The 144,179-nt window shown below is 39.2% G+C and overlaps 2 protein-coding genes and 2 long non-coding RNA genes across 7 annotated transcripts; 2 read left to right on the forward strand and 2 right to left on the reverse strand.

The window, feature by feature from the left end:
- The first annotated feature begins 2,536 nt into the window (after nucleotides 1-2,536).
- Nucleotides 2,537-37,602, forward strand: LOC128086516 (uncharacterized). 4 transcript variants are annotated; one of them, XR_008209393.1, is made up of 8 exons: nucleotides 2,537-3,483; nucleotides 7,741-11,283; nucleotides 18,377-18,457; nucleotides 20,807-20,897; nucleotides 22,691-22,773; nucleotides 22,858-23,387; nucleotides 23,504-23,559; nucleotides 37,584-37,602. It is a non-coding gene; the product is annotated as an uncharacterized LOC128086516 (long non-coding RNA). The 4 variants fall into 4 exon arrangements; XR_008209391.1 differs by lacking the exon at nucleotides 37,584-37,602 and having other exon boundaries at nucleotides 22,858-24,746; XR_008209390.1 differs by lacking the exons at nucleotides 18,377-18,457; nucleotides 20,807-20,897; nucleotides 22,691-22,773; ... (1 more) ...; nucleotides 23,504-23,559; nucleotides 37,584-37,602 and adding an exon at nucleotides 11,500-12,493.
- On the reverse strand, nucleotides 9,671-12,713 carry FGF4 (fibroblast growth factor 4). Its single transcript, XM_052695231.1, has 3 exons — nucleotides 12,322-12,713; nucleotides 11,414-11,517; nucleotides 9,671-9,847 (listed from the first exon to the last, which is right to left on the reverse strand). Exons 1-3 carry the CDS (start codon nucleotides 12,623-12,625, stop codon nucleotides 9,671-9,673), a joined length of 585 nt encoding a protein of 194 aa, XP_052551191.1. The 5' UTR covers nucleotides 12,626-12,713.
- Nucleotides 37,603-37,617: 15 nt separating the features above from the next.
- LOC128086515 (uncharacterized) lies at nucleotides 37,618-102,947 on the forward strand. Its single transcript, XR_008209389.1, has 17 exons — nucleotides 37,618-37,827; nucleotides 52,021-52,086; nucleotides 72,243-72,413; nucleotides 73,605-73,711; nucleotides 74,440-74,639; nucleotides 74,778-75,003; nucleotides 75,113-75,272; nucleotides 76,808-76,900; nucleotides 78,265-78,436; nucleotides 80,099-80,220; nucleotides 89,321-89,397; nucleotides 90,618-90,702; nucleotides 91,888-91,967; nucleotides 95,098-96,034; nucleotides 97,090-97,214; nucleotides 97,589-97,663; nucleotides 98,306-102,947. It is a non-coding gene; the product is annotated as an uncharacterized LOC128086515 (long non-coding RNA).
- Nucleotides 39,607-44,736, reverse strand: FGF3 (fibroblast growth factor 3). The gene is made up of 3 exons (XM_052695227.1): nucleotides 44,511-44,736; nucleotides 42,890-42,993; nucleotides 39,607-39,939 (listed from the first exon to the last, which is right to left on the reverse strand). The coding sequence occupies exons 1-3, from the start codon at nucleotides 44,734-44,736 to the stop codon at nucleotides 39,607-39,609; spliced, it is 663 nt and encodes a 220-aa protein (XP_052551187.1).
- Nucleotides 102,948-144,179: the final 41,232 nt, after the last annotated feature.

Genomic DNA, 144,179 nt, shown 5'->3' on the forward strand with positions numbered 1-144,179 from the left:
CAGGAATATGCTTATTTTACAAATTATAACCTTGTAATCTCCTTAGCAGTGAAAAAAGGAAAACTTGTACCACAAGCTATTCTTTGTTGCACATCACTTTACTGCCGAAACTGTTGTGGACTTCTACTTATTAAAAAAGATTGGAAAGGCTGCTAAGATCATCCAGTCTGACTGCTAGCCCATGCCTTCAACCTCTCTGTGCCATGTCAGTCTGTTTAATAGCTACCCTCTTCTTGAATCTCCTAGCCAGTAACTCCACCATCCCCATGGGCAGCCCGTTCCAGTGCGTCACCACTTTTTCTGAGAGGAAATTCTTCCTCATAACCAGCCTGAACCAACTTGAGGCCATTTCCTTTCATCCTATCACAATTACCTGGAAAAAGAGGCTGATCCCCACTTTGCTAGAACCTCCTTTCAGAACAGTGTAGATAGTTATAAGGACTCCCCTGAGTCTCATTTTTTTTTCTCCTGTTCAATCCCAGGTACCTCAGCTGCTCCCCATCAGACTTGTGCTCCAGAACCTTTGCATCTTCATTGCCCTTCTCTGGACATGCCATGGGGCCTTGATGTCCTTCTGGTGTTGAGGGACCCAAAACAGAACACAGCACTCAAGGTCTGGATGTGTATTTATGATTGTCAGTTCATGCCATTTTCCTTTAATCAGGAATCTATCCTTTATCACTCTGCCAACATCAAGGCATGTTTTTGTGCATGGTCACATGCAAAGACAGTCCTGTTAGTACAGCAGCTTGTATGATCATTGCCTGGCCATGTCCCTGGGAGTTCAGTAGACATTTGTAGAGCTGGTGAGGCTTTCAGCAGAACCAAAGGACTGTGTGTTTGATAATCGTATGCATAGAACCAGAATAAATTGTCAAGCAGATGTGTATTTGCTCCTGTTTTTTTTTCTTAGTTAATTTTGGAGAGTGTAAAATACGAACAAATGCATATTTATACATTTATATATAAACACACATTTATAATATGTCTTCTTCCAAAACTCCAGGAAAGGAACCTGAGGTTTATGTTGCCGTAAGGAGGGAAAACGAACACTTCTGACCTGATGCTATGGGACTCTGGAGGTGGATGGCTAGGGCAACCCACACAAACATTTTTCTCGTTAAATGCACGTGTGTTCCTTGCTTGTGCTTTAGTTGCTTTTCTGTAAGAGTCACAGGGTGATTACAGCAGAGTATTTTTGTGAGTATTCATCTAAAATTTAGTGTGGTTCATTCAGTGACTGCATAGATAGCCTTATTTCTTTTCTGTGGTCGTTCTGCAGAGAAGAACAAGAGCAGTTGTTTAAGTAATGAGCTTTAAACTAATAGCGTAGCTTACCCGTTCTGCAAGGACGCTCGTTCATACTCACCTGACTTGAAAGCAGAAAGAACCAGGAGAGCCTGGTCAAGATCCACAGAGCCTTTTGTTGATTTTTCAGCCTTTATTCACAAAATAATTCAACAGATTTTTTTTTTTTTTTTTTTTGTCTCAGTTTTGCTGACTGCATGTGACTGAGTAGGTTGAGGCTTACAGGGTCATGAGAAGTCATAATGATAATTTACTAAGCATATATAAGTATGCTTAGAAGGACAGTGTTTACAAGCATGATACTTACAGTCAGATTTCCAGTGTGAACATAGCCATAGTGATTTTTATTTGGTTGTATAAATTGAAAAAGCCCTAGACAGAAATTGAATACCTTCATTTTTAACCTCTGAAGGTATTCTGAATGATTTTCAACACGTGAAGTGTTATGTCTGCGTTTACTCTTTTTGTCCACATTTTGGACTAGGATGTATTCCAAAATCACAAAATTTACTGAAGAAGCTTTAGCTTGGTGTGACCTAAGGGGCAATCTTACAAAATGCATGACTCCATGAATTCACATTCTTTGTTACTTATATCCCCTCCAGGAGCTATCTGATGAACTGTGGAATAAAACGGTATTACATGGCTATACCTGTTCTATAACTGAAATTTTAATGTATATTTTAAAATGAAAAGAATAAACAAGAATTAAAGTAAGCACCTATCTCTTATGTGACTAATATTTTTAGAATAGACATTTGAAGAAATGCAAATCTCCTGATCTTTGAGATCAAAGATTTTGAATTTCTTTCTGTGTAATTTCTTATGTTTCAGACTACAAATCTGGCTTCAACAGTATTTCTGTATTCAAGCTCTTTAAAATAAAACTGCTGTTGAACACAAGAAGTGGAGATGAACATCTATGTAGATATTTTTCTTTCTAGAAGATACTTTGATTATTCTCTAGAAGCATAGCTTCTTTGCGTGGCGTGAGATTGTCATAGCTGTAACTTAGATGGTCCCATAAATTCATAAGTGTTCTTCCTTGATCATCCCAAGCTTGTTAAAAAACTCTGTGCTGAACTGCCCATGCTGTGATTGCCAAAACAGATATGACCCGGTGAATCACATCTGATAACGTATCAGCAAGCACAAAGGACCTGTTTTTTTATACTTCTGGGTGATAAACAAACCCTTGATGGCCCAATTCTGCTCTCATTACAGACTGCGGCGGGAACACCATGCTCTTCAGAGGAAAGTGTGTGCTGAACTTTTCACCTCTGTGGCTGTGGAAGCTGGTTCAGCTCCCTCTGACACACTGGGGCATTCAGAAAGAAGGTGGTCAGGAGTGAGGGAGGTGAGATGGACAGGAAGAAATAAAGTGTGGGTGAGTAAGAAAGTCTGTGATCACCTAGAAAGGGACTTGGACTTCATGCAGAAGATGAAAACCATAGGCAGGTAGCGGTTGGGGCAGTAAGAAAATACACGTGCCCTGGCTGGGACATATCAGCTAGTCCATGCACATTGGCATTAATGTAACAAAAAATTCAGCAAAGACAAAAAGCAGAGAAGATGACAGAGAACTGGAGGACAACCAGAGGTAATGCAACAAAGAAATCAATGGGGAGCAGAAAATTAAGCAAGAGTATGAGGTGAAATGGCAAAACCAGAGGGAAAGGTGTCAGAGCCCTTTGCAGGATGGGAGGAGGATGTTGGGCACAGACAGTGTCACTGGGGACAGGCAGTGACAGTCACCTGCCCTGCTACAGGAATGCCGGAAATAAGGAAAAGAGCAACGTAAGTCATTTTCCTCGGGGCTGTGGCAAAGCTGCAATGAACTGCAGTTGATGTTATGGCTGTGCTTCCTTGAGACTTGATGTGGGCCGCACCTGCGTACCCGCACGGGCAGTGCCATTCCTGGAGCTAACTCTGTGGGCAGCCCCAGGTCATCGCCCTGGTGTAACAGTATGCAGCACTCTGGCATCAGAGCCATTATCTGAAAGAAGTGCCAGCCAGGAGACAGAGCGCAGGCAAGATGCCAAACCCAAGTTGCATCAGTTAATGTGTAACTCATCATGCGCCAGCTCCTGCCTGCAGCAGCACCGGGCGCTCGGTGGCAGGAATTGGAGCAGGATCTGGCATGGGAGGAGAGTGATGGAGCGCTGCACCCCACAGGTAATGTAAAGGCATGGAGAGGGAGGGAAGAGTAGGTGTGCAAGCCAAAGTGTGGCCATCACACTGGAGGGTGCCCAGCTGGAGAGACCTGATTGGTCTTACCAGGCTGGGAGATGGACAGCAGATGCAGTGGGGCTGGGAATCAGCATGGATGTGGGCATGGGCAATGTGGCCAGCAGGGGCAGGCTCCTGTGGAGGCCGCTTGCCCTGCTGTACTGCTGGGGTGTGAGGTGGTGACTACTCTGGGAAAGGGCTCTGGGCATGTGGATCATATTCTAGAAGAGGTTTGTCTGACAAAAGGTCCAAGACTTAACGCATGTCTGAGTATCCAAGCTTGCAGAGTTGCTTTAATGAGGTTCCCAGGAGGTTGGGGTGGCTGGTGCCTAAGGGGTGCTGGTCCCACAGGTGTTACTCCCTTCCCACAAGCACCCTAATTCCCAGTGACATTAAACAGCTGTACTGGCCCCAGCTAACATTACAAACACTTCTTGAAGGCACTGGAGGCAAACAGATGTAGCTGTGGAGATAATGAGAAAGGATGTAAATAGAAACCTCACCAGAAACCATGGAGTTTTACCAAGTGGCTTTGACACTTACCAAATACCTTTAAGCTGATAAAGATCTGATTTGTACTTCAGAGGTAACCTGATTAGCAACCATTTTGAATCTGGAATATGTAAATTGGTACAAACATCACTAAATCACTTTCTTTAATTTATATGAAGTAGTGTGAATGAAGGACAGCAAAGGTCAACACATCCTGGGGAGTCAGAAAGAGTGAGTGTTCCTCTATATACCCACAGTAAAATTGTATGATTAGCAATAACATGTAATTGTATATGCACACATGCAATGACACTAGGAGGTTCCCAAGTCAAACCAGCACTCAGTTTAAGAAAAACTGAAAAAAACTTGTACATTCAACTGAAATGTGGTTGTGCAGCATGCTTTTAGCTAGGAGACCTGCCCAGCACAAACCAGTTGCTGATCAAGTGCCCATTTCTAGTTTTATTTTCTTCAACTAGAAGGTGAATGGCTTACTGATTACATGCCCTTGAGGAAATACCTGCTTGTTTTCTCGCAAGCTTTCCATAACTGTCACAAGTTCAGTACTTTTGTTTTTCACGAGTATCAATTATTTTCTGACAATACTAAGAGATATATTTTGAACATCATTTAATGGTATCTTGGGGACTGGGAGTAGAAGCATTAGTATTGGTGTCAAAAAGGTGCAGTAATATGAGCTGCCTGGATTGAAACATTCATAGCAAGGTGTTTGCTAGTGCTAGACATTTCCCAGGGCACCACACAGATGCAGCTGGATTCAGTTCTGGGTGCTTACCATTCTTGAACTGCTTTGTGGTGTCCTGTTGGGCATCGCAGAAGGAAGGCCCAGACCATTTCTTGCTCTTCATTGCTGGCATTGCAGGTAAGCTGGTGGCAGAGGTGACACTAACATCTTCAGTGTGACACTAAAATGTTCTTTTCTTAAAAACATTAAAAGGGAAAAAAATCAATCTGCTCGATAGACATTGCAAACAATCATTTTAACATACAGTGCGATTTATGATATTAGAAGTTGTCATTGTTTTACATCAAGTGATTATTGAGCCTTAAGTCACTTTCTGTAGTTGCTTCTTGGCATGATATTTATCTGCTGGTTTTTTTTTGTTTTGTTTTGTTTTTAAGCAAACAAATTTAATAACAGGGGAGGGTACTATTTCTTGCTTGGGGTCTGTAAATTGTGGCTGGTGTGCAGGAAACTGGAATTGTGCTGTGCTTCCCTTTTATATGCAGTGAGGTATTGCAGTCCCTCATAACCCCATCCCTATTTAGATCACTTGGTAGAAAACAACAATAATTTGTCATACAAAGGGAGCTGCAGTGCTTCAGGGAATGCCTTTTAACTCCCTTGCTGAAGTGCTCACTAGTTTTTATTAAAAGCCTCTTCAGACCTTAACAGATTCTCTTTAATTGGTCACTTGCATGGCCAGTTAATACACCGCAGTGGAAACCAAGTGCTTAAGTGTGAACAACCGAAACTGGAACCATGAACTTGGTGACTGCTCTGAATGTTGTGGCTATTTATACACAAGGCAGTGTTTTGTCATGCTGATTTTTATTAGCACAGATTAGATACAGGCAGCTCAGAAGATGCCACAGAGGAGTCAGGGCCATGTGGAAGGTGCCAGCCCATAAACAAGTGACAGGGCAGGGAGCCTGCTGCAGCCTTTCTGCAAGCACGCAGGGCACTGCACTGCCCTGGGACTGCTGCCAGGGGCCAGGCTGGCACAACTCCTCTTTGCCTGACAGGACAGGCAGGGCCATCACAGACAGGGCTAATCCTGCATCGGGGAAGATTTTCAGTTGTTCTGTGCGGGAAAATGTTTGTTGGAGGATGCCAGAGGCACCAGGAGTGCCTGGAGCACTGCAGAGCTCTCAGGGATTTCAGAAATGTTGCAACACGTGATGTATCAGGGCCCTTTTTGAGGCATTGAAGCTGATTACCAGCTTTGGTGCATTACTTTTATTACCTGCAAAGGTAGTGGGAGGAAAGCTGGCTTAGCACAAGTGAATGCTAGAGGAGAGAGAACATTTCTCCAGCTCTCTCCATAACATCTTTTGCGGTAGGACTATACACGAGGTGCTGGTACTCCAGCAAAGCCATACTCTGAAATTTCACCTTTCTGGCAGCTAAGCCTTAGGATTTCTCTCTAAAACAATTTTGAATTCATAATTGGATGTCTCTCCAACGCTGAAACAATGTTACATCCAAAAGTGTAACTTTTGGTTAAAATTTGGGAAGACCAGTGGCAGTGATAAACTTGCATCTGTTTACAAAAAGAAAAAAAAAACAAAAACAAAAAACCAAACAGTTAATAGTGGAAAAAAATGATCTCCTTACCTATTTATTCTGCTTCTACTTATAGGAGCAGCTATACTTGTCTGGTTTTAAAAAAGCCACCTGTGCTACATTCATGAAGCCTGTATGACTTTAGAAAGAAATTGCTCTTGCTCAAAGTAGGGCCAGAAAATGAAGTGAAAAAATCTGTATCTTGGGGTCATGTAGCCCTTAGCAGAATGAAAACTCCCTTTGCCACCAAGGAGTGTGAGTTCAGACGTGATTATTGCCATTGCCATAACATATGCTTCCTTAGTCCCACAAAACAGAAGGCCTTGAGTCAAACCACAGGATTTGGCTGTGTGCTTGTGGATGTACAGGTCCATATGCATGAGTGTGTATAAATAAAAGTTGAGAAATCTTGCCATAAGGCATACTACAAAGCACTCTGTACTTCTATACACCGGTGTGCTTATAATTGGTAACAGTAGAAGGGGCTATCTTAAATCAAACAGGTAATCAATCCTAGAACTTCTTGCATCAGTGTGCAATCTTTCTTTGCAGCAAGAGAGACAGCAGCACTCTCTAAAACCAAGGAAAAGGCAATCTGGTTTCGTGCGCAAGGCTAACATCCAGCAACATAAACTCCAAAACTGGTTTGTGCCTCTGATCGCTAATATGAGACGCTGCATGAAAAGCTGTTGTCATTAATACAAGTGTGAATACTAATCTGTGGCAGATGCCAGCATGTGTATCTATTACAGAGCTTACCAAGCTGGGCTTTCCTGGACAATTTCCAACCTCTCCAGGGTGAACTTTAGCTGAGTAAGAAATCCAGATTGTCATTCGTGAAGTATCTGGCAGAGGTGCAAATGCTTCCTCGTCTAAATTTTTCTCTGCAGGACGCATTCCTTTCTAAAGAGTTAAAATCAATTCCAGGGTGCCATACACTGTAAACATTTATCATTTATTGTGCATTTAAATGTGCACAGCACATACACCACAGTCTTGAACAGCACCTGTATAAAACTACAGACAGATTCTGGTAAACGGTGAAAACTCATACCATGTAACATTGTCATCTAGGTTTTAGCACAATATTTCAAAGTTACAACAACTACCTCTGAACATATCTTATGTGAGGCTCTCAGTTGTGGATTTTGATGGTGTGAAAAGTGACAAAGAACCATTCCCAGGGAAACTCTTTGCGATTTTGCTGTCTGAATCCTAGAACAAAACCATCCATTAGCAGAGGTAGCAGTGGTAATTACACAATGATTGTTCACATACAGAACGCATAGAAAGTAGAGAAATCCCCCAAATTACAGAAAAAAAAAAAAAAATCCTTAGGCGTGACGTTTCCAAATCTCCCTGATTTGGCTTCCTGTTTTTAAACTGTATTTTTGCTTTGGCAGCAGCTGGCTTAAGGTGTGGTCCTGGTCTGCTCTGGTCTCACTGAACTTTGGTGAGTAGATTTTGTCTTCAAGGTCATGTGTAAGCAGAGAATAGAGGTAAGTCTATATGATTCCAATAGAACAAATACTTTCTTGTAGGAATGTAAAAGGAAAAAATTAGCTGAACTCAAATTACCCACGGCCTTGAGACTTGCACGTAGTCAGAAATGGCTAGTTTAGGTTGGAAGATGATCTGTAAACATCCTCTAATTCATTAAACATTGTGGTTAGTCCTGGTTACAACAATGTATCGATGCCGTGAAGATGGCATATTGCTTAAAGAGGAGAAAGAAATAACAAAGGAAAAATGGATCCTTGTAATGATTCCACCATAATCATACCTGATTCTTCCTTCATCGCATTAGGGACATGAGTTACTCTTGCAAAATGTATAAAGAAAAATATAGAGTTACTTGATGACGATATGGTACTGCAGCCTGACAGCTGTCTGCAAATATTTTCACCATGATTATCCTTACTAAAAGTAAATCACTGGGTAAAGATAGCTCAAACGTGACAAGGCTCAAATAGGATGCAACTGACTCTATCTTGAATACTTTTGGCTACATATGGAAAAAAATAGAGATTTGGGATGACAGCAATTGTTCCCCGAAGCCCTCCTCCAACATTGTAAGACGAAGCAGAAAAGCGTGTACCTTCCATGCAGATTTTGTTAGGAGGTTGGCTTTGAGAGTTAGTGAGGTAGAAATTAATCAACTTTTGTAGGGAATGAGACAGGAAAAAAAAGCAGCATACTTCTCCTCCCAAATACTGCACCAAAAATAATAAATAGTACAAAACAACCTCGGTTACTTGTAATCAATCTAAACTCTCTCTATGGAGCTTGCGTTTCAGTGAACCAGCAAATGACTTTGCCTTTTTATAGCGTATGAGTATTACAATGTTTGGCTTGTTGGTTTTCTTTTTTTTCTTTTTTTTTCTTTTTCCACAAATTTTGACAAATGTGTGTAGTCTCCAAATATGAGAGGGAAGTTGATTTGAATGAAGTATAACCTGTTCATCACGGTAGGTGCCCCAGTGGGCTCACTGGGGGAGGAGCAGATAATTTGTTCGCCTAATATGAAGTGGTCGTATCAAATGCAGTGTCCATTAAGGGCCGCAAAAATATGATGCTCCTGTTTATCTAAATAGAAAAGAAAATAAAAAGCCCACTGAGTTTATATAGGTGCTTAAACCTCTTCGCTGCTTGGCAGCTCTAAGACTGACTGCAGGAAAGTTCAAAGTTCAGCGCTGGCAGATCTAAAAACAGATTTGTGGGGCAGCTCTTCAGCACCGCACTTTCTGCACCGAAGTAAACCGATACCATTCCAATTAAATAGCAACGCTGCACAAAGGAGGTCAGGCATTGTGTGTGGCTCCGCGCCGGCATCCCACCCAGGCACCTCTGTGCTGCTCCTTCTCAAAGGCCAAGAGCTTCTCTGGGACTCATAGGGGTTTTAAAAACACAGAGGGGAACAAAGCCAACCTAGCAAACAAATACATGTACAACAATAGACGCTATACAACACACCAACAGTGCAAAATGTTGTAATGTAGTAGGAATTGAGTGTCACCGGTTATAGAACACATAGTAGCAGCACACCTGTGATAACTTAGGAAACGAATTAAATAAACCACAAAGCAGAAGTCTCCTACTGTTGCACCATGAAATGAAATACCTAGGCTTGGAGGTTTGTTTTGTTCTCAGGAAAAAAAAAAATCAGAACTATAAATAAACTTACTGGCAATATATACAGATTTAAATAATTAATTTAAATATCTTACACCTACTCTTGCATAAAACTCTCCAGTAAAAGTGCACCACGTTTCTTTTTTCCCAAACGTGTTCTGAGTCTTTCCCTGTGCTGAGGTAGGTCGGAAGGGAGATGTCTCAGATTCTAGGAAGAAAATGTGTCACCGTCATTGTGGGAGATACTTTATTGCCTTTCTTTGTTCTTCCATTTTTGCTCAGGGCTATGTACATCCCGGGATAAATCCTGGATTCGTAAGCATTGTAGTTGTTTGGCAGGAGGATCTCTTTGAATTTGCACTCATCATTGAAATGGGTCTGAAATGAAAAGGAAGGAATGAGAGGGAAGGAATTTTAAACATCAGGTGCAGAAATATTCTTGCTACCAGGTGTAGTAGGTGTGCTGCAGGAAAAGGTGCAGCTGACATCCCCCCCGTAAGTAATCTTTTGAAGTGGTTGTCCAAAGGAAGCTTCAAATGACACTCGGACAATTATTAAGGGTGCTGCTTCCTAGCCAGGCACAGACGCGTGGAGCACGGAAGGATATCCTGTAGTTCTGTCTGTGCTTCTGAGAGAAAGAGGCCCATTTTAACAGAGGGCACTGCCATCAGGAGTGACCCAGATGCAGTTCTGCTGCCCGGCTCATCATCTAGCTCGGCTGATGAGCTTTTACCTCTTTTCTTTAAAAAAAGAAGGGGAAAAGAAACTGTCAGACACTAGGGCAATGAGAGTTATGAGTTGCAACCAGTGCTCATGTCCCCATGTCAGAGTGCAAGGGCTCACTGATATTTCTGAGTTACATATTGGTAAGTTTACTTAGTTCCCAACGCAGTGGTTGTTCCTACCAGTAGTGAATTCTCTGGGAAGCTTCAGAAAAAAATCTGAATGTTAGCACTTTCTCATGTTGTTTGAAGGGAAAGAGGTATTTTAAAAATGCTCAGAGTGGACAGTATTTTCTGCATCTTGAGTTTTAAAATTGAAGGGTTTAGATTTACCTGTGTTAATGGATTAGGAAGACAGGGCTGACAGAAAGCATGCTTCTTGTAAAGGGGTTTCACATGCAAGTACAAAGAGGGACAGGTGTTGCAGGTGTGTCATATGGAGAGTAACAAATGAGGTCATCTCTTGTTAGTGGGCAAATCTGATGGTTTTGTAAGATAGGTCTCAGCTTGCCAGGATGAACACTGCATTGATAATTGTATCCAGGACACCAAAGCAGCATATTGTTTCATTTAGGCTTGGCACAAAGGGAGCTTTTGCACTTTGATGACTAGTCATTCCTGGCTTTCATGTAGTCAAAATCCTCTGTGACAGGATTGATGCCACAGAAAATAGCTCTGGATAATTCAAGTTTTCGTGCATGTGAAAATGCCCTAGTCAACTTTGACATAATTTGGCCCTTTCTCAGCCCATGTTTCTTCAAAACATCCCTGAGGGACATGAAATACAAAGGCCAGGGGTAGGGAAGGAAATCCAAGAACATGGGGTTGAAATGATGCTAATCACTGTAACTTATACACAGTTGAATTCTAAAGTAGAAGGACAGCTCAACGTGGATTAAGACATGCACTGTTACTGTCCACACAGTGTGCTTTAAAACATGCCAGTATTTTTTCCATGGACTAGATGTAATAGAAGATTTGCATTGTATCTTAACTGATCTGCCTTTTTATAATTATGAGCCTGGACCCTAAAGGTGCTGAACTCTCATGGGAGCTCTCCAATCAAGAGTATTAACAAGGAGCAATCGACAGGTATGTGACAGGCACTGATTAATCACACCATAAAGGATCATCTGTGGGGCCCTGGCTTCCAGCACCATATACACCTCTCATTCCAGGCCACCATGGTCCCTCCCCAAGCACGCAACTAGTGCCTACTTACAGATCCATAGAGTTTGCCTTTGCTATTCATGGCCACGAAGAGTCCGCTTCTAACACCAAATATGCTCACCACTCCTCTTTCCACAGGGGAGATTTCCAGCAGACCTACAGAAGAGACACAGGAATCAGGGGTACAAAGGATTGTGGCCTGAGGAAGTGTGTGATGTGAGTTCTGCACTCATACAGAGGTTCTTATCCCCAGTGTAGCATGGATCCTTATGCCCCAGTGCTGCTGGGTGGCCACAGAACCCCAGCCTCGTGCCTCACGTGCTGCTCCATGCACCATGCTGGGACCACTCTTCTTTTAGCTAAGTATCTATTTTTACATTGCCCCCAGGCATCCTCCTTTGTAGCCAAGGTTAAAATAAGCCAGATTGTGTTTGGGGCGTATGAAACATTTGTCATCATGCAGCTTATATCCCCCCCTTGGATCTTATTGTTTCAGTTGGATATCAGAGTCACGGGGCCATGGGGTTAAGTCTCTAGCAGATGCTTTTCAAGTCTGAGGGAGAGCTGGGCCCTGGTTGAGTTCTTCCCAGCCCCTACTCAAGGTGGGCGGCCCAGGGCCTGAGGACCCTTTAGATGTTGAGGTAGCCCCTACACCTGATGCCTGCTGGTTGCGAGGGGACAGCGCGGCGCCGGGCAGCGCGACCCGCGGGGCGGCCGCATGGAGCGCTCTCTGAGCTCTGCCGCCGTCCCGTTCCCCCGGGCGCATGACGCCCTCGGGGCAGCCGGCGCGAGCGGACTTTTCTAGGCGGCGAGAGGTCTGCCCTAAACCCACCCTCCTTTTAACTCACACCGCTCTCCGGGTGAGGCGAGCCGCTCCGCGTCCGCAGAACCGTCAGAGAAGCGGTTCCGCGGGTGCGGAGCGGCTCACCTGTCCGGCTGCGGGAGTCGGCGCCGGCTTACTGTATCGGTTCTCGCTGTGGATCCCGTCGATGCGGCCGTCGGGCAGGACCTGGATGTGGAAGCCGATGCCCACGTTGCAGTAGAGACGCCGCAGCCGCTTGATGCCTAGGAGGTAGTCGCCGTCGCGGGCGGCGTCGCGGCGCTCGGCCGGGAGACGCGCTACGGAACGGGCGAAGAGAGCCGCGTCCCACCGCCGCTGGCGGGGCCCGGCGGGGAGGCGGCCCGGGGGCGGCCGGCCGCGCACCGCCCCCGGCCACAGCAGCCCCAGGAGCAGCGCCGGCAGCAGCGCCGCGGGGAGAGTCATCCCGGCTAGCGGCGCGCAGCCACGGGCCGGCGGCCGGTCGCTCCGAAAAGGCGCTTGGCCCCCAGCTCCCGCTTTATAGTGAGGTCAAAGCGGAGGGGAGAAAAAATCAAAACAAAACTCACACACGGAAAAAAAAAAAAAAAAAAAAAAAAAAAAAAAAAAAAAAAGAAAGAAAAGAAAAGAAAAAGAAAGGAAGAAAAAAGAGAAAGAGAAAGGAAAAAATAAAAAGAAAAAAAGAAAAAGCGAGGCTGGAAGGAGAGCCCCGCGTTCAGTCCTCTGAGGATCTGCAGTTTCCCTGGGCAGGCTGCATGAAGAGGAAATCCCGGGAGCAAGAGCTTCTGAACTTGATCTCAACTCCAGGAGTCTTGTCTGAAGTGCTGATCTTCTATAGCTGCTCAGCCATAGCGCTTTAGCCCTAGCCACGATATTTATATATCCATGTGCGTTGGTACCTATTACATCACCACCTACTGCTGCAGCCCTCGGGTTTAGCTGTAAGTCAAATTAGCACCCTAGATGCGTAACATCTCAAGCGTCTTCAGGGGAAAGGGTGAGCAGCACTGGCACTAAACAAGAGGGACAGCACAAACTTTTTAAAAGAAAAGGTCATATACTGCATTAATCACACAAGTGTCTTTTCCTTTCCTTTTCCTTTTCCTTTCCTTTTCCTTTCCTTTTCCTTTCCTTTTCCTTTCCTTTTCCTTTCCTTTTCCTTTCCTTTTCCTTTCCTTTTCCTTTCCTTTTCCTTTTTCTTTCCTTTCTTCTGCTTTGCTATTTTTATCTCCTCTCCTCTTCTCTCCTCTCCTTTTTTCCCTTTCTCTTCTCTTCTCTTCTCTTCTCTTCTCTTCTCTTCTCTTCTCTTCTCTTCTCTTCTCTTCTCTTCTCTTCTCTTCTCTTCTCTTCTCTTCTCTTCTCTTCTCTTCTCTTCCTCTTTCCTTCCTCTTTCCTTCCTCTTTTTTTTTTTTTTCTCTCTCTCTTTTATACGTGTTTACAAATGCTAACACGGCACACAAAAGTCAGAGAATGCCCAGCACACTTTCCCTCCCAACACAATATATGACATTGTGGAAATCTGTGGAATTTCAGCTTTTGCTGTAACCAAGCGACATGGTTTACTGTTTGCTGGATGCAGAAAAATTCCCTTCATTAACAGCCAAAATAGTTGTTGCATGGGAGGTTTACAAAATGAAAAATGAAAGAGAATGCAGCAACAGCAACAACAAAAAAAAAAAGAAAAGAAAAAAGAAGAAAGAAAAGAAAATAATGAAAGGGCTAAGGCAGAAAACAGTTAATGAAGCAGTAGAGGCTTGAAAGCAGTAATAATATTTTTGGTTCTAAATATGTGTTTAGGAAGCCAGAAAGCACAGCACTGCTCTGGAGTGGAGGACATGTGGGGCTCATTCTTGGTCAGTATGCTGATAGGGACAGTAATGACAGTAGGTAGTTCATTTCTGGCCTATAGAGGCTGCCCATGCACATCAATGTTGCTGCATTTTTTAATGGTATGACTGTTTTGCAATCTTTGTTGAGCATGCACTTAGATCTTGCTGCTTTGCCTTAATGATGCAGTTGTTCTTAGATAATTACTTCATTAAGTTTAAATTCATGGAATTGAAACCCTGTTTTTAAAAGTAGGAGTACAGATTCCAGCAGACCTGAGCTGCTTTGATTTGAGTAAATCCCATCTGTTTATCACATCTCTGAGCCTAAGCCTCGGCCCTCAACAGGTTTTCAGAACCCACAGGTGAGGGCACATTAGAACAGTCTTGGCAGGCTCTGAATTAATAAGAAAGTGGGGGAAGCAGTTTGTGACTCAAGCCCTTTATAGCCTGAGGACAGTTTAGTCTTTCACACCAGTAAAGCACTCCTGCTGTTCCAGCAAAGGATGCGAGAGAAAAGAGAATTGCCCCGAGCCAGATGACAGCTCACCTAAGTGCGAAAATCTCTGACCTTCGCTAAACCTGAGCAAACTCAGATGATGTGCTTTTATTTGAGGTGTATGAAGTCTGTGTGTGTGTTTGTACCTTTTCTCCAGAGCTTTTCAGGATGGAAAAACTGCACCTTTCAGGATGGAAAAGACACGGCTGTTGCCATGCTACTGATTGAGGCTTAGGAGCCTCCTAGCTGTAACTTTGTCCTAGTGTGTCCAACAAGTCTGTTTAAGCATGTGTTTTAAAGAGAGCAGAATGTGAAGGTTTCTCTGTCGAGGTTTACTGGCTGGGAAATCTGCTGAGGTTAAACACACACACTTACTGTGTCTCCATTTGCACCTGAGCAGCACAGGGTTCCATTCCAGATGACAGTGCTGTGCATCAGGCAGGGCCCTGGTCATAGAATCATAGAATCATGGAATCCTTAAGGTTGGAGAAGACCACTTAAGATCACTAAGTCCAACCAGCAGCGTATCACCACCACACCCACTGACCATGTCCCTCAGTGCCACATCCACACCTTGGACACCTCCAGGAATGTGAAACCACCAGCTCTATCAATAATCTGTTCTAAGGTCTCTCCACTCTTTCTAGAGAAGACATTCTCTTAATATCCAACACTCTAGGACATACAAGAATGAATCCTGAAGTGTCCATTACCTTCTGAGTCCATACCTTTATAAGATCAGGTCCCAGTTAGTTCACAAAGTATCCAGAACATCACATAATAGCAACAATACCACTGGCCCATAAGGGACACTTCTACAAGTTCATTCTTCAACTTTTGACAGAATGAAATGGTACTCTTTCCATAAAAGCTTGAAAAGAATCTTTCTGAAAGAAAAAGCAAGAAGTTTCCAGGCAAGAACAGAGGAATGCAGTTTGGTTTTGCCTTGAATTACCAATATTCTTGTGTGTTAGAGTGTGTACTGTTGGAGTTGATATCTGAACTGCCCAGAGGTCTGAATATGAACTCTTGGTACCTTTACAATATAGGCAGTTCATTAAACTCTGTGCAGATACTGTTCTACAACACACCAAAGCAAAGCTCCTACTACCTGCAGAGCACTATTTCTGATGCTTCAAAGCACACCGGTCGCTGAGCTGTGTGTACCTGTGGAAAATACATGGAGATGAAAGCAAAGTAAGGCTGCAGCAGTTTAAATTTGCAACAGGTGTAAATGACAAGTGGAAGCTGCTGACATTCAGGGCCTTTGTGCTTCAGCAAAAATATTTCCAATTGGAAATTACTATTACAGGAAAAAATCCAAATAGCGTATTCCCTATAGAAGTCATTGAGGCTGTATTTTCTCTTTTTATTTTTCTTTTTTTTCCATGACTATAATGTTTCCAGATCCATGGAGTTTCTATAGCTCTGTTTGTGTAATACTGAAACAGCTCCTGAATGTTACTTTATCTTTACCCTTTGTGAGGCAGAAACATAGAATTATCCCAGGCTATAGATGGACACGAAGAGATGCAATGATTTGCCCACGGTTGGCCAGGCTCTTGGGATAGAGCATCCAACACCCATTCAGCTTTCATGCAGTGGAGAGTAACTGGCTGTCTCTGGATCATCCCATAGTTTATTCTTATGACTCTTCCGTATCATGCCGTTCTGCATCGTTGTATACCCCTACACCTTGTGTCACACGCTCTTTCACAGTAATAATTTGAATATTAAAACGGGTAAAATGTCTTCATGATATGTTGGCTCTGTTTCCTTAGAAGGATGTGAATATCACAGTTCAGACAGCTCTGCTTTCCAAATTCCTCTAGGCTTAAAGTATAAGCAAGAAGAAAGGATTCATAGAATTCAGGTCCACACCCAGATTCAAATCTGTACCATGTATTCTGAAAGAAAAAGGGAAGTAGGAATCTGTCTTTTCTCTTCAACCTTTATGGAAATTAGTTTGCACTGGCACAGAAGCCACCTGAACTTGGCTGTGTGTCTGTATCTCCAAACGGATGTATGTCCATTGGAAAATCAACTTATTAACCCCACTAAGTGGATGTAAATGGCCCTGAAAAATATTACTCATGGGTTTTGATCTGAAGGGATAAAGAGTGGAGTGGAAGGGGCACAGAGAAGTATGTTGTCAAGAAAAAAGCATTTTCACCATGTTTGCATGCTACCAAGACATGGTAAAAAAAAATAATAAATAATAATAATAAAATGCAAGCCCGTATCCCAGCTCCCTTTTTGCACATACCCCTTTTAATTCTGATGATTTTGGGAGACAACTCCCCAGCAACCTGCAGAAGGGAATCGCCTGAGAGAGCTTTCTCACATTCACGTCTGGCTGCCCCTCTGTGCAAGCAGGGCAGCAGGCCGGGAGAGGCTGGAATGCGGCGCAGTGCTGGGGCATGAGCCCAAAGGGCCGGGGTCGCTGGGAGACCTTCGCATCCCGGCCTCTGCTGCCCGCATAGCATGCATACCCACACACGCCAGCGAGTCATATGCACTCCTTTTATTTTTTTTTCTGTTTGCAGCTGGTCTATTTGATCTCTGTGTGCCTGGACTGTTTGCTGTTGTGAGCGTCTTGCTGTGATCAAAACCTTATTATCTTGGGTGATGTTGTAGCGTTATGTATTGGAAAAGGGCAGTGGAGTATAACAGCAAGCAGCTGCGATGCTGGGCAGATAACAAAGGCACTAATAACCTCTCTCCTGTGTACTTGCACTGCTTCAGCTGATGACTGGGTGTCACTTTGCTTGTAATGCGAATGGACTTTTTCCACAGCTACTCCCTCTGCTGCTACTGAACTTGAGCAGTAGTATTCCTGTATAAAGTGGAGATCAGAGAGGACTGCATCCATCTGTGTGGCTCCTGTATGCCTTCAGTGGCTCAGATGCTACAGTTCATGTTTCCAGCTTGTGACTGTGCTGCTCACATGCACACACTGCTGTGGGTTTGGGCACCAAAGAGAGAATCAAGTCACAAACATTTGACTTGCTATGAATTATATTCAATGTCTTAGAAGTTTTTATTTTTCTTCAGCTTTCATGCTTGATTCATTTGCTTTATTAATTTTGGGAAGTAAGATTACTGTTTCTGCATTGCCGTTTCTGAGGTGTGGGGTGACAATGTGGTGACAGCAACCACATGGGAGACCCAGCTCTGTTTTTAGCCGACTGATCTGCTATGGTCACCGCAGGCCAATTCTTTGTCCAGCTGGTCTCTGCCACTGACTGACACAGTAATAGATCTCAGGTGAAGAAACATCTGAGCAATCCATGATACCCTCTGCTTCTCACCGTGTTTCTGCAGGCTGCAGTTTTGCCCCATGACTTTCTTTAACCATGCATTCCTCAAAGCCCAAACTCCCAATCTTACTATCACTATCATGCCGTCTTTCCAGCAGTTGTTTTTTTTTTTCTCTCTCTCTTAGCTTTTATACTGATAGCAGCTCTTTTTGCCACACTGCCACACACACAGTTCTTGTTGTTCCTTATTCTCTCCCTTGTTTCTCTTTCTCTGTTCTACTCCCTTCTCCATCCTCAGGACCAGCTGATACGATTACATAAATAAATGTCTTTTGTGGAAGTAGCATTCATGATAAAAGATAACTAAATAACACACAAACTTTTACCACAGGGCTGAAGATTGTCTCTTACCTGGTTGATTTTCTCTGCAATTGCCTTTATAATGCCACTGCTTACTTGAATGAGTCAAATATAAATGGTGTGAAAACGAGCTTTGCGGTGTGATAGCATGAGAGCTAGTTAAGGGAGGAATTTGTAACAGCCTAAGTAGGATTTCTCTCTGATGTTGTGATTAGTGTCAGCTCTTGAAACTGGAGGTGCTGCTTTTCTGTAGGGCAGTAGGATGAATGGAGAACATGGAAGACCTGAAGACTCTTCAGAGATACCATCTTTCTCAGATCAAGAATATCAAAGGGTGAGTTCAATGTTTCATTAATAGAGAGGGAGTATACGACTGGAGTTTTTATTCTTGAGGAGCAGGACTCAGTGGGATGGGACAATAGAAATGTCCTAGAAAGCTATCAGCCAAACACATCTTTCTTGGGGGCAGTAATGTCCTGGGGTCTTGCAATAGACTCACAGCCCACTGATTCTAGCTTCTTGAAATTCGAGCCTAAGTTTAGCGGGGAAATCCAAGAACCAAGGTGAAGAAATATGTTCAGAGGGCTCTTGCTACCAGTGTATGTCTTTTGTTGATAACTTAGTTCTCAGCCAGGATCATTCTCATTCTAAAACTCCTAGGCTTATATTGACTGCTGACATTTCTGCATGTGCTATTTTATCCTTCCTTGTCCTGTATCCTTTCTACCTATTGAAACTATAAACATTTTCAAACTAAAAATATACATTTTTTTCCTTCTGTCAGATTATGGCACACGTACTCTTGCTGATCCATTACATGGTATTCTGCCAAACAAAACTGGTAAAAGGAAACATAACAGAAAATGAGTTTTGAGAAGCAGGGTAAATGTTTGTTAAGCTTATTTTTATTGTTATTATTGTGGGAAATAGTAGCTTAAGTTAACTTTTTGTGTGAGAATGTTTTAGCTGACTTTGAGTGTAGCATAACTGGCTTACACAAATCTGTTCAACATGTGGCCTCTTTTGTATGAATCATTTTCTACCGGTGGCTGATGTGAAGAAAACTGGCTGTTGTAAGCAAATGACGTGTATTGCTGAATTTTAAAACTTCCCAGCAAAGCAACACTTAAAATCTGTCAGAACATATATGGACATAGCTGTACAATCCATAACCTCTCTGAGCATGTAGGAGAGTAACTTTTCCAGTTGACCTTTAGCATCACAACCATGAAACAAATGGATGTCTCTTTTCCTTATTTATTCCTGGATTTTTCACGGTGTTCATCACTGCAAGATCTGAGTTCTCTCTAAGGTGGGTGGCCATACCCTCAAAATACCTCTGTGAGCTTAGTTTTACCGCCCTCCTTTCCATCCCATTGCTCTCTGTTGCACCAGATCAGATGCCTTCACCTACATCTGGGGTGGCAGAGGGGAAATAGATCACAGAGGTTGTGTAAGATCTGTGTGGTCTGTCTGGGCTGTTGAACTGCTGTGGTAGAGGTTCTGAAAGGCTGGTCTAAGCAAGTGGCTTTCCTGACATGGCACACTGTAAAGAACCCATGACATTAACTTGGCACTTGAGGACAGTACAGCTTGCAGCTGGGCTCCTTTGGTTTGATTGAGCTCCAGACTGTGCTCCCTTAAGGGCTGTGGGGGGGCAGGGCTGAAACACAGATGTTCTGAAACTCCCGTAAATACTCCTCCTTCCTAATGACCAACACTGGTCATGACTAAAATTTTGCTTTGCACACTGACAGGCAGAAGACTCTGAGAACAGTCAAGAGAAAGTAGTTTAACAGCTTACTGAAATTATCCAGTTAAGCACTACCTAACTCCCTGAAAACGCAGGCTGGAGGCACAGGACAAATAAAAACAACAGTTTTATTTACTGGGTAAGAGTTTGAAAGGGAAACGTCAATATAAAATACACAGATAACGGCCCTACAATATGAAGACCAACCAGCCTTGAGGTTACCCACCAAATTCTGTGTTGCATGAAGACAGTGGCAGCAATTATAATAATGTAATATGTAACTTCTTTCTCCTCAAGGCATTTGGAAAGAAAGTTGGCTAAGAAGACAGATATACAGCTAAAAAGCATGAAACTTGTAGAATAGGTTACCTGTCAACAGATGTGTCAGTCATAGTGATACACTCTCTTTACGCTGCTTAATAGCAGTCCTTATAAATCACAATGGGAGCCAGTTCTCACTCTCAGTTTGGATCATACAAGACGTTGGTGCACATACTAAGTGTTGGTGCACAATCCTTGCCCAGAAAGATCCATTTGACATCAAGAAACCTGCAGAGATGACATAGTACATTGGATGAATTTTGACTTAATCGTTTAATTCCTGTTTGTCCTTCAAGGCTGAGAGCAACTTCATACTAGTGGATCATTTTAATTTTACCTCTGTCTCCTGTCTGTCTTCTCACTTCATTTCATCTTTCTCACAAGAGCTACAGTAACATCAGCATTACAGAAACTAACAGATACTCATTTTAAAAAACAAAAACAACAAACAAGCAAAAAAAAACCCCACCAACCAACAAAGCAACCAAAATAAAAAACTCCACAAGCAAATGAAAGAGAGTGACTACTTACCTTCTTTCGAATGGTTCCTAGTGGGATAGGGCTGCTCTAAGAGCATGTGTCTCACAGAGTCAACTTTTGTTCCTGTAGGTGAAGGAAGGAACAGAACTGGACTCAAAGTCAAGTTTGGTGAAGCTGCACCATCTCCTTAGCCCTCAGCAATGAATTTATGATTATTATGGTATGAGTTTATGAAGTTTTATGATATGAGCTTACAATTTTTCTTCTATTTTAAAATATACTTATGTTTGGAAAAAGAGAATGTAAGCTTCTTATGCACTTAGTGGGGAACAGATCTCCAAGCAATTAGCTTAGAAACTTGCCCTATTTAGTATGTTGTACTTTTTTATTTTAAAGTGTAGAATGAGTTACACGCAGACTTTGATATTGATCATTTCACAGCAGTAACCTTTGATTGAGACACTGAACAGGTTGCCCAGAGGGGCTGTGGATGCCTCCACCCTGAAAGCATTCAAGGCCTGGCTGGATGGGGCTGTGAACAATCTGGTCTAGACCGAGATATCCCTGCCTATAGCAGGGGGGTGGGCTAGATGATCTTAGAAGTCCCTTCCAACCCAAACCATTCTATGATTCTATGATTCCCTTCATGGAAGGATTGGAAGAAGCTTAGAGCCAAGTCAAGTCTCCTTCCCAAATACATATATCCTGCAAACACTGAGTGTAATACTGTGGTCATCTAAAAACTGCTAGCTGTCACATGCAAGCAAAACAAGTCCCACAGTTATCTCATTTTGACTTTATTGTGATCCAGTTGCAATACTGGGTGAGCTAATGCATGAAAAACACCGACTGAAATTTAGTCTCAGTCATTTCCATGTAATTGCCTGAGATGTTGGGAAAAAAATAAAAGAAAAGGAGCCTACGGACAGTCTGGTCCCTACTAGAGATACTGAGATTATGTTCAGTGCACGCCCATTCAGAATGATTATGTTGATTTAAATTTCTGTGTATGTTACTATTGGACTTAACGGGAATGAAGGATGTGCATGTGAGTTGTTGGAATCAGAACAGAAGGATGAGAATGATACATTATGAAAACTCCCTGCCCAGGGAATTCAGACAGTGCCGTGCAGTCACTGCTATGCTATTTGCCACATGCTATATACAGTCACAAAATATTCCACTCAGTTAGAGACATGTCCAGAAAAAGCCCTGCGAACCCCAAAGTCTTACAGTCTTATAATAACCACTGAAGCACACCCTCCACCACAAAAGGAACGCAGCAGAGCTCCAGTTGACCCACACGGGACAGGCTGCACACAATTTACTTAGTATGTAAAGAACCAGGAAAATCAAAAGCCCCATTTCGGGCTTTTGGTGTACATCCACAAAATTCAGCCTTTCTGTGGAACTGTGAAACACTGGAAAGCAGGAATAACATATGTTTCTGGCTATATTAATGACATTTCCTAGTTCTCAAATGACATACAGAATGATCTAGAGTTTTCACAATATTCATTTGCTTTCATAGGATAAAAACCAAATTTGTGTAAAAGTATTTGATGAAAAACAATTCTGTCATTTAAAACAGGCCTTTCAAAGTCAATCTGGGATTTTCTCCCCTCTTCTTTCACTTTTTAACTAGCAAATCTATGTTTCACTCCATCGTCGGGCCAGCATACAGGGAAGCTACTCATCACTTGAAGTTCAAATGCAGAAACTCAGAAAAATAAAAAGCACTGGAGCCCATGTGACCGTTTATTGCATTGGAAAACAAAGGAACTTAATGAAGATGAAATACTCTTTACTGCAAAATGTAATTCCTATTGCCTACAACACTGTGTCCAGTGCACACCCATTCAGAATGATTATGTTGATTTAACTCTCCATGTACATTATTATTGGCCTTAATGAGAATGAAGGGTGTGCACGTGAGTTGTTAGACAAAGTACAACAACTACAATGTATAACAACAATACTTATCATCACTAAAATTATTATTTTTTCTGACAGAAATTTGTTGAGGACTTCAATTACAATCAAACCACAAGGAGGACAAACAGCAAACACAATAAGCTGCTGGCTGACTTGCTCGGGTAGCTGCTAGTGATCGATAGCTTTTGAAGCTGTAATTTCAAATTACTGCAATCAGGTCTTTTTCCTTTTGTCTTTTTGGCCAGTGCTGGCAAAGCAGCAGCCTGGGTGAATGATATCTGTTTATATGGTGGTTTTGAGAAGAGAAGAGGAAATGCTATGTTGTCTTCAATCAAAGAAGTGTGGCCACGGAAAGAGGAGAGCTGAAACTGGTCAAGATGCTACAAGATGGCATATAGGGACTGGAGCAGCATGTCACAGAAGAGCCACTCTTGGAAGGATGAGATACGTGAGATAAATCATGTGGCTTTTATTCATGAGGAGAGTCCAGAAAAGACAGAAGTTTTTGGTACTGACTATCCTATGTAAAGTAGGTAGATCAAACCACTCTCAGAAACCTTTTTTAGGGTGTGCCAATCTGTGACCCTATGCAAAATCACGTAATCTAAAGACAAAGGTATCAGAAGGAGTAAGAGCCAAGGAGACCTCAGAGCTACCCTGTTTGTATGACTGGAAATCCTTTATCTCCCCCACCCTCACTGGCCCACAACCAAAATGGTTTAATGAGAACGTTATTTGGTGATACTGGCAGGTCTTGCTATCACTCATTGAAGAGGTAAGCAGTATCACCTGTAGTGAATGTGTTGCAATTAGCAGATATATTACACCTGCAGTCAGATTTCCTCTTGTCATCTAAAATTTTTCATCTCTTCCTTGTGTTGGCTGAGGAAGGGATTTATCTGGGGCCACTGCAAAGGCAAGGGGATGTAGTGAGAAGAATCAAGCTGGTAAGTGTTCTTCTGTGTTAAGCTTTTACATGGTTCAAGCTGTTTCTTGTTTTCTCCCTTTTGTGAAGGAAATTTGCTTACTCTGCAACAGGAAAATTATGGAAAAAGCAAAGGAAGCTACTCCTAGGCTTCCTTCTTTAGCAGTTTTGATGCAAATGCATAACTCATCAACAAATATTGTATGATGTTATACTTTACTAGTTAACAGTAGCAAGTTGCTGTTATTTTTTTTTACCAAGCCTGAAGGATGGCCTGCAAGCAATTCTCATGCGTTGTAGAGCCTTCATGTCAGTGTGAACACAGGCTGCAGAGTGAGCCCCCAAATTTGTAGGAACAAGATTTGATGATGATGACAACGTGTTTTAGAGAATTTTTCCCTTCTGGCGCTGCAGTAGTTTGTGCATAGTGCCTTGCCATAGTACTGTTCCTTTAGAGGGCACTTTACCTCTTTTGTCACAGTGGGAATTGGGATAGGGCAATGAGAAGTTCCCACAAAAGAGAAAAACTTCTCAAAGTTTTTGTGGTTCATAGAATGGTCTGAAAGCACAACAGGAAAGAGGAGCCAATCCAGGATAAAGTGGCTAAATAGGAGGTGCATGGAGGCTTGGGAAAGGAATTGCCTGAAATTGACAAATTTTGCTTCATGTTCTGGTGAGTTGGCCTCTTGTTGTTTTAGCTTTGGCCAAATCCACATGCATTTATGACAAAGATACACATGATTATATGTTATTCAAGCTTCTGTGATGGCTACAGATAAAGGAAAAGTAGTTCCATTAGATATAAAGAGGAACTGAAGCAACGCCTTTGCTCATGGATTAACTCAGTACTGCTGGAGGGTCTGCGATTCCTCAGCAGAGGGCTTGTAAGAAGCAGGCCAGACGTGTTTAACTTCAGTTTGGAATCACCAAATACTAGCCAAATATATCTAGCTGTTGTTATACTATAAATATAATTTTTGCTATTATTAGTAGCAGCAATAGTTACTACTACTGGTTATTATTAGTCATAATTTTTACTATGGTACCACTTAGGAATTCCCTTAGCAGGCTGGAGTGCCATTGCAGTATGCACTGTAATGCTGTTACTATGACAATTTTTCTCTGTTTGCCAGTATGTTTTGGCTAGAGAGCCAGCTGTTGATGAGCTGTGCTGCAAGTTGCTGAGCAATAAATCCCAAACCAAATTCATGACCAGATTTCTGCTCTAAGTCTCAATCTTAAAACTTGTTGCATGGGCTGCTTTGTGACTCCACCTGATTTCAGCAAGTCATGCTGCAATAAACATTTCCCTGTCACTAAAATGAGTAGCTCTGCAGCCAAATTTTTGAAAGTCTATATTGTGTGCTCATTTGTTAGTAAAGGAGATGCTGATGGGGTGACTGATAAAGCAGCATGTATTTCTGAAAGACTGTGAGAGCAAGTGAAAAGATGAGTGATTGCTTTGCAATACAAGACAAAACTTTTAGAAGCATGTTGTGTTAACACAAAGGCATTTAACTAAACAGGAGGAAACCAACTTTGTGAAACGTCAGTGGTTTCTACAGACTGGAGATTTCTCTGACATCTTCAGACCTGTGAGATCAGCCATTGGCTTTTAGCTTGTCCTGTTGGCATAGAACATATGAACGTTTTGAATCCTTCCAAGTGGTCATTTAACAATTTTCATGTGAAACTCGTCATTGTTCACAACAAATGAATGCCAAAGCAGGGTATTTTTCCCAAATGGTGTTTGCTTTAAAATGCATTTTCCTAGTCTCCTGAGTGGAGATAAGTGTCATGATGTGAGCAAAAGGAGTGCGTAGAGAGATGTATAGAAGGGAGACCTCAGGGATGTAGCTGCCCCAAGACTGTTACCAGTGCTGCAAGCCATTAGCACCTGAGAGCTGCTGGGTTAGCTACGGTCTGTAAGCTAATGGTCCCATGCCATTACCTGCCGAGATGAAATCTTTATCACAAAAGCACTGTGGTTGTGATTTGCATCTCTCTGTGTAGGTTTGGGAACCTTTCCATCTGACATTATCAGTAATCTTTCTCTGAAATCTTTCCAGTACCTCTGTGTCACCAATATCCCTGCTACAGGTGTTATGTTTTCTGATGGTCCACTTAGCACATTCAGAAGTCTTCCATGTTCGCACAATTGTTTGGTTATGTCTTTTAGGGTTAAGATCTGATCAGTGTACGTACATCCTCTTCTGAAGCTAAACTGACTTTCCTTAAGCCTGCTATTCAGCTGTGCCTACTTTCTTGTTCACAAGCACTCAAGCAAATGTCTTCTCAAACACAGCAAACAGGCTAATGCCTCTTGAGTTTTATATTCCTTCCTGTCACCTCCTTTTCTTTCTCTTCGGCTGTAATCACATCTAAATACCAGAGACAAGTCCTTCCGCAGCTTTGAAAAGCAATGGGAATACCTGGCTCTGTCCCATGGGTGACACCTCTGCTGCCAGTTTGTCCAGAAAGACATGACTTCGGAGGCTGTGTCTCACTGAGGGCTGTACCCAAGTAGCAATAGCATCTGCAGGGTCTCTGTGTTCTCTTGCATGCAGTCTTGAACCTTGTGCCTCTGCTGGGCACCCCAGTGGTTTATCCTGTAAGTTTCCTAGCATAGTTTATCAGTGTGTGTTGTGGCTTTGTTTGTTTGCTTTTTTTCCCAATGGTTTTCCATTTCTCCTATCTCACTTCTCACCTAAAGTCCTTGGTTTTCTTGCCTTCCCCTTCACTCTGATAAATGTGGGAGAGTTGAGCTGCTGTGGTAGATTTCTGACTGTTGAGGGGTTTTTGTGCTTGATCAGAGTATATACTGGACTAAACACTGATAAAGCTGTATTGTGATAGAGGTAGGAAAATGTTGCAATTAAAAGATGAGCATTCAGAATAATCTGTTGTGACCAAATGGGAATAGGAGCCTTTGTTTCTTCCTTTGGGTTGCTAGGTAGTTTCTCAGCTTTTCTCCATCTCTGGCAAATGGCTCTCAGGCTTGCAAGTGTAGTGGCCAATCTCTATAGTGGGGCTGAGATTAAACTATGTCTTCTGGAATCAGTGTCTTGTCATATCTTGCCAAATCCTCCAGTGATACAGTTACTACAAAAAAGATAATGAAGAAAATGCATTTTGTTTTCTTCTGTTACACATGTATAAAGTAGTACCTCTTGTGGTATCAGCAAACTCCATTATAAATCAGAAAATCAAAAGATTACACCAAAAAAAACCCAAAAAATTTAGTCACAATAGCATTCGTGCCTCAGCACTTCAGTGAGCAAATCTGTACTTGTAAAAATAGTTTAACCGATCTTTTCATCTAATAAGTGATTGATGTCATGTTTAGTCAAGATATCTCATGATCATAAGAATCTGTGATGCTTTATTTCTAGGAATCGGTATAATGACTGGGGCTTCCAGTTCAGATTCCAGGGAGACATCTTTCTTCCATTGCATTTTTCTCTATTCCTTATGTGCCAACTCTTATAAAACAAGATACTGCTGGATTTAATTCTAAAAATCTAATATTACTGCCTTGTGGTGAACTGAATACTACAGATTCCTGCTTGATAATACTGTCTCATGGGATTCCTGCATGGTAACAGAATCTCCTGGGATTCCTGCCTGGTAACCATATCTCACTGGACTTTGGTAGTATTTCTCCCATTGGATAACCCCAGCCCCACCAAATAAGCAGTCATAAACCTTACGCTCTCATTATTTTACGTGACATTATTTTTCTAATGTCAGATCCTGCACTGGTTGAATCACTGTTTTGGTTTTTTGGTGTTTTTTTCCCCCCCACACACTCATTTTCACTGCTAGAATTGGATCTCCAGGGGAAAAAACACTATGAAGGACTACTTTATTTCTTGACAGGAGCACTATTAAAAGCAGTAGTAATAGACCTATTTCATGGCTGCTTTATCCTCACAGTATTATTCAAACCATATGCAGATTAGGAAGATTTTTGTCTCAAAGTGAGATACTACAACTGCTCTTCCTCATGCAATGTTAGCTCTGTAGGGTTACAAGTCAGAACACTGATAGTGTAGCTGAAAATCCTTAACACTGTAGACCAAATAAAAGGGTGATGGGGCCCTACGAAGTGTTACCAGTAGGGTCTGTGTCCTGGAGTCTGGATGTACAACCAGACATCAGTGCAGATCTTTCACTGTGGCAGAGCTCTGAGATGCTGCAGCTCCAGCTCAGGCAGAGAAGGAGACAGATGTCACTGGGGTTTGAACCATTAGGAGAGCACCCAAAGAACAAACATCAGAGTTGGAAAAAGAGAGAAGGAAGAGCCCTTTTCTATTAATGCACTGTGTCTCCTGCTTTGCGTTAAGACAAACAAATGCACATATGCTGTTTTTCCTCTTCACAGCTGTCTTTCTCTCCAAATATAACACCTACAACTCAGATCTTGTGGCTTTTTTGAGCCCAGGAGTTCTTAATTTCAGATCTTTCTTCAATGCCTGTTTTTGTCTGATTTTTTTTTTTTTTTTTTTTTTTTACCAAGTAATTAAAATTCACATCACTTGGAGGCACAACCTCTGGCTACTTCATGGTTTTTTTGAGAGCATCTATAAAGTTTCTGAAGTGCACTGAAAAATAAGACTGAATACTTGATACTGGGTCTGCCAAGAAATACTCCCTAGAGTTTCCAGGGAGTAGGGAGTTCAGCTGCCGGAGTTATCACTGAAATTAATAGGGAGTTACATAAGTGAAAGGTATTCAGGAGCATCACTTGCTTTAGCTCTTGGTGGCACTTTGATACCTGCAGTGGTGAATAGCTGTATGTTCCAACCATTTCTATAGGGGTGATTAAAAAACAAAACAAACTAGGAATGTTCTATTGCCTCTTAGGGTACAGTTTGCTCCTTGGACAATGAGTTGAGAAAACTGTGTTCAAGATGTGTGCAAATATCTGCAGGCAGCCCGGACAATGAGAACAGGAAAATCAGAATACTTCTTACCAGGGGCTTCAGACAGCCTCCTAGGGGGGTGTTCATAACTTTCTTGTGAGTCACCACCCCCAAAATACTGGAAGTGCTATTCATTCAGTGGGGCTCACACTGCAAGCTGGAAACAATCTAGGGAACTCTCATCTTCAGGTTTTCAGGGCTGGCAGCGTGTGCTTCCCTCACTGGGAATGAGGGGGGAGCCAAGAAAGAGCACGACTTGGAAATTGCTCTCGTGCGTGCTGTGATTGGGGACCAGCACAGCGAAAACTGGAGATGTGGATCTCCTTTGCAGGATCTTATGGGAGCAGGAATGATTTCTCTGTGCCTGGGGGATAGTTATGGATAGGCAAAGTCATAAAGACTGGAATACAAAGAAAAGGTGCAGAGGCTGAGGAAGAGGCATGAAAGTTCCTGCCATCAACTGCTCAGCCTTCTGCTTGGAATGGCCGGGAAGCAACTTTTGTGCATGTCCCATTTATGGCCCAAAGAACCTGAGGCTCTCCTGCTATAAAAATAGGGGAGAATTCATAAAAGCAGCAGCATCTCATATATAGAACAAATCTTCTCTTACAAGTTAGCAAGTAGCTATATGCTGTAATTAGAATTTCACTGAGTTATTTTTTGTGTGGTGCAGCTAAGACACAGAACATGGACTCCTGATTGAATACCAAGGCAGTAAATCAATTGAGGGTCTTTCTACTGTTCATGAAATGCTCCAGCTGTGCTCCTGCGGATTATAGTGTCAACAGAACTCTTGATTTGAATCACAGCCTTGCCTTCACTCAAGGGCCGTATATTAGTCTTGAAAAGCAGACAGTGTTTCATCGCTCAAAGAAAAGAGAATTGCTGAGCTGAAAATAAAACGATGATGTAGGGGAGGAACACTGCAACATGGATAAAGAAGAAGCATAGCAGATTTCAGCAAAATTCTCTGGAAAATCACTTTTTTTTTTTTTTTTTTTCCATCTTACAAGACTTTAGTGTAAGTTCCCTAAGTTTAATTCTTGATACTTTCAGGTAGTGCTGAGCCGCCTGATTAAGTGCTTAGCTGCTGTAAACCTGCATAGTTTCACTAAAGCCAACAACAATTGGAATGCCAATTGACCTCAGCCAAGATGTGGCCCTAACACAGGGTATAGATCAGCAACCATAGGAAGTAAGACGTTGCTCTTTTTAGACACAGGTAAACTTGCCCAGAGAACAAAAGTCTCTACTTTAGAGCATTACAAATAGTGAAAACCAGTCTGTAGTCTGTTGGGCTGAGTTCCTGAAGGTGGTGTAAATGATGTAGTTTCGCCTTGACAAAACACTTGAAATTTCCCTGGAATCTTTTGTTATTAGCAGGTGTTCCCTTGCAATCATTGTAATAAATCTTAGCAACTCACGTGCAACCAGGCAGGAAAAAAAAAAAAGCTAAAGACTCTCCTGATGACGACCTTGAAGCTGTTGACGAGGTCACAGCAGCGGTGTCATTCTACAGTTTGCACGTGTTCTTACTTTTTTATTCCTATAGGAATCAGCTGCTGCCAAAGTACACACGATACAAACTAGAATCTTGATTATCCAAAGCTCAGTCATTGTCTCTCTTTCTTATAATACAGTACTATCTCTGGTATTTATTGCTTACATTGAAAAGTATCTCAGTTATTCAAAACCTTAGATGCTCAGATTTGGTAACTGGACCCATTAAATCAATTTGAAATTAATATGGCTGGTCCGAAACTATTTTTCCTCTCACAATTGTAGCAAAGACATACAAAAGCTTGCACAGAATTGATCAGAAAAGAAGAACTTATCTTTGCACTGAATACTTGTGTTGAAAGGAGGAAGAAATATCACAGGGCTACTGTAACTTTGTGGATGTTACTGGCCACTACTTTCTCCTTAGAAAAGTGGCCACCACTCCTCCCTGAAATGTAGAATTAATTGAAAATCCATCTTTTCCACAAGCATTAAGTTGGAGCATCAGCTCAAATGCAACAGGGTTGGAGAGTTGAGCCAAGTTCCTGAAATGTAATACCAGTTTCTATTTCACATACTCTTGCGAAGTCACGATTCCTGCTGAGGATGACATTAGCCTGTTTCCTGGCTTTGCACGTGGTTTGTTTTGATTTCCCACTGCCTCACACAAAGCCTGCCCAGGGCTAGGCAGCCTCTGCTCCCTCTGCCGGCTGTAGGGCTGTGCCCAGGGCTGGTGCCTTGGACCACAGTCATGGCGTACTGCTTGGCGTCGGGTACTCCAGCAATCTTCCTGTATCTCATCTCCTTGTTTTCTGACGTGCCATGAACTTGTCTCCTAACGGGGTCTCCAAGTGCAAACGTATACGTGTCACCAAAGTAGAGCATACAGTTTTACAACTCTTTAATACTTTACTAGTCTAAATGTATGAAAAAGTATGAATTTTTTGTTTCAAAATTAAGTCAGTCTTGTTCCAGTGTTCAAACACACTTTATGAATTTAATTCCACACCTATCCTTTATTAATTCTATTATTTTACAAGGGTTAATTTTGTTTTAGAAGAATCTTTTTGTTTTATAAATGTGGATTATTTTCTCTTGCTAAAGACACGATAAGAATATTATAAAGAATATAACAGATAAGAATTTTTTAACATTTATATTTTTTCTGTTGCATGGAGTGCTTGTCCTGTGGCATGAGCTAGAATAAAGGTTTATATATGAAACTATGATTGGGGGGGAAAAAAAAAAAAAAGCTTTCTTATTTGTCATTCTTGGTAGAGAAGACAAAATTTGTTAGAGTTCAAAACAAGAATCAATATTAAGTTTTACAGCAATGTAATCTTGCCTTTTATTGAGTTATGGAGCAGGAGTCCATCCCAATCCATTAGAAAGATGTATTAAAAGAAAGTTAGGTTGGGTTCCTTTCACTTTTCCCCAGGAAGTATTTATTAAACCTGATCAAACTCCATTTCTTTTTTGTCTTGCCCTCGAATCTCTCTGCATAGTCACAAACTCCAAAGGTTACAAAATGAAACCTAGGCCACAAGTTCATACCCTCTAGCAGCTGAAGCCTTAGGTTTGCCCACAGATCAAGTTTCAGAAACATTTGAGTAGTGGGTTTGTTGCAGATCCTTGGCGATGCACAGCAAGCAGCCATGAGTCTTTATGGAGAACTAAGGAGAAAGGAGTTGACTCTGGCCAGAAATTTGCTGTAGGGTTGAGTTGTCCAATAAAGACAGAATCACCCTGACATCTTGACATTAAGAAACAGTATTGATTTTGTTGTTGTTGCTTTAAAAAAGGAAAAACTCAATTCTGAAGAGTCTTACTTCCCCTTTGGGAAGATCTGAGAGCAGCTCAAATTCCTACGTCTATTTCTGAAATGCATTTGCAGTAAAACTCTGGAGATGTGATGTACTCATCATTCAGAACCAGGCTGATAAATGGTTAATCTGATCCAGTGGGTTTTCTTTCTGTGTGTGCTACTGAAAATGACCAACAGATCCTCTGGGCAGACTGACTATGGGACACAAATAAACTCAGTTTCTGCTGCCATAGTTTTAGACTCATGTTGCTATGAAAAAATGTCTAAGGATTTATGGATAACTTTCAGTTAGTTGCATAGTCTGAGCAACACATGCCCCTGAGACTCTGTAGTCTGAGCATTGTAAAACAAGTATTTGCAGTCATAAAGTAACTTTGCTGTGTTGGGTAGTGTCACCTAATTTCTAGCACCATCATCTCAAAGATTGCCCAAAGTCTTCTTTCAGACTTCATCATTTCTGGCTGCGTGAAGTAACAGTAGTGTGACTTTTCCTAATAGGGATGTGAAAGGAAGGCGAAGCCTTGTTCTGCTGTCATGTTTTCTGGGGAGTTCTATTTAATGGGTTATTTGAAAATTTTGGATTCTGGTACTACTTTATGAGTAAGCCTATTTATTCCCTCAAAAAAATTTACATGAGGAATAATTTCAGAAGATAAATATAAATTTCAAACAAGTTAGGTTGTTTGGGTATTTTTTCCTTTGGTTGTTAATCCTGCATCAGGCACTTGATTGAGCTGTACCTCCCCATTCTTTTATTCTCTTTTACATTTTCAGGAAGGTGTTAGCACATGAGGAGCTCTCTGCTCTGATTCTCTGAGCAGTGCATGGCTGCAGCCAGACAAGGCTTCTGCTCACTCTTACCATCAATGAGCACTGTGGATGTAGCCCTTTGGTGTCAGTCCCTTATTGGAAAGCTGGGTGATTCTCTCATCTCCCTGCTGACTGTTTCTTTGAAAAGTCTCTCAATCGATAGCTTCCTTCTTACTTCTTTCATTAACATAGAGATATCTCTGAATTCTACTCATAGGTAAATGGCAGTCTTCAAATCCAAATGGTTCAGACTGCAATAGACAATGTTGCAGCCCTCAGTGTTGTCACTGTAGGAAAGCACAAGACTTTCTTTACTATGTAAAGTGAACACTCTGAGCTTGTTTTTGTGTTCAGAAAAGGATGCACCCTGGATTTCAGAAAGTCTTGTGCTATGCAGTGGTGGCATCCTAACTATTGCAGAACTAAAACAGGATAGAGTTCTCTTTAACTGTCTAAATTTGGAGGTGGCCTGCAAATGCTCACAAAGGAGGACAGTTACAATCAACTGTGCTTTAATTTTAGACCTGCTTTTTCACCTTACCAAATCCTTCAAACCTTCCGAAAGGAAACAGGAGACATTTGAACTTGAGCACCACTGCAAACTTCAAAGGAACTATTTATTATAGCTTTTAAAAATATATATATAAATCAGTTCAATACATTTTCTTCCTATTTACAAAAGATTTCATCAGTACAAATAGAAGAAGGAAGAACAGAAATCTTTGAGCTAAAGAAACCGCTACCTTATTCAAGCTATTCAGTTCTGCTGTGCTCTTTAGTTCTCACAGAGGTACGTGTTTCCCAGTTTGCCCTAGGGAATTAGCATGGGTATTCAGTCTTTCTTTCTTTCTTTTACTAATTCTTGCTGCTGAAACAAGCCTTCCTAGCATTAAGGTTATGGTGAGTGCTCTCATCTAAGGAACAGTGCATCCAAAAACCAAGGCATCTTTTACTTACAAAGAAATAATAATTTTACTCACGTGGGCCACAATTTGTTCATCACATGCATTTATAGAAGACTCCAAAAATCCCTCAGTTGTGAGGGGAAAAAAAAAAAGTCTGTAGCAAAAGTTATGGATCCATGTTTGTTTTCTTTTTAAATGGCATTACTGGAACACAGGAAAAATTATCTTTCTATTCCTTGTACAGCTGTGGTGATATGCCTGAAAGACCAGAAACGAACAAGTTTGACTGGGGCCATCTTACATCAGTTTCTTAACGTCTAGAGGATGTAGTAGTATATATTGGGATTCAACAAATGACACAAAGTGGTGTCCCCATGGAGAAAGTAGGACTACGACTCTTGATGCCTGCAGCCACGTTAGTCCCTGCATCCTGAAGTCAATAAAATGAAGTGTAGAGGTAGACACCAATTCATCTCAGACCACAACACTGACTCAGATCATTGCAACAAAACTTGAAGCTCAAACTCAAACCTGAGAGTCTTGTCTGCGGAATCCGAAGGGATTATATGACCCTCATATATTCTAACATGGTAGATTTATACTGGCAGGAGTTCATGCGTTTCATCCCACCATATGTTGTGTTTCACTTGCGTGTTTCTTGGCTGGTGCATTTTACCAGTAAAAATACTGTTTTGTGACCAGTAGAAAGTTGTTATATTTATTACCAATAAAACTTGGTCGCATTTCAAAAGGAGATGAAGAGTTAGTGGTAAGGTCTCTTTTTGCACGTGTTATCGGTTTGATAAGTAGATCACAGCAACTCTTTTCAAAATCAGTTTGATAGAATGGCACACTGGATTCCTTGCAAACATTTAGCTTTAAGAAAACAGTTCTGCATGCAAACTGAGTAAACATTTGTCCCACTTGAAAGTCTCTTTTAACAAGGCCTTCAGTACAATACTGGTGGATAAAATGAAAGCATTTTAATTCTGGGAGTGTAAAAATATAGAGAATATACTTTGCTCTGAGAACTCAGATGTAATTTATTTGTTGTGTGTATATTACTTTTGGTAGTGTCATGATTGCATAACTTAGACATGTTTGGCTGAATTTGTTTCAATATGTTTTCAGAGAGGTACACTGTAAACAACTCTGTTCCAGTATTCTGATTTTTTGAGGCCAAAGAAATTATTTCTTACTTTTAATGCAATTGATTATATATTTTTTCAGAGAAAAACAACAAATACATATGCAATACATATCCATACAGATATGAAGAATCTTCTGGTTTATATAAAAGAAAGGTTATCCCTAAGATTCAAAGCTTTCATTGTCATCATTAACAGCTTTATTTTCTGAGGTTATCATCAGAGAGGGAGATTCTAGTCTTCAGCGCTTAGTGGGGTGCACATGGGAAAGGTTTTAGCTAGAATTCAAAGTTTTTCAATGCTGCAAATTTGTGATGTCTCACATTGCCCTGCCTGGCTACAATTTTAAATATGTTCACTTGATTGCTTCTCTAAACTCATATTTAATGATGGAGCTGGGAATCAAGTGTTTGATTACTAATATCAGTGGCATCTATACTAGCTTTGCCTTCTAGATTATTTTCAGCCTGAACTGTTCTGGATGGGAATAAACCTTCTGAAAGCTGGAGGAATAACCATATCCTTAATCGAGACAATTACAAGAAACAGTTCAGTTTTGCCAACTAATTGGTTGAATTAATATACCCAGGTCCATGCAACCACCTAAAACAAAGGCATGTGTGGTCAGAAGGATTTATTTGCTTGTTGTTTTGCCGAGGATTGTACAACTGTGAAGAAAAACAGAAAACAAAGAGAAACCTTAAGGGAAGAAAGCAGGAAATCAGAACTCACAAAAATGTGTGAAGCAAAGATCTGAACTAGAGTTCTTTGAGCCAGGCACTGTCATTAAAAGTCGGAACAATAAAGTCCACCACAGCTTGTGGTGACTGAGGAAAACAAAGTTGATGCGTTCCTTGCAACTACCTTGAGAAACATCACTAGTCTCTTCTAAGTGCCAGTGGTACAAACATAGAGCAGTTTTTGAGTAAAAATGGAGTACTATTCGTGGTGAAGAAAATTAGTGACATCATAGCAGTGTTTGTAGAAAAGAGTGTCAGACCTATACCAAGCAGTGAAACAAAGAATTTCAGAATGACAGAGGAATGACTCTCAATTAGAGGGAAAATCCATGTCAAGAGAGAGGAGAAAAATGTGTGAATGAGTAGGGAAATACATAGTTATTCAACATGGGGGAGTAATTTGTAATTTGTAAAAAAAAAAAACAACAAACTGCTGTGTTTTATGAACAGACAAATACTAACATCATAACCAAAGACCAGACAATTTGGATGAAATTTTGAGCAGTTTGAGTGTTGTGATGGGCTAAAGAAAGGACTAAATGAGCAAAAAAAAAAAAAAAAAAAAAGTTTTGGATATAAATGGAAAGCCATGGATCAGACTCCATGTAATCTGTTTGAGAGGGTGACTGCATCAGACAGGACACTTAAATGCTTTTTGTCCCTATTAACTACCTGAAAAACTCCAGTGAGGAGTCGCCATGTTGTCTCAGCTCATTCACATCAGCTGGTGCAACTCTGAATTCTGTCAACTTTACTGCAGAACTGAAGTCATTAATTACAGCAGCGCGCAGGAGAATGAAGCTTGTGTATGGAAACTTTGTTAAGTTATTCCATCAGGTCCTGGTCCAAAGAAATAAAACATGATACATCACACAACCCATATAATTACTGTGAATAGAATTTCAGCTTGTCAGTGTTTGGGAACTGTGGAATTCAAGGCTGGTAAAAGAATATTAAGTAATGAATGTCTGTAGTGAAAAGTATTTCAACAGGAGCAATAATATTTCTCAGAAGATAAAAAAAAAAAACAACAGTTACATCCCAAAGCCATCCCCTTTGAATTGCTACATGGAGATTGAGCAAAGAAAAATTCTAGGAATGTCTAAGAAAAAAAAAGCTTTAAATTGATGTGAAAATCATCACTTACTCTCAGTAGTTAAAATACCATTGAGTCTCACTAGTTAATTATTTTCCTTTTGTCCACCCTCTCCTTTTTTTCAGTGCCAGTATTTTAGAATTTGTTGGCTTGAAAACTGAAACTGGGATATAGATAGAATTTGTATCTTAAACTGAACTTCATTGCAGTTTCCTTTGGAAGGTGCTCAGAATAATCCTTCTACAAGTATGTGATGAAGACAGGAGTAAGGAATTCCCATATCACCTATAACAATAATTTCCTGTAGTGTAGTTTGAGCACCTATAAAAGAGAGGTAGAAGGGGGGGGGGGGGAGGGAGATGAAAAAAAAATTTGGTAAAAACAGAGACAAAAAAAGCAAAAGAAATGGTCAACACATCATATCCCCTTGAGAAAAGCTAAGAGTGAAGACTACATGCTGGTAGAAAAGGGACTTGGATCTGGTATTAAGATGCTGTCTTTGCATCTTGGGATATAATAATTTGTTGTTTCTCTTTAGGCAGTCAGGCTTGTATCAAAAAATACTGAATCTGGTACATTGTTTTCTGCAAGTGAGAAAGCTGAGAATCGATCTGGTTATTCTCGCAGATTGGGAAGGAGCAGGTCTAAAAGTGTCCAAAAACAAAAATAGCCTCCTTGAACATCAGAAATCAGATGTGAGGAAAAAAGTTTTTGATCTTCAGCCATAGGTTATCTTTCCCTCTGCAATTTGCAGTTACTGACACTTTCCTATACTTTGATTTGGTGTTTCAGAGCTGTCAGGCTGTCTATGTCCCTATTTCTTTTCTGCCTATTTGGGTTGTTCATCTCTTCCAGTAACCTGAAGAGAAATGCTGAGCTGACAGAGGGTAGCACAGCATAGTCAGTGCTGTGCTGCCAGAACACCCAAGGCAAATAGGATATAAAATCTAACTTCCTTCACTGATTGAAGCAACTCTCAAAGGACACTGTGAATCCTGCTATAGTTTGGAGCTTGTGTGGTTCATGGGAGAGTAAGCAAAACAGAAGATTTGAATTCTTTTGTGCCTTTTTCATCCTCTTTTTGTTTCTTTGCACAGATCTTCTGCTGGTTCCTGGTGTAGAAGAAATCACAGAATTGTAGGGGTTGGAAGGGACCTCCAGAGTTCATCGCGTCCAACCCCCCTGCCAAAGCAGGTTCCCTACAGCAGGTCGCACAGGTAGGCATCCAGGCAGGTCTTGAACATCTCCAGAGAAGGAGACTCCACCACCTCCCTGGGCAGCATTGTGATGCTTGATGACTTCTGTGCAGATCTCATCACCGTTTCCTGTTATTTTGCAAAGGTAAGAAAATTTGGGAAAGTGGTTCACCATTGCCTGTACTTTTTTTCAGCTAAGATCTATTCTGTGTGCAGCATATTATGTTATTTAATGTACATTATTTTAGTATCTTTTTACATGTGTTTTAGGCAGGCGGATATAGAAGAATTTTTACTTTCTTATTCGGACGCAGTTTCTTTCGTTGCTGGAATATCACGAAAAGGTACAAAGGTGGAAGTAAAACAGAATATAGTTATTGATATAAAGATACCTTCAGGTCTTAACATTTAGGAATGTAGGCAGTTCTATATCTATGCTTACTAGACATTGTAAGCTCATCTTACAGACTCATTTTAAAACTCTCCTTCACAAAATTCTTCCGTTAGTTATGGAACTGGTTTTTAAATATCTTACAGTTACTCAGTAAATAGCCCACAAGAAGACCTCCATGATAATGTGTCTTCATGTGGGATTTGCATCTCTCTGTTTCCATTTAATGTCATATTTAGCTTACAAATCTTTTGTCCAATTCAGATTGAATGCTTATTTCATCTTATTTTCCGACTGTGCTGTGTCAGGGACGAATTCTAGGATGTGAAGAGCACAAGGGCAGATCTTACCACGATTATCATTATTTGTGTTTGTCAAGTGCATTTAAATCTTCCCATTGTTCTGTCATCTCTGGGATGTGAAAAAAAAACTTTGAAGCTTACCCCTTTGTTCAAAATTAACTTTGTGCTGTGGAATCTTGTAAAAGTTTTGAATCCCTCATTAATCCCTATCTAGACTTGCATTTTTCCATATAGGACCACATCATGAAAATAACAGTCATTTAAATAGGATGGAAAAGCAGAACGTAGCAGCTATAGATTTGAATGTCTGATGTGACTGTTTTTGTTTTTTTCCCCAAATTGTTAAAATATATTTAACCTTGAACTAGAACTTACTGTAGAAATCTTAGCTAAAGAAGAGTATTTGGTAAAGACCCAGTGCTGAATTTTTCCATGTCATGTGTTTGGTCAATACCACAAACTCAGCTCTCTGGTAGTACTCGAGTACTATTTTAGGAGAGGATTTATCCTGTTTAATGTTAAACAGATATATACTGCTAAAGCCAATGCAAATGCCACTGTATCAACATTCATTTGAATGATGAGATCAAAACTTTTTTTTTTTAATTAAATAAATTCAAAATAGCCTTGTAACATGTAGGTCTGTTGGTATATTTAAAGTAACTTACAACTTCAGGTTTCCTGAGTGGTCATGGAAAAAGTGTAAGTGATACTGGTTGATCACATAATAAAAATAAATATATGCTAGTTACAAAATAAATGAGTTTTTTGATCCCTGTATACCACAAAAATAGTAGTGTAGCCTTTTATGAGCAACTGCTAAAAGAGTCATGAAGGTGCTGTGCTTTCTTCATAGACACAGAATTGGTATGTGTGCAGTGTTATGATCTGGAGGGTAGGTCACTTAGATAGGATTCTATTGCAAGTTAGAATGAAAATACTAGTAATTAAAATTACTTTTTTATGAAGAGAAAAACGTGAAAGCTGTTGACATAATTATTACATGGAACTAAATTACATTGTAATGTGCCTTATCTCATCTCATGTCTCTCTTACGACGCATAATAATTCTAAAAGATCTATAAGTAAGCAATATATGTTGGATTATATTACACATTGTATAAAAATGCCTGTGTTAATGCCTGCCATACAGTCACCGTTGTTAGTTTCTTCTAATAGTATTTTGAGGACTTGCTCACTTCCAGTTCCAACACAAGCTGTCCCTGCTCCATCAGCGTCCTCTCCTTCTCCTCTGGTTCTTACTGGGAGGCTTCAGGATGCTCTCTCGGTATCTCACATTTGTGTGGAACAGTCGGACCATTTCATGGTCTTTGCTATCCAATACTCTGGGCAGAAAGAGAGAGGATTTCTGTGTCCTGCGTGTTTTAAAGCCCCTTCTGGGTCGTCCTTTCCCATTGACTGAGACGTACCAGAGTCTCTCTGCACTGGCTTTGCGCTTGGTGCTGGCTCCGCTGGGTACAGTCCGGTATAGACGGGATGCATAGGTGTTATAGCCCAGTTCATGAATCCTCTCCACAAACTCACATTCTGTGTTATAGTTCTCCTGGAAAACAAACGTGACAATGATTAAGAAAGACTATTCAGGTAATAGCTCTCTTACCCCTACCAGATTGAACTAAAGTCAAAGCAGGATTCTAATCAGTTATAGGCAAAAGTTAGAGCCACATTTGACATGAAATAGCCTGTAGTTTAGCATGGCTCTTTAATTGGTATACCATTATCTAGATATACCCAGAGTCTGATAATCCAATTTATTGCAATGCTTTGAGCTGTAAACAACATGTTTATGAAACCTCTTTATTTCAGCATCACAAAATGGAAGTCCCGTGTCCACTTGTGTTGCTCTGAAATGCTAGGCTGCTCCATTATCACAAGCTATAATGAAGAGTACACGTCCATCCTGACTGCTCACATTTCACAGGATCTGTAAAAACTCTCCAACTTTCTCCCAGCTGAGAATAAGTGGAAGGCAATACAAGAGCCTGGCATGAGGAACGCCTTCCCCCTCTGTGGGAGCAGTTGGAGCAGTGCAGATAAGGGACCTCCCACACTGTACATCTTCATTTTCTTAACTACAGAACCACTTCTGCTGCATGGTGCGATGAAGACCTCAGCATCTTAACACGTGTAAGGCATAGAGGAACTGCTGTCATGGTCTCTGTGAAAGTTTTCCCTCAGAAATGCCTCTATGGAGGATGTGCAGAGGGCACAGATGGCTGGACTGGACCATAAAAGCTGTAGGCTCCATTAGCAGCATGCCTTTAATGCTGTTCACTCCCCAGAAATTCTGATAGGCATTTAACATGATTTTAAAAGACTCCACATGTCTCAGTTTCACAGCTGTAAAACGGAAGTGCCCTTCCTTGTGAGGACAAGGTTTTCATATGCTGTGGTGCTGGAGCCCATGCAACTGCCATATGTAGGTGGATTCCTGTTGCTATCTCCCTCAGATCTGTCTGTAGAGGGTTTATCACAGAGGATAAACCTTGAGGATTATCACAATCTGCTACAGGACATAAAGGAGTCCTGCAGATTAAACAAGCTCAATTTATTGACACAGGGACGTTTGTGAACCAAGGGATAACTGAATTATTCCAGTTCCTTTCTGTAGAGGCTCCCTGTCTCATTATCCCCAGACAAGTCAGACTTATTTCAAAAAGAGCACCTGTGCAGGCTCCGGGCATGGTGACACATGTGAAATAGTTGGTCAGCTTTTCTAGGCAAGAAAACCTAAAACCTTTCTCCTAAGCTTAGCCTTCTTCCTTTGCTTTTGTCGTGACAAAAGCACAAATGGAAGAACCATTTCCTGAACTGTCCCTCCAGCTTTGAAACAGACTGTCTCAAACATGAGATGGAAAAGCAAATTATCTTTTTGGGTTGTACAGGAACTATAGCTGATGTTCTTTGGTATACAATGGCAAAACAAACTTCAGGGTGATGTAATTTTTCTCAGGCTGCAGAGAGAAGTCCTAGAAAAAAGACTTTTCTGGTTTTTCTCCGCTATATGATAGGGTCTGTTTGTTCAGAATTTGTTCACTCTGATTTTAATTCAGTTAAATTAACCTGGAGGAATACCTATTTTGAACAAGAAAGAGATAAAGATAAAAAAAGAACTTGAGAATTCATCCTTTCCTTTCATATCTTTGGGGCTGACTCTGGCTGACAGAGGAGATCCATTGAAAAATATGCCCATATTTAACGAGAATATTAGCTGAAGGCACAGCAGCAGACTTAGCTCTGTCACAGCAGATCCAATATGCCCTGGTCCTACTTCAGATGCACTTTCCTTCGCCAAAATTATTTGTTGCCTGGTTTTCTGGGCCAGCAAAGAACCATCATATTTAAACAGAGCCCCTTTATTTAACGGGTGTCACATGGGGCACGTTGCAAAATCTGGGTTATAAATACTATCAGGATGACACTCTTGGAAAGGCAGAGTAAAAGACATAAGAACAGGGAGGTGATCAAGTTGATTGTGTTAAGTAGGTTGCATTCACAAGGAAAAGTCTCATGTGACTTGAGGATGTGTTATGCTGTTCAAATCAACAGAATTACGTAGAATTACTGTTTGGAGGAAGGAAATCTCACAGAGCTGTGTTTCACCCTCTTCAAATCTGCTTTTCTACCTCAGGGTTCCTAGAGAAACTGCACCAGTGCGTATGTTACACAGTTGCAGATCACAAGATTGCTGGGGGTGTAATCAAAGATGCTGGAAGAAATTCAAGTAGATAGATAATGTGCATAGTATACACAGTGGCTAACACACCTTCTTGTGTCCCCGAGTGTAAAGAAGTCTGAGCAGGAGTATTTTATTCACTGAGTGGAAACACTGGCTGGGCTGAAAAGGCAAGACTCCTGTTAATGGCAGCAGAGCTCAGATATTGCTTCAGAGGTCAGGACAGATGTCAAGGGAGTGCGATAAGGTGTTTATTTTCACCTTTATCTTCTTACAACTTTCAACGCTCCCTTTCCTTGCTATAGCTCTGGTTTTTAGCCCGTTAATTCTTTCACTGCCCAACTGCTCTGTGTGGAGGAACTCTCATCAGTAGGTTGGTTTCCTGCAGCAGAGATGCTCAATTGCTTCTGGATATACTTAATCTGACATTTATATCACCAGCCAGCAGCCAAAGCAGATGTTGAATACAAATACGACAGCATTCAGGATAGTGATACACATCCTGCACTGCAAGGTTGGCCCCAGAAAGTTTATCAGTGTATCCATTGCCCAAGAAATTTGGCCACATGGAATACTTTTGCTGAATACACTCTTTTGCTTTTGGCTGTAAATGCAATTAGAAAGTAAGAGTGCAGCTTCTTTCTGCTTCTTAAAAGTGTACTGCTCACTTACTCGTAATGATTCTAGAGAGAAAACTGTTAAGACATTAAATCTTATCTCTGTAAACATTCATCTGTAAGAAATCCGTGTTCCCCACTGAACCTGCTCTCATCAAAGGAAATGGCAGACATATGCCAAAGCTTTAACCAAAACTTACTGATGCATAAAGCCTGCCCCTTTTGTTCATGGCCAGGTATCTGCCAGAGAACAAGCCCTTGATAGCGACGATCCCGACATCAACAGCAGTTATTTCAAGGATGCCTAGAAACAAAAACAGATGAGACATGTTGTTGCTCCCCATCACATGCAATTTGCTGAGATACTTTTGAATGGCTGCTTAATTGTGCAGTATGATTTCATAGCTATTGCTAGCTCACCTCAAAACCATACTGTGACCATACTGCAGTATGCAAAACAAGATTCTTATCTGAAGCAATGCAAAACAACAAGGATGTGGGGAGGCAAGCTTGACAGTAAACCCTCAGATGTCTGATTGAGATTGAACTCTTTCAAAAATGAAAAAGATCTGACACTGAACTAGAGGTTCACTTAATCCTATATGTATATAGAAAAGTTTAAATCCTCTTTAATGCTTAGGAACACAAGAGCTCTTGACTTACTGAAACCCATCACAAAGCTTTCCATTTCAGGACAAAGCCCTTGCTGGAGTCTCCAGAGGGTAAAACAGCATTTTAGAGCCACATATATAATTGTGAAAGGAACTTGTTTTTTAGGAAGTTGATGTAGCCTTCCAGATAAGGACAGTATGGCTGCCTGTGCCAAGTTAAAAGGGGAGAAATGTCTCAGGCTGACAATGATGGGGTCTCAAATACTGAAAGGATATCACAGGTGAGGGTGACACACAACCAGCCAAGATGTCTGTGCCCAACCAAATGTGCCATGATGCTGAAAGAGGCACGAATGTCACAGGGGATGCTGTACTGCCTGCACAGCGTTCTCTGTCTCCAACCGCTCTCAGTTTACCTGCTGTGGTCCAACAGCTTGGTGCTGGCTCTGAGATTTTGGAGGTGAAAGACGGTCCTGACACCCAAACCCATTGCTGCCTGTTGGCAATCACAGAGCAGAGCCAGGGCCCCGTCCCATCTGCAGAGCTGCATCTTGGCCCAACCTCGTCCGTGAGAGCTATGGTGATTTCGGTACAGCTGTTTTGAATCAGCCGCCGGTTAGCCGCTGAAGGATGTCTCCTCCGGGCTTTGATAACGAGGGGGTTTTCCTCTAGGAAATCGTGGTTTTCCTTTATGGACTTCAGACAGATCCCCGAGGTCCCCCTATCTCTGTGTGCCATCACCAGCCGGGATTTACGCTTCCTGGGGCGGCGGGGCCGGGCTGTGCCCACGGGCGACTGCGGGGGTTCCCGGAGGCAGCGGCAGGCCCCCTCTCCACCCTCGCCCAAGCCCCCGCTCCAACATATCCCGTTTCATCTCAGCCGTCGCCGACACTTAACGGAAGGGGCAGATGTGCTTCGGCCCGAGGGAGGCAAAACGGGGAGGGCCGAGGGCTGCATGCAGCCCGGTGGGGCGAGGGTAGCTCCTCGGGTCCCAGCCCTCCGAGGGCAGGAGGGTACCGCGGGGCCCCCGGTGAGGCGGCGGCGCCGGGCAGGGGAGGAGCAGCGGGAGAGCCCCGTCCCGTCCCGCTCCGTCCCCGGCATCGCCCGCATCCTCGCAGCGAAGGACGCAATTGGTCCGAGCGAGGGACCCCCTCCCCGCGCAGCCCAGCCCGGGGGGAGCGGGCCGGGGAAAGGTGCGCCCGGTACTTACTGAAGACGCTGTTTTTCTCCAAGGTGCCGTTGATCTTGCCGCCGGGGTGGATCTGCAGGTGGTACTTGGTGGCACAGTAGAGCTTCCTGCGGCGGGGCGCTCCCCCGAGGTGCTCATAGACGCCGCCGCGCCCCCCCGCATCCCGCAGGGCCCTCGGGGAGGCCGTAGCAGCCGGGACGTGCGGCTCGGGCAGCAGGGCGAGCAGCAGGAGCCAGATCACGAGCATCGTGGCATGGTGGCCGCCGCTCTCAGCCCGCGGGGGAGTGGAGGCTCGGGGCGAGCGGCACCGGGGCTCCCATTAACGGCGTCCGGCTAGCGGCGCGGCGGTGCGGCACGGCGCGCACCGCGTCCAGAGGCGAAGCATCGGCAAGTTTTTATCATCGGCCCCGATCTGGCCCTTTTATCTGTCTCAGATTTACTTAAATCAATAGACATCGGCGAAGGCCGCCGAGGAGTCCCAGCTGTTTGCGTGAGATGGAGCAGCAGCGCTCAGTTTTCTCCTTAGGTTTCCAGCTAGACAGACGGCACGAGGAGCAGAAGGAGGGGGGAGAGAGAGCCCCGCTGAATTTCGGCAGGAGGCTGCGGGGAAATAGCTGACCGGCGGAGCATAGAAATAAAAGCGGCTCCCCGCAACAATAGCCCGATCTGCGACCAATTGATACGAAGCAGAGGAGGCAAAAGGTATCGCTCTCGTGTGAACTCCCAGAGTGCAGCGTGGATAAAATTACACAGCATCCCCGCTGCCCCCACGCACACCTCCCCCCCGGCGCGGGGGCTGCCCGCGGCCGCCGCCTTACGCTCCGCGCAAAAGCCGCGCGCGCAGCCTCCCGCGCAGCCCCGCGGCCTCCGGTGCCCTCAGCGACCACCTCGGTTAGGCGGCTTTCGGAAACGCGGGAGCATGAGAAAGCCGGGAGGAGAGCGTCTCGGTGGCTTTCACTCGAGGACTCCCCCCACCTCGCTTTGGTGTTGAAAGCAAACAGCTATCCCTAAATCCACCAACTCCCAGTTACGAGTTACACGCGCTATTTAGGTAGGTCTTTCAAGATGCGGTCACTTTTAAATTAACTTCGACAAAGTGGGGCCCAGCCGGAAAGCAAATGTTGTTACATGGGTGCTCAATGCATTTGCAAGAGGCTGGGGCTAATCCTTTTTCCTAACTCCGGTGCCTCATTAGCTGCAGCAGCTCCGCACTCGCTACCGCGCACCCTCTGCCCACGCCTAGGAATAAATGGAGGGAAAGGCAAGAGGTCCGACATCTCTCTCCGTTGCGGCGGTCCTGCGTGCCGCTCAAAGGCGGCTCGTTAATTAGATTTGCATCTGAAATGGGCAGTGGGAGTTTTGGGGAAGTGTTTGGGCGATAATTAGTATTAATGTGCTCGCAGGGCACGCAAATACACCTTTGAAGTGAAGCACGACAGAATTCAACTGCCTGACCTTCACCGATATAATTTTTTCCCTCTGTCGGCGCACAAGAAGAGGTCTATAAAATATTTTAAAGGACATTCCTACGCAGAGCTAGAGGGTTTTCTTACACGTTAATAAAAGGAAGCTTTTACTAGCGGGAAAATAAGCGAAGGGATGCGACCTTCCTCCCTGCTTTAAGCTGCGCTCAATATTTAGTAGTTCTCCAAGGCTAAAAGGCTTTTCATTACAGGGCCGTCTGAAATAAAAGGAAACACATAAAAACCCACAAGCTCCCCTCTCCGCCGTTGCCACCCCTTCCTCCCTTTCTCCCCCACCCCTTCAGCCCCCGCCTCACGGGGAGAGTCGGATCTGGGAATGAGAAATGTTTGTACAATTAATTCTTTATTGCTGTTTTCTTTTCCCGCAGTACCGCTTCCAGGCACTAACGCGGTTCCAGTCTATTTAGGAAAAGTAAATAGAAATGAAAATAAAGCTCTGTGGCCGTTTGAAAATAAGAACGCAGCCGCTCCGGCCCCCCTCCCACAGCCTGTGGGGGGGATGGCTGCCCCGGGCCGGGTTCCTCCGCCTCCCCCCTCCCCACACCCCTCGGGGACCTGCGGTCCCTGCTGGGCCATAGGACAGGGGAGGACCCCCCCTCACCCCCCGAGGGACGCCGGAGCTTGAGGAGATGCTTCAGCGGCACTGCGCGTATCGACTCTCGGTGATGACAGCATCTCTCCAACCTGGAGATGCGCAGATGATGTTGTATCATTTTGGATTTGCAGGGCTTTTTTCATCAACGCTCTGAAAAAAAACAAGCCCGCAAAATCCTCCTCCCACCGCAGTAATAAACCCAAAAGAGCAGTGGGTGGAAGGGTAACGCGTTAATGACTTCTGCTCAAATAGCTTCCATCCTGATCACATTTTCATAATTAGCACCATCATCTACAAATCTTTCCGCCCCGGGCTTCCCAAGCGGTGTGCGCCCTGCTTCTTAGGGAGGGGAGAGCTCGCAGGTCTGTCATTAATGAGTCCCTTTCAAATGAAATGAATACGACCTCTACCAAAATATCAAAGGGCTGCAGCTACCTCGTCTCGCTCGGCACAACGCTGAATAGCCAGCAACCTGACGTCGCTCTCCTGTAGGCAGACATCTATACAATAAAACATAACCCTGCCCTTGTATATTTTAAGTTGTCTGGTGACCATTTCGGAAAACAAAAAGGGTTCCTTTGATGTGGTCTGATTCTAGCAGAGGGTGGGACGTCAGATGTGGTCTACCGATTCTTTCTGGAAATATTTTTAATGATGCCCCAAAGCTCCTTGTAGCCCCGAAGTAACAATCAGAAAGCAGTTCGGGTCTGTTACTTAACGTGGAGGCGAAAGTAAGGTTTAGACCGTACGTAACTACACTAGAATTACAGCCTATAACGATCTATTAATTCCTTTGAAACGTGTAATTTTAAATGGAACATCATAGGTGTCTATGGTTCCCAAAGCTTGATCATGCTAACGACATATTTCTATGCTTTCTTACGGGAAAGCCCCGAAAGCAGCATTTCCCCCAGCAAGCCAGTGGGTAAAAGCGTGCACATCTGACACAGATGTTTTTATTCTTATCGTGTGCTCCGATTCCAAAGCACACAAAGCACCGGTGTTCCTAGCTGGCTGCCCTCGTAGAGGAGTAGGTGTGTCCAAGAGCTGCGTGACAAATCAGTGCGTATTGCTCTTCAGGTGTCACAGAAATGTAAACATTGGAAATAGATGAACGCATTTGAAAACCTCTCCTAAAAAGAAGGAAAGGGGGCGAGAGAAAAACAATATTTATTTCTTCGTTTAGCCCAAATTCAGCTTGGAAGCAGCTGATGTGATTTCCACTCCTGAGTAGCTGCCCTGCGCGCAGCAGTAATTTACAGCAGCCGCTTCTCTAACAAGGAGGAAGTTGCAATTTGTAGAGCAATAAATACCGAGGCGGTGGGAGGAGCCCCCAGAAGAAAAATCGCCCTCCTTCTCCAATTAAAACTCCACCTTGGTATCACCGCGAACCGTGGGAAGGTCTCAAGGAAAACACGGCGGTGAGGATAAGGTGTTTGTTTGTGGCTGAGCCGTGTTATCTCCCGAGCAGGGCTTTTCTGCTCGCTGCAGTTTGCTCACACCTGCTGCTGGCATCGGGTGGAGGTTCTGAAACTCAATTAATTTCACTCAGCTCTATCTTCTTTGCTTCGTGGTCTCCTAGTGGGGTTATTCTGCACCCTGTGAACAATATAATCTCGTTTAAATGACTTTCCAGACCACACAGATCACATTACCCGCTTCTATGCATGAAGGCAATATTGTTTATTGGATTGTATGCTCTGAACTTCTGAAAAGCAGGAGAGAGTGGAGGAGAAAGACTCTGGGCAGGAGCTTCATGATTTCTCAAGTTTAGGATGTTTCCTAGGACAGAGATAGTAAGACTCACGTAGCTTCCAATTAAAGCTAATACAAAGAACTCTCTAAAAGAAACACTGCATGTGTGACAAGTATGTTATCACTTCCATCTATCCATTCATATGGATTTTTTTTCATGTTCATAATTATTATGCTTTTATGAGAAACTCAATCCAAGGCCTTCAGATTTAGGATGGTACTGTTTTTATACTAATGATGTGAGCAATTGCTGTAATGCATTTCAGGCAATAAATTCATTTTGAACAGTTAAACTTCAGTATTTAAGTTAAAAACGTGTGGTTTACTGCTGCAGTTGAGCTCTGTTAGCCCATCTGTTATGCATATACTTCCTAAATACTCATTAATACTATTGTTTATGGTGCATAGTTTATTGAGATCAATACACAAATGCTCGCGTTCCTTACTCTAGCAAATTTTTGTTACAGTCGGCAAGAGTTTCCTTGGCTGAGGACTGAGGGATTAAGCCTTCACTCAAAGTCCATGAATAAACTAAGAGCCTTTTCTTTAACTCATGCGGATTTGGATCAGGCCCAATCTTATTACTAGAAAAATTATTTTGCCCTGTTCTCACATAATCTCTTAATGATTTATTGAATAAAAATATTCAAAACAACGAATGCAGAAATTAAATAGCAATTTAATTATCTTTCTTAGCTCTGTTGCTCATGCCTTCTCAATACAAGAAAGAAAGGAAACAGTATAAGAAATGTAATGCTGCTGAAATATGTGCCATGGTACATTTTAGACAACTATCATGTGGCTTGTAAAATTTGTGACAGGCTAAAGCAGTATGGGGATATTCAGACCATAAAGATAAACTGTAGCCGTGAAAATAACTAAAAGAAAGGATGTGGAGCTATCTGGAAGAGGAAAGAGGGAGTGTAAGAACAACAACAACAAAAAAAAACCCCATAGAAATGTAGTTTGATAATAACTTGCGGACCAGACCTATACATCTGCTTCACACCTTTGGTATCTTGTTCACCACTTAATAGGCTGAGCTCTTGGACAAACTTTGTTCCTTTTTTTGGTAACTCAGCATGTGTTTCTGAAAGCAGCTTCAAAGCACCGCTTTAGATTTACAGAGGAGTGTGGTGCAACTGAGAGAAGTATCTGGCCCATATCCATGATGTAATTGTGCTTAGTGCCTGAAGGGCCTGCTATTCAGATAAATCTCTTACTACTTTTAGAATCTATCCCCCTGTTACTTTCACAATCAGAGGCTTGTTATGATCTCACTCAGCCCTGCAGATCTTTCAGAATTGGCTTACCTGAAGATAAAAGATCCCTTTCTCCAAGCTGGTTGGATCAACACTTTGTAAAGTCAGATGACAGGAGCAGGGGTCAGACCCAGGTCTGTTCTTGGAGTTGCACTGGGGATGAAAACTGAAAGAGGTTGCCTCAGGGAAATGCCACATGCATGAACATATGTCCCTAGAAGAGGAAAATATAGTGCTAGGAATGAATTATTTCTCAGAACCAAAGATTATTTAACATTGCTTTCAAACTTCCCCAGTTCTAGAGCAGAGGTTTATCATGGGGCTGGAGTTTTCCCAGGAAATCCCATCCATGGTCACAGGCTGTCTGAAGGTGTTCATGATGCAGAGCATCTTGATTATGTTCCACCTAGATCATGGGATCAGGGAGAGCACCAAGAAGTCAGAAGTATGGGCAAGGAAAAGTTATGCAAGTTATGTATTTATCAACAGAGAGAAGAGAACAAGCAAGTGCCAATTAAAATTAGTAAGTCAGATTAATTTTAGTGGAATAACTTCTTTTGCCTCAAGGAAAGAGCCATAACTAACTCCTGAGAGAGCCAGGTACAGGTGCAAATAACCGAGTGTCTTTCTAGAACCGATGTTGGTGCTGTCCTTCTGATAGCAGGGTGCCAGGTGCAGGTGGCAGCGCCTCTGTCCCACCTGTGCTTGGTGGATAGGAAGCATGTGGAATGCAGGAGATACCCAGCATTATCATGAGGAGCCTCAGGCTGCTTGCGGTGAGATAAGCGTTATTTTGCTCCCCTCCTGTCTCTGCTGTGGTTTCAGTAGGTCTGCAGTCAGGCAATAAGTGGGATCAGGCCTTAGAGCCAAGTAGGGCCAGCAGCAAAGCAGCCTCCAGTCGTGGCTGCTTGAATCACAGAATTGCAGCAGCTGGAGGGGACCTCAAGAGGTTATGGAGTGCAGGTCCCCTCCCCAGGTCTCTCAAGCTGGATCTGGAACTTGCTAGAGGAAATTATCTGCTGAGGAAAACACACATATCCATTCTTTATTTTTCTTTTCCTGTTTTGTGGAAGTGAAAGTCCTGCTGCTGAAATCCAGCAACACAAACAAGGAGGAGTTCATCTCTTTTCACTTCTATGTCTCTCTCTCTTCCTTTGGGAAATTTATTTATTTATTTATTTATTTTAATTTTTTTATCCAGCCACTTCAGCACTGATATATCAAGGTAGAGCTTGCAGTATTTCCTGGGAAGTAGCAAGAGCTCTCATCCTGAGCTCTCTTTTTCTGTGGCTTTCAGAGCTGCTCCCTGAGGTGCTTGGTTGTGTGGTCATCAAACACCCCTCTCTGGCTTTTTCTGCAATCCCAGCAGCCAGGTCTGCCCCAGCTCCCCTTCAGCCCCTGCTGTGCTGAGAGACAGAGGGCTTGGGACTAATTTTTATGGGAACTGTGAAGGAAAGTTCAGTTATCAGTGGAGAGAAACAGCAGTTTTTTTCTTCTTCTTCAGAGAAATTGGTTATTACTGTAGACTTCTCAATTAGTTAGATTATTAATTAAATTATTACCATGTTCTAGACATCTTATAGCTAAGACAGCACATCTATGAATGTATTAGGCAGATGAAGACTATTTGACTCTCCAGTTTCAACCCAGTTTGACAAGTGGATGAGGCTGTCAGAGCTGCTGGGCCTGAAGGTACATTCTTCACCTGTAACATAAAGAGGGAGGATTAATAATTCAGTACTACGTTACCTTACTGTGCTCTCTAATCTGAGACAGGCTTCTGATACTTCTTTTGTTCTCAGAAAAATCTTGTAGAAGGGATGACCCAAATTATCTAGATATTAACCAAGATATGCAAAAGATATTCTTCAGGTGTCTTAGAAGGAAGCTGTACATGTAATTCATGATTGGATAGACAGGAATTGTTCAAAGGTTGCCAGTGGCACAGGTTATGTTGCAAATCCACAGGGAAAAACCTATATCCTCTCCTCATTACTTTCAGTTTCTAGTTTAAATTAGTGATTACTAGGTCCTGTGGAATATTTTCCTATTGAAAAGGATGTTTGTTTGTTTGTTTAGGAACAGATGGGTGTACTATGACTCGTAAAAGATGTCAGGACAACTTTTGTTTTCTATTATTTGCATGATACAACTGCAGCACTGCCAAATACCATAACTTAGCTGTAGACATCAGTCACCAACTACAGTTAATGTTTGATGTAAGGTCTTGCACAGAAGTGGTCGTGTAAGCATCAGATATGTGAAATCTTGGTATCACAAGTATCCACAGCTAAGTTCCACATATGTGGGAAGACATAAATGGGTCTGTAAAGGACATTCCTCTCAGTACTATTTTGGCAGTATATTTGTCAGTTATTTTATACATCTGTAACACTGATCACTACTTGTCACCTCACTTCACCGTTTTCTTTCAGATGTTCTTCTAACTGAGAAGTGCTATACAGTCTCTTCTAGACGAGATGTCAGACTAGAATGGACAGGTGAGTCTCTTTTCCATTACATATTAATATGTTCAGCTCAAATGCATTATACCTCATAGATGTGGCAATCCAGGTGTCTTTACCGAGGCTTTTCTTTTCAGACAGGTGTGTATGAGCTAGAATTTTTCCTTTGGCTCATTTTGTTGTACTGATGTATCTTGCAGAAGTGCTTCTGTAATGAATCTATGGAAGTAAAATGCAAGTATTTGTAGCTGTTTGGCTGTTTTTTTTTTTTGTTTTTTTTTTTTTATCTATGTTTTGAGTTTTCAAATATATATTTATTCAAGTCATTCAGTAAATTCCAATTTTCTCTTTAGAAAGAAAGATACCCACCACTGAGCAGTCACACAGATGCACACACAAACATACCTGCATCCCCTGACCAAATGTAATGCCTGAACTTGCAAGTCCTTTGTAATGAAGGTAATCTTTATTCACGTGAGCAACCCCACAGAACTATTCATGCAATGGAGAATTACTCACATGAGTAAAACTTTGCAGGATCAGGTCCTGGATCTAACAACAGCATTTTAATTACAGACAATCCCCAAGCAATGTGTACAAAAGAGTTTTTTCCTGGACAATAACAAAGGTTATTAGCCTGTTCTTTTTTCCCCTTCTTGCTCTTTGGTTTAAAAGGAGGCACCAATAATCCAAACCAAATAAAACTGACCTTTGAACCTTTTCTGCTGTACTTTTTCTCATGCCATGATTTCTTTAGTGTGTTAGTGATCTGAAGGCTCGTTCTGGGCTACAGCCACTTTCCCAGACAGGACTGCCTTTCGTCCCCTGACAAATCACTGCTGAGCCCCTTTTGTCCTGCATCACTTTGATCTCACCTGCCTGTCAGGAAAAAAAGAACTCCCGTACAGTCAGAATGCATTGCAAACAAATTGGCAACCATTTCATTCCCATACACCATTTCAACAAAGATCAAGATAGAGATAGAGAATTTTTAACCCTTTCCTTGACCTGTAGAACTGAAAAGGAATGCTCAATTATGGTAGAATGATAAGATAATTTCTTAAGGAATTGGAGGATACAAAAAAAACCCAAACAAAAACAAAACAACAAAAAGAGAAACAACAAACCTCTGTTATCCTAATTGCATGGCATATTAGCTGTCAAATACAAAGGAGTTATGGCACAGTGGGCAGTGCTGTGTTCAAATACAAGCTTTGTAGAAGATCAATTCCTTTTAATTGGACAGCTGCTTATGCATAAACTAAAGAAACATAATAGGTATTCTCCAAAGTGAATGAAATTAATCCTATTATAAATAACCACTGGAGTATTTAGTAGGCTATCTGAAGCTCTTCCAATACACAAACTTTGTCTTAGCCATAGGTAAATTTATTTCCCAGTTGAATCTCTGGAATATACATATACATGTATCTCTCTTTTTTCTCTCTCTACATATATATACCTAGGTTGCTCTGAAAGTAATGCATCCTATTTATTTGCATGGAAACTATGACAGATACAAAGAGCACAATAACACTATTTGATAGAGTAAATTTTCAGATATAAAACACTATTTTTCAGTGTAGTCACCACCATTAGTTATGTATTTTAACCAACAACGAACTAGAGCCTGCATGCTGTACTTGTAAAGAACTGCACAATTGGAAGTGACCCACTGTAACCACTGCTGCAGAAACACCACCTACTGCCTCACTGTGCTCACACCCCCTGTGTGGTCTCCATAAATGTTTAGCAAGCATTGATGAATGTCAGTGGTTGCCAGTTTTTCTGCATGGTGGAAGTCAATGACGCACCTTTGTTCCATATATACTTGCATGTCAGATGCCATTCTGTCAGAATGCCCATCTGCTGCCATCTGCCACGTAGCAACAAAATGTAATCAACTACTGGTGGGAAAGTTCAACCTCTGCTTTCATAGCATCAACATCTGCCTCTGACGTTGTGGGTGAATATAATAGGAGGCATTATTTTTGGAGCAACCATTGAAACAAAGACCAGTGAAACAAAGGCACGCTGCACTGAAGAAATATATTCAGTAGGTTTCATAACTAAAAGCTTCTATTTGCCTGCCACACCTCATACAAATAAAGCTTTTACCTCTCTTTAGTTCTTAACTCCAAATTTCAAATGACTTCAGAAAACACATTCTGACACTGATATTCATTCTTGGGAGGAACGGTAGGAAAGTGTCCTGTACTTGTTTTGAATCCACTGTCAAAAGCTCTGGGGTCTAGTCTAAAGGACAGGAGGGCTCATCATTCCCAGAGAGGATCAGGTACTCCTTTTCAATAGTACCTCTGCCCACTTGTGTTTGTAGGTCTACATCAGAGGCATTTCATGATCCTCCTGTTTTCTTTCTTTTTAAAATATTTTTGGGAGGTGCTCAGTGTATCCTGGCTCAAGGACAGTCTTTAAAAGGGATAAGAGAATCCTTGAGGCTTCTTCCTTAATTGTGTAAAGCACAATTCTGTTTTAACAGCTGTTCATCAATTAATTCTAAATCATGTCTTTTTTAACAAAATGGTGTCTGTAATGAAAATGGGTAGCTTTGGAGTAGGGTTATTTTTCAGAGAATTTTGTGGGATTCTTTTGATGTATGAATGGAGCAGGTGGTCTAAGGACCTAAGAAGGATTAGATCTAAAAAAAGTACTGCTGATGTTATATGTGGTGATGCCAGTAGTGCTAACCTAAATGCAAGTGTTTGTATTTGAATTAGTGTATGCAAAAGTTAGCTCCAAGTTACTTTTGCATATTCATTACTTTGGTGTTCTTCTCCATGTGATTCTACGTACTACAAGGGCTACCCCAAAAGGAATGCCTTTTATGATATTATGTTGGTCTGCAGCATCAGAGGAAGATACTGGTGTTACACCAGTAGAGGCTGAACCTTCAAGCCTTCATATTCCATTGTGTCAGATGGCAGCAGAAGGGTAGTCAGACAAAATGGTGTCAGACATGGATGTAGGTCACCTCCTGTGTAGCATGCAGGTTCTTGTTCATTACTGGTGAAAATGCATAGTTTATAGCAGTTGAAAGAATGTTTTGTAGTTGAGAATTTGCTGTAACAAATAGTATTATTGTGCTCTTTGTGTCTGTTGTAGCTCCCATGCAAATAAATAGGAAGCATTACTTTCAGAGCAACCTACATACTTTCAGGTTAGTTATTTTCTTTTTTCTATTTTTTTGTACTTTTTTGCCTGTTCCCATCAGCTATTAGGGTGCATTCACTGTTTCTTTTTCTTCCTTTTTTTCCTCCTTTTCTTTTTTTTTTTTAGCCTGATTATTTATAATTAGCATTTTCTACCCCCGTGTAATTGTGCTTTAAACTCTTTCACACTGGGTTAATTCACTGACTTTAAAATCTATTAATTGACATCTAGAGGGGAAAGAGTAAACATGTCTTTAAAGATGGCATGAATGGTTGAATCAAGATTAGGTCTCCACTCTTTTAGTCCCCGAGTTTAAGGCAAGGCTGCAGTCTTCAAAAATCAATTGTCTTCAAAGCTCCAAAAAGAAATGGAATGAGCAGGGGTCAGACTCAAGAGCATCCCTTGTGTGTGGAGTTAACATTACCTAAGTACTTTAAATGATCACTAATTAGTGCTTTCAATAGGCACTCTGAAGACCATAGGATTGAAATATCTTATTTGGGAATAAACAATTGTGTAAGGCAGACTAGATCAACTCTCTAACATGGGCAGCAAAGCAACTCTTCCATTACAGCCTGTAACCAGAGAGAAGTCCTCAAGGACCTGCTAAACCATTCACAATTGTCCTCTTTCATTATTCCCAGGTTAGGATGGTCACAGGACTCTTGATTATATAGGCAAGCATGCTTCCCTCTGAAATTTAGTTTATAGTACAACCCTGATTGTCTTCAATAAGAAACAACAAAAAAGCCCATATCCTCACTGGCTATTTTAGATGTAGTTTAAAAATAGTTTTAAAGTCAGTAAAAAGAAAAAAAATCATAAATATTTATTTCATAGTTGTGGAGTTAAGAGCTTACTATCCACACCTGCATCTGAGCAAAACAGCAAATTATTACTAAATACTGCCAGCTCCTGGGGATTCAAATCAACCTCCATAATATTATCTAGGAGTACCACATACAAGCAAAAAAAAATTCCTAATAAGGACATAAGAAAACACACCATTTGACATATATAGTCAATCATTTTTAGGAGTGCAATTACAACTACTGAGTAATCTTTATAAGAAACTTGCAAGTCAAATACAGTTTTCATTAAAAATGAGAATAATGAATATACATAAATTGAAAGATCCGCTGTAGAAAAAAATGGAAACTTGTGGTGAGAAAGCCATTTCTAAAAGTAATGCTACACTATTTATTCATTTTTTTTATTTACTTAGTGCTGTAAATGAGGGTGAGGGTACATTACAGAGAGTCAATAGGGATTCCAAAACAGAAGGACGAAGCTTTGACTTAGACTTCAATCCAGTGCCTGCCATGTTGCACAAGTGAAGTTTTCCTTCCTGGAAAATGAGCAGCTATCACATACATATTTATATGTTTTTACCTCCCTGAAGTGCAACTAAAACCACCTGTGATCATCAAGTGAGCAAAAACAATAGATGGAATATGATAGCAAGAAAGAATGATAAAATCCTCTTTTCCATAAAAGGACATAGTTTTTAATTTAAAAAAAAAAAAAAAAAAAAAAAAAAAGTAAGTTTTGTGTAAGAGAAAATGTTTCTGATTTCATAAAGTCTTAACACTTTATCTGGGGAAAAAAAAAAAAAAAAAAAAAAAAAAAAAAGATTATTTGGAAGATTTTTTTTATTTTGGAAAGAAAAAATAGTTTTCTTTCTTTTGCCCCTGAATATGGAAGCATCAGTTTTTGTTTGTCAGTAAAGATGTCCTGAGAAAACTGATGAGAAAAACGGCAAGGCATAACGATCAGTTGTGGTTCCTGATAGCTGTTATTTCTTCTGTAGACTCTGTGTCAGCAGTTCATTTATACTTTATAGTTTATTTGTGTGAAGAAGTTTAGTTGTCTAAATTAAAAAAAACTTCATAACTGATCTCTTTTATCCAGATTTAGTTTCAGGCTATAAATCTTAAACTGTAGCATCTGTAACATCTGTAGCAACATTGGCTTATGATGTTCCAAGCTTTAAAGATGCTGATTGTCCCCCCAGTAAGTAGCAAATGAGACTCATTAACATCTAATTATACATTAGAAAAAGTATCCTGTAGCAATATCAAACCCAAGGTGTAATGTGCAATAGTAAGCCATGGATTTTGCAGATATGATGACATGATATTGTCTTGGTATTTTCAACCAAAAAGTAATTTAGAAAAATATTAAGCAAATTTACACCTGATTCTGGTCATCAGCACAGTCAAACAGAAGAGTCAGTTCTTCCTTGTGGCACTAGCTGGGAAATCCATTGCTTGCTTTTCTCTGTCTCCAGCTCTAACTGATGGGCAGACGGAAATGAAGTTACCTTAGTGCAGAGGCTTTGTTGCGGTTATTTTTCAGGGCATTGTGTTCTATGGGCCGTTTTCACGGTTGAATAGTGGCAGGGCTGTTTGTCAACCCCAGTGTGACCAGGTGCTCCCACACAGTGCTCAGGCTTTGCAGGGCTCACCTTTCCAGTTACTGCTGGAAGCCCTCTATTATGTCCCATTCTGTAGCCTGGTCACAAGGGAAAAAGCAGTCACAAAAGTTAAGAAGGGTCCTTCAATCAGTGCCAGTGGTCAGATTGGAAGGATCTTTAATGTGAGAGATCACGAAATAGCAAACTTTAAGCAATTGATGAAATGCATGTAATTTTAAAAGCCATGCACACAAGGGGAGATGCAAGTTGGCCACTGTGTGGAAAGCCAAGACAGAATTCAAGGCTGATGAGTATTGTCCTCTCACTTCAGCGATGATCCAATCCATGTCTTACTTTTTCAGAAAGCATCTTCTATTTTTATGGTTTGGTTACTAGAGTTGAAGGCTCAGTTACAAAACTCTGAAGTTCATGGGAGCGTTAAGTGGATCAAATTATTTAGTTGAATAATTGCATCCTGGGTCAGAATATATTATATATTCATTAATGGATGAATAACTAAAGGTATCTAGGCTGAGTGCATTAGAATTTCATCTTGGCAATGAGTTTGTCTGTTTATCTTTTGGAAGGCACAATGCCACATGTTTTTCCTTTCTAGGAATTAGATTCTGCAAATCTAATTTAAATAGAAATGTTTACCTTCCATTATTGAATCAGTAGCTGCTGATTTTAGAAGTGTGATGGAGAAACTACTCTGCAATGCAAACCAGTTCTTGAATAGACCAGAAATTGAAATTTATTGATCAGAAATGGAGTATAATGGAATTATTTTCATTGCCGATCCAAGAAAGTAGGAATGGAGTGAAATAAGTCTGTATTTGTTTTAGCTGTGCAAGTATCAGGACAGTTTGGATTGTAACAGTTTAAGGTATGATCCTGTAAGAAAGTGGCCCCTTCCTTAAGCATCAGTTTCCATCAATTCCACTGTAATCAAAATGTTTGAAGTTTCTTAGTGTCTCTGTGAGTTGTGATTATTGCTAGAGCCCAAAAATGGCATGATGAAAAAATATTCTACCCCTCTTCTGCCATCTGTCACACAGCAATGAAATGGAATGGAGTATTGGTGAGTAGCTAAGTCTCTGCTGCTGTACCACCATCTGCCTCTGATGCAGTGGGTCAACATAATATCATAGTAGGAATTACTTTTGGGATAGCCTTTGTAGTATTACATAGAGAAGAGAAACCAGTCAAATAAATGAATATGCCAAGGTAACTTGGAGCTTACTTTTGCACACATGGTTTAAATACAAGCATTTGCATTGAGGTTAACAGTATTTGCATCAGCATATCAGCATTTTCGTTAAGTCTAATCCTTCTTATGTCCTTAGATCACCTGTTCCATTCATATGTCAGAACAAGGTACCTTCACTCATATCACTGTATTATAGGATATAGCCTGTGGTGTGATGCTTGCTACTGGCCCAGCCAAGCCAAGCTCTGCCTAGGAGTAGCAATGTTGGGTCACAGCAGGGCTGTCCAGCTGAACTGACCACTCTTCAGCCAAGCAGATGAGACTTGTGCAGGGTAATAGTGTGAGAAAAGAGGCCCTCCTGGTGTAGAGCAGGGCAGGGATGTAGGATTTATGTCCTCTCTACTGCCAGTCCTCTCCCTAAGCACAGCGTGAACAGAGAAAGGTTTTGCATCTGTAACTCTCAGGACCTCCTTGCTTTTTTTTCACTGGAGTCCAGGAGAATACCAGCTGGGTTTCGGATGGGGAACCAAGAGGCTAATTGACTTGTCTATATCATCATAAAAGAAACATATGGCAGAAGATAGATCAGACTTGGGGTCTCTCCTGACCCCAAATGACAATGTAAAAGCCAGATTACTCTCTGCTTTTTTAGACTCCCATATGTTGCACAGCTAAATTCTCCTAAACAGATTTTTAATCTGCTTCATATATCACGCTTAATCATTTCAAGTGTTGAAGCAGGGTCATTACTTGCAGCTCCTGTTAGGAGTTATTAAATAAATTATTCTCATCACTCATTTGTTTTTGCTCTGCTGTTGCAGGGAAAAATTGGGACTATATTCTGATTTTCTGCATTTTCCAATGTGTCAGCAGGAGAACTGATAAAGAGACAGATTCTCCAGAATCTCCCTACTGTAGACTTTTAGAAAAAGATTTCTAAAATAAAAGTGAATGTCACCATGCAGCTAGTAGTTGCATTGCTCAAATGTGCTCTTTAGGGTTTAAATTCATCTGGAAACCCTCTCAGAGAAATTAAATAGTACTCATGGGAAAGGATCCTTCTTTCAGCAAGTTTTCTTGGTGACTTTCAGGGCCATTATCATGCCTAATATACTGCATTACCTTTCCAGTCACTTCTTTTCCCTTTGTTGTGATACCTACTTAAAATATCAAAGCTGTGAGAAGTTCAATGAGATATTGAAAACTGAGTAACACAGGTTTTATATGACAATCTCAAATCCCTCCCTCTGTCTTTTTTTTTTTTTTTTTTTTTTTTAAGAATTCTTTGCCAGTATCACTAGATGAAAAAGAAATAAAAAGTCCATGGGTGGGACATGAAGAACTGACAAGGTACAGCCAGATCAAAAAGAAGTCTCCGTTAATAAATCAAAAGGCTAAACAAAGGGCAGAACACAAGTGTAAAAAAAAAAAAAAAAAAAAAAAAAAAAAAGAACATTTTGAATCCAGTAGCCTAGATGTAAGCTGTCCTAATTCAGCATTATTTAGAAGTCACAGAATAAATTCCTATCTATTCCAGCCTGAAGAATGAGGATTGGGAGAAGCTGAGTTAGGAATCAGTTGACAGAATCAACGTAGTTTCCTGGAGGTAAAAAGATAGAGAAAATGGTAGTTGATGCTTCAGATTCAACATTAACATTTGCAGATTTTTGGTGTGCACAACTATTGGCCTAATAAGGCTAAAGAAAGAAAGGGGAAAAGTAAGAGCAGGTGAGCTCTGTAACTCTGAAAGTACACCAAGACAATCTGTTAACTATTGCTGGACAGAAATAAAACCTATCAGGTAAAGATGATAGGCAAATCCTGTGTCATTTTAACCTAGAGACAGTTCTACGTTTTCAGAATTAACTTTTCATCAGATATTTGCCTTTCTAACTACGTTGATGATCAGTATGGTTAGGTATGAGAAGCAACTGATAAGGCTGCAAGAACTTCAAAGCAAGAGGCAGCTAGTAAAAAAGAAATGGTAATAATGTTTGGAAGAACACTTTATGAGGCTATGATGATATCCAGCAAATACTCCATTCTATGCGTAGGTTTATGACCCAGCCAGTCAATTAGCTGTCACAGTCTGGGGCCAACAAGTTCTTTTTGAGGGTTACAACATGTCATGAGTTCATATCATACCTCGACATCCTGTTCAAGGATGTCTCACATTGAATCAGACTTTATCCTGAGGTTTTCGGAATCCAATGTGACAGAATCCTGCTGAATCCAGAGATCCTGCCAAAACTGCAAGATAAAATGCAAAAAATTCCCAGAAGTAAAAATAGAATTGCATAAACATGTAACAGTCCTGCATGACTTGTGATAGATAAATACGAACTACTCACAACTTCAGACTACATCAGGTAAAAAGTGAACGTATTTCCATTTGAAGTGTTTAGTAGAACTGTAGAAATGTATTTCCTTCTAATTGTAATTTTTAAGGGGAAAAAAAAAAAAGAAAAAAAAGTAAGAGGAAGTCTGTTCTCAAAGGCTGGTCTAGATCCAATCTGTATAGTTTCACCAAAAAGGAAACACAGAAGTGAAGATTTGGTAGTCCAAAGCGAAGCATCCTGGGTCTAACTTCTTGACAATAACATTAAAGTCACTGGTGTCTGTAAAGAGAGGTCTGCAGCTGTTGCTTTTATGTCTAAAGATACAGGTCTAAGCCTTTGCAAATGCCTTTTGTTTTAGTGAAACATTCTGTAATCTGACTGATGTCAATTTTGAAACTGAGGAAATTTTTTCTTTTTCATTAATAATCTGCTACAATTTTTTTAAAGATAAACAGTTTCATCAAATGAGTCATCCACTAAGATTCTTTAACAACAAAACCAAATTTTTTAATCTGACACTTTAAGGTAGACTTGATAACCCCTAATCCTCAACTGCTCCATAATTTTTTCTTGTTCTGTAAATTGCCTTTAAAAAAGTAGCCTAGACATGTCTTTGATGTGGGTTTGTCCTTTATTTACTACAGCTTCTGAAAACCTTTGATGAATTAAGCTCACCTATAGGAAAATAACATGTAATTCATACTTTGATGCCCGCTACTGAAGGAACTGCTATTCACTACTGCTGCTCAGTGGATTAGAGTTTCAGGGTAAAATACGCAGAAGGCATCCTCATATACGTGGTTGCATATACCCAGATGTGTAAGACTGTGTGGTTAAGAAGCAAACCACTTCTTCCAAAGCTACCATATCTTATGTAGGGTTGGTTTCTTTACTTCTGCATCTGTGTATATGTGATCCACAATGACTCAGCTTTCAGAAACAGTGGTTCCTGTGGCATATATTTTATATAAATGTACATAGGTACAGATCAAAATAAGTATTAATATAAATACGTACAGGTGTGTGCATACATATATGCATGTACATACTCCACTAGCATTCAGTGGGACAGTTGCTGGACACCTTCCTCCAGTACTTGAAGATGACCCATTGTGTACTATTCATACTCTATGAACTGATACATTTCAGATTAATATGGTATTCAGCTCCACAAAAAGCAGACCTAATTCATGTGACGTATGACACACAGGCAGATTTTAATATGTGGAATCAGATGTTCTTGCCTGAATCAGAAGTATTCAGTAATCAGAAGAGTTCTTCAGCACCCTACAGGCTGTATTTTTTGAGTTACATCAGCACTGAAGTATCAGCACTGCCCTGGCAAACTGTCACTATGAAAAACAGTAGCTATATGCACACAGTAAGTGCGCACTGCCAAATCATCTCTGCTTTTAAAAGTCCCACATCCTGGATTAACTTAGCTCAAACATGACACTGATGGTTACAGACAGTATATTTGAGACTGAAATGAGTGGAAAAATCAAGACTTTCAGTATCTTGTGCAATTGAATCTTCAGGCACTCTTGCAACTGAGCATGAGTTTCATTTGAAAACAAAAATGTGCTGCTGTGCTGTCGTTGCATCAGTTTACGTAAAGCGATATGCCAAAAAGTCTCTTAATAGTTTGGGTTTGTTATTAACTCTAATATAATGGCTTCAAATTATGGTTTAAATGCTTAGAATTTTGTTCCAGAATGAGCAGTATTCAAAAAATATTTAACAATAAAAATGGATGTAACAACATTATAATTAGGCAAAGTGTATTTGGGGAATGTCAGAAAGAATGTCAAGAGTATGTTGGGCCAGTGCCCAGTATCATCATTTGGTACAGTGACTCTTTTCATACCATTTAAATCCAAGATCACAATACTTTTCTTATTTCTAGGGCAAAAGGTAGGAGATTCTTTCTCACTTCTTTTCTCCTAACACATTGTAACGATCTTCACTTTTAAGATGTGCTGTATCTTTGCCTTTGAGTTCTGCTTTCATCTCTTTACTCACACAGAGAAAATCTGCAAGGTTTTCCAAAAACTACAGACACAGACTTGAGTGTGTAAGTCCAGGCCTAAAGACTGTGATGTCTGTATATTGCTAAAAAAAGAAAAGAAAAGAAAAAAAGAAAAAACAAGAGTAGAGCAGAGAAAAAATGAAAGAGAAGAAAAATGAAAATAAAGAGGAAAAGACATTACTTTCCTTGCTTAGTAAAAGTGCTTGTCATATCAGACAATGTATTTAAGGTGATTTACATTTGCACTGTCATAAATGGCTGCTAAATGAACTAGAATAGGAATTAGAATGGGATAATAGGATAGGGGGCAATGGATGCAAGCTGGAACATAAGAGGTTCCATGTGAATATGAGAAAAAACTTCTTTGTGGTGAGGGTAACTGAATGGAATAGGATGCCCAGATAAATTGTGGGGTCTCCTCTGGAGACATTCAAAACACACATGAACATGTTCCTCGTGACCTAATGTATACGTTCCTGCTCTGGCAGGGGGATTGGACTAGATGATCTTTTGAGGTCCCTTCCAATTCCTGACATTTTGTGATTCATACTTAGCACTTCAGATCATGTGACCTTTTGATCCCAAGTCTCTTGTCTTTAAGAGGAATTCTTTCCTACAATCAGGGTGGCCAAATGTTGGCCCAGGTCACCTAGAAATGTCTTGAAGTCTCTACTCTTGGAGATACTCAAAACTTTATGGTATCTTAGCAACTTCCTCTAACTGGACCTGCCTCAAGCAGGGGTTAGACTGCACAACCTCTGAAGTGGTCTTCCAATCCAAATTCTTCTAAATTCTGTACTGCTGATATATATGAAGATGAATAGAAGGACATAGTACATCTTCCTCAAGTGAAACATGGGAAAAACATGGTGTGTTCTCTGTAAATCTTTGTTTAAATCTTCTCCATAAATACAAGCATTATTTTAGAAATTACTTTGCACATTGCTTGCTTTGGTTTTCAGATTTTAAGGATGTTGCCTATTGGCTTAAATTTTAGAAGTTAATGCCTACAAATTCTTCTTATTATTATTCTTTACCTTTTTTTGATCATGAAATTTAATGGCATGATGAGTTGAATAATCAGTCACTGGTATACATCTCTTTTTCTTTCTTTCTTTCTTTTCTTTTTTTTTCCTTTTTTCATATAAAATAAGGAAACAATAAAAATTTACTGTAAGAACTTCTCAAGAACTAGTCCAGCTGATAGCAAATGTTGGACAACTCCCAGCTACATACTAATTAACATACCAAAGTCCAAGGAAAAGTACAGGAAAATGATAGCATATATAAATAGATAATACTGTACAGAGATATTAGGTCTGGCGAAGTGTGTTGGTTTTTTTTGTTTGTCTGTTTTAGCAAAGAAGGGGATATTTCAGTATGATCACATTTAGAAGACTAATAAATGACAACTAACTTACTGACTAAAGATGCTGTTAGAAGAAAAAACCATTCCCCAAAAAAGTTTGGAAACATAATTATTTATTTGTTATTCTTACATTTTCCCTATAGAAAAGAAAAAAAAAAAAACACCAAAAACCCAACAAATCATGTTTAGATCAAAGGCTATATGTTGCCATCACTTATGATGATACAAAATCAAAGTTAATTCATCTGACTTCAACAATAGGTTGCATTTTGATTAGTGCAAAATAAATTAGCTAATACACTCTTGTGCTGTGTGAGGACTCTTGTCCTCCAAGTTTACATGGTGCAGTGAAGGCATCTACTTCAGTTATCACATTTATTATCTTTAGAATTACTGGAAATAAATAAGCAGTTTGTGACAAAATCTAAGTCTGAAGTTAGTAATTTAAGATATAAGAGGAATACCTGTTTTCCTCAAGCCCATTGAAGAAAACAAGTATTCGTATGTGCGAGTTTATATTGTAGACATCTGAACTAGGGTGAAATGAACCTGGCCTTCTGCCTGTCAATCAATGCTTTTCCACAGAGCATTTCTGGAAATAAGAGGACAATCCTTCATGTGCCTTCATGGCACTTTGGCTAGGTCTGTACTTGTGGATATATACTTCTGTACTTGGCTGCAAGCCTTGGCTGTGTCTTTGCTCCCTAACAGGATAAGATATGGACTAATGTGTGCTCACCTGTTCTTCCTAGTCCCATCCTGCTTTCACAGAAAGGAACCCTAAAGAAGCAGGGCATATGCAGTGTATGGTATACTCTGAACAAGGAGAAGGCCAAGGCCTCATGACATGGAATCATTAAGGTTGGAAAGACCTTTAAAATCATCTAGTACAACAGTCCACCTATCACCAATATTGTCCACTAAACCATGTCCTAAGTACTACGTGTGCCCTTTCTTTAAATACTTCCAGGTACGGTGACTCCACTACTTCCCTAAGTAGCCTGTTCCAAATGCTTCATTACTCTTTCTGAGAAGAAATTCTAATATCTGGTCTGAACTTCCACTGCTGCAACTTGAGGCTGTTCCCTTTAGTCCTATTTCTAGCTACCAGAGAGAAGAAGCCCCACCTTGCCACAATCTCCTTTCAGGTCAGTGTCGAGAGTGATAGGTTCTCCCCTGACCCTCCTCTTCTTCAGACTGAAAAAATCCCAGCTGTTCCCCATAAGACTTGTTCTCCAGACCCTTCACAGCTTTTGTTGCCCTTCTCTGGACATGCTTCAGAGCCATAATATCTTTCTTGTAGTGCTGGCTTTTGTTCAGCTGAGCATTAACCAACACCCCGAGATTCTTTTCACACAGCTTTCAGGCTGCTCTGCCCCAGGTCTGTAGCATTGCGTGAGGTTATTGTGACTTGTTGAGCCATTTGATGCTACCTCTATCTAGAGAGAACACTTTACGAGGCAACTGTTGGGCTGTAAACATGTACACCAAGCCTCTGGGCACCAGCATCTCCATTCTGGTGACTCTTTCTTCATGCTCTTGAAAACCAAGCCTGCTACTTCAGATGATCCTTTCTGGTATATCAGCATAATCAATACATCTGCTGACACAGATGGGGTATCTCAGTTTTGCATCAAAGTAAGCCAAGGGGAATTTGGCCCTGGGCAGCTCCATGATAGGGCTCTCAGAGGCACTGCTATTTGAAGTAACAGCACAAGATGTGAATTTCCTAGTCTGCAGACACATACAAATAAAACGGAACAACATTCTCTGAGCAAGGAGCTCTGAGCTCTGAGCAAGGAAATTGGAGAAGTGGAAAGTCTGTGCTCAATTACATTAAGGAGGTAAATCATTTATGCACCTTGAATACAGTTTGTTGCATGATTTAAGAACATCATCACTGTATACAGTGTTGTCATTCCTTGTTAGTAGTTATTTCCTTGTTATTGATTCTAATTCTTATTGCCTCTCAACTGTCCACATTCAGAAAGAGAAGTACATGGATTTTTTGTATTCTGTTGCTATGTAATGTGATATAAAACAAGTTTGGAGTGTCTCCCTGAATGCATGCCACCAAAACTAGGCCAGAAATCCCTTCCGCTGCAGCTGTTAATCATTAAATCATGGACCTGTTCAAGAAGCCCTATATCATTATGCCAAACTGCATGAGAACCTATGTGAAGGTATTCATATGATAGCTAAGAAATCCCCTGGAATACAGGATATGTGTGTCTTCTTTGTACTTTTGGATAGAAAAGTCTTTTGGTTTTAATAGAACCACTATAAAATTATGAATAGGATTTATACGCATTTATATTTGAACATACTAAGAGGGAGAGAGCTGATGTTATTTTAGTAGAGCTGGTCAGAAAACTGTAGAAATAAGAATTCTAGAAGAATTGATGGGGAAAACAAAAATTCACAATCTGAAGTTTCTATAGACAAAGCAAAAAGAAATCATACTCTGAATTTTTTAGAATAAATGGGGAAAGATAATTTTGGACATCATATTTTCAATTTCAGACAGTGTAATTTTAGGCACGCTATTTGTGTGGTTGAAATTTATACTTCAGTCAGTGTGTTTTTCCTGAGATATTAACTACAGTGATGAGCAAAAATGCTAATTAAAAAGAGGGGAAAAAAAAGCCAAAAAGCCAGTCTGCAATGATGCCAATCGCTGCATTAATTTGAATCATAAGATTCAAAAATATTTGTCAAGTTTCTAGGTTGTTTTCACCAGGCCTCATTTCCTGAAGACAGAATCAGATTTTTGAGATTTGGGTGCTTATTCAAAAACAAATCTACTGAAGTAAGTTTGAAATCAAGAGTGTTTTATGTTTCCTCTTAATATGAAGAAGTCACAGATATTCAGTATTTTTCTTAAAGAATGGCTTTTTATCAATATTCATATTACTACAACACTCCATGTGTTAAAAACCCCTGAAACCAATTCAAAATACTGAAGGTAAATAATTTATTCTATAGAATTTTATGGATATGTTTTCAAAACAAAATGAATCCACTGCTTGTCAGTAAGGAATATGGTTTCTATTGTTTTTGAAATTTTGAAACTGTGAAACACTTAAGAGAAGTGAATAAGTACTACATCCATAAAAACACAATTTGCATTTGATAAGTAGTTGGACATGCTTAAAATCCTGTCTTTTTACATTAAGGTGTTTTGGACTCTTTATGGCCCGTTGCTGGAGCCAGGATCAGAGCAGCTAGCTGAGCTGTAGTGGTGGGCATGGGAGCTGCAGCCCTGCCAAGCGCAAGAGTGCTGTGCTGCAGGGATGAAGGCAGCTGATGCTGGTATCTGTGTGAGACCATCACAGCAGCAGGACTGTGCCTCTACCCTGTGCAGGGCACTACCACACAGGGCGGATGGACATCTGCAAAGATATTTTAATTAGGATTCTCAATTTTTTTCCCCAACTTGGTGGAGCTGTGATTTTTGGCATTTACTTGTCAGTAATGCTAATATACTTCACGAGAGTGCTGCAAGACACTATTCAGATGTGGCACCGAGGGATGTGGTTTAGTGGGGATGATGGTAACGGAGTGATAGCTGAGCTAGATGATCTTAGAGGTCTTTCCCAACATTCATGATTCTGAAAAGGCTCAGTTATCTAATGTACACTGCCTTGGAGATGATTAGGAGTTTCTCTATAACTGAATTTCAGGAATTTGTAGGAATTTGTAGGAATTTTGCCATTAGCTTCAATATGGAGAAAGTTTGGATGTACAACAAAAAATGGAGAACAGGTTTTATGAGACTCCAAAGCAGGATAACCCTTACTGCTTTCTAACATGAAATTATATCGATTTGCTATCACTGACCTCCCACTGCTGCAAACAGAATGATTAAGCAAAAGCTATTTATTTCCCTATAGATCAAACAGTGGCAACAAAAGATACCTCCCGCAAAGGTGGTTTGCTGCAGAAGTCAGCGCTCTTGTTTCCCTATCCGATCAGCAGATTCTTTCAGCTTGCATTGCTAAGCTCTGCCACAGCTCAGTCAGCCTCAGCCCTGTCATCAGTCTTGTTGGACAAGATGCCTGACTCTTCCCAGGCTGCCTGAGAGAATAACAGTGTTGCTCTGGCATAGCTAAAATACAATAGATGGGAGCTGGAATATAAAGTGGGGAATTCCTCACATACCTTCCCATTTTCATGGACTAATGGCAGCGAAGAAGGGGGGAAAAAAAGAGTACTATGGCATTCAGCCAGAAATTTCATTCGTTTTCCTTTTAATTGCCTGAAGTCACTCCACATTGTGCAAGGGTCCCCCCTCCCCGACCTCTCTTTTCTCACTCCCTCCTTGCCCTGGCAGCTGCCCCCAGTCCCGTGTACTGCAGTGAGGATGGGCCCTGCCTCTCGTGCAGCCTCCTAAGAGAACAGCACCTGGGCACTGGCACCGAGCACTTTGTTTACCCACAGTCAGCCTTAGCACAGGGCACAGGACTGCGCCACTACAATGGGCTAACAGTCTTAGCTACTGCAAATCAGTGCGATTGCAACAGCATGCATCAGCTCAGGGTCTTTTCCTACTTCTCAACCTATCTATGACATCTAAGATGTCATCTCTCACACTTATAATGACATTCCAAATCCCCACTGCACAGTTAGTGGGGTAGAACAGTCCCGTCTCCCAGGCCTGCACTATCAGGCAGTGTTGAGATGTATTACACGGAATTGTTTCATTCCATATAGGAGAATTATGTTTTTGGGAATACAGTGAATCTTGCAGTATTTCTGTCCTGAAGAAGCTTATTTAAAAATACAGAGGCAGAAGATGAGAGAACTAGTGCTTTTTTCGAAGAATACTAGAGAGTTTTTAGAATTATGCTGAAGAGCAAAACTCTCATAGACCTTCTTTGATATGTTTGAATAAACTTTTATTAGTGAAAATGTATTTTAAAGAGCTTTAGTACAATCTTTATCTTCAAATCTTTATAAAAGCAGTCGGATGTGTTTGTGTAACAGTCATTTCAGTGAAGTGGATTAGAATTTATCTATTGTTCATTAGGTATCAGGTCCCTGAATATTTTACAGATTGAGATTTCTTTCCCAAACTGTAGCCAATATAAAATGTATACTACTAAACAGGCAGTGATGTAAGGGTATGGTATTCTTGTACTGAGTGACAATTCCAGCCTAATGGATTATTCTGTAGAATTCAGAAAGAAATGTATCTACTAGATTTTGCATTTTATGGTGTTGTTCTGGGTCATAGGAGTTAGCCTTTAGTCTAACATCTGCATTCAATCTGTATTTACTCCCAATTCTCAGCTGACAATTATATGTCTTAGGGACATGGTTCAGTGGACATGGTGTTGATTTGTTGACTGTTGGAATGGATGATCTTAGTGGTCTTTTCCAATCTTAATTATTCTACAATTACATGATTTTATGATAACATGTTGATCTATTTTCTATATTTCTATATTTCCTATTGGAAAGGTAACAGAATGAAATAGGAGAAAATAAAGAAAATCTGATGGATGGAGAGAAAAGAGTAAGACTCAAGTCTTATTTGGACATAAATATATAGAAACTGAGAAAAATGAAGTAGTGTTTGTTGATGGAATTCATACTCTTTGGGAAAAAAAACCCAAAAACTTGCAAATCTAGATTTGGAAAGCAAGTTCTTCCTGTGTCTAATGCCTCAGCCTACTGATAATGAGACCAACTAGGGAGCTAATGAACAAGCAAGCAAGGTGCCAGCAAGGTGCATGGGATCACCCTTGGCTCCAAGAAGGATCTAAACCTCAATTGCTATAACTGCATTACCTGTTTGGAGAGCAGAGTATGGTGTGGGCCCTCTTCCATCCTCTTTACCTTCAAGGTAGCAACTAGAGAGTACAGGGACGTACTTCTCAGGTGTCTCCAAATTGTGGGTAGCCATCCTGCCTGTAACAGAAGCCAGTGAGAGTGTTGACCGACAACTAGCCTTGACATCAAAAGACTTTGGTTGCAAGTTGTGTTTGATTTTCAGTATGACATTTAGCTCATTCCTGAAGCACAATGACGGCCTGTTGATTCATATCTTCATGTTATCACTAGAAACACTTTCTTAAATCAGGGCTACGTAGAGATGGATAAGTTTAAAAAGTAGGAAGCACCAACAAGGAAAGATGTGGCAGTCTAATCCTGGTGAACAGGAGTAGAGATGGGCAAGACAGAGGCAATCTCTTGTTTTGGAGCTTTGATTTCAAAGCTGTATCACATGCCAGGATGCATCATGGATCCACAGAGCTCACGGCTGCATGTTGTAGATGAGGATGGCTCTGCTGCACTCAGCACTGAATTGTGTCCAACCACATTTTCACTGATCTTCAGCCATGGAGACACAGCAATGAGGGATTTTCTGTGTGCTCCTGCTAGGCTAGTGAGGAGGAAATCTTTCTTGACTTCCCACCATGCTGCAAACTCACCTTCCCATAACAGAACTGAAGCACCTGCCAAGTGAGGCTAACAACGGGAAGGAAAAAGGGAACAATTCAAAATATGGGATGCTTAGCTTTTATACAAAGAAGAGCTGTAAAAAAAAACAAAAGAGAAAGAGGAAGGAAATGCAACAAGTAGCTAGAGAGGGAGAAATTATGCAAGTTTCAAGAGTACTGTACTGACATAGTGTTCAGTGGGCTCTTAGTAAGAGGTGGTATTTTGTGCACTGATCACATTTCTAATTTACCAAGAACTTTTCATTCAGAGATCTGCAAGTGCTTAACACACTTTAGTGTCAAAGTCACAGCATTTGTCAGTGGAGAAGCCAACTTTGGAATGCCATTAAAAGCAAAAGCTGTCTAATGTTCTACTTCTTAAACACAAATATCAAAGAGAGAGAAAAAAGGGTGAGTTGGAGGGGTGGGGAGGAGGGAGGGAAGAGTCAATTGCTTTTGCAGAAACTGCAGTTTCTTTCAAAAAACCTGTCATTGACATCTTTCCCCAGAAAACATTTTGTCATGCACATCAGTGTATGTCTTTAAGGAGATCAATCTAGAGGAGTCAAACCAACAATCATCACGTGACAGATTTTCAGATGGTGTTCTCATCAATCACACTGATAATGAGGTGGCAAATTGCTGTCTTATAGCAAAACTAGAAAGACAACTACCCCAGTAGGTGTCAATGAATATGTCAAAGGATTGTCCCTAGGGGAGTCTGAGGAGGTTCTCAGAAACCTTTTTGTGAAGGTTTTGAATGCAGAATACTTTATTGATCACTAAAGAATTTGCACTGACATACTATTTCCCCATGACATTTGAACCACCAATTTCCTAGCTCATGGTGAGTACCTATTTGGCGAACACTCTTTGGGAGTTTTCTTTCATCTTTAGATACACTAAGAAATGGTTTAATATTATCTTTGCCTTTCATCTCCTAAAGAATATCAAAAGAAGGTTTTACAAGTTATCTACAGGCAAAATGTCTGAAAATTGGTTTTGATCCAATAGTGATAATTCAGAATTAATTTATTTAGATTTAGATTATATTCTGGTCTATTTACACATATTGAGTAGCATTTTATACTCACTATCTTTTTAGTGGAATAGTCCTGTTTACGGAGCAATCTGCTATTAATCTGAAGAGCTGGGTTATCAGTATACTGGCTTTTGAAGATAAACTGGTCCTTTTGTTCTCTGCTTCCTAAGTTTCTTAGCATCTGAATTGGAGCCCAGTACACTCCTTCAGCCAGAGATCATGTAGCAGTGAACTGACATTCCCTCCAGATTATTTCCCCAAGAGATTGCTGGCAGACAGGCTGCTCTTTGCCCGGCCTGAAGTACTGCAAGCTTTGTTTTCCCAATATTCAAGTGATAATGGTAAAGATTTTTTTTTTCTCTTGTATTTTTTCTCACACTTATTACTCTGAAAACAGTACGGACCATCCTTTTCTCTCCTTAAGCAAATAATATTGCAAGAAGAGTAACAGTAAACATTTTATGCCTGCTGCATTGATTGCTCTCAGCTTAACTGTGAACTCGATTTCACAAGACTTCACTCAGTGTTTAATTGAAATATGTGTCTAAACTGCTTTTGCAATCATTTGAACAGTGTTTAAATTTAACATTTCTCAGTTTTGGTATTAAAAAGTAATATGAGCAGATAAAATTTGTCACAATTTGTCTTAAAAAACACCTGGATAAAAATATTGAGTTTTCTGAAGAGAAAAGGTGGCATCAGCCTAATGTCACATGCATCTTCTGCCAGATCGTTGTGAAAGCCTGAAAAAACCAGTCCAAAAGATTGCTTTGCAGAATGTCAAAAGTTGGAGACTGGAACAATGTCTAGGATTGAACCTGCTTCTGACCTTTGACATTCCATGAAAAAATATACTGAAGCACATCTCTACTTCAGCATTATGAGTAATATATTTCAAAGCATTTATGAGCCTTCTCTAATTCCAGTTAAAGTTAATGAAAGAATTCCCACTGAACAATACTGATAGTAAATGTAATCTTGTTGGATTGCCAAGGGACCAGCTGTGAAAGGACTACTATTGTGCTAGACGCTAGCAGTAGCAAGCTCAAGTCCCTAAGAGCTTATGATCTAAACAGACAAGACTGCCCCATGGGGAGGGAACAAAATTGCCAAGGAACTGAATGGCATCCTATTATACCATGTATAATTGAGTCATATCAGTGTGTAGCATCTTGGATTAATCTCCCAATTAATCCAATTGGCATTAGAGACTTGAACCAGAGAAAATACAATTTCCCCTTAATCTTTTGGTTTGAAGCTCCATTGTATTTGGGTCTCAGTTCATATTCGTTCAGTTTGTTACCTGGGCATTTAAAAGATTAATAAGTGGGACTGCAGGTGAGGTAGCAAGAGTCATTTTCGAAGGCAAGGGAACATCAGAACCTGTGTGAACATCACGAGAATGTCCATAGTATGTACCTCAGCATATGGAGTAGCCCTTCATATATTTATTAAGCCTCCTGGACATCTGCTGTGATAAGTGCTGCTGAGACAGGCCTGCCTTGGGATTTAGGATTTTTGTCTTTTCACAGGTGCCAAACCAGAGCAGCAAAAGCAGACTGTGAAACTCAGTGATGCTACTGCCATCTCCAGCTGTCCTCCTCTCATGCTCCCCCACAGGCAGCTTGCTTGGATAGTGGTGAGTGTTAGCAATAGAAGCCTGTAGACCATTTAGACTCAGGAAGGCTGACTGTGGTTTTCTTTCTTTCGCAAATTTAAATACTGGGATCTTCTTTGGCTATATATGTATACCATGTGTGTTTCTGTACTGAAAAGTATCAGTACCCTGGAAAAGACTGGGTCCCTTAGCAACAAAATCTGGATCCTTTTGCCTTGATCAATGGGAGAGACATTTCCAAGTGGCATTTGAAAGAAACATTTCCAGACTGGCTTTACTGCTGTAAAAATTGTGATGTAAAATGCTATGAGGTGAAGCATGAGACTCCTTTGACCATTGCTTTCCTTAAAGACACCGAGCTGGGGAGGATGAGGGCAGGGAGGCATTAGAGAGGGTGCTATTCTGAGCCTGCATTAAAGCCCCTACAAATTCTCAGTCATGTTGTCCCAGTCTGAAGATTTGTAAGAATTCTGATGCGCTATAAGCAGTGATAACTCACAGCTGCTATTCACATCCTGAAATTAGTCTCTACCCGAAAGACTCTCTTGGAGGATTATGTGATCCTTTCTTGCCACCCACTCACTCTGTCATTTCCTAAACTCTGATGTTTTTTAGAGCATCTCTGGTAGTTAAAAGAACATATGTACATGTATATCCCCAGAGCAGACTGCAAACATGCTTTTAGAAGTACACAAGAAGACATCTATTTCATAGGTCAAACCAAAGGAATCTGGCTTTTATTGTTAAAGGACTCTAGGGAACACATGTACTGCTGCCGGCGTCTCTCCACACCCACTCTGTGTGATGACTACAGAATCATTTTAATCAAGAATGAAGACTACATAATTCAAGCAACAGGGTCAAAAGTCTGATGTCTACAGGGAAAGTGCATTGGTTTAACTTCAGTCAGATTTTAAATCTTGGTTTTAAGGCTTGGCTAAATAATTAGGTAAGTAGATTAATTTAATTTAATTTAAAACTAAGCTAATTTAAGACAAACTAATAGCTTTTCTTTTTACTCTAAAATGAATATATTCCCACAAGAGTTTGCACTGATTTATCTAAATCAATTAAATTCATATCCTAGGTCAAACCACTGCAACATTCCCACGTAACTAAGGCCTTAAAAAAGAATTTTAAAGATATATATCTCAGTTAAATACTTTAGCTACAGTCTGAAACGTATTGAAGTCAATGAGACAGGAAAGCAAGCTGCCAACAAGATACACTCTGAAGTGTCTTTCTGAATCAGTGGCTTCATTCTGCTCTAAGGAACACACCTCCATTTCAGCAAAAGTCATCTTAGGATCATGGTGAGTTAACATTTTCACTTCTTCTATATTGGCAGATGGAGATTAATCGTAGTTGTTTTTGCATGAATGCGTCAAAGTTATTTGTACTATATTTTATTTGTTGTTGCAGCAACAGCCTAGCTTAAGACAGACCAAAACCACAGAGATGTCTGCATAAATATTCAGATAACTGCCATATGCCGTGTGATCGTGGCTGCTCCACTATTCCAAAGCATTCTAACTAGTACAATGCCATGAGCTGTTATCAAGCTTTCCAGCAGGATAGATGGGTAATGGGCTGTAAGCGTGGGCACAGCTGACATAGTGGGTTTCTCCAGATCCTCTTGAGACCCAAAGTTGATTTCCAATGTATTTCATATTTATATGTTGTTATTATTTATGTTCATTTACTCCTAATACAAGCTTATTTGGGAAAATCTGTTCCTTCGACCTTCAGTCCTCTGCTTGTGCTACATCCTTATCTTTCTAGACACTCCTGTGATTGTACTTAAGTGCAGTACTCCATCTGTTTTCAGCAATACAGTTTGGACTTTGCATCTCTTCCCCATGAAAGCAGGTCAACTATTGCAAGGTGCTTGGGAATTTTTTTGACAAATGGAAGGGACTCTTCTCCCCCCAAAGAAGGCCTCTTACTCGTGCATTCAGTAGCATTTGTATTCACAGTAGTAGGAAATGATGGATGCTTTAAAGATTGTTCATCTTTCATACAGACCACATATTTTGTGTGTTGTAATCAGAAATTGGCAGTACAAAGATGAAAAATTTGTGAAGATCAGAGCACTGTTTTTTTCCCCCCCATTTATTCTAGGGATCAGCATGCCTAAGAGCATCTGGAATTGTCAAAAGGCAGATGGGTCCATAGTGCCTTCACATCTGATACTCTTTACACTGACTTGCGGAGTGAAGCCACTGCATGAAAGGAAGAAATATATTCCTTCACTAACTGTATGCTTGTCTCTCCGATACAAGCAAACTCCTGGCAGATAGCCGCACCTGACTCCCATGTAGGGAGTTGGATGTGGTGTAGGGAAGGTCTAATATACAAGTGATGCTAAACCACACTTGGGTAGTCGGTTCAAATCATAGCTTCTCTTTGGGTTTTACTGGTGAGAGTGAAGCTGTGAAGATTTAACCTTCCTGTCGTTTAGCCTGTTGTCCATTTTTGCAAATTGTTCTTAGCCCTGACCTTGTCTCCACACTGAGATGAAGTCTGTGTCCATCTGTGATTTCTGCTAGGATCACTTACATCTTCTCTGGAGCTCTTCCTGACAAGAAAGCTACTTTGATGGTTTCTTTCTATCATAGTTCAGTAATAATTATTATATAAGCAGTTATTCCCAGGGGGTAAAATGCAAAAGAAAGGAAATCAAGATATTCTTCAATCAGAGTTAATAGAATATATCTATGGCATATGGACACAAGTCAGCATATGTCTGGGATGCAAGTATGTAGCAGAATAAGGTATGTGGAGTGGAACAAAGAAGAGAAGGGCACTGACCAGGGCTTTGGATGGAGAATTGGACCCATATCAACCTGCCCCATGTACAGCTAACAGGCAGACAGCTGTATGCAAAATATGCTTACCTCCTCTTCTCATTTGTCAGCCATCTCCAAACTCACATTGCTTTACCCATCTTTATCCATGATTTCCTTTTGGACCCAAGGACACAACCTATCATTTTTGTTCTGCTGTTCCGAAATCTCTTTTCTCCTGTGCTTTTTCTGTGCAAAAGCATTTGAAGTACTCCATTGGTTCCCCAGGTTAATACTTGATAGGTAATGTGATTCTCCTAATGTCTGTCAGGCGTGTAAGACAATGCCAGCTGTTCCTGCATGTTTAGACACTGTATGATCTCCATGTGCTTTGCTGGGTTTGTTGTTGCTTGCCTGGACTGAGGTACATATCATCTGAATTACTCTTTACTGTGAAAAAACTGAGCATGTGAGCAGTACATTTCTGTAAATATTTATTTGAACATTGACACAAAAGTAAATCAACTCTGTTCCAGTTCCTTTGGATTGCTCTGAGTGTTCACAGGTAGAAATATTTACGATTTTTAAGTAAATAATGAAAATCGCCTCAAGCTGTGATATTTGAATCAATGAATGTCAGTTCTTGCACAAAAATGATGATCATAAGCTGTCTAGGTGGTATACAGAAAGGTTCTAAAAACTCAGCTTAAATTATGGCTCTCAACTATTAACAAGTTATGGCTTGTGATCAATTTACCAGCTGCCCATCAAACCATACAGGCAATAAAACTGATCCACAAAAGCAAGATGGAACTTGGTGAAAAAATAATGATGTGCAATGTATTCATCCAGCTCCAGACAACACAGATAGTCCATTACCTTCCCTGTAGAAAAGCTCATCATCAATGAAAGAAAACATTTTGTGACTCAGTCAAAGGAGTGGAGCTATGACATGATATGTTTACGTAATTTCTTGGGAGTGGAAAAATATGTCCATTTTGTATAATGAAAATGCCAACTGGAAGGCCAACTACCAGTGAAGCTGATAAGCTTATTCCTTCTGTCTTTCTGGAAGAAGAAAAGAAAGGAAAAAAAAATAAAAATGAATCTGATTCTGATCTCCTTTGCACTCAGCTTAAGTGAGAACATAATTAGGCCCACTCATTCTTCCTTTAAAAAATGCTTTCTTTCATTAGGACTAAATGCTGATAACAGCATGCTGGATGAGTTACGGATTTTTTATAGTGTGGGTGAAAAGTTAAATATGTGTAGCAACAGCATATGTCTGCCCAACTAGACCTAACCCCTTTCTTTAGAGAGCAAATTGGATGCAGAAGACAACACATTTGCTAAGGAATGTTTCAGTGTAAAAGAATCATGTAATTTCATCAGTTAAAATGACTGAAAAATAAGTCCAGAAGGAAATAGAACCATTCTGATTTAATCCCAGACAAATCAAAACGTATCTAATGTCCTGCAAAAGAAATTGCACTGCTGGTGAAAGAATCTTTGGTTTCATGTATGGGTGCCTCAATAAACTAAAGAATAGAATAGAAGTTAGCTGTTAAAAATTTAAACTTGCTTAGATGCGTTTTTATTAATTCTTTGTAAAATGTTTTTGCTTTTGTCTACAACACTATATCTTTGCTCAACTACAAAGAAAGGCAGGATTTGAACAAAGAAATAAGTAAATTTCTCTAACCAGAAGTCTGATGGGCTTCACTTAATTATCAAAATAGTGCAAAAGAACCAATAGGTTCTGACATCAGCTTATGCTGTTCTTCCTAGGGAGCTATCTCCAAGCCTTAATTCCCTCACCTACAAACAGTCTTCTTGTAACTGGGAACTCATGATGTGAATGAAGTCAGCAACAGCATTTCGTATGCAGCTTTTCCTGAGCAGATTATACTGACTGTGAAGAAATCAAACTCTTCTATCTTGCATAAAATTATTGATTGATGTATGTGAGTTCTTAAGCATACGAATTAAGAAATCTGTCTCTTTATCTTTCGGTGTGTTTGTTTCTGATGGGAAGAAAACAAGATTTTACGTATGGTGCTAATACTTTCCCCCTACACTTTGCTAATATTTCATGAAGAGTTTTAAAAGCAAATAAGAATTATAAAATGCTGCAGGATCAAAGCAAACAGACTGCACTGGAAACCTAGATAAAAATGTAGATAGTCTAGAGACAATATGGGGAAATTTAGGTTTATAATTTCAAGGATTTTTCTCATGGGAAAAGTGGCACTTTGCTTTAATAAAAGAAAATAAGTAGCTAGAAGCACAACCCATTTGCTGTTTGATGTAACAATGTTATCTATTCCTTGGGCTTTTTTTCTTTTTTTTTTTTTTTCTGTTCAAGGCATAAAATAATTATTGGAGAGGGCCGTTTCATCTCCTTGGAGTACAAAAGTCCTCTTGCTAATTGCCACATCAAATGACTAGAGGACCCCAATGGAAACCTTCAAATGACTGTGAAAAAATTCAGGCCATCACTAAATGCTGGGCACTTTTTGTGTGTGTGATTTCCCATTGCAGATTAGGTTACTTGGGTGTGGGCTTATCACACAGGAAAGGACTGGCTGCAGATTAGTTCTGCACCATTGCAGGTCTGTTATGCCAGTTTCATCCTTGACCAAATCGATGGCTAGCACCTTTATTGTATTTTTGTGATACGAAAGAACACTGGACTGTCCAGGCAACAAAAGAAGCAGCAGAAGGCCTACTGTGTTTCTAAAGTGTTACTTCTCTACTTTTTGTCATGCACCAGTGACATGAGTGCCAGGTCCCAGACTTAAACCTCACACAGAGTCAGAAAAAAGCTGTCAGTCTCGGCTTGTTCAAAGACAATTCCTTTGTGAAGATCAGACTAAAGTGGCATGGTCCATATACTCCCTAAAGCATGCCAAGGAGTCAGAAAGTCATAATCTGCCTTTGTACTTATTGCCATTCACATTTTCCTCCATAGCTGGTGCCCAATTACCAGTGCTGTAATTTTTCTCTATTGTTAGGAAGCCATAAGAGTTAGCTACCACTTATCCAATCAGGGTCGTGACCCGATGTATTTAGGCTTTGCAAATATAAGTAACAGTTCCCTTATCAGTGTCACCAGGACTCTTTAACACTTAGCAAGCAGAAAGATAAATATACTTGGCAGATACAATTTGATCCATTGCTAAGCCTTCCATTTTACCAATGACCCATGGTGCTCTGCCATTCAAGTGTATGTTAACTGTTATAACCTTATACCCTTCGGTGTTGGCTCAGAAACTGACCAACTTATGCTCTCAGGAAAGACTCCTATGACAGCCTGTAAACCTGATCTATAGCACCAGGGTTTGCTCTGGGAAGCCAGTGATGATTCTGAGCTTGCTTACACAAGTCATGCTCTTAGCATTTTTTCCTCATGATTTACACAAGGACAAGAGCTGGGCTCTATCTCAGGCCTACTTGCTTCTTGGAAGAGGAAGCCAAAATACAGAACAGTTGAGTTCTGTATTGCTTTCAGAAGCATCTCTTCTCACCTATTGACTTCCTTTGATTCATATTTTGCTACAGTGCCCCTTTACAACTCAGATCTATCCTGAAAAGTTCTGACAGCATTCCTCTCCTCTTTCAGGCATTTTCTTAGATCTCTGCCAGTCCACGAAGCCTACAAGAGGACAGTGCTACAAAGGCTGCAGGAGAGTGCTGCAGGAAGCTGGAGGGAACTGATTCTCAGCTATACATTCCATTACAAAGGTAACAGGCACTTACATATACCGGTACAGAGCACCTAAAATTAAATTGCAAGCATATGGGTATCATTTCTTCATTTTGTGATCATCTAATTTATCTGTAGCCTCAAAATAATGTGGTAAAATATTTTCAGGAGGTCTGTTTCTATTGCTCCAGTCTTCAGTGCTGGGGAGCTGTGCTAATAGCTCTGAAAAAAATAATATCAAAATTTCTTTTGCATTTATATTTCCTAACAATAAGGTTCAAAATAAACTTAAAAAATTGCAGTAAATCACCATGTTGAGAGAGCATAATGCTGCAAAACTTATAGGTTCCATGTAGTGTCCAAAACATCTCACAGCATAATTTGAAATTCATAATAAATAGTTTGAATCAGAGCAAAGTGAGCAGAGTCACATGAGATGCCCTATAGTTTCACTCAAACTCTAGCAGTTTAACAACGTAATACTGCTGCAGAGCAGCTGAAGTGCTTGGACCAAAACCAGCAAATGCTGTTAAGCATGTATTACTTTGCTTGTTTACTTTAAACTCTTTTAAGCTTAAGTCCATCTATCCCTCTAGCAGGTATCAAAATAAGACTTTTTAGCAGAATGATATTTAGAATGAACTTTTTAGAGGAATGGTTGAAGCTGCAGCATCATACCTAGAGAAGCAACTTTTTATGTAGTGTAGGGCAAGAATTCAAGTGTGACCACCAGCATGAAAATCATGTAATAAAACTATCAAAGTAGACTGGAGATTTTGGCTCTCTTGAAAATGCATTTTGATTGACTAGAGGTCTGCAAGTTTGAGAAATTAAGTTATTGCCTCTCCAACAACATCTTGAGAAATATATTTCTCACTTATCAGTATGATAATTCTAAACATTATTATGAAATCTAAATATAAAACAACTAAAGAAGTTAATACTAAAACAAGTAGACATTAACCAGCCACACCCCCTAGATTGCTGTACAAATCTCCTTATTCATTCTCACTGTACAGTTTCTTTGACCCTCACATTGAGAACTTATTTATATCACTATAAATTGCATGGATGACAAACTGAGAAAAAAGAGAAAGGTACTGTTCTGTTAATTCCTGGTCTTATGAAAAATCTGGCAATGGGGCAATGTTTTGAACCATATGAGCAATAAGAAATCTGCCAATACATGAGAGCAGACTGGTTCAGAGGTTGCTATTAAGAATCTCTTTCAAATTAGAGCAATATGCACTGGAAGAAACAACGCTGAAGATTTTACAGCAGCATGAGGATAAACGAGTTTTGTAGAGAGAAGGAGCAGAACATGAAATTTGTATGCTAACACATATTTCCACATTATTTTGTACCACTGACTGCTAATGTCATGAAATTCAGTGGAATCCCATTATCAACCACATTTGATTAGACAAAAAGCAACACTGGCAAATACCAGAGCTAGCCCTTGCACTGACCATAGAGACTTCACACCTTCAGACACATATATTTAATTACAAGGAGCTTACAGACTGTTTTCAGTTATTTTTACTGTGTCAGCAATTTTTATGAGCATGAGGAACAGTTTCTATAAAAATATTCTTCTTCAGTGAGTGATCATATGCTTTAGTTCTCCTAGGTACTTAAATACTACTTAGCTGGTACAAGAAAGAAGACAACATCTTCTGGGAAAATTTGAAGTAACCTAGTTCTTACAGTGGAACCTTAACAAATCTGAAAGGGTAGCCAAGACCCCTCATTCTTGTAAAATGATTTAGCCAAAATTAATGGTTGAATAGCAGTAGCAATTCACTCATGTATGCAGCTGGGTCATGACTGAGTCACCATTGTAGTCAAGATTAAAGCACACAGTCAACCTTTCCACTTGAACATATATCTGTGCACATAAAGAATTGTTTGGTCTTCCGTCCCATGTCTGGAACTCAGAGGTGAATTTATGCACTTTAACATGGCAAGTTTCCTCATCCCCTCTCCCACGTAAAAGTTAAAAGCTTTATATGAATTACTTGGTCAGTTTCAGTCTTATACTCCGAATAACAAGGAAATGTTATGTTACAACCACTGCCTTCAGGATTATGAATCCAGTATTTTACCACTAATGATGCAGCATCAGCACTATTAATACTAAAGTTAGAAGCCAGGAGAGGTCTTATTTCTTTTTTAGTTTTAAGAATTGCCTGGATAAAATGGAGAGAGAGGAAAAAAAATTTGTATTTGCACAGCAACATCAGTTCATGCTGATGAGACTTTCATCACCATTAAGCACCGTTTCATCTCCCTTCTCAGTTTTAAAGGGACTTGCTAAACATCCTGTATATTGTTGGACAAAGACATTACACTAACAAGGTGCCCTTCCTCCTTGGAAAAACTTCATTAGTCGAGTAGTTAGCACTGCTAGTTAAAATCATCAGGTTGAAGGGCATGCCCAGTGATTACATGGCTTCTCTAAATCCACGTGGTTTCTCCCTCTGGCTGCTCTTTTCCTCCTGCTTTGAAAAAGCCTGCCTGACTGATATTTTGAAAACACTGTGAATCAATAAAGTAATGTTTGGAGGTTTTCTTTTTTTTTCTTTTCTTTTAACACCAGAACTTCAAAATCACTAACATATTTTTTAGAGCATATTTTCTGATAGTTTCTAATCCAAGAGATAGTGATTTAGTTGCACACCTAGCCCTTGGCAGCATGCAAAGGCTAAGCAGAATCTCCAAGGATAGCAAAGTCTGTACTTTGATGATACAGTACAAGATTTGCAAGCGTGGCTCTACTGCTGCCAGCTGAACTTCTGGATTCAGACTCTGCTAGTCTTAGCCCCAGATTATAATATTATTGTTCAACTAAATCTCTAGTCCAGTTTTCATAGAATTCCTATCCTTCGGAAGTAGTTTATGGAAGTTTTCTTTTTAAGTGGTAGCTACATGGGACTTAATGCAGATGATATATTTTGGGCTATCACTCTTATCTGGATTTGAGATGCTCAGGAGAATTAGGAATTCTTTTTTGCCTTTTAATGATGTGTTAGGGCATGGAGTTTCCTGAACATTTAGCAAAGGGATGTCAGGGTGAAACAGCTGCACGTATTAAACTAGCAGTGAAATCCAACTCCTTTTCATCTCCTCAGTTATACAGCTTTTTGTGAAATTATTCCACAGGGCAATGTGTGAATAACTGTTAACTAATGTATGATCAATTCAATTTTAAGGTGGTACAAATGGGACTGCCCGCGTAGTGCTGACGTATGTGATGGAGCCAGCACTGAGAAAACACAGTGTCATAAATTGATTCAAGTTAAATGACCTGATTCTGTGCTAATTATTTTATAGTTCATTGACTTTCAGAAAATGTGAGAACTGCAAACCTTGTAGCATCCAGGTGCTATGAGATAGCTGTAAACTGAAAGTCTTTGATGCAACAAATGGTGTGTAGGGGCAGCTCCATACAGGCATTTTAACACAAAGGCTCAGTTACAGAGTTACTGCCAAAATAAAAAATAAATCAAGCCGTAATAGCTAGTTTGATCCTGCTTAAAAAACCCTTATGTGAAAGAATCTGGTGCACTGACCTTACCTTTCCCCATCGGTTCCTTATTTCTTCCCTTGTTACAGTGTAAAAGACATTTACAGAAAGTTTAAAGAGAAATCACTTAATTATTAATGTCAGTATAAAAGAAAAGCACTTGTGGAAACAGACATTGGATTCAAATATTACTTTTTAATACTTCTTTAATACTTTTATAATAGAGATTAGAAATCTTCAAAATTATCTTAGAAGCAAGAATGTGGATAAACAACACAACATGTTTAGAATACCCTTCACTCTCCTTCAGAAGAAGGCAGGGTAACATAATTGATAGTGCACTTAAGTAGGGTGGAAACGGAGTACTGATGAAAATGATCGATCTTAATCAGGTTGTAAATCAACAAGCAAGATGCATTGATTTACAGGGCTGGCTCTGATCTTGTTTGGTATTTTTTTTTTCATCATTTTTCCATTAAAAAAGATTGTTTCTTCTGTAAGTGACAAAGCCTGCTTCTCCTTTTGGCTTACCAGAAAGTTTCCTTGTGTCTCTTCATATTTATTTCAGAGTTTGCTTTGCCTCATATGTATTACTCATGCATTACTCAGATGTTTCAAGCTGCATTTAGAAGAGAATTTAGAGCTAATCTAAATACACAAAATATTATTTTACAAAAACTAAGTTATCTGAAATACAGAAAAAGCAAGATATGGTTTTACCAAGATAGGGCACTGGTAGATTTCTTAGATAAAGGAGCAAGATTTTTATGTATTAAACTAAATTAATTGGCTTTTTGATCACTACAGATGAGGATTTGAGACTTGTTATATATTGTCTCTGATAGTCTGACCTAATTCGTGAATTGGGAGTGGGAGACCAACTTCCTTGCCTTCAAATCCTGAGGAGTTTCAGAAGTTAGAGTCAGCTTCTCACTGTACCAGTCTAAAAGAACAGACATACGAGAAAAAACTTCAATAGTACAACAAGCTCTGCTCAAAGAAGTTCACCCAGCAGCCAATTCAGTGCTTTGGCTTTTGTTAAAAAGTAAGCAGAATTAATTCACTGTTGCCAGAGAAGATGACAAAGTGCATGGTGCATGCATGCACAGCTCTTGTTTTTATCCAAGTCCATTACAACCCCAAGAATGTTATAACTTCCCTTTCCTTCCTCTCCCAAGTTGGAATGGTTTTGGATGATTTTGTGATGTAGTTTAGGGATATCCCTGAGATCAAGCATCTAGTGTAAAAAATAATAAATTATAAGCACTTTAAAAACTTTAAGCATTAGTTTATTGGTTCACAGTGGTTTCAAAATGTCAATCAGGCAGGGCTTTTCTAGGACCAATGGGGCTTTGTACCCAGGGCTCTTCTTGCTCTGCAAAGCACAGATGATTTCCCAGAAATATTAATTTCCATTTTCCCATCTATATAAATGTAAACATCAATGTTGATACTCATGTCTAGAATTCAGAATAAAGAAGAGATGAGAAAAGAAAAAAGAAAGTAATGTTAAATTACCAGTGATAGTCATCATTAATTTATCTGAAGTTCATCCCTGGGAAAAAACAATTAAAGTTTTTGCCATGTTGATTAGAGCAGGAAAGGAAATTCACATTAAATGAGATTTATATTTATGAGATAATATCAACACAAATAAAATCATATTTGATTTCAGTTTCAAAATATTCTTCGTAGTGGAAGGCACTCCATGCAATTGTTCACTTTGGTACACCAAGCATGTGGACAGCACAATTTTTGTCAATAGGGAAAATCACTCTATTTAAGCTTTTCAGCTTTTCTTTGCTGCTGTAGAATTTTACTTTCAGTTTTATGTCTGACCAATTAATCTTGCTTCACTACAAGTCCTATTAATCAGAAATATATGCATTTGTGCTTAATTTCCATACAGCATCTGTTTGACCTTCATTATTTTGTGGAGAGGGGAAGAAAAAAAGAAAGATGAAATGAAATAATGTTTCAAGACTAATTTATTTAGACATGAAATTAAATAATGTTTCTAGACTAATTTATTAAGACATAATATTATTACTTTTTCTTCTTTTAAAGAAATAATACCCTTACTAGCAGTTTTTTGTCAATCACAGATAAATGTTATTTGCTATTCCAATGCCCGTTTGCCATTAAATCTAAGGATAGCATTTGAAGCAGAAAAATAAACCCTAAAAACAAATAAGCTAGTGTTTAATACAGATTTGGTAACATTCATGCAAAAGAAATACTCATTCTCAAAGTTCATGAGTCACTAGAAAATAGATTTCAAACTATTATATTGATGTAATAATTTGAAACTCTATAACAGTGTGGAGTTTTAGCAGGGTTTAAGAAAAGACAGTGAAGACCGAGAATTCAGTCTTGCTCATGGTCCCTTCAGAGATGTACAGATTTCATCAAATTTATTTTGTCTTTTGGTAAGTAGTTGGCATAGGAGTCCAGCTATCAATCACTAGATCTTCCTCAGTTTAGATATAAATAGCGTAGGTGAAGGTTTAGGGTTGTTTATGAAGAATCCACACAATCTTTTTTTAATCTGTTACTGACAGATGGAAATACCACAGCATTTTTTCAGGGCAAATTCAATGCCTGTTGTTGCCTACAGCTTAGAGTATGAAGTGCTAGCTAACTGGTCAAAATGCAAGAAAACAGCATTTTCATTAAATACTTCAGCCCTGATATGAGAAGAAAGGTAGGCGGTAGCCTACAGTGCCATCCTTGAATGCCAAGGTGTTGAGCTGGGTCTCTTCTCCCTAGCAGATGCCTCATGTAACTCTTCAAAACATACAATACTTCTGTGCCTTCATTTCATTTTTTTTTCCCTAAAATTACACAAATTATACAAATTACACAAAAAATTTGTTTTTTGTCCTCCTCTTTAGTTTTGTTTTCAGGGAGGTTCTTCAGAGCAAGAGGCTCCATTACATGTCTACATGTGGGGAGATGACCCAGCGGATGGCCTCCCATTCAGCTGCTCTCTCACTCCCCTTCCTCATGAGGGCATGTGGGGGCAGAAATAGGATGAAAAAGCTTGTGGCATAGATAAAGACAAGGAAATTACTTATTAGTTACTGTCCAGCAATTATTTACCAATTTGTCACTTGGAGAAAATTAATTTTTTGCCAATTGAAAGAGCTTTGGCTTTTTTGAGAAACAAAAATTGAAGACAGATCTCCCCCCACATCCTTTCTCACTTCATTCCTAATTCCTGTTTCAATGAATGTAAGGTGCGATGGGTCCACAACAGTTCCTTTCTGCCTCTCCTTCCTCCTCACACTGTTCTCTTGCTCCAGTATGGGCCTCTTCAAAGCAGGTTCATGCTTTGCCTTGGAGCACTTCATTACCCTCCTTTTTCTCTGACCTCAGCCTTCACCCCATTGCTTCTTAATTTTTTCCCTCCTATTCCTGCCTTTTGCAGTGTTTTTGCTCTTTCTTTTATACATTTTCCCTGAGACACCACCAAAAAGCCATGTGAGCTCCGGGTCCTTGGTGATGTCTGCAAGGGCAGCTGCTGGTCCTTCTCTTGTCCACAGGGTGTATTCTGAAATCACTTCTGGTTCTAATGCGAGGGAGCAGGTTGATATACAATGTCACTATTTCCAACCTCAGATATTCAGCAAATGTTTTTTTTTTCCCCAAATACTTTTCAATGGCAAATATAGATACCTTTTTGTTTGTATTTTGACCTCCAAGCCTTGAATCTTTTTCCAAACACGTAGTCAAGAAACTCACTTTTCAAAAGTCACAAGAGTTGAGTTTCTTATGAGAGTCTGGTTCAATCCAAGGCGAGAAACCTAAATTTATGAAAAATAATATTGCAACTGTCGTGCTGGCTGATGTCCTCTACTTTTACAAGAGAACAATAGAAAATCAATTACACTGACAACCCCCCTTGTGGGGTAAAACTGTGTAGGTTTCCCAATAGACATAACAGATGTTTATTGAAGACTGATTTCTGAAGGTAAGGAAATTAGTCATCTTTTCAAGAATATTATATTTATATTATATATTCATTTCCTCAGCTACATATTGCAATCCTTCTTCATTTCCAATAGTGTTAGGCTTTACCACAGAGACAACTGCTTTGTGTTGGACTAAAACCACTACTTTTTTTGCTTATGAACTAGCAAGAGTGTGCAGATGGTGACACTCACCAAAATTCTCAGCAAACTGACATTGCATCAGGTGAAAAACATTTGTCCTGTTCCTTAACCCACCATACCACCCTTCTCTGTCTCATATTTGTACATCAAGAAAAATATACAATATTTGGTATTAAAACTTACTTTTGTAGAATGTTGTAGCAGCACACATTTTTAAAGTATTCTGCCAGGTCAGGGAAGGATTTATTTTCTGAATGCTGAATACATATTTAAAAGCTGATAATAGCACATGACAGTACCAAAAACGTTATATAACTTCTTGAGTGTCTATTAAAAAGTAGAGGCTTGCCATTAAAAAAAAAAAAAAAAAAAAAAAAAAGCCTGTGAGATTCCCACCATCTGGATGGAGTCTTTTTTCTTCCCAGATGAATTAGTTGTCAAGGGAGGAATTATTTTAGGCATCAAGTAACCTCTGATTGTGAGTGACAGACTAACACAAGAGCAGATGCAAGGTTACTGCTGCCTATCCATTATGTGGAAAGGAGACCCATGCATGTCCTACTTACTGTGCATACTGACTTGGGTTATTAAAAGAGTAACTAGAGGTGGGTCAGACCCAGAAGATAGCTCATACCGCTCACAACAGATGTTCTTTCACAAGAGAGAAAACAAACACTGGATACTTTCTGGGGATACTGTAGAAGGAGGGGTCTTTACTACTTTCAGCAAGTCACTAGTACAGATTCTCAACAGAAGCACAAATCAACTTTTTCAAAGAACAGTTGTTTGGTAAGCTTTCTTAGAGCCTGAATTCTGCAGAAATCGTGCTTTGGGATAACAAAATCTCCCATTCATAACAGCATAATGATAAAGCCATATAAATAGAATGACTGCTAACATTTTGAATGTAAACTTAGAAATCATTTTTTTATCATCTCCTATTTCAGCTAATGAAAGTCTCTTTATTTACATAAATATGGATCTCTGTAAATCCCCCTGTCCTCGTAGGCACCACTAGTCTATTATGGGAATGTTTAGTAGCATCTACTCCGTAACATTATATTTATAGATTTATTTAATACAAACTATTTCCAGATAGACAATGAAAGAGACACTACTATAGTAGAACTGTATGAAATGCTGTATAGAATTTTTTTGGCATCTTACCTTAATTCACTATGAATTGAAAACTCAAATCCTGTCCATCCAAATATTTACCACGTTTTTAGGAGAATGTTTAGATTGGTCTCACATCTGAACCAGCTCTTTGATTTAGTGGACCCAACGTAAGCTAAACCTAAAAATTCAAATTGTTCTGGTGGGCTGTGAAGCATCTTACAATCTGAAAAGGAAATAATATCTGCAAGCAATAAACATTGCAAGCCACTACCCCCAGATTCTTCCACTCTGTTATAAAGAGAGCAGGGATCCAAACAAACGGATATATGAAATAAATGTGTGCTAATTACAATTGCTATTTGTTCGTTTTCTCTTTAGAGACCGTGATGAAACACGAGAGGACTGCGGACTGTTCCAGCTGAGAATAAAGAAATAAAAAACAGTGCCATCTTGTGGTAAGTAAAACACTATGACGAGGGAAAATCGATTTTTAGCATACAGTCAAAACTATTAGAGTAAGGCTTTCTAGAATGGGAGTTGGTGCCTTTTTCCTCCCCTGGCTCGACTTCTTTGATGAGCTTATTAGTTCTGCTGTTAAGGAAAACAGAAGTGTCCAGTTCTGTCAACAAGACATGATTAGTAGCCACAGTATTTTGACTTTAAGTGAATATATTTGCTTCTAAATCCTGATTGTATTATCCTATTTTACACCCATCCGTAATCTGTGTATTTGAAGTACTGAAGCAGGACATGAATCAATGCTTATGCTCGTTATCTCACTGCTGAAATGCCATAAAGTTGAAACTGCAGCTCAGGATGACTGTATAGCACAAAGTATCACCCCTTGGGAAAGTCATTTTCAAGAAACAAGGTGTATTTTCTGAAAACAGGCTCTCTGAAGTTATGCGGTCTGCTCAGGCAGGTATGTACTGATGGAAATGATATCAAGAGTGCCAAAACACAGCAGTGCCTTGCTCCAATTGCTGATATCGCAGTATGACTGGAAATAAACCTGAAGCTTTATCAGGCACAGTGACTTTAGCAAAATACTTCTAAGGCCTAAGTAAGGCTGTTGAAATCAGCAGGATCTTTTGTCTTTGACCTAAATGGGCCAAGACTAGGGTACACATACTTCTAACTTTATCCAACATTTTCTGGTTTACACCATGGGATTTTTTCTTAAATCATGTGATCTGTTTACCACTTCAGTTAGTGGCAATAACATAATAAAAGCTTGATAAGTATTTCAGGAGCCATGAACTGTCTGGTACAGTATCTTCCAGTGAGTAATACATACTCAGATCTTACTCCATTAATTTGTTCTACTTGATTAGTTTAGACATAAGAAAAGAATTCTACAGTTTTTGTTATTAAAAATTCCTTTCAAATACCCATACAGGAAAACCTGGAATTCTTGAGATTTGTCAACAGTATTTGTTGGGGGGGGAGGAAAGGGTTGAAAAGAAGGACATGTTCTGTGGAATTTTCCAAAGTTCGGATTAAGGCTTTTTGTTGTTTTTTTTTTTTTTTTTTAATTTTTAATTATCCTTGAGGTTAACATTATTAATTCCTGGTCCTTAGCCAAAGGTATTAGAATTAAAAGATTTGCATGTCTTTATCTAAAGTATGTTATTCATCCTAAGCAATAAACGTAACTCTTTGCCATAAATGTTAGGCCTACAGTATTCTGAGCATTGCCAAGAGGAAAGAGGAAAATCTTTTACACTAAGAAAAAAATACAGATAACTTCTGGTCAAACAGTGAGTAACCTTATTTCAATTCAGATTCGTGTCTTGAGTATGCAGACTTTGGTTTCATCATATGACTGAAACAAATACCTCTTCCTTTTGTAATAGCACGTTTTAAGAGTGGTCTATCATTTTTATTGGACTTACCTCATTCCGCTACTACTGAAGAGATTTGAGAGCTCATATATTCATCATCTGTCAAAATAATCTCCACAGTATCTTAGATTCAGACAAATGTATTGTCCAAAATGAGAATTCCTTTCTGAAAATGAAGATCAAATAATTTATTCTATTTTACTGTTATTTTACATACAGAAATAAATATGTAATTCTATCTAATTTTTTTAACTGCAAATAGTGGGAAAATAAAAGAGCAGTTTAATGTCCCAGAATATACAGCACTTATTTTGCTGTGCTGAGATTTTCTGAAGTGTGATTTTTTAATACCGTAGCACATTAAAAGCAACAGGTTGCACTTACCACTGCAAATCATTGAGCTCTAATGGTTCAACGCATGATCTGTGAAAGACCTACTGAGACTCAAGAACAATGTGTGTTGAAATCTATTAGCAGACGGCACCTCATCACTTTTGGTTAGAGTGCTCAGATTATCATAGTAACTGTTTAAGACAGGGAAATGAGTCTGTAAGTCCCCCTAATGTCTCTTTATACATACTGTCTCATCTGATTGACAAACATTTATCTACTTGCTAGAGGAAGTTCAGGGGCTATACTCCTAATCATTGCCAGAGCAATCCCCATGTGTTCCCATGTGATCTCAGGGCGTACAACACATATAATGCAAAGGAAGTGAAGAGTATGTTGAGCTATGATTGCACTCAGTAGGTATCCATCTTTATCCAGCAGCATTTTCCCAAGCACTTTGAAGTGTTTCTGGGAGGTAAAGAACAAATTGTCTGGTTACCTTTAAACATGGTGGTATTTTCCAAAGGCTAGAACAAGCCATACTTTTCTCCTAGATACTTCCCACTGACTGAAGTAAGGAGAAGCCGTGATTTTAGCTGATAGGAATAAAATCATACACTAAAACACAGGGCTTAGCTGAAGGAGCATCAGGCTGCTGCTTTTTATAAATACCAGAAATGAATCATTATTTTATTATTTTCTATCTTTGTGCTGCAAATATTCCCCAGGCCTAAATCGCAAGAGAAGAATTTATGTTCTCGGTTCTGACAGGTATTTGTTCACTGACACTAAAAAAAATACCCGTTCATAACATCACTGGAGGAATTCATGTTAGACTGTGACCAAAGCAGGTGCGTGTATGAATACATTATCGGCATACATGGGCCAATGCACTGATTAAGAACATTTTTAGTCACATTTTGGTCATAATTGTCCAGTAGGTGGTGTTATGAGTCACAGGAACTGGACGTTTCTCAGGAAAACTGAAGTGATTTATATACTAATAGCAGCTCAGGGCGGTGTTGGAGAAAAAGGAGGACAAATAGTTTGTTGAACTTAACAACACAGAACTGTTTGATTAACAATTAAAATTTGTTCATATGTATACACAAGATGTCCAGTTAATAATATGGGTGGAGTGAATTACTTGTTGTCAAAAACTCATAGTCTGCTAATTTTTGCTTGTTTTTAAAACTGATTATCTGCCATAAATCTGTATAAAAGGTGTGAACTGGACCTGTGCCATTTCCAGACTACTTAGTATTACTGCTTCTAAAATTGGGAAACAATCCTGAATTAAACAGTTAAAATTAAGGTTATTCAAATCTAAGAATGCGTTCTGTTAACATCTCTTGTAGGAAAGCGCAGGATCTGGAGATATGATACAAAACCAGTAGGCATTGTTGGAATTTTGCCTTCTTGATATATGAGAATCTAGGAAGAAAGAAATGCATGGGAAAAAAAAAAAAAAAAAAAAAAAGGGCTCCAGTCACAGGTGAAAACAAGCTTAGGTTTCTCTCCAACTTGCTTTGAGAAACCAGCACTCCATAGGGCACCATTCTGCTGGACAGAGTTGCCTGATCACATCACTCTTTGGCCCCAACCCCATTTTATAGCTGTAACAACCATTCATCAGTTCATTGGCTGCCTAACTCAAGGTTTACATTTCCCAGTTATAATAAATATGTGTAAAGAGTCTGAGATCAGTTGTGCAGGCCTTTGGAAGAACCATTCTCACTGTAGCATAGTGACTATTTTGGACGGAAAGAAAGCTAAGTGAACAGAAAAGCTGGACTATATATATATTTTTCATTTTTTTTTTTTTCTTTTTTTTTTTTTTCTTTTTTCTGAGGGCTGCCCTAACAGCTGTAATTTTGTCTGCTGTGCTCTCTGTTTTTTGCTAAATGGTTATACTCTGCTAAAATGATCTTAACAATTACCAGCCTAGGGAGATTGCATTTGCATTATTTTTTTTTTTCTGGTAAGTAGATGTAAAAAAGCAGAGCCGTAGAGCCTTGAAACCTGTCTCTTCCTTTGCTTACTTTACATTAACCAGGCCCCATAAAATACATGGTAGAGCATACACAAAAATCCAAATTTCTCACACTCTAGGTGAGATCCTGAATCATTATTTGATATCAGAAGACGTAAGATCTCACCCTGTGAATTTTGAATTTTTCCTTGAATAATGTTGCAGTTTCATCTTTTTGTCTTGGTAGCTAGGGTACCATACATGGAAGTCAGAGATGTGGGTTTGAGCCCTCTTAAAAGCATACAAAACCTAAAGCTAGGCTTCATGCATCTAGGATATATGTCCTAATCCTGTGTTCATGATTATGCATATCTTCTTTTCAAAAGGCAGGGAAAAGTTTTGTTTGTTTCCAGAAGAACCCTCACAGCAAATTATTTAGAATTCCTTAACTGCTCTGGAACCCAGAAAATATCCCAAGGGGACGTGTAGCTGCTGTTAACAAGTGTAATTTATCAGTACAGACTCTTTAGATATCACATACTGTCTTCTATAGCCAAGTTATAAAATGAAGAACGTAGGCCGTTCTTCAGGTCCAACATTTAGTTAAACTGGAAATATTAAATCAATCACATATAAACAATGACTATTTTTGAGCACAAGGCAACAGCCTAAATAGTACAAACCATTTGGTGATGTGCAGCAGAAGTTGCAAGTCTGGAAATAACCTTTTTTCCAAGGTTGGAAAACTACTATAGGAAAAGTGAACAAAAGAGATAACCTTTTGTGTAGGTAAGAAGTTCAGAGTTACATGATTGTTATTCCTTAATTGCTGTAGCTGGTACATGAATTACCCAGTCTCTAGGCTCTCTAAGACATGCCTCTTTTCCTTGTTAAAGAGGAGCAGTCATATTGCTAATCACCTGCTCACTGAAACAGAAATTATATCAGATAAGTCAGGAATAGAAAGAAGGTAAATGTATTATAAACAGAATTATTGGAAAAAAAAAACCCAAAAGCGACTATTCATCAATTATAAACTTCAGATTGTAGGATTTATCTTGCATTTGCCTTTCACCACCTGTCACAGATTCGACAGCTTATCATAATTATCTTGTTTATTACTGATAACCCAGGTGAGTAACATGTGAGGGGGCAAATTCTGGGAGTACAATGCAGAGAAACTGTGTGAGCAACAATTTATTGGGATTAATGAGTGAAGAGATATGATATGAGGGAATGTTGCAGAACTGTTGAAAATAGTCATGAAGAGAAGGACAACAGAGATGATTGAAAGTGTTTAAAAATTAATTATTGACTATTTGTAAATACGCCTCCATATATTTAGATAAACTTGGGAACACATACAACTTCTCTTTAAATAAAAAAAAAAATAAAGAAACATGATCTAACATATTTGCCACAGGATATTTCAGAAGAATTTTTGAAAAGAAACAAGAAGCTGGTATTTGAGACTTTATATTCATTCATAGCTCAGATTTCTGTTCATTTTGGGCGTGTGGATGGGGGACAAATACCTGATTCCATTGTCTAGCAGCCAGACTTTCAAGCTGAGAAGTTCTCAGGGACTTTTGAACCAATTCAGCATGGATATGCATGAAAGTGTATTTAGAGTGCCCGAGGAGCTGATGCCTTGGCACAACACCCATGTCAAGTACCAGTATAGCAAATTCAGTGGAACAGACTCAAAAATGTTAGCATTTTCTTACTGCAATTGTTTCATTCACTTTTGCTCTAGGCACCTTTCTTTGCAGTCTAAACAAAACTGCCAGGGATTAGGTTGAATCAACTGGCTGCTAATATTTTAATCTTTTTGCAGCTCATTGACCATAGCTGAACTAAGCGCTGGTCAAGTGCCATGTCACTAGTTCAGTGGAATTCAGACTTTGGCACTCTGAAAAAGGCAACAGATGTGCTTTAATGATTATCTAATAACTTGTATTTTTTTCAGTTTGCTGTGCTAATGAAATCTAATCTCATTGACCCAACAGAGAAAACCATAACACAAGAACATTAATGGCAAGACAAAGGACCTGAACAATACCACACTTTGGCCAGAGTACAGAAATCAAAGCTCTACAAAATGTACTGGGAGCAACAGGCAAGTTGATATCCTTTCCATGAGCAATAGGTGGCTTAGATGAGAAACGGTATTGCACACGTATGATTAGATTGCCAAACAAGATGACAGAATGTTTTCTTCGGCATTACATGGCTAAAATGACTTTATCATTTTGTACTATACTGCCTTAAGCAATAACCTGAGCATGAGATCTGTGCAGATATATCTAGGCTTAAAGTCTAGAAATCCTAGCTGAATCAAAAAGTCTTCACGACTATTTATCTCCAGAGTTTATGTTCTGTATCATTTTACTAGTGATTCCTCTTTCCCAGCTGTGTGTCTTCTGCCTTATCCAGACAGAACTAGATCTAGTTACCCCTTTCTGGAAACCTCTGTAATGTATTCTTTGTGATATCCAAATTATATCATTGGTGACATTAATGGCAAATGGGACCCATTAGAAGGCGTCACAAGTGAGTTGTCAGATGTTGAGGCCATGACTTCTCCCTATCTCTCCAGATGACAGTGAGTAAATATTTTGAGGTAAGGGATTTAGATAGAAGTCTTTGATCTTCTTGTGTGCGCTGCAGAAGCTTCTGAACTCAAACAGAGATGGGCAGACATCAATCATGCAAACAGACAGCTGTCACAAGAAGCAATGCCACTTATAATTGGAAGTACAATCCTTCTTCGAGTGCTGAAATCTGGCTAAGAAGATGAAAATGTTCTTTCTGTCTTCTGCTGAGCTTCAAGGGAAAGGGAAGAGGGAATTCAACTTGCTGGCATCATCCCCAGGCAATTTTATTGACTGTGTGGCTGTCAAAGGGGACTGACCGAAAGATCAGAGATGACCTGATTGACCGGATGTAGGTTGTTGTTTTAGTTTTAGCTTCTGTGAATCCTATGTGCTTTTGGAGTCACTAGAGATAAGATGAGGAAAAATACACAGGAGGGAAACGACCTACCTTGTTGGACATAACAATCACTCCAGCAGGAAGTTTTGTTGATGTGAAGTCAGAAACTTTTAACCCCATTCAGTAAAGCTTTTGGCCTATGGAATCTAATGGAAATTCTGTGTCACTACCAAACAGCTACGAAACCTGTGTGATAACTTTGGCAAATGAAGATACATTTTCCTCTTCCTGTGATCAGCAAGGCAGCGGGTAGGCAGCTCTAGTCACTAGAGCAGGCACAAGGTACATTTCTCTGCAGAGGAAGTTTATTAATTTACTATGCCAAAACCATCGTGGTCATGCAACAGTAAAACATCTTTTGCTCTAAGTTTGGTCCTTGAATGAATCATAGGCTCTTGGAGCACTGGGTTTAACAAATTCTCTTCATGTTTTTCTGTCAACCTGTATTTTTTCTGTCAAACTCTGATTTCCCATCTCTGTGGCTTTGAAGCTTATCCCTGATAAAAGACAGCACTTATGTCAAAATATACTAATGTCATTTTGACACAGAAGTGCACAGCCTGGAAGCCATTTCGCTTGGCAGAATTATCTCCTTTGGCAGCCTCACCACAGCTGAGCTGAGCTGCTGGGCACTCATGTGTGTTTGTCCCCCTCTTTTTGTCAGAGGTAAATCCTTGGGACTTTCATCAGCTCACATGAGATAAACAGTAATGCAAATAATGCTGAAAAAACTTGCTAGTCTGAGACTGTTTTCTGGGAAACAGTTTCTTGTTAGTTTTGGGGGTTTAATTCAGCACACTAGATAATTGAGGGAAATGAGTAACGATGCCAGACAGTGTTTGCTTCTTCTCCTGCTGCTTCAGAATGAAGTTTTTAGTGAATGAAAGTGATAAATAACTTGAAATTATTCCTTTCTGAATAACTGTTATGCTCATGATTGCATCTTATCACTTTGATAATTACTCTAGATTGTAGTCACATATGAATACCAGCTTTTTACTTTCAAGGGAAGAATGATCTTAGGAACTGGACTTCGGATCTGAGCTCTCTCTTCTACATCTGACAGAAGAAGCCAAAAATCTTTCTACTGTCACCTCTCAGCTGTAGCTCACAGTAGGCAGTACAATTCAGTGTAAGTGCAAATCAAACAACATTTTTGCAAGGTCTTCGCTTGTCTCTTGTTACACAGTTTGTTTGGAATCACTTCCAAAAAGTAGTTTGGCCTTTGTATGAAGTGATAACTTCTCCATTTCAGCTGTTCAGCAAAGCAAGCTTGTGCCTACACCCTATACTTAGGCCAGTTTAATCACTGAATGCTGTACCTACATTTCACATAGACCATCTGAGTGATCATAGCTAAATGATGCATAGTATGTGCTTTAGAAAAATTCCCATATTTGCCTATGATTTTGTTTTAATCTCTACCAAAAAAAAAAAAAAAAAAAAAAAAAAAGGAAAATATGCTTTCCTGCTTTCCTTCTATCACTGTCTGTATTTTCTTTTTAGCCCGTAGGTCTCTGGGCATAATGCCCCTTGGTGAAACTGGCCGTTCCATACCTGGCACTGCCCTGATCTCCCTAGGTAAGGCTGGCTAGCTATTTTCATCTTATTTTTCTTGTGTAGTGCTAAAACTTCCATTTTTCATGATCTGGTGCTGGATTTGTATTATTGAGTTCAGTGGAAAAACAAAGCACATACGGGAGTAAATAAGATAACTGGCATTTCAATTGAAAATATGTGCTACATAGGACTTATTGTCTACAAAAACAGATCTGAAGGGCTTCAAGCTGATACCTAAAGTCAGTGAACATTACTGGTATTGACCTCCCTGTCTCAGCATTAAGGCGTAAAATGTAGATAATGATAAATAGATAAATGCAATGATAGATAAATGTAATGATAGATAAATGTAAAAGATAACATGATTTATCTGCTCATAAAGATGTTGTAAATATATACATATTCATGTCTGTGTTGCACATAGCTGTTGTAATGACAAGCACCATAAAAATGCATGAGGATTATGCATCAGACTTTGAATAATTATGCAGTTAAATAAAGCCTCAGTAAAAACTGTAAGGAAAACACTGTCCTACAGAGCTGGTTTTAAAGCTGAGATCTTTTTGCACATTGAGTAAAGTAGATGTAGGACTAATTGCCACACATTAAAAAAAATTTTTTATAGGAAAGGATGAATATTACGAATATTCTTTATTTTTTCAGATCTCAAGTTAAAGTCAGAAGCACAGAGAGTTCCCTGATACTCCAAGTGCAAATATCTACTGACGTTCTAGAAACTGTGTGTTTTAACCTGCTTGATATCATAGCAATGAATTGTTCATAACAAGTATTGCTTTCTGCTAGCATTAGACCTAGGATTAAAGTTGAATTAATTCTTTTTTTGAACTCAGTATGAACTTCAGACCCAAGATGAAATATCTTATTGTGTCTGTATGAAGATATGAGGAATGCAAAGAAACTCAAGGCAAGTGAAGTAAATTTTGAGCTATTGAGGTAAATAGAAAAGCTGCTGTAACTACACTAGAGTCAGAATTCCCTAGCATGTGACAAAGTAGTATGTTTTAATATTTGTGCTAAACAATGACAACTGACATATCAGGTTATCTTTATGAGAAAGCAGCGTGGCTGAGAAGGCCATTGAAATGAAATCAAGGCTTGAAATAATCACTGAATAACGTTCTGTTGGAAGATGAAAGTACTGTCACAACTAAGAAAAAAATACTAACAATTAGTAATTTTACAAAGTGTCACATTACTCAGAATTTATTAACTCAGAGCAATTAAGACAATAAATCTGTCACTGCCTCATGCATTTGTGGTGGAGTTCCTTATAAGAAGTCTCTTCTTTTTTAAATCGATGAACTTTGTTCAGTGATTCCTGGCACTAGGTGCATCATTACAAATATTTCTAAAATGAGGAAGATCCTTGTCTAGATGAGAGCTGAAAGCAAATAGCTGAAACAAGAAAGCAGTTGCAACATCTCAATACAGCATTCTTATTATGGCAATTTATATTAAAATGTCACTTAGAGAACCACAAAGGCCTCATCATATTCCCAAACAGAGAACCACAAAGGCCTCCTCATATTCCCAAACTGTACCCTGTACCTGTCTGTCTGCCTTGCCTTCATCTGCATCAAATAATGAGTGATGTTTCACTTGAAAATCTTTAGAACAATGAATCAAAACACCTGTAATAGAATACAGAAATAAAGTATTTCCCACAAGTTATGAGAAGTTTTTGCAAGGGAGAAATTGGCTAAGGAGTCTTTTTCTAGCTTTAACTGCTAGAATGACTTTGGAAAGTAGGACTGTGTGCTGAGTGGTAGGTACATATTTTTGCCTACCATAGGCAAATTGAAGAGATACAGTATTTATCATTTTATTGACACGTTGACAAATAACAAAGTCTACAAAGTTTTCTTTCTCCTGAAGACTTTATACTACAGCCCAATCATTTATGTGTGCCAATATACTTTACAACTCTACTGTGAAGTTGGCTGTGAAAAGAGTATCAAAGTATTGGGGTTAGTGCAAAGCGGTGATTTAAAACAAGAGAGAGAGAATGGAGCTTTCAAATCTTCTTCAGATTACATCCATTAAATCTGATTGCAAAGAAGAGGTTCAAAGAAAACAATTTTAATCAGACTACTGGGGCTGAGAACACCTTTCTTAAAAAAAAAAGAATACATGGAGTCTTAATTTTCTTCAAAGGAAGGGTCAATTAAAATAAATACTTTTAATTCTTTACAGCAACCTTTTTCTGTTGGATTAACTTCAATTAATCCTTCATCTTCTAAGTTGCATTGGCACAAAAATCTAATGTCTTTATTTTCAGAGGAACATTGCAAAACTCTATCATGCGTCCTTGTGCAAAGAACTTGAAGGATCTCATACACACAGAGTGAGAGCATCAAAACCAACTTTCAGGAATTACATAGTTTTTTTTTTACAAGTATGGTCACTCCTCGGAATTTTCCAGAGTTACTTTCTTTGTGATTCTCTCTGAGCCTGGCTCTATCAGTCCAATAATAATATCAGTTTACTCATAGCAGTGAACAAAACACATAATCCACTGCTTCTTTGGAAAATGAACTCTGGATGTACATCACTACTGAACCTCTGTTACGTATAAAGCAGGCTTTATAAATCCCAGTGATTATATTTCACCCACCACCTTTCTTAAAATAAAGAGTACAATTTTGAACAGTCGGTTCAGAGAGAAACAACAGGGTGAGGAGAGCTATCTTCCTTCTTCTTCAATGAGAATGTTTGCTTTAGTTCAGACTCAGCAGGCCAAAAGACAAGAAAGGTGTTTCTGCCTAGGGGGGAGGCCAACAACAAGAAGTGAGATGATATAGCAATATGCTTCTGCAGCAGCACAAAGCCTCATGGTTGAGTGGGATCTTGCAGGGAAACTTGTAGAAAGTGCACCCAACTCATTAAACCTGAGAGCAGGGAGGTCTGTTTCTTGTGTTGCACTGGTTGTTACAACAGCTGGCTAAATTCAACTGCAGTTGTAGTGGACAGCAGCAGTTGGGGGCCTAGCTTGTTGTCTGGTCATGAGGGACCCCTACTATAAGCTGTCATCACTCATCTAATGAGCCTGAAACAAGAACAAAGACTCCTTGGCCATACTTGCTATCTTTAGAAGAGATGGCATGAACCCACAACTACTGTGTGTGGCAAGACCAGTTGTAGCTGAGCTCTGAGTACTGATGACAGAGGGTCGGGATCAATTTGCATGCTTAATCCCAGGCTCAAGTGGGCAGGCACTGTGGCTTCTCAGTGCACAGGCACATGTGCACTTCTTCTGCTTTAAGCTTTAAAAGTACTTGGAACTCTCTGAAGCCCTGGTATCCAAACCAGATTAAAGCATCCAGCAGCTTGATTTTTAGAAGTCTGTCCTTTGTGTGACCATTTTTTCTCATTTTGTTTATCAATTGTTCACTTTTATACTAAGATAAAACCTAAGACTAAACAAACACTGTTTATAAATGCCATGGGTTGACCTCAACTGTGTATGATCAACTGATAATAAACATATTACAGTATCAACAGCTGCATAAGGATTTAAGAATACGAAGTCCTCAGCAATAAAAACTACTGAATAACATCCATATTTGTATCTCCACTCATAGCCTCCTGACATATCAGCTAGATTTTTCTTGTGAGATATTTGATTGCAGAAATTGCAGTTTGGTTGTTGTGATAAATGTCTGGCCCACTGTTTGTCTGCGTGCCACGATGCCTGGGTGATCAGCCAGGTTTCAGGGTTACCCGAGTATTTTTGTAAACAGACTCCAGACCATAAGACCTCTTTGCAGAAACAGGGAACCAAGGGATTTTAAGGAATATTTTGAGGAAGAAGGGCACAGTAAGTCAGAGGAATTGTGGTATCCTTAAAGTTTCTTCATTTAGAGATACTCCTAGTTTGTCTTATATGGAATCTGAGCCCTGGTTATTGGGGACTGAGAAAATGGGTAAAAAGTTGCCATAAACCATTTTATGTTCTTAAGATTTCACTAGTGAGAGTTCTGCACACTCTTTGGGTGGCTTATGTGTAAAGCTGGTTTCCATGCCAACTAATGAGCCCTCTTCCTAAATTGTGGACAGCTGGCTGAAAACTCCAATTAGAGCCTCATCTTTGCAAACGTGTGTGCTTGTGTTTGACTTAAAATGCAGAAATGTAGTATTTGTGTGCTTAAAGCTAGCTCAATATGTACAAGCTTGGAGGATTTGTCTATTTTCTGGATGTAGCAGCACCTTCAGGGTCTATGCAAGTTTCAATGAGGACCACATCTGCTGTGAAGCCCAACTTGCCTGGGTAATGTTGTGGGCTGACCACAGGCTTGTGGAGGTGGTTGGGGGGAAAGGGTTTTCTTTGTTAGAAGACTATGTTGTTGGCTTCACAAGCGCTGTGTTCTCTTATGCATTTTGAACAAGTCAAAGCATACAGCAGTAAAAGCAGCAGGGGGAAAATAACTGTATATTATTCATATCTAAGTATATTTAGCTTTAGGCTCTCAATGAATCTCAGCATGAGTTATTACCCACTGAACCAAGCCTTAGGCTGGTTTAATTATAGGAACATCTTATTAAAAGCGAAGGAAATGAGAATGAAAATTGAGTCAGTATTTGTGGAGTACCATCTGGGTGAGTATCTGGAGCTCATTACAGGTTTCTGATCTTACAATTAGCTATCTCAAATACAACACCCCTAAGTGTCTAGGAATAATCTTTAACTCAGAAGATGTTAATTTGGGTTGATTCACTAGAACCAGGGTTCACGATCTGGTATACTTACAGCATTTGAAATTGATTTGTGAGTATATTTTTGGACTAGAAAAAATGTGCATGGCTACAAAGAGCTCATCAGGATGAGAAATTTTAAAATGAAGATCCTGTGGGCACATCTTGGATCTTTAGTGAATCAACGGTGTTTTGACAAAGGTGACTGCTTAGCTGGGGCTTTACAAATCCTTCCCATCTCGCATGCTTGTGCTATGTGCCCCAAGCTGTGTGCTTCTGTCTGATAATTGAAAGGGCTAAGGGGATTGGAGTGGCATAAATCTCTTCCCTTAAATACTTGATAAATGAAAGGTGGATCAAATGCCATGGTTTGTGGTGCCAGAAAACCCCAGAATTTTGGTATGTTGTTTGGTATGCTGACCAGAGGATAGATTTTTTTCTTGGTGTTATGTAACTAGCTTGAAAAACTAGAGATTCTTACTTCTTCTAGAAAGTTTGTTAGTGTTTGAGTGGCTAATTTCATTTTTGACATATCTCATTCTCTTTTGGGGAGTAATATGACGGTGGTATAGTAGCGTAGGAGCACTGCTGCAGTAACTAATGTTTTCTTTGTTTGTTTGTTTTTAAATGGTCGGAATAAGATCTCTTAACCTGTGGATATTAAACTAAATTTTTAAAGAAATGAATTTTTAAAGTTTTTCACTGATTACAAGAAAGCTGCTGGATACCTCTCTTTTGAAATGTAAGCCATTAAGTAAATGCTTAACACTATATTGATTCGAATATATTAGCATGTTTGTGTAAAACTGGGGAAAACTTGCACAGAAGGAGATAGTTAAGAGTGCTGTCCTGCAATCCTTGCATGTGTGACTATCATTTACGAGTGATGATGGTGCCATCCTACAGTGTAGGCACATTAGCACAGCACTCAGTTCCTACCCCCTGCTACGCTTCCTCTGCCCCTGGGCTGGCTGCTCTTTTTCCCAATGAAAAGTAGACCTGTTACAGCCACAGTGCAATCTCAGCTCTGCTCACTGTGCTTGATCATATTTATACGTACTGCTTAAAAAACAGTCCTGGGCCTCATGCATTTATTTTCTCCAACCTTCATCTTTTCACTATTTTTTTTTAATTGTTGTTATCATTTATGCACCAGATATAACAGACTGGCAGACTTAAATCCTGCATTTTCTGAATGCATCGTGCCGTTTGTTACACCGTGCTGTCACTGTTTAGCTTTGAATCAACCAACTCTGATTTCCCAGTGCTGTTTTGTAGCTTATGTACATCTCAATGGGAAGTGTAATGCACCATGGCTTAGTATCACAGAATGGCTTAGGTTGAAAGGGACAAGATGAGTTTCTTCATCTTGTGCCAGACAACAGAAGAGAAGATGATCCAATAAAGGGAATTTGGGACGATGCTACTTGTTGCATGCCAAATCTTTGTTTACTCAAATGCATGTGAGCACAGAAGAAGATTCGTACTCCCAAGTAAGCATTCCAGGATTTACATAGTGAATTCTCTGTCCTTGGCCTTTACTTGGACCAAAGAAACACACCAAATCATAGTTGACTCAGACATCAGTCTTTCAGGTATGAAGTGGTAGACTTGTCAATTTAAAACACTGCAGTCAAAGGAAGCTGACCTGAGGTTGTGCTAGAGATGAGTGCAGACCACTGAGATGGAGAAATTCACAGGAGAGTATATAGAAAAAAAATCATCTCAAAAAGCAACTGTTCTCAAAGTCCACTCTTAACTTCACGTCACAAAGCTGTGTTTCACTGGAATATGTCGAGGCTGCCATCTGGTGACAATAGGAAGAATCTGGATATCAAGAATAACACTGTTGCTGATAACTGAGTTTATATTGACAAGGCAAGAAGTTATTTTTGCATGGGTAATAATGTTTATGCTGTTCTCTATAACCTGCCTCATCTTCTATGCATGGAAAATAGATTAACTGAAGATTAAACAAACAGATACTGCAGTCACTGGAAACATTGTCACCAAAATAATTGAGTTTTAAGAAGTTTGAAAGCATATTAAAATAATAGACTCATTTTAATGTCTTTCACCATGCTTTTAAGAACAAATTTTGGAGAAAGGAAATTTTGTCTCATGAAAGTGCTGTTATTTAAAAGCCATTATTTTAAATCCATTTTTAGCTTAAACCAAAAAGTTTTTTCAGAAATGAAGAAATTACTTATATGAATACTTTTCATCTATTGTTTTGAACCAACTCCTCAACATAATTTTTTTTATTAAAAAAAAAAAAAACAAACCACAAAACAGCAACAATGTAAAACAACACAGAAATGATCTCTCATTTCAAAATATTAATTTGGAATACAAATGTTTCTTCTTAGAAAATTAGCATTTTTGCACTTCTTCGTATTTCATTTTGAAAGAGAAGATTTTTTTTTCTTTCTGCAAAAAAAATCATCTGAACAATAACCATGTATTTATTAAAATTAGTGGAGCTTGTTATTTATAGGAAGCTGATTTCCTTACTGGATGTTAGTATCTCCCAAATCATCTTTCTTTTTTTTTTTTCTTTTTTTTTTTTTTTCCTCCAATATAGATGCAGCTTAGGATTTGATTTCATAATAAGCAATTGAGGATGGACAGATGCAGGAAATACACTGGAATTTTCAGGGGATTGAAGCAGGAAGGGATTGTAGAATTTAAACACGACCTGTGATATAAATGATTTTCTGTTTGTATTGGCCTTGGTTTTAAATCTTTCTTACACCTATATAAACACAGTACTACATGCACTCAATCACTATTATAGGTTTGCAAGCTTGTCTTTTATGAGCACACAAAGGAAACTTTGCAAGTATATTTAAGACAGATTTTCAGCTGCAGAAACATATTTCTGCAGCTCATTGTGTCACCTGCTACAACATATATATATATATATACATATATATATATATACGCCTTTTCACATTTTAATTGTAGAGAGATGTACAATGGCACTCATACATAGAGAACAGAAAATCAATGGGATACCATCACAAGCTGTGATGCTCAATGTGTGCCTTACTTGTAATTGTGAATGTCACAACCAGCCACACGGTAGAACTTCAGGAAACAATTGGTCATGATTTGACCAAGTATGGGACTTTGTGTTTGAGGTTTAGAATCTACCCAGAAACAATGTACCCCACGAATTCATGTTCTGATACTTGCAAATGAATGTGAAGGAAAATAATCTTTTTTCTCACTGTCTGAAATATTTTGCAGTTTCATGGTTTGGGTCTATCTGCCCTACAATGACTAAGATTTGGAAATGAAGTAAGTTTGCCATGGAGTCTGATAGCATAGGCTGATTAAAAGTCAACAGCAATTGGAGTTGATGTTTTGGAACAGTTTCAGCTGAATGCATTTCCATCAAAGTATGTTTTCTTAACTGGAGTCAAACACTTCATATCAGAATAAAAAAAATTCTAGTGAAATTTCCCAGAGAAACTTTGGTCAGAAAATGTGGAAAGAAAATAGAGAAAATGCATAAACATATTGTAGTTCATTCTGCTACAGAATAAAAAGAAGAGTTTAGTCTCAAAATGTCCACGAGGTTGCCTTAGTCTACTTGTAGTTCAGAGGTGAAAAGGGATGAGCTAGGTGGTATTCTGACAGGGTTTGAAGGTAAAAGCAGAGTCTGTCTGGTATAGCAGAGGGATGGAATTGTTCAAGGAGAAGAGGGTCGTGATCGAAATGATGGCCCTGGAAAATCTTGAAAAAGCTCAGGGTGGCAGGAGAAGGGAAAGATGTCAGGATAACAGAGAAAATTGTTGAAGGAAACTGCAGTTACATATGCTAAATTACACCTAACAGAACACTCTGTAAATTTAAAATGCACATCGCCAACTAGCACAGCAAAATGTATGGCAAAACATACATAAAACTCTATTTAAACCTATTTCATATGACTACTCATTAAGTACTGATGCCAAACACTTTGTTTTCCAAGGAAAAGAAATGCTACGGGGACAAACATTTAAAAAACAAAACAAAACACTAAAGTATTTTCAATATTCTTGCTTTTTTTTCCTCTCATCACACTGTATTTAATTTGATGAGCTGTCAGGCATCATCAAAATACTCTTGAAGCCTGCATACAGCCTTGATGCCCACTTATGTAGTTGAGAGTAGTGCAGGTGAAGATTATGTACTGTTCCTGCTGAGCCTTGAGTGGCATGAGAGCAGTGAGATTTTCTGAACTATATGTCATCTCCCAGTTCAGAAGTAATGAGAAGCTAACGCTGGTGTAATGAGAAGCTAACCCTGGTCTCATGGAGGCAAAGGTCTGCTTCCTTATCAGATAACTTTAGGCCTAGATTCTCCAAATGTTTATTCCTCTATCTCATCCAGATTGTTCTGAAGAAAAATGTCAGCTCGTGATAAGTTGGCAAGACTAAATAAAGATCGTGAAGATCATATGCTTCCCATATATGACTTAGGAGATTTCTTCATTTGAAATTACCAGTGTCTTAGGCTGCTCCAGGAAATACTGAAGGAGAATTTTGCTCTTAGCAAAGACAAATTATTTGATTGGAAATGCCAGCTTTTCCCAGTGAACACTCTGAGAAAAATGACTGGAATACTGTTCTGATATTATGAGCCTACCAAAACATGCTTCTTTTATTTAGCTTATTTCACGTTCTGACTATTTAAGGATCTTGATTTTAAACTGAAAAGTTTGTTAGCTAGTCCCCTTTTCCTGCCTGTGATTATCTTCAAATCAACAGTGTCTCCATCCATGGAGTTGTTTGAGGCCGTGTTGGATGGGGGCCTATGCAGCTTGCTCTAGGAGGGTGGACATCCTGCCCAAGGCAGGGAGGCTGAAACGGGGTTATTTTTGTGGTCACTGACAATCTAAGCCTTTCTGTGATTGAATAATTGCTTACATTTCTTCCAGGATCCTTAAGAAAGTCGGAGTCTGTAACGGGTAAATTCCTTATACCTCAGATATTTCCATGACATGAGTGAAGGAGGGTGAGGTTATACTCAGCAATGGAAGGCAAAAAGTAGTAAAGGTCTGGAGTGTAAAACTGATGAAGAAAGATATATCATACTGAGTCTTTTTTTTCTTTCTTTTTTTTTTTTCAACTGAGTACCTTTACAAGATATAAAGTTACAATTAATTACTCTTCTATATTTGCATCTAAAGCCAATTTTTTACAGAGCTTTTACCTGCAGTCTACTCTGTAGACATCATCTGAAAGTTTCCAAATTCTATTTAGTTGTTCTGTGCCATTTTTCCTTCAGAATAAAATTTGGCTTATTGTTATTCAGGGATCTGGGACAGGAAAATTGTATAGACTGAGACAGACCATTTATTTTAAGTATTTGTATTTCCCATGTGAATTGCTGGAAAGGTTTCTCTCTTTCACGGTCTTTAATAAAAAGTTCTTGCTCCAATAGTTAAATGTAGCAATATCCAAAATTTGATTCCTTCAGAAATGCATTACACTTTTTTTATTTCTTCCAAGACCACCAATGTTATGATTCATGTTCAGTGAACATTTGTTTTAAATGAATTATTTTAATTTAGCTTGGAACCTCTTACAGTAGAGAGATATTCTGCTGAGAATGAAAAAGAGACTTTTTTCCCCCAACAGTTTTCTACTGTTTGTAACAAAAATGGTTATGGCAAGAACATGACTGATGAATGTATTTGTCTAATAACAACTATAATGTTATGGAAAACCTAATCACAGTTCAAGTTCTTTCTTAAATGTTTTATGACCTAGAGAAAGGGATATATATGAAAAGCTCATCCGCAGAGTAAGGAAAAATGGGTAAAATTGAAATGAAAGAAAAATAAATGGAACAATTATCTTTCTGATATTGAAGGGAATCTTTCAAACAAAACTCTCAGCTAGTAGGAGAAAAGTTGATATGCTCAATAAGGAGCTCTGTTGTCACTTCAATGATGAAGATTTTGAGTTAGACTAAATGAGGAGGAAGAGTAATGATATGAAGAGAGTTACAAGAGCAAGTCTGTATGCAGACATGTGACTTTGCTAGCAGGTAAAGGGTGGCAGGACATCATCTGCCCAGAGCAGAGCTTGCCAGAATATATCTAATCATTACTGAGCTTTTGCTAAAAAAGTGTTTAAAACAAATGGAAATAGAAACACAGTAGAACCAAAAAAATATTTCTTACCAAGTTTTCACAGTATTTTCAATGTATGCTTTTATTAATCTTCCCACTCAGTATATTATAATACTACCGTTATTATTTTCTTTTGTAAGTACAGTGGTAAAAGGGCTGGCAATTATTTTTTTTACCATTGCTTTGACTGCTGGGACTTTATTACTTAAAAAAAGAAAAAAAGAAAAAAAAAAAAGAAAGAAATTAAAAAAAAAAAGAGAAGTCCACCTTCAAATGCAAAAATTATGGAAAGATATCAGAACTTGAAATGACTGTGAAATTTAAAATATACATAGAAGTTTCAACCCAGTTCAGACAGATGCCAGATGAGGAACTTGCCCTGGGAATTTCATCTACAAAGGACCTGGCTTGTTTTCTGTAAGTAACTTTTTGGCTGGTTAGATTGGGAACCAAAAGTGAACAGGCTCCGGTTGTAACTCTCAGCTAAAGGTTTTTGGTTTCTGAGCTTCATACAAATCATGTCAGGATTTTAGATTTCATGGAAAGATCCAAGTAAAAAATGATTCTAAAACAGTTCCCTGCAGTGACAAAAAATACTGTGCTGTTGTTCATGAAGACTGAGAAAAGGAAGTAGAGTAGATATCGTGGACGATTTGGAATAGGATTGAGAACAGAGTGAGTGGGGGAAAAAAAGGATTACCTTACTTATGTAATTACCAGCATTTTTCATATGTGCTAACTTGGAAGCATTTCTACTAACTACACATATTTTGTTATGTGAACCTGGAGTGGTAAAAGATGGATCTAGAGCTGAACCTTGATGCTTGCATCAGGAAGGAGAGAGGGTGCTTTTAACGAGCAGGGGGACTAGCCAGGAGAGGGCAGAATCATAAAAGCTAAGGGAGGAAGTAGCTGAAGAGTGAAGAGCATGGTCAGTAGTGCAAACCACAGGAAAATGGGGAAAGGTTTTTAGCTTTGTGCAGGTTGATATTTGCAAAGTTCTGGAACAGAAAGTGAACAAGGCAGCACAGCGGAGAGGAACAGGGAGAAAGCTCCAGTTGCAACTGGAGCTTACACATTCACTTAGCAGACACATGATGCAGATTAATAGGACTTTGTCGACCTACTTTCTTAATCTCTGTGAATGTAAGGCTTCATCGTAGCAGCTTTTGTTGAAACAGGATGCAATTTAAGGCAAGAATGTTCCCTCAAAAGTAAATAAACATGAAACGGATGGGATGTTATTTCTGTTAACACTGATGGCCGTTTTTTCTGACTGTTGAATTTTTTGAACACCAGATTCCTGGCTGGATTGTTACTGCTTTTCTTCCTATTTTTCTGGGGGTTTTTTTTGTGTTTTTTTGTGTTTTTTTTTTTTTTTTTTTTTTTTTTTGTGTTTTTTTTTTTTTTTTTTTTTTTTTTTCTCTCAATGAGATTGAAAACCTAAGGTATTTACTGTGCATTATTCAGGAGAAATAAACTTCTCCAAAACTTGCATATCTTGCATATGTTCAGTAACCTGAGGGTAATTTGAAATAAGCAGAAAACCTGTTACACAAATATTTCTATTGTTCTCTTTTATTCAGTTGAATTATTATATCATAAATACAGATGAAATGGTGCCCATTTATGAGCTTAGCTTGACATATTGCTAACTTTTTATTTTTCTAATGTCTCATCTGATATAAAAACTGAAAGTACAATTAGACCTCAATGCTTCTTCAAAATCACCATTAGACTTATTTTTAGACAACAAATGCTCATGGAAAACACACTCCTTTTGTCTACTTGGTTGAAGGATGAGATTCTCTATTCATGAAGGCAATACTTTCTCAACTGCTGCAGCCATGCTGTCCTCTCTCTCACTATGGCTGTTAAAGGGAAATATCTTCTCCCTGTTTAGTAACTTGGGTGAGGTATTAGTACCTTTTTGTCTCACTTGATGCTGCTGAAGGGTGTTTTGAATCACTTAAGTATGAACAAGGAAAGTCAAAGCCAAGTGGAAAATCCAACTCTGAGTGAGTGCTATAACAAACAGAGCACAGGAATCTTTTCTCAGTTTTAGCTGTGTGGAAAATGTTGTTTATGCACAGTATAGCATCTCATGCACTAGGCATGGAAGTCTTTTCTCCTATGTTTGCAAATCTCAGCAAATGGCAGCACAAATTAATATAATAGTATGAAAATATATCAAATATTTGAACAAGAGGAATTGACATAAATGAAATTTTGCAAAGACAGTGACTCTACTTGTTTGTATAAATGGACCCCAAACTCAGTACGCCGAGTTACAAGTTCATTTTAATAGCCAGTAGGTGGGGCCTGACACCTCTTGACAAGATTCAGTCACTTTACCACAGCATTTGAATAGTTACTTGAATCAGAAAAGTAATTTTTACTTCTTTTCTCTTTGTTTTGGTTTAAATTGTTGTTGTGGATATGTGATTGGGGAAAAAAAAAAAAAGACAAAACATTCCCTAGCTGCTGAAAAGTGAATTCAGATGGTATGATACTGTAGAAAAGCAATGGGGAAGATTATTAATACTTCATAACAAGATTATTGTTTCTAAATTGTTCTGATCTATGTATATCCTGGCATAACTTTAATAGAGAGAGTCAACGAACCTGAAACTGAGTGCAATAAGACTTGGTGTGAGGCTAAAGAAGGTATGCTCAATCTTTGGTAAGTAAGGATAGAGTTAAACAAGACTTTACATGCTTACTGAATCTTGACATCAGCTCACTTAATTTCTTTCTGACAAACAGTAAATTCATCATGAATTTATCTATCTTGTTATCATAGAAAATGCAGTTCTTAGTCTCTAAGTTTTAAATAAATTCTAATCAAAAAGGAGAGGTTTGCCTGTCTCATTTTGCCATCCTCGGGAAGGCTTTACAAAATTTGTATCTGCAAATTAATAATATACTCCACTAGTAGGCTATTATGCAGTGTCTGTTTCCTTGATTTTACAAGCATGGTAAACTGTTTTCAGTATTACAGGTGGGTTTGATATATACATATATATATATATATGTATATGTATGTATATATATGTATGTGTGTGTATATATACATATATTTTTTTCTTTTTTTTTTTTGACAACGGCCAGAACCTAAAAAATATTTAGCACATGGGGCTTTAGAGTGTACTGCAGGAAAAAAAGGGGATAGTGAATAAACACTAGAAAAAATTTAATTCATAACATCAAACATTTAGAAACTGTAAATAATTAAGATATTGGCTCCTTCCAGGACCTGATTTTGAACATTTTTGGATGAGATCAACAAGCCCATTTTCAGTTATCAGACCACAGATAATCATCTTGAATAACACGGGGAAGAGACTAATGCCAGAGCAAAAATCTCCAATAAAACATGCATAAAAAATTATGAGAATGAAAGGATATTGTGGGAAGCTGAGAGCTAGAATGGAAGCTGTATTTCATCTTTAACTAGAGCAAATGCCATTGCAATTACAGTAATAGCAACAGAAACAAAGCTGAACTAGGAAGATGACAGATGATCGGCGGTAGGAGGGGATGTCCACATTCAGTATGAGTCACAGTGAGCTTGCAGATAAAATGCAGTAAAATAGTTTGGCCAGGACAGTGTGAACAGACACTAGGAGAGATAAAGTCAAGTGATTCTTTGAAGGTGGTCTGATCTTTAAATATGCTTCAGATTAGAAGGGTTGTGAGAGGATCGAGGCCTTGCTGAGTAGGGGCTGGATAGTTATTCCCAACCTTTTCTCAGCATGAGGAAATAGAGAAGTCATGTTCCTACAGATAATGCAGCAGTGCTGCCCTTGCCCTTCTGCCAAGGTTTTGCAGTCTTGCCTGGTGTCAATCATCTGCAGAGATAATGCATAGGAAGAATTCTGACCTCAAACAATCCAACTGCAGGAGGATAAGTTTATTGAACTGGAAATATTTATACTTTTTATTTATACTGGAAATATTTATATTTTTTAAGTACAATTCTTTAAATAGAAGGAAAACAATGTGAAGGAATCCTACATCCTATTAAATCTCATTCAAATAAACTTATATACGGTACCCAGCAACTGGCACTTGTAGGTGTCCTTGATAACAGTTCTCTTCTGTTCCATTTGAAAGCAACTCTGCCCTTTCTCATCCCTCATTCTTCCCAATTGGAAAATTTATTTTGAGCTAAGCTATAACCTTTACCACTTTGAGAACTCTTCAAAGAGTTATTTTCCGCCTTGGTGAGCACATAAAAAATAATGTTAGTGGTACAGACAAATATTTAGAATTGTGGTTTGTATTTTTTTTTTTCTGAATAAATAATAAGAGATGAAATTGACTATCTGCTCATCCGAATAGCTTCAGTGATGGTGGATCGTGGCTTTGTTCAGAAACAAATTTACCCCATGATTGGTTTTCTCATCCTTTCATGTTTCACTGTTCTCTGTATTTGCTATTGCTTACCTGTTCTGTGATGTTACGTAGCCTTTAATTTGGTGGTGGTTGATCATGGGTTCTCTGGCAAGGAAGTTGTTGCTTCTTGGCAGTTAGCACAACTTCAGGCTCTGAAGTAATAGTAAATACTGGATACTTTTTTGATACAGAGGAATGTTACAACAAAGTCCACTATCAGTTGATTAGAGGAGCAGAAATAAACCTTGAGCAAGAAGCTGTAATTCCCTGCTCAAATAACACTAAACCTATTTATAGATACAGAATAGGCAGAAAGTAAACGAGGAACCAAAACATTAAGGAAATAATTTTCTCAGTCACTACCAGGCAATGACAGAATTATCTTAGTAGTATTTAGCTTCTGATACTACAGAACAGAAAGTGTGTGAAGGGCCCTGGGACAGCTGCATCAACTTCCTCGTGCTCCCAGGCGAGAACTCTCAGTGGCAGGGAGAAGTACCATGGAAAGGCTGAGTGGTCTGAGGCGGACAAACGTCCAAACAGAATGAGCACTGTCTGCATTTCCAGGGAAGTGACTGAAATTAATGACATCCTTCAGGATATTTTTAGACACTCTCTAACCTCTTACTCTTGAGGACTGAATGATGAGTATAGTAGAAATGATCGTGATGGGAGAGCGCCAACAATCAAAGCTGGCAGAAGCTATATTTGGAAGCACTGAAATGTTGATGGATTGTGCAAGATTTTAAAGGATTTGAAATTTTTGGATGAATATATTGGAAGAATGATATGCTGAAGGGATAGCAAATGATTTTATTTTCTGCCTTCATTCAAATGACACAACTGCATAAAACATCTTTGAAGCAGAAAAAACCCACACTTTTACCATATTCGCAGAGTTGCAGAATAGGAACAATCAAAAACGCATGGATTTTTTACCAAAAATAAATTTGGTTGGAGAATACTTTGCTAAAAAATTACAGTTAGGCCTCAGATGACTAGTATTTGTAATACATTGCCATCAGAATCTTTATCAGAAAGAGAGGTCAAGAAATATATAAGAGGTTATGGTTCCGTGTAACTCTGAGCCAGATTTCTAGTAATATTAAAGAAAGATTAAAAGGAAAAAGATATTACATTTAAATGTAGGCATATACAAGGTCACATTACATGAACTTCTATTTTCCATGAAAAACAGCACACATACAGTACTGCATATTGCTGTAGCCTTGCGAGACTGCTAGTACACACCAGCAGGTTGTAAACACTGATATGACTATAAAATCTTAAATCTAAAAAGGGGAGGAAGAATTCAACCATTCACCACTGTCTTCTTGTCTGTCTAAGTGGTAAATTGTCCATCCTAAATACAGGTCTTTGGAAACTCTCACTCCAAGGCTACAACCCCATAAAATTCTCTATTGATTTGACGAACTCCTTGTTTCAAGTAGGCTAAGGTCAGAGTAGAAGAGAAAAACGAGGCAATCACCTGCAAGTGAGAAGTCATTTCCAAGCTAATTTGAAAAGTATCACAAGCTGTGAGCTCTGCAGATTAGTAGTGGTGGCAAACTCACATCCTGTGATGGTTGTGATGACCAAACACATGCTGTGAAAACAAAGACCTAAAGAAAGGGGAAGAGAGAGAAAGGTAAATGAGGATAATTTTCTTTTTCTGCTTTTAAAATTTATTTTTAAGGAGGGTGCTTGTATGAAGTGATTCTCTAGGAATGTTTTGTGTATGCTGCACTACGAAACAGGAATCTCTAAACAACCCACTGCTCATTTGTATTTTATTTTCCTCCTCTTTTTCCTCTTTTTTTTTTGTAGAGAAATGATTGTCTTCTGGTCTCCCTACAACTCTTTTTCCTTCTGCTTTCTTGCCTGGACCCCAGATCAGGGCCCATTTTTCAATTTCTGTTTTTTTTTTCTATTTCATTGTTCTAAGCAAATCACTACAACTTCCAACATCAGGCACCTTAAGCTATGCCTGAGTGTGCAAACTGCACTTGTTTACAGGTATGAGAGGTGACTTCCTTCTGACCTCTTTTTCATTTATTCTCTTATCTCTTCTGCAGCTATTCAATTCTGTGCAGATGAAGCTGGAAAAAAATGGAAATATTCTATGAGATACCAAATTTCATACTTGCCTTTTTGTTTTACAAAACAAACTTGTGGATTGGAAGTTCAGGTCTGTGGTTACATCAGTCTGCTCCTTTTTTCATATTTAAGCTTATATCCGTATCTAGACTTAGTAAATTACACTTGAAATTCTCCCTTTTCTTCCCTCTAGCTTCTTGGTGAAATCTGCCCTACAGAGCTGTCTTTTCCCAGACCTTTCTTGTTTACTTTCTCAGCCACCCCCACTACTGAAATGTCATCATAATTTCTTGCTGTTCTCAGTTTCTTATTCGGATTCCTTCTTGGATTTCCCAGCTCTTACAAATCAGTTTGAAATCTCTCTCTTCCTCAAAGGACTAACACATCTACTATTTCATGCATTCTGGCTCTTCTTTCTCCTCAGAGCTTTTTTTTGTTATGATTCTCCATCTTGTTTCTCCCGTCAAACCATTCTTGTTCTGTTCTTTTTGTCAATATGTCTTTCTTTGAGTTTTCCTCTGTGTTCTTTGCTGCTTAAAATCCCCTTCTTAAAACACGCTTCTTTTAGTACAGTTTTCAATGATTATCCCACACAAATGCTAATCCCTACCAGAGCCATTGCAAGACTGGTTTTGTAGCTAGTTACTTAATCTTTAGGAAGTCCAGTCTGTGGCCTAAAGAGCAAGTTGCACTCAAGGATTGATATATTGACCCCCCTGCTCTGCACAGCACCAGCATGAGTTCTTATTTACTTGTTTTGGGGAAAAAAACAAGAACCTGCTGTCAGTACTTTGAATGTACCCTTGCTGGCTCGCCTGCTTCTTGGGCAAGCCTTGGGATAGTAACAACAGACACCATCTGCAGCTGCGAAAGCAGAGGCTGTTAGCAGTAGTTTGTTCACTGTGGGATGATGAACTTCTTCACCTATATTTCAGATCTGTTCTTGAGCAGCCTGCAAAATATCTGTTGCCAAATTGTTTTAGGAGTTCACAGTTAACTGCATCCCTTTACACTCTAATTTTTTTTCCAAAGAAACTGCTAAGCCTGCAAGTAAGTGGAATATTACTGTTCACACTACTCTGCTCCTATTGCTTCCAAAACTTGTGAATGATCTTTAGGGTTGGCAATATGTTTTTGCAAGGATGGAAGAAATGACATTTTAGTTGTTAAGACTGTCGTATCGGTGACTAGAGGAATGACTAAAAAGTGCCTTCTTGACTTCTAATCAGATAATCATAGCAAGGATAAGGCCTTAAGGAAAGCCAATTAAAGTCCATGGGAAGACTTTAATGGGCTGTGCATCAGGATTAAGCATGGTAGCCCCCATGGCTGCTTCATGTTACGGTCCGCAGAATAAACTTCAAGAAGATTTAGTGAATGCACCTTAGCTTTCTTCCTGGTAACTAAATTTTTTGATATGTTTAAAATACACCGGCTATTTTATTCAATGTAATGGGATGTATTTGTAAATTTAATCTGAAAAGGAATAAATCCTGGATAATCTTCAAACCCAGAGATTGTCTAAATAAGGAAAGGACTGAAAAGAAAGGAAAACACCGGGAAGGTAATGAATTGAGAGCTTCCTGGAGACAAGAAGCAGGTATAGCCAAATGCTGCAGTCAAGGATTATTTAAAATTCCTTTGACCAGTGTACATCTTTGTGAAATGGATCAAATACTGTTTCTATTAGATGACAGGAGTTCATTTCCTCTCCTTAGATAAACACTTTAAGGTGCCAGGCTCCTCTGTGAGATGATAAATGACTTCCTAGACGTCATCATAAAGGAAGTTGTTCCTTATAACTGTTCTAAATCTGTTATATATCAAATTTCCTGTGCATGGCCGCCACTCTGCAATGCTTTCCAAACTGTATTTCACAAATTCGCAGTGTGTCTTATAACATCAAGACACTCACTTTCCAACTCTGTCTTTGGCACAGTTTGCAAAACACAGGAGGTCGTGGGTCAGATTTTTAAGTTAGTATAACACATCCTGCCTACCTTGAATTACAAAAAATACACATTTTGGCTCAGTGATTTATGAATTTGTAATTACAGATGGGACTGTTCTATTTTACTTCAGCCTGAGGAAGCTGAGAACAGCTGAAATCTGCTTATTTTAGTGATAGGAAATTCAAGAGGAGGGTTATTGCCTTCTTTGTTTTGGAAAACTTGAGTTGTCACATTGGAAATAACAATAGAATCAGAGATTGTGCTTGTACTCATGTACTTTTAGATTGCCTTGTAGGCCAGCAAATATCATGTCAAGTCTTTTGGGTTTTCATCAATTTCCTATGCAAATAAATCGTTAAAACAAAGTTTGTTCTCTTCGCTAGGATGTCAAATACTATCAAGTGTTCATTAGCAGAGCATGTGTTGCAGTCTAATTAGCCTGCCACGAAATTTATGTCTTCATTGTTATAAGAAAATGCCACAGAGTCAGAAAAGCAGAAACTGTTTTGCAAGATCAGTAACTTCCTTGTCAAGTGACAATAAGCAGAATGCAAAATACCTGATGTCTATCTCTGTGTTTTTTTTTTTTTTTTTATCACTCGATTTTATCTCAAGATTTGAGGCATATGCTTTTGTTTGTTTGTTTTCAGTGAAATCTTAGTCGTGATGTAGTGAGAGACAATTAATTCGTGTCAGTCCCAGTCTGCATTTTTCTGTCACTGAAACTGTGTTCCTGGTGATGTTCTCAGTGTTCCTTGAGTCTAGTTGCAGGTATGTATCAGGACTCTTCAATCTCCATCACTAAAAAAAGTCCTTTAGGAATATATAGGTCAACCATTTCTATGTGACCCCTTTCTTTCATCTAGCAAAACAGTCCAGTTTTCTGCCCTCTGTCTGATTCTGTAAGACCACCATTCAAAAGCAGCTATCTCTGGATACCTTTTTGGATTTATATGTTCATCTGCAATTAATTCTAATCACTAAGGGATAAGCATGCAGTAGGCACAGGAGGTATCCCATTAAAGTTAGAAAATGTAATTTCTCATTTTGCATAAATGTTGGGAGGGATAGAGCAATAGTTAAACACATCCTTGACATGTGTGTTTGTATTACTATTTCTGTTTGGTTTTTTTTTCTTCTTGAAAGCTGTTTGAGATATGATTACTCTATTGCTTTGTCTTTCAGTGACAAACCTGAAGGTCTACAAAAATAATAGTTATTCTTGGCTAGTGTATCTAAGTAACATTTTTAATTGCTAGATAAATTAAAATTCAAGCTGGTATGGCCAGAAAAAAGAGTGGATTATTATCAGAAAAAAAATCTAGCAATGTAGCATCTAGCATATGTTCCTCCCCAAGATATTACAAAGTTGTCATTAACAAGGAGGTCCAAAAACCACCACTCTTAAAACAGTACAATGAAAGCATTTGTTTTTGCATTGTAGAGATCAGATATTTTGATGTAAGATGAACAGTTTGGATATATGCAGGCCTTCAATTTATTAATGTTCAGATTCTGCAGTATTTTGAAGCACACTCAGAAGCTGTACCTCAAATTCTATGTTTATTGGCCTCATTTTTAAAAGCAGTAAGTAAGGAAGTAAAAAGGAAAGTCATTTTAATCTACTCATATTGTTATACCTGGAAAGACTAGAAGTCTCATCTTGCTTTTCTTTTACTCTCTTTCACATAAGACCTCACTTCAAAATTTCCAAAGCTAACTACTATATGATCTTATTTAGAAAAAGAAATGCAGACATTTGCCATGTCATTCTGAGGCTGGGCATTGTGCTGAGTTTTGGATAACTGAAATCTTGATCTGAGTGGAGGTTGTGAACCACAGCCACCCTTTATTTGATAAACACGAGTGAACCTCATCCAATCATAGACTCTTGAGAGTTGGAAGGGACCTATAAAGGTTACCTAGTCCAATTCCTCTGCAATGACTGTAAGGAAGCAAAAGTGCCTGCTTTGTTTTCAAAGTGCTATATAGATGAAACTGTAGATGGAAAATCTCTATAGTTGAAACTCCAGCACTTTCACAGATTTTTTTATCTTAAGAAGGTGATAAAATGGCTGGAGTACCTCTCTTATGAAGCTAGCCCTGAAGGAACAGGGCTTGTTCAGCCTGGAAAAGAGGAAGCTGTGGGGAGACCTCCCTGTGGCTTTCCAATATTTTAAAGGAGTTTGCATACATGAGGGTAATCAACTATTTTAGAAAGTAGATAGTGATAGGACAAGAGGGAATGGTTTTAAATTAAAGGAGGGGAGATTTAGATTAGGTGTAGGGGAAATTTTTTACTGAGGAGTGATGAGGTGCTGGAACATGATGCTCAAAGAGGTTGTGGATGCCCTGTCTGTTGAGGTGTTCAAGGCTAGGTTGGATGAAGCCCTGGGCAGCCTGAGCTAGTACTTGATCTAGTGGTTGTCAACTCTGCTTGTGGCAGGGAGGATGGAACCTGATGATCCACGAGGTCCCATTCAACTCAAGCCATTCTATGACTCTAAGATGTAGTTATCTTCTTCGTTGCCTCTGTTCTTGGTACCATATACATTTTCAAGAACTATTTGTTCTTATTTTTCACGTTACTCACAAAGCCTAAAAATGTTGAGACATCTGAAAGATGGGGCACAGTGACTGATACTGGCCTATTTCCTCTATTTTCATAGTAAAAGGTTTATATTTGAGTATGCTCTTGTCTTTGATACGTAGGGTATATGTATATGTACCTTGAGTCAGAAACTAGCTTTCTAGACTGTGTAGTATAATGGGTTAGTGACCGAAGCTCTGTCGTAATAAAACCTTACATACAAATGTAAATAATACCAGTGGTGACCTCTATGAGATTCTTTCTTGAGGGAGGTATGTGTGCTACTCTACCTCTTCAAAAGTAGTGGTAGAAGCAAAAAACAAAACAAACAAACAAAAGACAAACCAATAAATAATTGCTTTTCAAAAGGGTGATGAAATGGTCTGTTCTGCTGCTTTGTTTCTTTCAAGTAGAAAAGCAGCTTCCTACTACTGTGGGTCCCAGTATGGGAACATACGAGATGAGTGCATGGCATCAGGTGATTATTTGCCCCAGGATCCAAGTTATTCATTTTTCTTTGCACGCTTATAACTTCTGGTAGGCCCCCATCAAAGATTCCTCTAATCAGGAATTACAGCCCAGGGCTATAGTAGAGAAAATGGAGGAGAAAAAAAAAAAAAAAAAAGTATTTTCTCCAAGAATCTACCAGAGAAATCTCTCCCTAATGTGACCACACTTATGAGGCTGGATGTATTCCAGCACAGGGGAGACCTTCAAATCTAAAATGTATATAAACAGAAGTACACAAATCCAGTAGCAATACAGATCTTAAAAAACATCAGGACATTGTCTTTACAATAACCATGCAAGAGCAGGACAGTTTATCGTGGTTGCCCTGCCTAATATGGGAAGCTGTGAGCAGCAGCAGCTCTTGCTAGGAGGCAGTACGACTTGCTGGAGCCTTGGTTTGTGTGATAGAGCACCGCATGTGCTGACACCCATGGAACTAGGAGTCTGCCTCTGAATGCATCCTATCTGATAGAGCACGATTGTAAATATAGTTAATTTTCAGTGTAGGAGTTATGGCCTTTTGTGATAGTGAAAACTGTTTTGCCTGAAAGGTATCTAGGTATCTCTCAGCGCCTTATGTGGGATTAAATATAAGCGTCTGCTGACATGTTGTCTGACATGAGAAATCTAGCTGGGTGTGTACCTTGAGTTCTTTCATTCCCCAAAACAAAATCTACCTCAGCCTCAAGGAATATATTTATGCAGCACAAAGCAGGAGGTAAAAATATAACACTTAGCACTAAGAATAAACTCTATATTTTTAGCTGACTTTATTAACTGACAGATCTCCTGTAACGTAAAATGTGTTACAGGCTTTCCCTTTGAAAAGATGATGTAGATAGTAGGTGAATGCTAGCACTTACTGTACCTTGGTACCTTTGGGAAAACTCAAAAGTGGCTGAAAGAACTGCCAAGAAATGCTGAGAAATCACAGGAAGAAATTGATTTAATGATCTGATAAGGCATATATAAAAGTCTGCTTGCAGCTAGAAGACACTTCTTATGATTTTGATCCACTGCCAAAAGGAATAAAAGATACAACAACTAAGGAAACACAGAAGCAATTAAGAATGTAATTTATCTTTTTAATGATCACTTTTCTGAAATAAAACAACTTGTGATATAAAGATGCACAAACTTCAAAGCAAAAAGAAACTCGTACATTGATTTCAATATTACTGGACAGAGAAAAAGGAATGGAAATGGTATTTCCATTCATGTTAGGGTTATAAATCACATAATTTTAAATTGTTTGATTAAAATCCCATAATGAAAAATAAAAATCATTACAAAATTTGAGTACCGGGGACTAAACACTGAGAATAAGAGCAGAAATTGATTTATTTCACCATGACAGAGATGAGTAACCCCTTGAATTCTAGCTCTAATTCTTCTTCAGCTCTACCACTTCTAATGCTTACAATGAGTTTTAAATATATATATATTCCAGATAGGATTGTTCTATGCTTATTTTGGGGTGACTGACCTTTGGATAGTATATTGCTTGTATTCATTGTGCCCTTTAGCTTATTGCACTGCAAACAGAAATGAAATGAAGAAATGACGGTGCTCCTGGAAGTAATTTTTTGAAATTTATGTTGTGCCTAAACAGCCGCACCTAATATATTTTTATGCGTCTTTGTTTGCTGCTTTTCATACCGGATAGTAAAATCTCACCAGTAGGCCCTGTCATTATCAGGGAAAGCAGCTATTACTTTTTTAGGTTCACTTTTCTGATTTGTTGCTGCTGTTAATTTTTTTTTTTTTTTAATTTTTCATTCTGTATCATGCATTGTTGCAATATGGCTTAGGGTGTAATGCTGCTGTTGTAAATATGTAGGTGAATAGCAGCTGTCCTTTTCACAAACTGGCACAGATTTGGACTTTTGCTGTCTGTTTACAAACTCTACTCTAGGCTCTACTGCTAGTTACATGACATCTACATCCCTCACTGAACTACAACATAATATTAGGCTATCTGGATGGTAGGATGGCTGTCATCAGGCTTGACTGTCAATACTCTTACTTTCCAGGTCAGCAAGCATGGGATTTAGCGTGGGTATTGGTAAATCAAATTATCTTTCATTGCAAAGATGGCTCAAAATGTTTTTTGAAGTCTCTGATCTACATCCACTGTAAGGACTGGAGGAAGGGTGAGGAGAGTGTGTGTGGTGTATTCCTTGTGCCTAATAAGGATCAAAACTGTGTCAAGAACCAGGCTGAGTGCTGATCAAAAGCAGCTGGGTATATCAGGCCATACTGTGTGGTCAGTGTGATAGACACTTGTCAGGAAACTAAGCCCAGACTGTGGCATCTCTAGGCAAAAAGGATTTTAAGAGCTCAGGGTTTATGTGCTGTGTGCAGCCCATATGCAGGAACTCAGTGCATACTCATGGGGGAGAGCTTTAAAGGGCTATTCATGTGTCATATGGGGGAAAGCTTGTGTATTTCTGTGCACACTTCTCAGTGCTTTTAAGAAAAAGTTCAAGCGTGCTTTTCAGAAACATTCATCTGTTGACTCATTCGAGTCCTCATCTAAAATTTCCATATTAAATGTAATTCTAGTGATTGCATCAAACACAGCACGTCTGAAAGGATATTAAATAGCAATATTGGGAAAAGGAAGATTGTCCACTCTTCTTCCTCTCCCAAAGTCCTCTATTGATTTACTACCTTCTGTAGTCCTCAGTGTAAATAATGTCACAGCAAATAAGTGTTTAGCATCTGTGGAGTTTATTCTATTGGTCTATTTAAGTTCTTAAGTCTGAGTTATAATGAATATAAATTAGTAGCCAGTGAGTGTTGTTTAATTATCTAGAAGCCTTGTCATTGACAAAGCGGCCTGTGCTGACTTTCTTGACAGGAAAAATTGAAGTTGTTATGCTAAACTCTCGACAACTTGGTGTAAATATTTACCCACCCAATAAAGAGGTGCTAAAAGTAATTCAGACTCAGGATGTTAACTCCTGGAGATCACACAAGTTCCCGCAGGAAGCCAAGCTCATGTTACAGAGCAAAACCTCAGATCTCACTACAGCAAATGAACAGTCGCTGTAACAAGGTGGTGATAAAGAGAAGTTTGGATTTGATTATAAGCATGCCTGAGGAAAGTTATATACATACAGAGAAGGATCCACCTCCCATATGGTGTCTGTCACTGCTGTCTGACAGAGTGAGGGTTTTTTTCAGTCCTGAGAGTGAGGGTCAATGAAAAAATACAAATCTCAATGCTAACAGTCATTGAGTGCCACCTGAGATGCTCTAAAGCATCCTGCCTGGCTCTGCCTGGAGTCCTGTAGGTCTTCCATTGCGTGGGTATCTGGTCTGGTGTGGGTCAATGGGACAAGATGCTAGTGAACAACTGAATAAAGCCTGTATCTTCATAAAGTTGGAATGACCAGTGTCTTCTCAAGGCCTCTGGTTTGGGTCACCGTTTCTGTCAAGACTGAGGTAGCACATAGCTGATGATTTTTGTATTAGTGCTTCCTTTCCATGCTCCTTCCGTGAGAAACACGCTGCCACAGTATTTGATGAGACGAGTGATTTGTGGCATCTTCTTTTTCTTCCAAGACATAAAGTGAGGTAAGTGCTCAGACTAGTGTAAAATTCAGCAGCTGCCAAAGAGCTCAAACCACTCTCCTCTGGATGTCCAGTTGTAGTGATGACAAAGTGATCAAGTTGTCTTCTAAATGCAATAGCCACTGTTTTAACAACACGCATTTGGACAGGAAAGGCTAACTTCACGGCCTGTGGACTGTAGGTCATTTATTTTTGAGCTCTCTGCCCACTTAGTTCTGACTCAAGAGTGAGCAGGCTTTGCCCTTCAAAGCAGCATCAAGCTGATTTCTGGGCTCTGCAGTGCAGCACACAGCAGTTGAGCATTCACAGGCCCCCAGGGCTGCCCCAAGACTAGGCTCTTTGAACTTACACACCAGGCAGTTGACTCCTAGGCCTCCATCTGTGATGTATCAGGCAGCTCCACTCCCTTTGAGGCAGAAGCACAGCAAAGTCAGGGTCATCTGTGTCCCTCAGGAGAGGAGACAGCTGCTACATTTGGTTTCCATCCTCTTGGCTCCTCTGGTCAGCAAACTCTGCAGAGATGCAGCTATTTATGTGTGGCCTTTCTAATTTTTTCCCACAAACATAGTATAAGTGATTGTTGCTTGCTCCATGTAGCATCCCCCCTGCTGCCTCCCAGGGCAGGCTGCACGCTGCTGGCTCATAATCCTGAACATCATATGAAGAATTAGAGGACCACAGGGCTTGCTGATGCTTTGATTTCAGAAGAAGTGTGGTAGGAAAGTCAGTACACTTCGTGCGATGTTTCCTTTTAGAGTATTTTGGAAAGCCTCAGTATGCTATAGGGCTTGGGTTGCCCAGACTGAGTTCTTTAACTTCTTTAAGAAGATAAAGGCTGCAGAGCCCCATATGTTCAGGGCACTGAGTTCAATCGGGATATCCTAGTGGCAGAATGGAACAGCCATCTAAGGTTTTCATCTCCGTAGCTGTCACCAGAAAGAATAAGAAGACAGTGTGGCAAGCATCCAGGCCAGTCAGTAAGCAGAGACTGCTGGTGGTAGAAAATGAAAAGAGACTAGTGATTTTCTCTGTAGCTCTGCGTAGGCAGGCATGCTATTCTCTATGTCACCTTTGGTGCTCCAAACCAGATGGTGGGGCAATTGGATAATTCAGGCTAGAAGGAATCCTAAGAGTTCTCCAGTTCAAGCGTCTGCTCAAAACAGGGTCAGGCTATGAGACTGAACCTAGTTTCTCAAGGCTTTATCTGACTGGGTCTTAAAAACTTTTCTGGGCAATGTGTTAATCTTCCCTTTTACCCATTGTCATCCAAGCTAGACAGATTAAATCCAGTGTGTGTGTGTGTGCATGTACAGAATCATAGGTGTTGGAAGGGATCTCTGGAGATCAAGTCCACTTACCTGCTAAAGCAGGTTTCTTAGAGGCTACAAACAGAAGTGTCAAGGTGGGTTTACATATCTCCAGAGGAAGAGACTCCACAACCTCTCTGGGCAACTTGTCCTCTGTAAACCTCGAAGTAAAGAAAGAAGTTTATCCTCATGTTCCGATGGAACTCCTTATGCTGCAGTCAGTGCCTATTGCCACTTGTGCTGTTCCTGGGCACTGTTGTAAAGAGCCTGGCCCCATCCACTTGACTTCCACCTTTAATTATTTGTAAGTGTTAATAAGATCCCCTCTCAGTCTTTTCCAGACTGAAAATTGTCCCAAGTTTCTCAGCCTTTCCTCATAATGGTGATGCTCTGGGCCCCAGACATCTTTGTGGCCTGTTGTTGGTCTCTCTCAAGAAGTTCCCCGTCTTTCTTGAACTGAGGAGCCCAGAACTGAATGCAGTGCTCCAGATGTGGCCTCACAAGAGCAGAGTAGAGGGGGACAATCCCCTGTGACCAGCTGGCCATGCTCTTTTTAATGCACCCCAGGATGCCATCAGCCTTTCTGGCCACAAAGGCACCCTGATGGCTTATGGTAAACTTGTTTTCTACCAGGACACCAGTTCCTTCTCTGAGCTCCTTTCGAGTTGGTCATTCACACCTTCCTTTAGAAGAAGCACAAATTTGTCCTGAAAGAGTTTTTTTTTTTTTTTTTTTTCTGTCAAAGAAGCAGGGGAAAAGAATTTTACTTTGCCTCCAATTAACCGCGGTTTTTCTCTTAAATTTATAATTCCCCTGCAAACTGAGAACCAGCTTTGTCAAGATTATTAGAGTATGCTATCGCTTCTTTTTTTTTTTTTTTTTTTAAACAAAATAAATTGCTGACAGAATTGTGGTGGATCTGTTGGGCTTAATGTTGTCAACTTCTTTCAAGAGATGAATATTCTAGTTTCTAATTTCATCTTTCCAAAACAGGAATGTTTACAGAGAATTATAGCAAGCCCTTTTCTTGGGTTTTTGTTTGAAGCCATTACAAATCTGAAAAAGAAATGGTCTGACAATGAGTGTGTATACACATATTTGAAATACCAGAAACTGTTTTGCATATATTTAAAGCACTTGGGTGAGAAGATTACTGACTATGTATGCCCCAGCACAGCCATTTGCTGATCATAAAAAACATAAGTGTCTGTTCGAATTACAGATAAATGGAACAAAAAATAATAAAAAAGGAGCAGGGATGGATTTTCAACCTTTGTTAGGAATACCAATGCTTCTCTCAATATATTTTTCACTTGTCTTAGTGCGGAAGTAGAAGAATGAGGAATGTACTCAATGGTAATTTCCTTCCAGGGGTTAATTTTGATCCTTCATTCTTCATGACATTAAAACGTACTTTTACAAGACATCAAAATCATAAATTGACATCACCAGAGACAAGTACATTTTCATCCCCAGAGAATCTGGCCCCACATGTCTCAGATTAGAACTTCCATTCTGTGACTCTCTCTCTCCCTTTTGTCTTGCTGCTATCTCCCTTGCTGTCTCTTGTCTGCTGCACAAGGAAAACCAATGGCTCCGACCACACACATTGTGTACTTAGCAGCTGGAAAACATAGGTGCCAAGAACCAGAATGCTTTTCTTCAGTAGTGGCATCTCCCACGACTGGTCCTTTGGTTGGCATTAGGAACCAGCCAGGAAATTCCTTTTAAAATGCAGAAGCATAACATCCTTGTAACATTTCCTTCAAACTGAATTCTTCCTCTGGGGAATTTGCTACTCTCTCGTATGTACGAAAAGAGGATCTTGTTGGGGTGTCTGGGGGGGTGTTCTGTGTTCAAGGTCCTAATGGCTTGGATTGAGCATTCTCAGCACTTTATGGAAAAACAGCCACGGCCTACCTTGGCTTTTATGGAAGAAGAGGAATGTGAATCAAAAATTAAATTCACATAACTGTGTGGGTGGCCTTCTCTGCTATGCAGAATATCTTTGTGTATGCCATGACTTTGAGAAAAGAGCCTTTTACTTATATAGCAACAAACTGTCTTAAGTCTGAGTGTTTATGCTCCTAAGTGCTATATCATGTTTCCTGACTATGTCAATGAAAGAAATTAGACAAAACTACACACGGATTCCTGTATTCAAAGAAAACTTTCCAAATTCTAACAGATCCAGGTTGCAGTGGTAGTTAAGCAAGCTGAGCTTTATTTTCCCTTTGCTAAAAATCATAAGCCAGCATGTTCACTCTTGATTTCTGTATGTCGAGGAATGGAGGATTAGGTTATAATACTCTCTACAACTACATCTAACTTCTTTTAGTCATTCAAAAGTTACAGTTTTCAAAGTGACTTAATGGATTGGTCAACTGGCATATGTTTATGGTTAAGAAAATGATGGATACCCTGGATACAGGATACTTCGAACACATTTTCCTGACTTGAGTCATTAAGCAAATGAAAGCTTTAATTCATTCAATGAGAAAGCTGTAAAAGCATCACTATATAAGCATTTCCCATGCTGGATACTTAATGTGGCGCTCTCTAAAGGGATATCATCAGATCTTAGAAATACTCTATTTATAGTCAGTGAAATACGTGAGAACATTTATAGTAAATGAGGCTGACTTCTTCATTTATGTTTTTCTGATCCGTTTTGAAACATGAGAAAAATGATGAAATAGCCATATCTAAATCTAAATAAAAGTGATCTCATGAAATACACATGGATATTGAATTTCAGTCTAGTTTTATATACCATTTAATACAGCTTTAAAGAACAACTTCAAACTGGTTACATATTCATCTTCTGTGGCAAGATGTTATGGAAGATACAGAGCATAAATATGAGGAAATGTTGCTCAGGGGATACCTAAGCATTTACCTAATCATGCTCCTACAGAAAATAGTTTCTCCAGGAAGAGACCTCAGAAAGTTCCTCACCCATGCAGTTCCATGGGCTCTGGTGGAACAGGTCATATGAGTAACTACCTCAGGAGATAAAGGTGGTTCAGAAACTGGCCTTTTGCTATCTCGCTTCTTTAACTGTTCATTTCAGAGCTTTGCATTCATGCCAATTTTCTACAGTTAGTCTTAATTTATGTACAGGTTCAAATTTGAAATTTGCTATCTGATAAACTGTACACATAGACTATGGATAAGTGATGCTGTTCTTAAATCCTTAAATAAATCAGGCTTGGGATAAATTGGAATTTGAATACTTAGATGTTAAAGACTTTTTCCACTTTCTGACTGTACATTTTTGAATGTACTGATGACATAATTTACTTAATAGGAATTTAACTTTGCCACATTGCTAACCCTACTCTAACCTCTCTAAACATTTTCAAATAGAAAATTACAATACTACTGAAAATGCATTGAAAGTATCGACCAACATATAATGACAGGAACTATAATGTTTCTTAAAAATATTCCTTCAGATTCATACTGTTTCTAACAAAAATAAACTATTGGATTCTAAACTGCATATTTTTAAGGGTTTACTCTTAGTATCCATTTTTAGAAATACAGAACAATTCCTTCAGCTTTTTTAATAGCTGAGACTTAATGTGCCATAAAAACATACTGTAAATATTTCTGTTGCTGTAATGGTGTCTCAGTTACCACAAAGAGTTGCTAGGATATTATCAGCGTCAGGAAGTTTGTTGTGCATTCATGAAGGAAAACCAACAGTCATTCTGATACATTATGCAAATAGTATCCTGTTTTCTCAATAGATTTCTTTGGAGAAATTACAAAAGCTCCCAGCTCTGAGCAAGGTTCATTTAGACTGATTTATTTTGATGTTAGCACCATGCTACTAACACTTTCCCTCTTTTCTTTAATGTTTACAGTAGTAAATAAATGCATGCTTGATTGAATTTAGTGGTAGAGTTCATAGTGCAAACATACCTTTACAAAGCATTTTCCAGTTCAGAAACAGGGAAAAGGTTTTGAATGTTATAAAGAAATTGTGATTGCTATCAAAATAGTATTTGAAAAGCACACTTTTAAACTAAGCATGTTATACTTGATGAATCTGAGCTTACTCTATGAAGTGATGAGGTTAATAATTATAAAAGATAAAAATGGTTGTGAGTCTTTTGCTGATCCCTATGTACATGATATCTGGTTGGTGTCAGCCAGAAGCGATTGCTGTAAGTAGCACAAGAACATTTAGTGCAGTGTTTCTGACCCAGTCTGGTGAGGAAATGTCATTGTGATGGGAAAGTCCCATGACACCTGCAGTGTGAATTCCTTGGAAGAGTTGCTCAGACAAGTATGAAGTGAATGATGCTAGATCTATTGAAGTTACTCATTACTGATGTGTTTTATGCTGGTAATTTGCATGTAGATTCGAAAAATGGACAGGATGAAAGGAAATATTTTTCTGAAAAAATCAAAATAGAAACTGTGGTAACTTTTTGTAGAAAATTTTTTATCCAGTACTGCATTTACATTTGAGCAGTGTTACAACAGACTAATTCTATTTGTTCTTTATACAGAAAGAGCTGTGAATAGGAATTGGCCACCTTTGGAGGGTTTTAGTAGCTTACATTTTCTTGGAATTATTCATTAGTAAGCTGGGAAAGAAAGTCATGACTCTATTTCCTCAGTATATATAATAAATGCTGTTCTTTTTAATAATGGGTGTAGAAACGATTCCCATCTGTTGGTATTACATGACTAATACTCATTAGTCAATCAATTAGAATTAGCTGGGTTTCAAAACCATTGCACAGGAGGTACTTCAGCAATGAAAACATTGCAGAGAAACCAGGTAGTTTTGCCTGGTCTTGAAGATCAACCAACCAATCAATCTCTCCTTAGCTTTAATAAAATCAGTAGTATATTCTGAAGAAAACAAAGCAAGTCTTGTGGGCATTCTGGAACTTGGTCAGATTTGGATGAAATCTGTGCCAAGCTAGGCTGCAGATACAGCATCAAGTTATGTACAAATCTATCTTCTCTCATTAACACGCACGCTTTGCTGTGCCATGAGGGAGTGCCAGTATGGAGCTCCGCTTCTTGGATCCACCTAGGAGGTGGTGCTAAAATGAAGTGGGTAAGGCCATCCTGAAGGAAGAAAGATTATTTCATGTAGGAAAACCTACTTTAAAAGAATATTTAAGCTGGCAACTTATGGGTACCTAGAAGTGTCAGTGCAGGAGTATTCAGACATGTACGTGCTGCACAAGTTCAAAAAGATGGTCTTTGATTCAGTGTATGAGCTAAGCTTACAGAAAGCTTTGAGAGGGAAGAGTTTACTGGTGTTTCTTTTATCTATAAAATAAAGATTTGCCTTCAATTTGCATCTTTCTGTGACAATACATGCTATAGGAGAAATTCTGCAGGATTTTTTTTATATTATAACCAGCATTCATGATTAAATACAATTTAGGTTGTGATACTGTCAAGAGACAGCTTGAATTACAGAGTAAGATTTTCAGAAATGTCAGTAACTTACAGCAAATATCTAATACTAAAAAGAGCCTTAAGCAGACAAGGTATGCTGAAAATGTTCTTTATTGGAGCTGAATATATTTTGTTAAGAATGAATAACATACTACCTGCATGCTTAGTGCTCCTATCAGTGGATTTAATTATTTTTTTTAAAAAAAGTTATTTATGAATAATTTAATTTAAAAAAAAAATGTAGGAGAAAAGGGGTTGGCCTGTGATGTGCCCAGAGGTATTCAAACATTTTTATCTATTCACATTATCTAAAATAGTAGTGGGTGGGTAGAAGAGTAGGATATAATATGCGTGTTACTGTCTTTAAGCAGAAAGAACATATCACAGATAGGGAAATCAAGTACAAAAAGCTCATCTGTGTAGTAATTCAAATGGAGAAGCATTTCACAATTGTGAAGGAGTTTGGATAATGCACATGACAACAGTGTACTTTGCTGTTGTAGCTTAGTTCACACAGCGTAACATTTAGTTTAGCATAGGATATATAAAAGCTATCATTTTCTAAGCCTAACAGTCTTCAATAAAATTATTACATTTGAAAAGTTTGAGATTAATGCATTTTGAATGATTAAAGTGAAGAAATAATAACATCGCATTGCACATTATTTCCAGAGAGTCTAAATATTTCATTATTGTTAATTCCCACATAACCTCTTATTTATTTTAAATAAATGGCAAATTTTCCATTGCATAAGAAAACCGAGAAATAACCAAGTATTCTTCAGCTCTCCTCATTTCCAATTCAGAAAAATTCCCTCTCTTCTCATAAATACATATATGGTAAAATAGTTTCTACCCGTGTTTCCTGATGATATTTCCTTGCCCAGCAATCGGCGGGATGCTATACACGCATATTGTTACCAATATATAGATAAGGAAAACTGAGTCATGGGGTTTATCTTGTTTTACAAATAATGCCCAGAAAGTGAATCCAGATTCTGCTGATTCTCATTTCTTTTGGTTCTTATTTCTGCTGTCCTATACTTCTCAGCCAGCTACTTGATTAGTAGTGCCATGTCAGCTTGAATGCTCAGCTTTCAGAAAGTCTTTCCAAGGATTATTGTCTTAAAACACTTCCAAGCATATCAGCAAAGGGAATTCTTTGGATTATTTGACAGACTGGATGAACCTTTTCCAATAGCAAGCTTACCCATATGTATGTTTCCTTATCATTTCTGTACCTTTAACAGAACACTTTTTTTTTTTTGCATTTTTTTTCCACATCTCCTCACCAAATCATCATATGAAGTTTAGAGAATAGCTAATATGAAAGTGATTTTCAGCAGATTTCGTAGTTGTCAATGGTTGACTCAAGATCTGTGTTTAATTTCAAAATATTGAAGATAGCCCTTTTCTCTCTACATAAGCTACAGTGCAGCCAAGAAGCAGATCAGCAGAACAGGGAATACCCTGTTGGTCATGTTCTGTCTCTTATTTTAAGGTAAAATACCTCATCAAATTCAGTGAACTAAGATTATCATCAAGGAAGGTGTATCTCAGCTGCTTACGTACCTACTGTGAAAACTATAATATACCAGTCTTGCATATCCTATGTCCCCCTTCTAACAAAATGCCTTATATCTTCATTTTGGTTTAAAATGTATGAAATCTTTATTCTGCTGAAGCACAGAACTAACTTTCCTATTACTTTACAAGGCTAAAATAGGTGTCCAAGTTTTTGGTGACACCGCTTTACATTATGATGAAATGAGTCTCAGCTGTCTGCTGAGCAATATAAAGACTTGATTACAACTTTTCTCTTCAAGCAAAGATAGGCCGATCTTTTCTGATGATGACGTTGTCTGCTGAAAGTGGGCATGTTCTTTGCCACACTAAAATTTTGTCTTTATTCTAGTGGAAAGCTTATTCAATTTTAACAGCAAACCTTATTAACAAAAGATTTCCTTAGTTTCCTTTTGAACCTGAAGATGGCTGCAATTCACTGTCGCAAGGCAGAAGGTAGGATGTTAGGCTGAGATTAAGGATGGCTATCTAGAAATACAAATTTCTTCTTCTTTCTTTCTTTATTTTCTGTGTTGAACAGTTACTGCCTTTTAAGAGTGAAAATGACAACGCAGAGCTATTTATATGTGAAATAAGTAAAACTTCTGTCTCCAACTGCCAGCCTGCAGCTACCTAGTGTTGTCTTCTAGGCTTTTGGAAGAATAGTTACTGGGCAGTTCTAGGTAGTAACTGAGATGCCCCCAGAAAGAAAAGGAGTGCAGCTTGTCTTTGTACATTTATTCCTGCTGTGACTCAGCTGAAATCTGTAGACTCTCACCTAAGGAGTCTGTATCCTCTGTTTATGCCTTCCAATGTTTATACATCACTCCTCTGAAGAGTGCAAATCCACTTGGAGAGCAAAGAGTGTTAGCAAATACTTTGTTTGTTTTGGTATGGCGTCTGCAGCATAGTAAGAAGGACTGTGGCTCATCATCAGATTAAAAAATTTCCAAAACACAGTTATGTTCAGTCTTTTTAAATTATGTAGAAACACATTCTCATTTCCTTAGGGAAATGTTCTTTAAAGGAGACTTTGCAGTGGGAAGAGAAGGGTAATTTCTAAATCAGAATAAATACAGAGAAGTGGGAACAATAACTGCCACCTAAACTTAAACTTAATATTCTCATATAGCAGTTTGTTATTAGATTTGTTAAACCCCAAGTCATGAATATGAGCAACAGTATTAACTGGTGTAAATACTTCTTATTTACAGGATTATTTCTGGAAAGACACCATGCTAGCATCTCATTCTGGCTACATCGGTATGTGTGCAATAACAATGCTTCTAACTTTAAGACTGAAAGCTAAGCACAGTAATCCGTACTTGGGCAACAGTTCTGCCAAAACTAATGCATTTTAACTTCGTAAGATTTGGGCTTAGGAAATGATTGACCTAGAATAAAGGAGCCTTCCAGCTGTATTTGATTTAAAGTACAAATCCCAGTTGTATAAAGTTCTGATAGCAAAATATGAAAACAGATAGAGTTCATCTAGTTCTAGAGTTTATCACTATCAAAAGATGTAAACTTACCAAAAAGTTTAGTAAAGGTAGTGAAGTTCTCAAATCTGAATTCAGTTTAGAATTCTAAAACTGATTTGTCCACCAGGCTCAGAAGGTACTATCTGAGCAGACCAAGAATAGAAAAAGATACTGGCACAGAGAGATACTGAAGGTCACATATTACGTGAATAGCAGAAACCGGGTCCTCTGAGTACTACACTCTTTCCTTTTTCCTGCAAGTTGTGCTGTGCTCTTGAGATCCCTTTGAGACTCAAGATATGGAAACTCCCATGGACTAAGACTCTGAGACAAGAATAAGAATCTCGGTCTGTGAACAAAAAAGGCCAGGTTTCTTATCCTCATTCTAAATAATGATCACATTTTAGAACTATTTCATATAAATTCAATTTGTTTAATTCTGACCTAGTTAAACTGTAATGCAAGATTTTCATATACTGTTTCCTGCAACCTGGATGTCTTCAGAGTACAACATATCTGAAATTGACAGAACTCATGAAAATGAGCAAGCAATGTTTTAGTGCCCTTAGTCTTACCTTAAGCTGTAGTTTGTGTTGACAAGGAATACTCCTGGACTCCTGAGACTAATTCCTATATAGTCACTCTGTCCAACACACAGTAACAGCCTTAGCTAGGGTGATGTAGATAGTCCTCCCTGGTGTGCTACTCTGATGGAAAAATTGACCGTTGTGGTCAGCAAAGATTCTTCATACATCACCCCAGTTCGTGAAATTACCAAGGAGCTGGTGGCCATCCTAAATGTCATGATCTTCCAAAGTACAGGAAACATTACCTTGGATGTCAGTCTTGCTCTAATTTGCATATATAGCTCTGTATGCTTCTATATGCATATCTCAGTATGTATGTATACTATACAGTCTACCCTGCTCTACATTGTTATCACACCAGGAGGAAAATAAGAAAACAAGCATATGGCAGAAAGGTGCTCAGCTAAACCAGTAATGAATGGAGTATAAAAGCCTATGGAAAAGATATATTTCTGTATGTTAGACCAGTCTATTGTGCTGAATGACACTATTGTCACTGATTAACACGCCCAAGCAAAAGGAAAATGGGAAAGAAAAGACCTCAGAAGGAAATGTCAGGGTAGTCATTTTCTCATAGGACTCTTCTTGGCAGCTGGAGATAGTGACTCTGTAATAACATATTAGATTTGAAGGGGGATTCCTCCAGAACGGAAATGTCCTTAGAAGGACCATTGCGCTAACTATATTCAGGTCTGTGGGAAACTGTTACCCTATGATGAGTTCTTCTAAACTAGATAGGATTTATATTTATTCTTAAATTGTTTTATTTTTGGCAACTCCCCCACTGTGACTTGACATCCCAGAAACAAGACCCTTCAGATTCTCAGAAGCCAGAAACACTGCTGACAAAACTCGTTCAGAGTTCTTTGTTAGTTCTTCTCATTTGATAACTTTCCACTCTACCATTGCCTTCTCTACTAGTTCTGAAATGGTTTTTATATATATATATATAAATTAAAAACACTGTTGGAGAGACGTAATCCAACGGAAGGAAAAGAGCTATCTGCTTAATCTGATTAGATTTCTATTTTGAGGTTTGGCATACTGAGACAGGTGCTGAGTAAATCTATCTTGGAAAACAGCCCCAGACTGTGGATGTAATTGAGAGTATGATGTGAGTTTTGGGAGTACCTGAGTTTTGTCTGGTTTTATTCGCTCCACTGAATTTCAATTGTAATTTTCCTCAGCAGTGTGATTGTAACTGCTCACATCACATGGAGAGGGTTGCTATGGGTATTTTCTTTCCTCCACTGATCTAACAATTGCAGCCTGAAATCTAGGAATGAGACTGCATTAATTACTAATTGCCCACCCTCGCAAGAAATAACAGATTTACCAGTCTACTTTAGTTGATATTTCTTAATTTCATTAACCCCTGGCACCCCGTTAATGTGAAGCATACGTATACCATGCGCAAGATACAAACAGATGCTTGCTCAGTATTTCAGTTGTACTGGCTGTTTGGATTTGACAAAAATAATTAACGGTAAAATCTGCTGCTATTAGATGAAGAGTGATTCCAATCATACAGTGAGAAACTGACACTTTTCCAGACATTCAAGCAGAAGCCCAATTTAATATTGCATTCAGTTCTTGCTGTATAGCTCTTCCAGACAAGGAAGACTTCTTTCACACAAGGGTAAAAATTCGGTGACTCCTGGTGTAAGATTTCCCACTGGATTCATGTGCTGCATATGCTGACATCTCTTAGAAAAGATGACAAATGAACAACTCGGGAGCCTGCTTTTCATTTAACTGATGAAGTGAAATTCACTCCCAGTGCAGGGATGTGCTAGGTTAGGTACCTTTTCATACCTTCATCAAGAGCTAAGTAGAAACCAAAGTACTCCTTTATCTGCTGACCAAAGGAAGTTATCCATGGAGGTACTCCATAAATAACGTGCTCTGATGCCTGTTCCATTGTGCAAGCCAGAGGCTGTAAGAGCCTTAGACAAGCAATTTGGATAAAATTGTGTGATAGGCACACATCCAAGAAAAATATGCTCCCACACTGCAGCTTTGTATCTGGATTTGAATTTTCCTGGTGTCCACCACATCAAATTGTTACTGTGACTGTAATTTTCAGAAACAAACTTGAAAATAATTCTGAAATAAACCTGGTTTTAATTATAGGGTTTAGCTCAGAATTTAGTATTGAAATTGGTATGAATAATCAGGTAATCTGGAGGTTTATTTGTCAGAGACTTGCTTGCTCACAGTCATGCTAAAACAGGAACGACTACAGCAAGTAACACTGAGGTCCCTTTGATTTTGAAATTGAACTTGGCAAAACAATGTTAAATTAGAATTTTTCAGAACTAAGGTTGTTGCCTTTTTCTTTGCAATCTTGAATTACTTGCCTGGAAATGATACAGAAACATACAGATAACCTCAAGCATTTGACATACTGACAAACACGATCAAATACTTAGAGGTTTCTGGGGAAGATACTGAATACCAGAGTGACTATACAGTAGATGTTCTTCAGCATGATCCCAAATCTTCTGTGAGAGGCGAACATAAAGGAGTAAAACTCAGCTGCCAGTGCCTTTGTGCAAGGATCTGAAGGCGGTTGTGTACTTTCACAGAGTATTTGTGCAGGTAAAGTCACATTTTGAAACAAAGTTTCTTAGTGTGTCATAAAACCCAGAGAGTATCATGCTAGTGGATTGTTTTTATTGCTCCTTAAACTTACAAGAATCTTAGGAGCATGAGCTGACTGGGGCTTTTTTCCCTCAAGCTTCCACAACTGCTTTTTCATTCCATTTAAAACAGTTACAATACACTTATATAGAAATATAGAATACACTTTGTAACTGAATGCCCCGAGAAACCAAAGCTGACATCCAGCACATAGGCAAGAACTGACATGTGAGATCAGCCTCTTCCTCTTGAATAAATACCATTAACGTGCTGGGAAAGTATGTGGTGGTTCCTGTCTGAACAACGTGGAGCAGGACAAAACTTCTAAATGCTTAGGCACAGATTGCAACAGATAACTAATCTGGGTGCAAATGGTGTCAACACTCTTACACAGAATAGCCTTCCAGTCACTGAATGTTGCCTAACATAAGATAAATAGAAATCTTGGTTGCAAAGCTTAAAAACCTCACAAGGGAATGTTTGTTGCACATAATAATGTCTAACTAATTTCTACCTTTTCAGCTGCAAAATTCACCTCATTACAGCAAAACAAAACAAAACAAAACCAACAAAACATCAAGCAGAAGTGTACGAAATATTGGTATTTAACAGTTTTTCTGTTCATTTTTGGATGACTTTGGAGACACGGTTTGTTATAACATCACTTCCATCAAACATTGAAAGCTGGACTTTTTGCAAGAAAAAAAATTCACACAAACATACTGCTTCTAATCCAAACAGAAGGGTTATGAACTGAACCTTCAAACAGAAACTTTCAATATTTGGCTTCTCAGCTCAGTAGCATCAATGTGGTATGCCAACTATCATGCACTGTAATTAATAATTGTTGTAAAAAAGGTCTTTAAGGCAGAATACCCGCCGCATATAGCTTGTCTGCTTTTTTAACCAAATAAGGGAACAGGGCATTTCACTGTTTATAATAGCACCATGAAATACGATGTTTCAAACTGTTAAAGAAAACACATTTAAACTTTTCCTGCCCATTTCCAAGTTTCTTCAACTTCTTAAAAAAAACTGGCTGTGATTCTCTGGCAGATTTATAGAAACCTCAATTTTTCACTTTTCAAAACAATTTAACAAAGCTTCAGAGATGAACAACATATCACCCAAGTTCTGGCATTTATGCAAGGATTGTGCAGACAGTTCAGAAAGAGTAAACATACAAAAATCAATGCCAGAGACTGACAGAAAGCGGAACTAATTAAAGAGGCCCAGGCAAAAGAGATCATTTTCAAAGACAAACAAGTCAATATTTATCACATAAATAAAGTTGGTGCTGTAGTGAATCCGGTGATATTTATAAATATACATCTGGCACAATAATATTTCCTTGATTATAAAATGACTGCTAATAAAACGTGTAAATTCTTTATCCCTACAGTGGATGAGTCTCGAACTACTGCTTTAGACTTCTATCAAAACTGAAAAACTGCACTCTCAGACATCATCACAAAGTTCCTTAATGACCAAACATTTGTTGCTATTCCAACTTGCCACTGTAACTTCACTGATTTAAAAGGAATTAATTGCATTGCATCAGTGAAAGGAGACAGATTCAGGCCATGGAGTCCTAATTAAACATGTCCATTCTTGTGTTTTTCTTACTCTCTAACTAAGCTCACTAACTATATAGCATAGGTGTATATGGCTCTCCTGGTTTTGATACCAGTGCTATCTGGTGCTGCTCCCTTAATTTTGCTGGAAGTGTTCTTGGCACCAGATCCATGCCAGACCCTCGGGATTTTATTCCTTGCTACTAGTTAATATAACATTCTCTACAGAAAACTTGTCTGCAGTTTTTCACTTTCCTCAAATAAGGGAAATGATATGCTTGTGGAGTGAAAAGGTGTTGTCTTTAATCCTAGAAAAAAATGGAGCTAATGTAATGTTTAAATCTTTGCATCTCTGAGGATGACATTAGTACAGTTCTGCCTGTACAGGTTGTTCTCATCAGCTGAGTGTGTGATGTTCAATAACGGCAATGCTTTGAATCCTCAGAATGATGAAACTACCCCTGGCACCTCCTTTTTTTCACATCCAGGTTTGTTTAAGGCAAGGAGTACAAATTTATTACTATTTCATTTTGTTTCTAGCAGGATATGTACAGGGACACTTGAAAAGAAGGCAAATACTGTCTCTGTCATGGGCATGAACTTACACATCTTGGTGCCAAATAAAAAGGGTGGGAGTGGGGAGGGGTAACTGCACTTGTGTGTGCCTGCATGAGCTTTATGCATTTCTACATTCAGTTTTATTTCTTTATTTATTTTTTAGTTCCCTGGTATATTTTAGAATCCAGTTTATATGAGTTTTGCACATATCAAATGCATTGAAGAAACATATCACTTTTAAGCTACCTCCGTAGAGCTCATGAATAAAATTCAGCTCTGCAGGTCAATGTTCCTTTTGCCATCAATACAAATCCAATATGCAAGTTGGGAAATCTGCAGCAAATCTGCATCGAACACGGTTGCCAAAGTTTGGTGGCATTATCTTTATCACATCAGCAGCTTATTTCCATTTGTTCATTGTCTTGGGTGAAAATATAAATATAGCAGAAAGAGAACTAGTTTGCTGTCATCATTTAAATTTATTTCTAATTAGTTAGCAATAGAATTTCCCATCTGAGGAAAGTCCCATGCTTATGGAAAGACTTTATTTCGTTCTGGTTGATTAAAATGTTACATGCCATAGCTGATTTAACAAAGAAAATAAAGTTTAGAAAGTTTGAAATTTTATCAAACCTGACATCCAAGATGTTAGAAACTTCAGTATTCACAGTAGGGCATTTTGTAACTTATCCATGACAGGGCTTTTCAGGCCCTAATGCCACATTTAGTAGCAAGGCTAGGACAGATAGGGCTGCTTCTCCTTCCAGGCCATGTGTGCTGTTTGATATGAACTGGTTTGATGTACTCATTCAAATGAGAATGAAAGAAAACTTTTTTCTTTTTCATTCAGCTTGTTTACCTGAGTTGTTTCTCAAATGTCTTTGGAACCATAGTACAGCAGAAGTGAAGGAGAGTTGACCTAAGCCAGTATTGTCACTGAAAGTTGTCCATGTGGAACCGTAATGGCAGGGAGGTTGGATTCAATGATCTCTGGAGGTCCTTTCCAACCCCTACGATTCTGTAATCACAATAGAATTTCTTTATCATGTATGGACAACTTGCTTCCCTGAAACAATGTGTTCAAATCCCCAAAGAGTTTGTTCATATATCTGAGGAAGATCTATGAAGTACCATGCATTGATGAGAAACAGATGTTTCATGTGAATGTTAAAAATTCCAGGACATTTTTTGCTCTAGTGTCCTTGGCTAGCTTCCCTGGTGTTGTCACACGTATTGTATACTGGTTGGAAACACTGCAGAGATGGATGCTTCAATAACGTTTAATGTAAGGCACTTATCAATGACATCTGAGAAGTCTAGGCTACATACATAAAATATCTGTAGATAAAAGGGAAAACACAGAGGAAAAGAAAGCAAAAAAAGGATCGAATAAATTTCTGTGTAGGAAGAAGAGGTTAATATGAAAACAACTAAAAACGATGGCTCTTGAAAAGCAAGAGCAAAACATGAGGATGTCCATGAATATTGATTATTGAAGCCCTGAACAAAAGCAACGGATGATGTTCAGTGGTAAGTTGATTGCCAAATATTCCAGCAGTGTAACATGGGAACAGTTCTGCTTGAAGAGATTTTGTGCAGTTCAGCACAAGAAAAAACTGAGTTTTTGCAAGTTCAGGAGCTAACGCTGCTTCTAGCAGCCACAAAAAAAGCAACTCCATTATAAAAACTATTGGAGACACATAGCATAATGGAAAAAAAAACACTGATATTTTCAGAAGTGAGTTTTAAAGAGGAAGAAAAATATGTTTTAGTTGAGTTGGATGCTCCTAAACTGACCTGCTCTTCTCATCCTCTCTATCCCACCAACCAGCTCAGATTAAGTGACTGATCGAAAAGCCCCTCTAACACATCTATGAAGTCTATTATATCTGAGTCTTCCCAGATTTAAGAGGCTGCAGAGAGCAGCTGGAAACCAATGCTGCTATAGTTAGAAAAGCAGGGCTTCAGTCTCAAGTTTGCTGGGGTGATGGTCTTTTTTGCCTGGTAATTGGGCCTGTTGTCAGTGATGTCCAGAGTGAACATTTATACATGAGAATTGAAGTACAAGTTAGCTGACTCAGGTGCACAAGGAATGATGTGAAAAGAATTCCCATCTCTTGACTCCCCCTTCTGTGTTTTATCCACAAAACCACTTTTAAGTCCAGGATACTTCTGAGTTTACAATGAATTTAAAGAATTAATTATACCTTCTTTTCAGGAGATCTACATTTAAAAAGCCAAAGAGCTTTCTCAGTCTGGAGTAACTAATTAGCAGTTCTACCTGCAAGAAGTAGATGAGAAATAAGAAAAAATAATTTTGTATCTACAAAGTGGAGATTATCTGAGCAAAGAAACCTAACATCTCTGATTACACTGCATCAAAGTTATATGTGCATGAAGTTAATGCAGAAGGAATTTTGGTGTAGTCTCATGCCCAGCAGTGCCCTGGTTTGGGGGTAGATAATTTGAAAGTGCAGGTTGTTCCATCTGCACAACTCTTGAGTTGCAATCCAACAATAAATCCATCTAAAATGTGGCAGGCAGCTGATCACAAGAGCAAACAGGTAGTTTGCTAACTATCTGAACAGCATAAATGGGGAAAACCATTCTGTGCAAGTAAAAACATGGTAAATTATCAGGAAAATCTTAACAATGAGATCTGTGTCATTGTAGAACCAATTTCCCAGGCAGAATAACAGAAGTTGAAGATTTTCATGATTGGATCATCACCATTTGAATTGTATGATTGTCCTAGGTATGGTATGACTACCCTACTAACCCATTTTAATTCTATGAAGGATTGTGCAGGGCTCAGCTGTAATTTAAAATGAATGAAAACAGGTTGTCTCTTGTCTCTTGCAAAAAAGAACTGGCTGTTACTTGCTGAATTGAGAGTCCTGTCTGAATGAGCTTCTACTTATGGGAGCTTGCTCTGAGACCTCAAGTTCACCTACAAAGAAGAAATTTCTTTGGAAACAAGTTCTGTTCTACTTCTGTTTGGGCTGGGAAGATGGAAAGGCTTAATTGATTACCTTGAGAATGAAAGGAGAAAAACGTGCAAATTCATTCCAGGAAGAATGAGTGTGCACTTAAAGCACCTAGAACACCTAGGGAGGAAAGCCCCAACATCTGAAGATGGGGAAAAGATTAACGAAAAAGAAAGAAAGGCACTGTCAGAACCATTCACTGAACTCTCATCATTGCACTGAAACATCATGTTCCTTTGAATTTAGCTATCTTTTATGGGCAGCAGTTGAAAAATGAGTAGCAGCTGATCTTTCCCATATGTAACCTTATGACCTCACACGGAACCTTTCAGTGGGGCTGAAAAAACGAGGCAGAAATTCAGCAGTTAAAAATGTGAGGGCTTGGGTATTAGATTGCCCTTTAGTCCCACCACAGCTCTGCTCTCAGGATTTGCACTGCGTTGAGTCTCATGTTCACTTTCCACACTGGGCAAACTCCCTTTATTTGTATTTGCAGATGAGTGTATTTCAGTAGATGAGATTATCCTACAATTGATATTTTACTAACTTTTTTGGTTAGTTTTACTGAGCAAACACAAATTAAAAAAAAAAGACAGGAAATTTGAATAATACACACACCACTAACATTTCTACGCTCATATTTATATGTGTGTGTGTGTAAAGCTAATCATTTTTTGCCTCAGCTTCACATTTTGGGGGCAGGGGAAGGTTGGTATTTTTTTCTTCTTAGAAGCTCGATTGCCTCTTCATGAAACATAGGAAACAGCATTCCACCTTCTACCTTCTAGCTAGGCAAAGAAACAAGGCAGCATAATATGCACATGTGAAGCATTTGCTTTTCAGATGACTTCAACTGAAGGATTGATAAAACACTGCATTGCTGTCCTCTATTTTTGACATGTATCTCACTTGGAAAAACTATCAAGAGTTCTAACAGTTTAATTTATTGTATGTGAGCAGTATATATCTCACTCCACCAGCTTGTTGGTGCCCCCTTGTGTTTAAAAGAACGTGATAAATATCTATTGCATCTGTGAGTGTAAGATGCAAGGAATGGATATCGGGGGGGGGGGGGGGGGGGGGGGGGAGAGAGAGAGAGAAAAGCTTTTTTTTTTTTTAGGGATTAGAAACAGGTTTTTAACTTGCATATTTTCAGGATTGTTTTTCAGATATTTCCAGACGTTTCCAACCCACTGATAAATTAAACATATAGATAACTTTATAGTAACTGTATTTTTAAATGCATTTCAATGAATGTTCAGAAACAAAAACAAAAACAACATTGGGCTTTTTTGTTTTCATTCTGTTCAGGTACATTGTTCTCATACATGTAATCAATGAATTAATTAATACTTTTTATTTTATGAAATAAATGTATGATTTGTTTTCAGGCACCAATATTTAAAAGCATGTGGATTGTTGGATGTGCAGGTTATACACAGGAAAAAAAAAGGGGTTGAGCAGAATCAGATCTTGTGCAAGCACATAGCTTCATAGATGTCAATATCTTTATCTTCAGTGTGTGCATTGGCTCCTTCCCATAAGAGCCCAACCCACTGTTAAGATAAAAGAAGAAAGTGTAAGTTTCTTGGGTGTAATTTGTTACAAAGATAGTCTATAAAATTGGTTAAAAAAAAAAGTTATGTATGTGGTAGGTAACTAAGGACCAGATTTCCAACTTATTTTTGTGCAGCAGCACAGGCTGGGAACAAAATCCACACAGCTGGGTTCAGAACAGCAGGCAAGCTGCCAAGTACATATTTTGCTGGGGTCCTGGTTAATGGCAGCAAATCGCACCCATCACATTTGTTGCAATTAAGGAACACTGGACGAGGCATGTCAGCAACTCAGGATCTGAAAGAGAACTGTCAGGCTATGGCATCAAGCTGTTATAAGAGCAATGACCAGACTTCGGATAGGTGGGTGATTACCATCCAAGCACAGCACAGGAATTCAGAAAACTTGAGAGCTGTTGGAGGTCCTGTGTTTTGAAAAGGAATACTCAAAAGCTGATCCTGAGATGTTTATGAGTCACTAGAATTTTTTGTGAGTGTATCTATTTCCCGTTGTGATCCATATAAACAATGAACTTCCTAAAATTCCAAATTCAATTTTCAGCTGTGGTCAGCAAGGGGCTGCTGTGATTTGAGTTTTCCCAAAGGGCAGCTTGCCTCTGAAAGGAAATTACTTTGCTGGGTAGCTCTTGGGTTGTAGTCTTGGCAAAAACAGTATTGATTCACTTACTGCAGATGCATGTCTGACTGTCTCAGGGAAGATCTACAAAAACTCTCAAATGACAGATTAATTATAAGTGCTACAATTAGACAGATTTATTAAGATTAGGTGGAGAAGGTGCTATTAAAGCTGAAGAAATGGCTCGGATGTCACACCTACCCTGGTGTCACATGCGGCAACAGCAGATGGGAGAAGTACCTTGG

Source organism: Tympanuchus pallidicinctus, unplaced genomic scaffold, assembly GCF_026119805.1.
Source record: "Tympanuchus pallidicinctus isolate F22 unplaced genomic scaffold, pur_lepc_1.0 scaffold3, whole genome shotgun sequence".
Taxonomy (NCBI): Eukaryota; Metazoa; Chordata; class Aves; order Galliformes; family Phasianidae; genus Tympanuchus; species Tympanuchus pallidicinctus.

Coding starts and splice junctions, on each gene's coding strand:
- FGF4 (XM_052695231.1), bottom strand. CDS start 12,625: ATGACTCTCCCCGCGGCGCTGCTGCCGGCGCTGCTCCTGGGGCTGCTG. Junction 11,518..12,321: donor CCACAGCGAGAACCGATACA/GTAAGCCGGCGC, acceptor TCTCTTCTGTAG/GTCTGCTGGAAATCTCCCCT. Junction 9,848..11,413: donor AAGGCAAACTCTATGGATCT/GTAAGTAGGCAC, acceptor TTTTCATTTCAG/ACCCATTTCAATGATGAGTG.
- FGF3 (XM_052695227.1), bottom strand. CDS start 44,736: ATGCTCGTGATCTGGCTCCTGCTGCTCGCCCTGCTGCCCGAGCCGCAC. Junction 42,994..44,510: donor GGAGAAAAACAGCGTCTTCA/GTAAGTACCGGG, acceptor TTTTGTTTCTAG/GCATCCTTGAAATAACTGCT. Junction 39,940..42,889: donor GGGGCAGGCTTTATGCATCA/GTAAGTTTTGGT, acceptor TTTGTTTTCCAG/GAGAACTATAACACAGAATG.